Source organism: Ochotona curzoniae, unplaced genomic scaffold (assembly GCF_017591425.1).
Source record: "Ochotona curzoniae isolate NIBS_2020 unplaced genomic scaffold, NIBS_Ocur_1.0 scaffold_2453, whole genome shotgun sequence".
NCBI lineage: Eukaryota > Metazoa > Chordata > Mammalia > Lagomorpha > Ochotonidae > Ochotona > Ochotona curzoniae.
In genome coordinates, this window is record NW_024467094.1 from 18678707 (window position 1) to 18817391 (window position 138685).

Here is a 138685-nt window from a genome sequence, read left to right on the forward strand (position 1 = left end):
TTCTTTTGCATGTGTAGCCTTATCCAACATCAGTTCATTCAAAATGAGCTTTATACACACAGGACTCCAAACTTTCCTGCTTTTCCTCAGATCCATGAACTGAGAAAGAGGTTTTTCATCTCACATCAGAAAACCTGTGCAGATTCTAGAAGACTGGTGATTATTGTGTTACGTGTTCATCATCATGTTTATTGAAGCACTTCCACCCTATTTTTTAAATGTTTTAATCCACCCTATTTTGTGATATGTTGAAGTGCAGCAATCCTACTTTTTTTTTTTAAACAGGTGAACAAACTGACACATGACCAGTACACAGCATTGTAGTTCAGGCTGCTGCACATGAGGGCTAACCCTCCCCTGTTAGGCACACCAGTTTGCGCAAGTTGTCAAGGTTATCTTGTTTCTGTGAAGCTTATAGTGGAGAAAATCTCTTGAGTAGGAATGAGAAGCCCCGTGCTCTGCTGTTGCTTCTGCTGTATCCTCTGTGAACTTGAACACATGACTTCTCTTGTTTCCTTAAGTATGAAACAAGAGACGTGAACCGTGTGGCTTCAAAAGCCCCAAACTCTGAACATCTATTTCCAAACGAGAGGTGTCTGCCATAGACACCTTCCCCATCTGGAAGGCTTCTGGGGGCAGTCAACACGTGGAGGTGCTGATGATGGATGGAACCAAGAGGGAATGAATGCAGCAGGTAGAGGCCTTAATGTCATCCTTCTAGAAGGCTGCACCTGGCCAGATGTGAGAGGAGGAAAGAGGATTCTTGTCTCCCTTTTCTTTCAGGGGCTTCCCATCAGTCTGCCTCCAATCTCTGGGCACACATAAAGCCCGCTTCACCCCCAGGCCTTTCTCTCAAGGCCCAGCTGTAAGGGAGAAGCAGAAAGTGAATATGCAGAGTGGCCAATTAGTTCACTGCGTGCCCTCCTGACCTCTGACCCCTGCTGGGCCACCCCATCCATTAGCTGTCCTCTTCCCCCTCCACCCTGCTCTCTCTGTTTGAGCCGTTGTCCTGCCATTCTCTTTTGGCAAAGAAACATGCTCAGGCATTTGGCCAGCAGCTTCCACGTTCTGCTCTTTTGTCTCCCCTCTCTGTTGTCCTTATTGCTAACCTGGTCACCACTCCTTGACCCTACTGGGCTCACCCCTCCCGTGGCTGGGGAGCGGCAGAGCTTGTTTGGAGGAGGAAGCAAACTTTCCTTTTTCACTTGAATTTCATTTCCCAAGCAGGTTTTGAGCCCACTCTTTATGGCAAGAAATTCCTCATAATGCTTTGGCTGCGGTGATGAGTTCTTCAAGGTATGTCTACATAGATGAAGGCAGCATTATGTTCCTTTAAGATGTTGATTATTCCTTGATGAGGCTGAAAACTGTACATATTATACAAGGGGGGGTTCCAAACCTCTCCTAGAAAATATGTACTATGAAAAACTACATGTGGATTCCAAAAAAAAAAGCAAAATAAACTCATGTTTTAATCCCATTTTCCACAAACTTTGTGAAGCCCTCTCATAGATATTAAATTCTATTAATTGAGAAAAGCTCATTCAAAATTATGAGTGAGTAAGCCTGTGGTTATGAAAAATATATAGCAATCATCAAAAGAGGAATATTGACTCATGCATTTTATTACATCTGAATACAAGCCTTGCAGGGGTTGACAGCATCTGCTGACTATGGAATTCCAGCTCAGAGAGAAAAGGAGCTGAAGGAGGAGCTTCCCAGGATCAGGGCTGACCCCTGGGTTTGCTCCCTCGGTGACTAGGTAACTGGGTAAGAACAGTCGCTCCCATTTGCTCAGTGCATTATAGCAAGTACTTTACCCACACCGTCTCTTTCACCCTCACAGGAAGCAGTGTGGCAGATACTATTGTCAATTTTATCCCCAAAGTTAAAGAAATGAAGGTCCAAAGAAAGTGTAAAGTGGTAAGTGGTAGAAAAGGAAGGTGAAAAGGGAAATGTGCTTCAGAGTTCTTAAGTCCAGTGTTATCCTGCCTTCAGTTATAAAAAACTTAAGTCATTGAACCTTTATGAGCTTTGGTTTCCTCCCCCTGTAAAATGGTCATCTATTTATAAAGCACCTAATACCAGTGGCCAGCAGGGAGAACACTACAGCATGTTCTAAGCTGTTTTCTAGATGTGGATATGTCTTAAAGGAAAAATTTATCTATCTATCTATCTATCATCTAAAAGCCAGAGTTGTAGAGTTACAGAGAGAGGAAGGGAGAGATAGAGATCTTCCATCCACTGGTTCACTCCCCAGATGGCTGCCATGGCTGCAGTTGAGACAGGCCAAAGCCAAAGGCCAGATACTGCATACTCTCTCATGTGGGTGACAGGGGCCCAAACACTTAAGCTGTCTTTTGTTGCTTTTCCCATGGGAGCTAACAAGGAACTGAATCAGAAGTGGAGCAGCTAGACAGAAACTGATGCCCACATAGCAGATGCTGGTCCTGGCATACTTTATTTCATCTCTCAAAGCCCCCTGAAGTAGGAACTGTGATTCTCATCTTACAGAGAAAGAAACAGAGACTTAGGTGAGGTGAAGTGGTAACACTGAGTTCCTAAGCTGAGCCTGTTTGGCTCCCAGCTCCTGCTCTTTCCGCTCTACACCCCTTGGCGATTGCTCCAAAATGGCCTTGTAGGGAAGAGTCAGCTCAGACACACAGGGCAGCTGCAGGAATGAATTCTGGCTGAGGGTGACAGGGACAACTCCCTGGAGAGTGTGGACAGTCTCTTGATGGAAACTGATTTTCATGGCAGAAAGGCTCAGAAGCATATACCTTTTGTTTTTGCCACAAACAGGGCTCTCCTAAAGCAGGTGCAATGTCTTGCTCGTCTTAGTTCTCTTGCCCTTCACTTCCCCTCACCTTCGGCAGTAACACCCAGGATAGTGCCTTGCACATAGCAGGCCCTTAGCAGATACAACTATTTCCAAAATAAACCAGGGAGTGAGCAATACCTCACAAAGGACTGAGCGTGAGGGTCTTGCTGATCTGGAAATACCAAAGTCCCAAATCTCAAAGACCCTTTTCCCTCTCATGTTTCTGCCTGCAGTTCCCCTGACAAGCCCATGGGTTGAGTGAGAGGGGCCCAATGTACCAGAGATGATTTATGGTTCTTTGTTATACAAATCCTTTCACATTCCTCCCATCCTTCTTTCTGTAGCCAATTCATCATGATATTTAAAGTTGTGTTTGGCTGGTGCACCAGGGCTCACAGGGCACCTCCAGAGCTAGCAGGATTATTTTAGATCGCCTAGCTTTACCCAAAGACCCAGACAGATAGAGGTTTAATTCTGCTTTAGAGAATGCCAGGTGGTCAGCCTGAACCATGAAAAGGAAGGAGGTGAAGGCTGCGCACATGACGGGCGTAGAAGATGATGCTGCATAACGATCCATAGTTGCAATGACTGAAGCCTGAAGGAAGACATGAGCTCAGCATTCCAGTGTGGACTGCAAAAGAACTTCACAAATAGCCTTCAGAGGTGTTTTTCTCCATGTCTGGGAACCCTAGTGCACTTGGCTCTATCACCTGTCGAAACAGTGATGGCAAAATAGAAGTGAGACTTTCTTGGTGCTTGAGGGCATTAAGACAAACTACCTTTATAATAATAATCAAAGCAAACATTTTATCTTGGCTATTGCAGGGAAGCGTTGCCTTTTGTCAGTTCCAAAGTCTCTTTCAACAACATCGCTTGTGGGATGATGTGGATGCTGCCATTGTCCATGAAGCCAGTAGAACTGAGACCTGCGGTCTGCTGCAAAGATTGCCTATGCTAGCTCTAATACAAGACAGCATAGGATGGGACACTTGTATTTGTTTTCTTATTTTATTGCAAAAGACACAACAGCCACTAAATGCCACTCGTGCACTTCTTTAAAAAATAACTCAGGTGAGTAGATGATGCCTCCTGCTTTCCTGTGATGCTAAATGAACTCACTGCATCTCACTGAGCCTCCTTTTCCCTTTGCATACCATGAAGATTAATGAATCTTTTGCTTCTTATCCTCCCAAAACACAGAAAATTCAAAAGGCAACAAAGAACAAGTAAAATAATTTGTAAAGTAATGTAATCAAAAAGTTGAGCATACATCTCAATCTCACTGAGCCACATTATACTTTAAATGTACCAAGGAGGGGGCTGGAGTTATGACCTATCAGGTAAGCCACCACCTGCAATACTGGCATCCCATGTGGGTTCTGGTTCGAGTCCTGCTGCTCCACTTCCAATCCAACTCTGCTGATGAGTCTAGGAATGCAATAAGAGGTGGCCCAAGCAGTTGGGCCCCTGCACCCACCTGAGGTAACTGATGGAATTCCAGGCTCCTGGCTGTAGCCTGGGTCCAGTCCTGGCTATTGTCATTTAGGAAGAGAATCAGCAGATGGAAGATTTCTCTCTCTCTCTCTCTCTCTTTCTCTTTCTCTCCTCCACCCCTCTATGTAATTCTGCCTTTCATAGAAATTTTTTTTTATTTCAGCAAATAAATAAAAATAAACGTACCCAGAATAGCACGCAAAGTAGATTTGCTTAAACAAAGGTCTCAATTAAACTTGCAAAGGTCTTTTAGTTCACCCTAGGAACTTGATGGCATACTCTATTTTATGACATATATTATCAGCTGAGGCATTTATCATGTACTATTCCTGCTTCCCACTCCTTCAATGCCAGTATTTACCTTTGACCTATATGATGTTAGCATTTTATAGTTCATTCCAAATTACCCTCTTCTATTCTGCTGTCTGTAAATAATATGAATTCTCTACAATTTGCTAATATCCACATTTGTTATAGAATAATGTCACATATCATCATATGACCTGGAGTAAGCGTGTGGCATACCCAGTGAAGCTGTCCCTTGAGACACTAGCATTCCATGTCTGAGTCCCTGGGTTAGAGTCCCCACTTCCCTTCCAGTTCCTGCTTCCTGCCAAGGCACACTAAGAAGGCTGCAGATGATGTCTTAGGTGGATGGGTCCCTGCTACTCATAGGGGAGACAAGCAATGGGTTCCAGATCCCTACACCTGGTCCAGCCTGGTTGTTGTGGGATTTGGGGAATGAACTAGCAAGTAGAAGATCTCTTTGCCTCTGGGTTTCTCTGCCTTTCAAATAAAATTTAAAATAAACATAGTAATGTGATCATCTGATTTTACTCCAAGAATTCTGTCCCCCAGACTGAATAACAATTCTGTGGTCAAAACCTGGTTCTCGAACTGTGCCCCAAGGTACCCCCAGGATGACCCAGCAGCAGCAAGTTTGTAGGGCAACATAGAGTATTATAAATAGTCAAGGGCAGCACAGTGATATACAACATATGAATTACTTGAATGAGGTAGATCATGGTTTCCACATTAGACTGCTGCCCTTTTCTGATAAAGTCATCTTTTGCAGAGCTGGGTTTCCTATGGTTGCTGTGATGAAAAACAAACACTGTATGAATATTGATGAGAAGCAGGAAATGAATGCTGGGGGTGTCCCAGTGAGCCCAGGATTTGAGAGACCACACAGCATCCGACAAGCTAGCTCATTAGTAAGAACTACTGAGTTATTTCAAAATGGAATGAAATTATTTTTGTTTCAATTTACTATATATTGTTTTTTCAAATAGTTACTACGATGTGAAATAAATACATATTAGGAATATTTGAAAGTTACAATTTATAAATGGGATTATTACATATTTAATTTAGACTAAGTTGCTGCGGAAAAGAATTACTGAGATGCTGACAGTGCAATTAAGAATGTTAGGGTGTGGCTGGGCATTGTAAAACAGGATTAAGCTGATGCTTAAGATACTTGCATCGCACATCCGATATGGACTGTGTCCCAGCCACTCTCCTTCCAGGCCAGCTTCCTGCTGATGTTCAGTCTGGGAGATAGCAGGTCATGGCTCTGGTACTTGGGTCCCTTCCACTCCTGTGGGAAACCTGGGTTGAACTCTGGTCTCCCAGCTACTCTGACATTTTGGGAATGAACCAGTGGGGATGGAAGACGTCTGTTTCAACTAAAAGTGATGGAATAATTAAAACCAGGAGAAAAAAAATTAATATCTTCAAATAGTAGCAATTTATTATTTAACTAACGGAAAAGAAACTTTGGGAATCTTAGTGTTCTCAATTGTGAACCAAGACCGCTAGTATCTGCAACAAAGCAGTGAGAGTTAGTGAGTTCACATTCAAAAAGCATCTCCAATGGTGTCAGGCACCTTAACCTAGAAGGAGTACCAACAGGGGAAATTCTCTTCAACTCTTTGTTTTGTTTAAGATCTGTTTATTTTATTGGAAAGGCAGATTTATAGAAAAGGAGACAGAAAGATCTTCCATTTGCTGGTTCATTCCCCAACTATTGGCCACAACGACTGGAGCTGAATTAATCCAGAGCCAGAATCCAGGAGCTTCTTCTGGGTCTCTCACTTGGGTGCAGGGTCCCAAGGCCACCTTCCACTGCTTCCCCAGGCCACAAAGAGACAGCTGAATGGGAAGTGGAGCAGCTGTGATCCTGGAAGGGGAAAGATTAGCCAATTGAACCACCAGGCCCTCTTCAACTGTCTTATACTCATTTCTGGGTGACAGGAAACAAAAATGTTGTATCAGTGACATTAAAGCTTTATCACTGGCACCAGAATCAGAAGTTTGTGTTTAAATTTGCCATCTTGGAAGATAACTAAAATTCTCTTTATTTTTTTAATCTCTGATTTTTAGGACTTCTTGAATTGAAATTCCCATTCAATTTTTCAAAACAATTTTAATTATGAAGTTTGTCTCCAGTACATAATAGTAGATTTTTTTTCCCTTAGAAACAACAGATGAAAATGCTTTTGTTCCAGATTCACATCTTTTCAAAAATAATATAAATATACATACACATATTAAGTTGTGTTCAAGGAAACATCCCACAAGGTTTTTGCCATTCTCCTACTCCCCAGCCCTCATTCATGTCTTCTAAGCTGTTCTGCTATGGAGGTGAGTGGAATTAACTTGTTGTATGTCCATCATAGGCCTTGTCTTGCTGTAGCTTAGCAAGCTCCTCTGAAGGATCTTAGTGGTCTGTTAACACCGTGCTTCTAGAAGATCTGCACACCTAGTACAAGCATTCCTTATACCCATCACCCAATTTTTGCAACTATTGATATTTTCTACATGTGCTCATTTGGTTATTTTGTCACTGTGGTTCTGACAGATGTCTGCACTTTAAGCTTACCATTTTTCTCTTTATAATGAACAGGTTCCTGGTGGGGACAGATGCGTGAATATTCTGTTTTCCATCCAAAGTTCAGCCATCGGTTTTCCATGTTTCTAAGACAGCTGCCAAATCGTGATTCCTTCTACCTTTACTCGTAGATTTTCCTTCATAAAGATTCATTTTCCCTTCTTGTACATTTATTTATTTGATGCCTACATATCTTATTGACTTTCACTATAGCTATCCTTATTTAGTTGATGTTTAATTGCCCCAGATTTGACCACATGCAGGTCTTTTCAGTTGACTCAGCCATTTTGACATGTCCCATGTTTTACTTTTTGATTTTGTTGCTGTTGTTATTTTTGAGCACTTCCTTGGCAGTTTAATCAGATGTTCAGGGCACATCTTGTGCTTGCCCAATCATGGATGTGGGATTGTCCATTGAGATCTACTTCAGGTCAGTAACAAAATTTAGAAATGAACATGTGGGTGGCAACTGTGCTCATTACTCCTGGCATATCATTGCTCCTGGGATTCTCAGTAAACAAAATTAGGAAAACACACAAAGACACACACGTCCACAGTCACATTTACTGATATTAAAAAGCACAAGCTCATATTGGGACTATTATGTCCCATTCTAACGTGACACTACCACATTCGCTCTATTTTTCTCCCTTTCCAGATCTGGAACCCTCCTCTCTCTCAGTGAGGAAATTCAACCTCGCTGTCCATAGCGTTTTTACTACTTTGCTGGATCATAGAAAGCAGTTTAAGAATTTCAACCAGAAGCAATATGAAATAACAACGGAAGAACACCCTGCCACTGCAAACAAAACAACACAACATTCAAGATTTATTTACAGTTCATTGTTTTTCTTCAGATCTAGAGTATATGGGAAAAGACATTATCTAAAGTTACAAGGATTGAGTTAGCGCCCAACAGGCAACTACTTGTCATTATGATTCTGTCATTCACTTGAAACTGCTGAGTTGGTTTGTTTACAGCCCATTTCAGGATTTGCAGACCCGCCCCTTGCATTTATGGGTTGTGGGGGTGGGTATAGGGAGTGTGAAAAATGTGGTTCCAAAAGATAGCAACAAGACACCTGTGTATTTTCTCTCACTCCTTTTTTTTTTTTTTACACAAAAGGTAACATGCTATACTTGCTTTGAACTTCTTTTTTCCTGCTTAACAATAAAAAAAAAAGCAAGTCCCAGAAATCATTCCATATTGATTCACCAGCATCATCTTCACCCTTTTTCGTGGTTACATAGTTTTCTATTATGAGCTTATATGTTAGTTTATACAGCCATTCTTCTCCATGTGGGCATTCAAGTCATCATATTGGCATTCCCCATTATGTTTGCAAATAAATGATGCTCAATGAATAACCTTGTGCACATGTACTTTCATGTTGCTGAAGGTGTATTTCCAGGATGAACCTTTGAAAGAATTACTGGGCCTCAGTAGATACATTTGAGATTTTTTTTATAGACACCTAATAAGGCTTTTTTAAATATAAAGATTTAAAGTAGTTTTGTGATAATGTGCATAGCTATCCACATAGTTTTTATTTGATTTTAGATTTTTCATTACCTGCCTTGTGCACAGCACAGTTATGGCTTTATAAATGTGTTCTAGTGAAATGAGCCATTGAATGACAATATTCTTCCTACATAGTATTAGATTTTTGTATGCATTTGTTCACTAACACATTTAGCAATACTGTCCAGAAATATTGAGGGAGAAGATATCCCTCAGATCGAAAGCCAGCAGGCACCTGAGGCCAGGTCCCCTTGGCCAGTGGGAAAGGTGAGGAAGATGGTGGTTGTGCATCTCTAGGGAGGAGGTATCTCCTCCCAGCAGAGCTCCTGATCTGAAGTCACTGTTGCATAGTGAAGGGTGCTGGTGTGCTGCTGTAGCAAGGCTGGTTAATGACACTGTAAATTATGCAAACTCCAACACGGAGAACAAAAAGCTACTCCAAACATGTCTTCCTCTCACCAAAAAAACAACTCTGTAAAAAAAAAAAAAGTAGACAGATTGGTGATTATCTCAGGCTCAGAATGTACGAAATGCTGACCTTAGCCCTGGGAGATACAGAGGGACATCACAGCTTTGAAGCCCGTAAGGCATTTAGAAAATGCCCTCGGACTATCATCTGGCACTTCTTTTACTTTAGAGTCTGTAAAACTTACTTGAGGGTTAGAGTTCTATCCAAAGCTCGGAGCTGCAAACCCACCCCCTTCTGGGTGGGTGCTAGCAGGAAGCTGGCGTCAGGAGCCGGAGCCAGGGGTTGCACCCAGGCGGTCTGACAAGAGCTCTGGGCGTCTCAACTGCTGGGTCAAACATCCGCCTCCGATCGCTTTTGATTAAGGACAAATCAACTCCCACCCCCAGAATCTGTACTCACTCTGATAACATTATTCCAGAGTTTTAATTGTCTGTGTCTTTCTTTGGGGAGGCTTCCCTTGTACTGAGTCCGAGGCTCACCCATCATTCCTGGTACCTTAGAAAGGTAAATGTTTCATTGGGAATCTCCCATGAGATACAGTTTTCAAATCTGGAGCTCAAAGATAGCAATCAGCCCCTGGCTCCGCTGCTCAAGGATGGTATCAGCAAACTCCTCTGGTCCCTTTGTCTTTCCTGCTGTGAAGGAAAAGAATTCCTGCACCGAGCAGATACTGACATTTTACTGTGGCTTCTTCATCATTTATACCTTACTCATGTTGCTCACATGATGACAGGTTTTGCCACTGTAAATTGACTGTTTTTCTCTTTGTAACCAGCAAATACCCAGCAAGAGGTACTTTGTAAATACCCATTTCTTGGATGTGACCAAGTTTTATGAAGAGGGCTCAAGTTTAGAAAGGTCCTCACTAGATCTCAACACCGTATCATTTAAGCCACCTTATGTCAGTCCCCATCTAAAGAAAACCACAGTTCTTTGGTTATTGCTTTAATCTTGACATCAACAGTACAAGCAAACTTCCAAAAGTTTGTAGGAAAATGGAATAAAAATTTTTGACATGTGAAAAGTTGAAATCCATACATGTGAGAAGTCTTTAAAAGATTCGTGCAAAATGCATCTTACAAAGACAGCTCTGTATGATTTTCAAAATTTTTTGTAAATTCTTTGTAAAACAGAAAAGCATATCCTTCCCTTTGAATTCTTGCTAGAAAACTAAACCATGGGGTCTGTGGATGGTGAGTTAGGCCAACTGTTTGGTCCACTGTGGACTTCATTTAGAAAGTAAGGAAAGGACCGGGTGTGGTAGCCTAATGGCTAAAGTAATCTCCTTGAACACACCAGGATCCCATATGAACACTGGTTCTAATCCCAGTGGCTCCCACTTCCAATGCAAGCTCCCTGCTTGTGGCCTGGGAAACTAGTTGAGGATGACCCAAAGCCTTGGGACCCTGCATTCTTGTGGGAGAACTAGAAAAGTCTTCCAGCTCCTAGCCTTGGATTGACACAGCTCTGGCCCTTGCAGTCATTTGGGTAGTGAATCAAAAGATGGAAGATCTTCCTCTCCGTCCCTCATCTTCTCTGTTTATCTGCCTTTCCAAGAAAAATAAATAAGTCTTTAAAAAATAAAACAAAATTTAAAAAAAGAAAGCAAGGAAAGAGTGCAGAACTTTTCACTCTGCACGGCAAGTCAGGAGCGCCACCGTGAGGTTGACTTCGGTACTAGTGACATCTTCTAGACTTCTGATTGCAATATTTGAGTGTTATACTGAAAGGAAAGCCTAAAAAAAACTAATTTTTTAAATGTTTATCTTCATCTGAATGAAAGGCGAATAGAAAGACAGATAGTTAAATCCACAGGTTGACTGATCCTTCTCCCATCTGCTGGTTCATTCCTGAAGGCCCACCGGTCAGGGCTAGCCAGGAGCCTGGAACTCCACCCCGACCCCCATTTGTGTGGCAGGGACCCACTGACTTAAACCATCATCTTCAGCCTCCCAGAACATTACAGGAAGCTGGATTCGAGGTGGAGGGGCCGGGACGTGGTTCAACATGCTGATACAGGAGGTAGGTGACCAAGGTAACGACTTAAACCAACTGCACCACAATACCCACACCAGTCTGCTTACTTGATGGATTGGAAAAAAAAAAAGCAAGGTTTAAGAAGTGTTGAGAACTTGGATTTCTTAGGTACTTGATTTGGACTTGTAAAGTGTTAGAAAATGGGTAAATGTTTAGACATAAAAACAGCCTCAGGGTAAGACATGGTTGTCCCACTGTGTGAATGACTGTTGGGGTTGTGAGTGCCTCAATTTATGTTTTAGTTCAGATCCTGAAATTATGGTGTGGACTTTTCTAGTTCCCTTTGTAAATAAATCACTCCTTCACCCAAAATAATCACTTTAGAAACTCTAGTCTGGTGGCCCAAGAAAATTTCAAACCCAGTCTACCTGGAATTAAGCTTATTATTCCGTCCTTACATAGAGCTAGCCCCCTCTGAGTCCCCATCTCTGAGAAGATCACAGCACCCAGACAGCTCAGGTTGAGACCGGGGAAGTATCTTCTTGCTCTGTTTGAAGAGAGCTCTCTAACCTCAGTACACTAAGCTGGTTGAGAGCAAGCACCGTATAATTCACCCTGAGTCTCTAGACCCTGGTCCATGCTGGGCATGCTTGGAACAATGGCAACAGTAACAGCGAAGGTGATTGAATGGTCAGCAGGGAGTAAGGAAAGTTTTCCAAAACATGTTTTTTAAGGACACGGAGTGATCACTCTGTTCATGACAAATGATGCTAACTAGCTCCCACTGCAGTGTTACACAGGCTGTGTGTTCTGCCTTGCTACACTTGGGAAGCCATGTGAGTCTACCAGGCTGACCATCTGAGTTTTTGCAGAAATTCCAGTTAGACGAAACCATGCTTCAATTTCCTCACCTCCTTTATTGACGATACTTTTTAAATAGCTTTGTTTTGTTTCTTTTCCCCAGAGGAAATAGCCTCTTCATGAGTCACCTGGACATTGTCAAGCCAGAAGATGGTTTAAGTACAACAGCCCCCATTGGACTTCATTCATTCAGCCAATTCCAAGTGCATCACGAACCACCAAGTGACCAGAGGTGGGTGTGTGCAAGGGGCAGCAGGGAGGGGTAAAGGTTAGCTCATGGACAGTTCCACAGAGGAGCGAGGCATTCTAGATTTCCATGGCAAAGACAGACTGAGTGCTGGTAATGATAATGTGCTGTGTATTTCTCTTTAAAACTTTAGAAGAATGGTGGGTGTTTTCACCACAAAGAAATGTCCTATGTTGAAGGATACAGATGTGTTTACTCTAAGGGAACATTACACAGTGTATATACATATATACATATAAACGCCACATGGCACTCCACACATGTGTGAAAGTTTTGCCCGTCTGTTAAATTTTTTAAATAAAGATTTATGTACTTATTTTTATTGGAAAGGCAGATTTACAGAGAGAGAAGGAGAAACAGAGAGAAAGATCTTCAGTCTGCTGGCTCACTCCCCAAGTAGCTGCAACAGTCAGAGCTTAGCTGACCTGAAGCCAGGAGCCATCTGACCCAGATTCCTCCGGGTTTCCAGTGTGGGTGCAGGGACCCAAGGCTTTGAGCCATCTTCCCTGCTTTCCAAAGGCACCACCAGGGATCTGGAAGGGAAGTAGAGCAACCAGGATATGAACGAGCACCCATCTGGGATCCAAGGGCATGTAAGGCAAGGACTTAGCCACTAGGCTACAGCTTCAGGTTCATGTAAGTTAAAAAAAATTTTTTTTTTAATTTAAAGCACCAAGGAAAAGACACAGATCCATTCCTAAATTCATAAGGTAGAACATCTCAGGGATATCTGTCTGTTTCATTTCCTTTATTAATTCAACAAGATTTACTGGGCACTTAATATTTAGGCTGCTCCAAGCTTAACAAGCATATTATGAAAATAAATAACACACAGGCCCAGCCCTCAAAAAACTCAAAGTTTGTGATCAAATTTGGAAGATTAATAGGAAGAAAAGGCAAATGTTTGAGAAAAGGAGCCAAAATAGCAGGGCTTCAAAAGAGATATGAGAAGTCAGAGATGGATGCTGCCGAGGAGGGGACACTTGGAGCACACTTCACCGAGGAGAGGACAAGCCGCCGAGCTGTCTGAGGAGGAAAGGGATTTCCCAGAAGAAGAAAAAGGAAACTGTGCGAAGGCTGTGAGTTGGAAGGAGCAAAGCTAAAATGTGGTGAAAACATGGAGGCTCACTGAGAAGCAACTTGCCAGGAACTAACCAGCAGTAGGAGATAGGACTGAGGTTGAACTCATGCTGGGGCTATTCATGGGCGTGTGTCATATTTCCTGAGAGTGCTGGAGCAGGGGAAAAAAAAGTGGGCAATCACTGCTAAGGGTCTGTCCAACAAGTTCTAAGAGCTCAGACCAAATGGAAGATGAGGAAGCATTTCTTAAGCAGAGGAGCAACACACTTCCAGCTGTGACTCTCAACTGGGACTGCAATTAAAATCACTTGATAAGCTTTCAAAATCTGTGTTCAGGGAGCCACTCTAGAGCTGAATGTCTTGGGGATGGTACCCAGTTGTCTTTTGTTTTGTTTTTGAAGTTCTTCAGGGGACTTCAGTTTAGAATCAAGAATTACAGGGCTCAGTGCAGTGGACTAGCAGCTAAAGTCTTTGCCTTGAACACGCCGGGATCCCATAGGGGCGCTGGTTCTAATCCTGGCAGCTCCACTTTCCATCCAGCTCCCTGCCTGTGGCCTGGGAAAGCAGTCGAGGACGGCCCAAGGCCTTGGGACCCTGCACCCGTGTGGGAGACCTGGAGGAAGTTCCTGGCTCCTGGCTTTGGATTGGCACAGCACCGGCCGTTGCAGTTACTTGGGGAGTCATCGGATGGAAGATCTTCCTCTCTCTCTCTCCTCTTCTCTGTATTTCTGGCTTTGCAATAAAAATAAATACATCTTCAAAAAATATATATATCAAGAATTACATCTCTAAGGGATGACCCTTTAAAGGAAGTAATTTTTATTAGCCACCTACTGGGTTTAAATTTTCCCCAAATGTTTTAAAGTTTCTACAATCTATATCCTGTATTTTTATTGGAATTGTGTAAGTACCTAGAATCGTGATCCATTTTAAACAAACTTGCATGCTGTGTGGTAAATAATTGCATTACCGCCAGTATTCAGTATGTTACCACGCTATCATCTTTGTTTTACCAGAAAACTGCAGTACAGACTAGTGAAATAATCATCCAAGTTCAAACTATTCAGTGTCACAACTGAATTCAAATGTCTTTCTGCTCCCCTACAGCCATGCTCCCTCCATTGCACATCACTGACCAGCTCCTTCATCAGAAGTTATCACGATCCTTATTTTTAAAGATTTATTTATTTTTATTGGAAAGGTAGATATACAGAGAGGAGGAAAGACAGAGAGGAAGATCTTCTATCCACTGATTCACTCCCCAAGTGAGTGCAACGGCCAAAGCCAGGAGCCAGGAACTTCCTCCAGGTCTCCCACACGGTGCAGGATCCCAAGGCCTTGGGCCATCCTCGATTGCTTTCCCAGGCCACAGGCAGGGAGCTGGATGGAAAGTGGAGCTGCCAGGATTAGAACCAGTACCCATATGGGATCCTGGCACATGCAAGGTGAGGACTTTAGCTGCTATGCCACGCCGCCGGGCTGTTTTACTAATTTCTTAGCGTGTTCAGATTAAAAGTCCAGTTTCTAGTTAGAAGATCTGAGAGACTTGGGCTGCTTGTCCTCACTTTATCCATACAGTCACCAACGCTATTTTGGGGGCTTATCTGCTCATTGTTTTCTGTTTCCACCAAGAGGTACGTTTCCTCAGAAAAGGAACCTAGGGGGTGTTGTTCACTGCGTAGTACGCTTAAAGGTGCAAAACAGTGCCCGGCACAACAAAGTATTAATACACAGAGTTTAAAAGGTTACAAATAACCAGAAACTACGCCATGGCACACCACCTCAAGCGCCTCCCGGAGCCACTTCCGCTGCCAACTTCGCCGGAAGCCGCTGGGGGGGCGGGGCGGGCGACAGCAAGTCCCCTGCGCAGGCGCAGAGGCAGCGCGGCGCGTTCTGGGTAAACATGGATGCCCACGACCTCTTTCGCCGCCTCGGTGCGGGCGCCAAATTCGATGTGAGGCGCTTCTCGGCCGACGCGGCGCGGTTCCAGGTACTGTGTGCGGCGGGGCCGGGGATCGGGGGACACCGGGGATCAGGGGACACCCGGGGAGCGGCAGACACCCGGGGAGCGGCGGACACCGGGGAGCGGGGGACACCGGGGATCAGGGAACACCCGGGGAGCGGCAGACACCCGGGGAGCGGCGGACACCCGGGGAGCGGCTGGGAGCGGGGGACACCGGGGATCAGGGGACACCGGGGAGTGGGGGACACCCGGCGAGCGGCGGACACCCGGGGAGCGGGGGACACCGGGGATCAGGGGACACCGGGGAGCGGCGGACACCCGGGGATCGGGGGACACCGGGGAGCGGCGGACACCCGGGGAGCGGCGGGGCCCGGGGAACGGGGGACACCCGGCGAGCGGCAGACACCCGGGCTGGCACCCTCCGCGCCTCCCTCGGCTTTTCCCGCAGCGCCACCCGGCTCGGGGCCGCTGCAGGCACTGCTTTCCGAGCAGAAAACGCCGCGGAAACGCCCTGTTCTCGCTTCCTGGCTCAGCCACGGCCAAGCTGGAGTCTTTTTCTAAAGGAACTCTTGGCACCGAATGGAAAGGACTTAAAAACAGGAACACCTCAGGGTGGAGAAAAGCCATCCTTTCCCTTGGCCCGCGTGCGGCTGGGCTCAGCGTGGCGTGCACGTGGTTGCCCGCCCCGAGCGTGGGAGGAGCCGGTTAGAAGGAAGGGTCTTCTTACTGGAACTGTAGTGTGTTTTTCTCCTTTTCGAGCCAGATTATGTGGCTCTTGGTGACCAGTTTTGAGACCCTGGTCAGGTTACCGAACTGCCTGCTGCCCCGACGTTCCCGTTGCGCCATAGCCCTGTTGGCAGCATGAAGTGCGTGCACGTGTTTGCGCGTCGCTGTGACTGACAGCAGGCATCTACCTTGAAGAGCACTGTTGGTCTTTGAATTACGTTTGCTCAGACAGGCTTGTCATCCTGAAATGGGTTTGGTGAGAGGGCTTAAAGCAGGGGGAGTGCTGTCCCCAGCCCCGCCCTCCTTACCTGCCTGGGGTCAAACAGTGCTGTTGTGTCTGTAGGGTTAATTTTCAACTTTTCGGGTTTCCAGATAGGCAAAAGAAAGAACGGCTTGGATCCTTCAGAGGCGCTGCAGGGGCTGGACTTCTTTGGAAACAAAAAGTCGGCACCAGATGAGCGGGCAGCGTCACAGACCCCTGGGCAGCCGGGAAAGGATGAGGCAACGGAAGAAGCCCAAGCTGAAAGGCAGAGGAAGAAGAAGAGGCGGAAGATGGCTTCAGGTTAGCCTCTGACTTGTAGTTCTGTTTGCAAGTCAGGCCGTCTAGTGCGAGTCACATTTTAATGTCATTCAGATCGCTGCCAAACACTTGGTTGCACGTGTCACTGCAGGGAGGATCCCTGTGCGGGTGGCCCTTCCTCAGGAAAGCGTCCCCCAAACGACACTCCCTTGGCGAAAGGGCATGTGCACTTCCCTGTTTAAGGGGTTAACAACAAAATGACCTCCAAACTTTGTTGCTGCTGATATGATTAGTGTTAAACTTTTTGCCAGTCCAGTGAATAAAACTCTATTGATTGATGGTTGCTGGGGTTGAACAGCTGTTCGAACACTCTACTGAATATTTATGTAACCCCTTCTGTGTGTTATCTGTTCTTCCTCCTGACCGACTTGTGTCATGACTTGTGTATATAAGAATCTTTTTCTCTACTGTCATATATGGATAATTGCCTTTTTTTTTAATGATTAGTTATTTAGAAGGCAGCGTTAGAGAGACAGGGAGAGAGGAAGGGAGAGACAGATGTTCCGTCTCTGGCTCACCCCGTGGCTGTTCCCAGTAGACAGGGCTAGGGCCAGGCCAGAGCAAGGATCCAGAAACTATTCTCATCTTCCGTGTGGCTGGCAGGAGTTTCAGAACTTGGGCCATCTTCTGCTGTCTTCCCAAGCTGGAAACTCAGACTGGCAGTTTGACATGAGCAATGGCATTTGCAAGCAGTGGGTTGACTCACTGTCCCACAGTGCCAGACAGGATGTCTTAGAGATTGGAGCCAGTAGGAGGTAGAGTGCGTTACTCATTGTGACACTGCGAACTATCCCATCACACATTGTAGGAAGGCCCGTAATTAATTCAGCAGCTTCGGGTATGGTGGGCATCAACTTTGCTTCCATGCTTTTACTGTTCTGCAACAGTAACACTTTAATTCTCCTTCCCTGACTGCAAGAAAGTTTGGCAAACCCTTCTACAAAGATGGGTAAAAAGACATGCCACAAACTTTGGAAGAACATTCAACTGTTGGCCAACCAGGAATGCACAAATATATGCCGTAACTGTATGGCTGCTGGTGTGTGTAGACCAGAGCTGTGACACACAGGGGAGAGTCAGAAAGCTCAAGGATACGTTATTCTGAATCCCATCTTTCCATCTACTTTTGGAAACCATCTCATGCATAGATCAATATCTTTTCAATCGGAAAATTCATGATATTGTGAATTAATAATGACTTGAATTTGTTAGCAGAAACTCATAAAGGGAGCATATTTTTTAAGGTTTATTTTTTGTTGGAAAGGCAGATCAGATTTACTGAGAGGACAGACAGAAAAATCTTCCATCCAATGGTTCACTCCCCAAGTGGCCACGATGAATGGAGCTGAACTGATCTGAAACCAGGAGCCAGGAGCTTCCTCAGGGTCTCCCACATGGGTGCAGAGTCCCAAGGCTTTGGGTCATCCTCAACTGCTTTCCCAGGCCATAAGCAGAGAGTGGGATAGGAAGTCGGGTCGCCAGGACACAAACCGGCACCCACATGGGATGCCAGTGCTTGCAAGGTGAGGCTTTAGCCACTAAGGCTTTGCACTGTTTTTTCAAAGGTCACTGTGATGCCCATTGGCACCACAATGTGTTAAGACTAACTCAGAAAGTTTGTGAAAAAAAAAAATGGAATTGAAGGATAAGACTACATCAGTGAAATAAAACTTGGAATCCATTCCTATTTTTCCGTGACTTCCTTTTTTTTTCCATTTGAAGTCCAAAATTAATGGAGCCAGGGTGTTGGTGAGGCCGTCTGCTGTGTGCTGCTTCACTCCCCACATGGCCGCAAGTACCTGGGCTGGGAGGTCTGCCATATCGGTGCAGCAGCCCGAGTAGTTGGGCCATCTGCTGCTGCTTTTCCAGGCCATCAGTAGGAAGCTAGATCTCAAGTGGAGCAGCTAGGACTCAAGCCCGTGCCCGTAAGGAAAGCCTGCATTGCAGGTGCTAGCTTCACGCACTGTACCGTAAAACCGGCCCCTCCATGACCTTTCTGAAGACTCCTGGTATGAAAATTTTTTTCTTTCTATAAATTTGTTTACTTGTGTATTTTACATACTTTCTGTATCAGATTGTTCATCTGGTTTTTCACTTGGTAAACATCTCACATTATGAGGGAAATTGGCTCTGTTTCCAAATATTATGTTTTACAAGTGTTTCTAGTTTATCATGTTACTTACCTTTCTGTGGGAGTTGCTTTTTTGTTTTATTAAGATTCCTTGGAAAGACAATTTCCTTTGTGTCTTTATTTCCCGTGTGTATTCAGGCTTCTCTCTCAGCTCTTTCCCATTTCAAGATTGTATTCATATGCTAATATTAGCATGTTTTCATTACAGTGCATTATAATATGTAAAAAATAATCCAACAGCATGGAGAAGCATAGCATGTTTATTGACTAGACAGCTTTTTCTTCCCCTGTGTGATTTCAGAATCCATCAAAGCCAGTTGCAGTTCCAGCTGGGCTCTGTTTGATCAAGTCGCACCTGTGGTCGCCCTTTAGGGAGTGCACCCATGGGTGGGATGTCTCTCTGCCATTTAAGTAAACTTTAAACAGGAAAATACAAGCACTATCTTTAAAAAGTAAAGTTGTGCTAGTTCCAGATGGGAAAAGAGTGAACGTCGTTTTTCTTCCTTCATACCACAGCGTAAGCAGAAGTTATCTTGGATTGACTCAGACTGAAACATAAAATCTAAAATGACAAAGCTTTTAGAAGAAAACATAGTTTTTAAAAAGCCTCTGACTTTTGAAATATATGAATGCTGCTTTAAAAAGCTAAAAGCACAGATCATCAAAGATAAATTTGGTGTATTGGACTACATCAAATTAAAACTTTTTGTTCTTTTTGTTGTTTCTAAAGATGTATTTACTTTTTTTTCTTTAAAAGATTTTTTTTTTTATTGGAAAGGCACATGTACAGAGAGGAAGATCGTTTGTCCGATGGTTCACTCCCCAAGCAGCCGCAACAGCTGGAGCTGAGCCAGTCTGAAGCCAGAAGCCAGGAGCTCTTCTGGGTCTTCCACACGGGTGCAGGGTCCCAAGGCTTTGGGCCGTCCTTGACTGCTTTCCCAGGCCACAAGCAGGGAGCTGGATGGAAAGCGGGGCTGCCAGGGTTAGAACCAGCGCCCATATGGGATCCCAGTGTGTGCTAGGAGATGACTTTAACCACTACGCTATCGTGCTGGGCCCAACTTTTTTTTCTTAAATAGTATTAATGAAAAGGAATTACACAGGTAGGGAAAAAATCATAACAAAAAGTTCTGACTTTGTTAATAATCAAGTGGTACAACCACTTTGGAAACAATTTAGAAATTCTTTTTAAAGATTTATTTTGTTTTTATTGTAAAGTCAGATATACTGAGAGAAAGAGAGACAGAGAGGATCGTCAGTCCAATGATTCACTCCCCAAGCGGCTGCCATGGCCAGAGATGAGCCAGTCCGAAGCCAGGAACCTCGAGCCTGTTCAAGTTCTCCCATGCAGGTGCAGGATCCCAAGGCTGTGGACTGTCGTTGACTGCTTTCCTAGGTCACAAGCAGGAAGCTGGATGGGAAGCAGGGCCATCAGGATTAGAACTGGTGCCCATATGAGATCCCACTGCATGCAAGGCGAGGACTTTGACCACTAGGCTACCACACTGGGTCCTGAAATGCGTATTTTTTAAGATTTATTTATTTTCATTGCAAAGTCATACATACAGAGAGGAGGAGAGACAAATAGGAAGATTTTCCATTCAATGATTCACTTCCTAAGTGGCCTCAATGGCCAGAGCTGAGCCAGCCCAAAGCTAGGAGCTTCTTCCAGGTCTCCCACACAGGTACAGGGTCCCAACGCTTTAGGCCATCTTCAGTTACTGTCCAAGACCACAAGCAGGGAGCTGGATGGGAAGCAGAGCCACTGGGACATGAACTGGCACCCATATTGGATCCTGGGTGTGCAGATGAGGACTTTAGCCACCAGGCTACTGCACCAGGATCCCCTCCCCCCGCCCACCCCCCCACCCCCGCCTTTTAAGTTAACTATGCCTTATTATCCACCCATTTCCACCAAAAGGGGAAAAAAATTATCTTCAGGAAAATTTGTCAGAAACTCATAGCAAGTTTATTTGAGCTAAGTGTCCTTAAGTAGGTGATATTATATAGTAATGAAATGTAAACTTTTCAGGGCTGGGGGCTGTGGCCAGCTGTCACTGCCTGCAATGCTGGCATCCCATGTCAGTGCTGATGAGTCCCAGCTGCTCTGTTTCCCACCCGGCTTCTTGCTGCTGCACATGGGAAGGCAGTGAGAGATGAGCCAGCACCTCGGGCCTCTGCCGCTCGTCGGAGGGCCAGAATGGAATTGCAGGCGCCTGACTTTGGCCTGGCCAGAGCAGACTGTGGTAGCAGTTTGGGGAGCAAACCAGTGAATAAAAGATCTCTCTCTCTTCTTCTTTCTGTTCCTCTGCCTTTTGAGTAAATAAATTGTTTTTAATACTAATACATGCAGCAGCATGGATAAACCTCAAAATAACTATCGAGGCTGAAAGAAGCTAGGCTGAAATGAATCTGTACCCCCTGTTTCCATTGACATGAAATTCCAGAAAAGGCAAGCTAATCTATAGTAGAAAATTTGATTGGTTGTTACCTTGGGCTTTTATTTTCTTGTTTTATTTATTTTGGAAGCATGTGTCCCCGAACAGTACGTTGTTTCGTTTTGCACATTTTGACATTTTATAAATAGCTGCAGACTAGATGTCTTTCTCTCATTTGGTCTTCATGTTGACATTTGGTGATTTTTGCTGTTTTGTTTATATTAAGATATACATGTTACAAACTTACCATTTCGATGGCAGTAGTTCATTGGTCATAGGTGTATCCGGTCATGCTGTTGGTTAGCTGGAGACCCTCCGTCTCCAGAGCTGTTGTAAAGCTGTGGTTATGAACCCATGAACCCAGCGGGGGGACCCTTACCCTGCTGCTGACCCCCGTTAACGGCCGGGCGGACCTGCCGGGTCAACAGCCTGCTACATGGGTTCAGTTCTGAGCCCCACCTGTGGTTGCCTTGGCAGGTCTTAGACCACGTGATTTTGCAGGCCTTAACAATGCTTCTGCGTTCCTCAACAAATCCAGCCCCTGGCCACTGCCATTCTATTTCATGTCTATGGTTTTTGATTACTCTAAGAGGCCACAAAGAAATTTGAGGAGATAAACAGAAATAATCTTGAATGTGGATATAGAGATGTGTTATAACTTGTCAAACTATGTACCTTAAAATGTATGTGGTTTGTGGTATGCCACTTTTGCCTCACTGAAGTTGAAAAACTAGTCTTTTATCATTCAGAAGCTAGTTGTATATGTTTACTCTCTCTCACACAGACCTGAAAATCAGCTCTTCTAGTCACCAAAATAATATTGAATTCGTGGTCACAGAGCTAGGGTGAGTTGCTCTCTGTAACACTGAGTAGCCCCAGGACGGTCATGCACTCACTGCTGTTGCTAAGTGACATCATCCTTTCATTGTAATTATTTTCTAGTTGCTTATTCTTTGGTTATGGAGAAGCTGGCTACCTTGTTGAAATTTCCTTACCATTTAAGTAATTTTTCAGCTAAATGCCTGTTGTTTTCAAGCGTAGCCATGCGTGCGTGTGCTCTGGGGCCAGACAGCGGGAAGCCAGACGATGAGCTTCTATGACTGTTTGCTACACCTGAAACTGTTGCATTTCAAATCTTTTCCTAACTATTTTTAGAAATTACTTTGCAAGAAGACAGCACTATCCAGTGGACATCATCTGTGGAAGCAAAGATCGAAGATGAAAGAGCTAAAGGAGAACCTAAACTAACATCAGGAAAACTGGAGAATCTCAGAAAGGAGAAGGTGAGTAAAATCCTTAACTCTACAAGTACATTGCTCTGACTGGGTGACATTTTCATTGGACTCAGGCTTTGCTTTTGGTAAAGCAAACTTTTTATTTTTCAGGTAGAAGAGTAATTATTTGTTTAGATTTAACTTTAATGAAAGTAATGTGCTATGACCTGTAAATTTTTTTCCCTTGTATAAATTTTACTTTTGGTAATTTTTACATAGTTGATTAGGTGGAAGGGTCGAGGACTAGAGGAAAGTGGGTGAGACCAATGTTTCCACATTCTCTTCTTTGCTTCCTGCATAAGGGGGAAGGGGAGAGATGAGGAGAGAAGCCACACCATCTCAGTGTCCTCAATGTGGGGTTTGCTCTGAAGGTCCTGTTCAAGTGATTTTGATAGTTCAGCAGTTCTGTATTGTTGTATGGCTTGTAAATTTAAAATTAAAGTTACATGCACAGGTATGAGATTTATGACCTACTCAAGTTTCAAAATTAATGTATTTAGAATTTACAATTTCAGGTGCTAGTTCCATGGCATAGTAGGCTAAGCCTCTCAGGTGCTGGCATCCCATAGCGATGCAAGTTTGTTCCCCAGCTACTCCACTTTCTACCTGGTGCTCTGCTTGTGGCCTGTGAAGGCAACAGAAGATAGCTCAAGTGCTGGGGGTGGGGGGTCTGCATCCATGTGGGAGACCTGAATTTCTTAGAGGAAATTCTCCTAAACTCATGAGTTCAACATACAAGAGAAAGGAAGCCAAATTATGTTTACCAAATAAAACTTAAAAGTTTTAATTATTGTTATTATTTTATTTGGGAAGGCATACGTACAGAAAAAGGAGAAACACAGAGCTTTTCCGTTTGCTGGTTCATTCTCTCAGTGGCTGCAATGGCTGCAGCTAGGCTGGTCAGAAGTCAAGAGCCTAGAGCATTTTCCAGGTCTCCCACATGGGTACACAGTCCAAGAACTTTGGCCGTCTTTTGTTGCTTTCCCAGGTGTTAGCAGGGAGCTGGATCAGAAGTGGAGCAGCTGGGACTCGAATCAGCGACTATATGGGATGCTAACATTGCCAACAGAGACTGTCATGGTGCTGACCCCACGTTGAAGCCTGTTTTTATAACCTGAGAAAGAAAAGAATATCAGTTGTAGAAGAAACAGCAAGATGTATCTTTGTCATTTCTGTATGTGCCATATTGCTGGCCAGCATTTGGCTGTGTCTGGACCAAAGAATGGGGAAACAAACCAAGTATAGATAAACTCTGTACTTCATGTCTGGCACTTGTTCCTTGTTTTGCTTTTGTTTCTTAAAGGTTTATTTTATTGGAAAGGCGGATATATAGAGGGAAGGAGATAGAGAAAAGTCATCCATCCACTGGTTCGCTCCCCAGGTGGCCACAGTGGCCGGAGCTGAGATGATCCAGAGCCAGGAGCTTCAAGGCAAGGATTTAGCAAGGATTTAGCCCCTAGGCTACTGTGCCGGTCCCAGCACTTAGTTTTAATATGTAGAGTTTTAGGGTAAATTATGAAAAAGTATTGGTGCTTGTTGAAGAACCATGCAAAGGAAAGAGTGCAAGTGTTGCTTTCTTGAAGTCTCTGTACTGGTGTTACTTAGCACCATGCTAGTGATACATTTAAATAAAGAAAGCCAAAATAAAATTTGTTGTTAGAAAGCAATCAATTCAGCTGGGGCTGTAGCAGTGTGGGTTAAGACACTGCCTACAACTTTGGCATTCCATATGGATGCTGGTTCAAGCTCCAGCTGCTCCACTTCTGGTCAAGCTCTCTGCTAATGTGCCTGTGGAAGCAGCAGAGAACGTGGCCCAAGTTCTTGGACTCCCGTACCAATGTGGGAGTCCTGGATGAATCTCGTGCCTGGTGAATTGGCCTGGTCCGAGCTTTGCTATTGTGGTCAGCTGGGGAGTGAACCAACAGAAGATTTCTCTCTTCCCCCTTTCTCTGTAACTCTGCCATTCAGATACATAAAATTAATCATTTGGGGGTAGGGAGTGCTGGGAAGGAAGGTATGACTTGGCATGAAATGTACCTAATAGCTATGTAGCTGTGTTAGATCTAAGCACAAAGTTTCAAGTGTCACTAAAGCTTAGCCTGGAAATTGCTACAACTCTTCAGCATCTCAAAGTGTTTTTATTTGACCTTATTTATGGTGGCCCTTTTCTCTCACTTTTCAGGTAAACTTCTTCCGAAATAAACACAAAATTCATGTGCAAGGAACTGATCTTCCTGATCCAATTGCTACATTTCAGCAACTGGATCAGGAATATAAAATCAATTCTCGACTGCTTCAGAACATTCTAGATGCAGGCTTCCAAGTGCCTACACCAATCCAAATGCAAGCCATTCCAGTTATGCTACATGTGAGTACAAAGGACTACAATGCTTTATTTTTACTCTTTGCTGTGTGTGTGTTTGCCTTCTCTTGCATTTCTTCTAGAAATCCTCTTTTCAAACTTGCCTCTCCTGCTAAAATCTTTCACTTGCTTTTAGAGTCCGTTTCAAACACCTGTGCCCCCATAAAAGCCTGTCTTGATAAATACCCTTATGTGATTTTTTAAGTTTATCAACACCTTTTTCCTTGGATTTTTGTTTGTTTGGGGCAACACTTATTTTATTTTTACATAGCTGTATGTGTCTGTACCAACTATTGCTTCCTTTTTACTAGGATGTGAACCCTCTGAGGGTGAAAGACTTTTATTTTTACATTGTAGATTAGGCTTCTGTTTCAGAAATGCAGATGCCTTCTTGAGTTGTTGTACATAAATGGACTTATTTTGCACCTCTCTCCCCAACTTTTTATTCTTAAAGTATACTTTCCATATAATAAAATACATAGATTTTGTTTTGTTTTCAGATCTTTCTCTCTTTATTGGAAAGGCAGGTTTATGGGAGAGACAGAGCTACACAGAGAAAAATCTGTGATCATCTGATTCACTCCCCAAGTGTCTGCAATGACCAGTGCTGAGCTAATCCAAAGCCAGGAGCTTCTTCTAAGTCTCTCACATGGGTGCAGGGTCCCAAAGCTTTGGGCCGTCCTTTACTGCTTTCCCAGGCCACAAGCAGGGAGCTGATGGAAAGTGGAGCTGCTGGGACATGAACTGGCACCCATATAGGATGCTGGCGTATGCAAAGCAAAGATGCAGCTACTGAGCTGTGATGCTTGGCCCAAATGCATGGATTTTTACAATTTTTTGAACTTTACAATTCAGTGAGTTTCCACATTGTATTCCCTCTGTCACCAATACTCCTGAAGATGTAGAGTGTTTTTCTTGTCCTAGAAAACTCTCTCATGCCTTTAATGTGCAGTCTCCACCCTGTACCTTCCCATTGCAGTCACTGTTAGGATTTCTGTTTCCATTTATTTGTCTTGCCTCTTCTAGAATTTCCTCTCTTTGAATCGTGCATATTAATACTTTCACTTCTGGCCTCTTTCATTCGACATAGTGTTGTTGGGATTCATCCATATTGTATACATCAATGATTTGTTATGAAGTAGTATTTTTATTAAATGAATGTAAGTATATTGCAGTTTGTTCACCTGGTGGTAGAGGTACAGATTAATTTAGATTTTTGAAAATTAAGTTTTTAAAACGATTTGCTTATATACTTGGAAGAGTTACAGTGAGAAGGAAAGACACAGAATCTTCTGTCTGCTGGTTCACTGCCCAGATGGCCATATGGCCAGGACTAGGCTAGGCCTAAGCTGGGAGCCAGGAGGTTCCTAGCATAGCAGGAACCCAAATGCTTGGCTGTCTTCTGATGTTTTGCCTAGGCAATTAGCAGGAAGCTGGATTGGAAATAAAACAACCAGGACACAAACTTGTATCCTTATGAGATGTCTTTTATAGCCACAGGCTTCCCTCCAGCTGCATTGTCAAGGTGTCTTTGGTTCAGGTAGCCCAAGAGCTTGAGTTAGCTTTTCCCTCATGTCAGTCTTTTTCATTGTCTTTGATAACTAAGATGAGAACACATTCATGCATTTGATAACATGGTTGAGTCCAATCACAGCAAATTCGCTGTTAGTTTCCATGTAAGATTGTTTCTGTTCTGGATTTCAACTTAAAACTTTAAAAATCAGAATGCCCTTTGAAAGATTGTCACTCATAAATCACTCTCAAGTCTTATTTTCTTAACCTCAGCCATTCTGTTACTTAAGAAAAGCACCCCTGAAGATGAAGCATTATAAATACAAGGACAGAAAGTTGGCTTTATAATTTGCTTTGACCGAACAGCTTTGTGGCAGAGAAATGGATACACTGGCTGTAGTTGAGGGTTGTGAGTTATCTCTGGGTTTTAGTTGTCTGCATTCTCTGCCTGGTGAGGTGGACTTCAGGGGCAGTACTCAGAAACCCTGTTGGACTTGTGGTGGCCAAGATTGATGGTGTTATGAAAGCAAATGTGGAAAAAGTACTTACACTATGTGTTTGTAGGGTCGAGAACTTCTGGCATCTGCTCCTACAGGATCTGGGAAAACGTTGGCTTTCAGCATTCCTATTTTAATGCAGCTGAAACAACCCACAAATAAAGGCTTCCGGGCACTGATCATATCCCCAACACGAGAACTTGCCAGCCAGGTATGGCTTCCAGCTTTTGAACAAATGGATCGATTGTCCACCTCATTGATCTTTCTCATTGGAGGGCAGTGAAGTTTCAGAAAGATACGACTGCCTTCCGCCAGTGTCAGGTGTGCAGCACAGAGCTCACTTCTCTGTGGATTGCTGCATACATGCCAGCCTGAGGTTTTTTATGCTTTTGTAAAATATGGTTTTCATATTCATATATTAATAACTGCTCTAAGATCACTGAAGTTGAAAGGCTTCTGGGATAAAGTAGTTCCTCTAAAATTTATTTCTCTCTCGGAAAAATTAAGTATTATGTTTATTTATTTATTTTTTTTTTAAGATTTATTTTTATTATTTTTTTATTGGAAAGGCGGATATACAGAGAGGAGAGACAGAGAGGAAGATCTTCCGTCCGATGATTCACTCCCCAAGTGAGCGCAACGGGCCGATACTATGCCGATCCGAAGCCAGGAGCCTCCTCTGGGTCTCCCACGCGGGTGCAGGTTCCCAAAGCCTTGGGCCGTCCTCGACTGCCTTCCCAGGCCACAGGCAGGGAGCTGGAAGGGAAGCGGGGCTGCCGGGATTAGAACCGGCGCCCATATGGGATCCCGGGCGTGCAAGGCGAGGACCTTTAACCACTTGCGCCACCGCGCCGGGCCCATTATGTTTATTTTTAAGAAAGTCAAAATATACAGAGATTTCCACTCTCCCGTGGTACTTAACATGAAAAACCTGCCACGTGCAAAATAGTCTGATCGTAGTATTTTGTTCTAAAGTATATTAGTTTTATTTCTTGAAACTAATTTACTAGACATGAAGGTGCTACTAGGTTTTGATACGCTAAGGTCTCAGATACTGAGGTAACAAGTTAGTCTACAGTTTACTATAGGCTTAATTTCTGATACTCATGGGTTGATAATTATTTTATTCATGTAAGAAAAGACTGTACATTTACCCAAATATCTTAGGTTCTCATGTCTTTATCATTTTGTGTTTCAGATTCACCGAGAATTAACTAAAATCTCTGAGGGAACAGGATTCAGAATACACATGATTCACAAAGCAGCAGTGGCAGCCAAGAAATTTGGACCTAAGTCATCTAAGAAGTTTGGTAAGGAATGTATGCTTGGGATATAGCCCAAATCAGGGAGTTAGCAGTAATAAATATTTTGGCCATATAAGAGCCATGTATGAGAAATATTTATGGTATGTTTTGGTTTTTAGAGAAGTGAAGGGAAATTCCCTCCCCCGCCTTGCCCAGTAGCTTTAGAAATATATGCCAGAGGTTTTCAACTGGTGACAATTTTTCCTGCCTCTTTGCCTTAGGGAGATTAGCTAATATTTGGGGACAATTTTTAAGTGTTCACAACTGGACAGAAATAATCCAGGCTGTTAAGCATCTGACAGTACCCAAGACAGCCCCCTTTGAACAAAAGTTACCTGGCCCGAGTGATGGACAGTACCAAGGCTGGGAAAACATGCTCTCCGCCATTGACTTCAAATCTGCTGTGCAAATGTCCTTGAAGATAAGAATGGCTGACTTCCTTGCTTTCGTATCAGCCAGCAAACCTACTTTAAAGCTGGGTACTGGCGAGTGGTCTAGCCCATCAGCCATGTGAGGTCTGTGAAGACCTTTGCTCTGATCCTGCCAAAGCAATCATAGGCAAGACTCAAAGTACGTTAAAACTATAGTAAACTAACGTTTAAGTTGATAGCTCTGTATGGGTCATTAACATTGTTATAAGTAAAATGGCCCTTGGGTGAAAAATAGGTTCTGCACCCCTGATTTAAAGAGTTTTGTTGTGGAAAATAAGTGTGAAAATAGAATTGTGAGGTTATGTAGTAGTCTAGTGCTGAAGTTGAGAAAGGCTGCTGCAGTATAATAAAAACATGGTAGTGATATGGTTTGTGCTGTGACGGGTTAAGAAAACCTGTGTATTAGCTGAGTAAAAGGAAGCCGGCAACTTTTGTCTTATTTTCTGGTGAATATAATTCCTCCTTCCCTTCCTACTTGAAGTGATTAGCCAGAATTCAAGCTCAGGAGAGATGAATTGTGTTTCTAATCTCTACCATTTGTTCTTCCTATAGATATTCTTGTGACTACTCCAAATCGATTAATCTATTTGTTAAAGCAAGATCCACCAGGAATAGACTTAACAAGGTACAGATAATGATAATGTCTTGTGTGTGTGGGCTTTTCATTTGACCAATTATGATTGTCCTAGATTGCTTATTTTAACAACTTTTGAAGCTTGCCATTTCCCTAATTCTGTGAGTGTTGATGCTAAGAATGTTGTTTGCTCATTAAACTATCAGAAAAAAATAACTGATCTGGAAGAAAGTTGCACATTCTGAGAAGCAATGAGTACAGGATTCCCCCAGAGCTTTTTGCATCTTTTGAATTCCAAAGCTCTGTTGCTGCAGCAGCACCCCCATCTTTGAGTCTAGTAGAATTAGGTATATATTGAGCTCTCTTTCTTCCTTCCTTCCTTTGTTTTCTTCCACCTTTTTCCTGCTTATTTTTGGACGTTTTTGTGGCTTGATAACAGTGGATCTGAGAAGTGCCATCATGGTTTAACTGTATCCTGAGTCCCCACTGTTGAGTACAAAGTCTTAGATCTTTCAGTTCACTGTCTACGTGTGTTTTGTTAATTCTTAGTGTTGAGTGGCTGGTAGTAGATGAGTCAGACAAACTGTTTGAAGATGGCAAAACCGGATTTAGAGACCAGCTGGCTTCGATTTTCCTGGCCTGCACATCCCACAAGGTCAAAAGAGCTATGTTCAGTGCAACTTTTGCGTATGATGTTGAACAGTGGTGCAAACTCAACTTGGACAACGTCATCACTGTGTCCATTGGAGCAAGGTAAGTGATTGTCATCCTACATTGTCCCACTGGTTGTTTTTTAGAGCAAGTGATTTTTTTTTAAAGATTTCTTTATTTTTATTATAAAGTCAGATATACAGGGAGGAGAAATGGAAGCAGAAGTTGAGCTTTGCAAACTGAGATATATTTTCTTCTCAGGAACTCTGCAGTGGAGACTGTAGAACAAGAACTTCTCTTTGTGGGATCTGAGACTGGAAAACTTCTGGCCATGAGAGAACTCGTTAAGAAGGTATATTTGCACTACATTCTTACATTTTGGTAAACTTCAAGCCTCAGATTATTACCCACAAGAGGCTCAGAACTATATTGTCATTCTTCTGTATGAAGTTTAGTAATGTGGATGTGAACTGGTAAGAAGGTATTGTGCCAACCCTTGTTCCAAGGGAAGGAGGCTCACTTTTTAAATATGGTGCATCATCTAGCCCCAGCTGGTCCAAGAAAATCTTCCTGACACCCTGAAAATGTTATTCTTCCCTCCCTGTGTATATGTCTCCCTTCCCCTCCCCCCATACTTCTGCTGGTTTCTCATGGAAGAACGGGGCACTGTGGAATGAGTGGGACACAGAGTGAAGTTTTCTGTTTATCACTCTATTAAATAGTGAGTAGAAATAGTAGGTTATAAGCAGGGTCAGAAATGTTGGCAAGTACCTGGAGTTCTTGCCTCCTGGCTCCTACTTGACACAGCTCCAGTACTTGCTATCGTTTGTAAACCAGAGTGTGGTAGATCTCTTTTTGTCTTTTCCTCTAACTCTGCCTTTCAAATAAAAAATCTTCTAAAAAAGAAATTAAATTCTATGTCTACCCTTCTAACTTTGGGCAGCTTAGTGGAAATGGCTGCACAGTTTTCTCATCTGAAAAGCAGGATAATATCTACCTCATAAAGCTGTTTTAGTTATTAAGTTAATAAAAAATACTCTTAGCAGGTAGTAAATATGGCAATTGTTCATTTTGTTAATATGTTTATGGGTATTATTTAACACTAGGAAAGTTGAGGTCTTCACTGATGTTCATTTAGAAACTATATACCAATATTTGTTTTAGCCAAGTTTGAGGGCTATGAACCATCTCAAACTATTGACTTTGTGTGAATGAGTAGTTACCTGTTAGAAAGCACTATAACTTTCATTGGATTACAAAAGTAGTGTGTAAATTAAAATAAAAAGCCTAAAATGAACAGTTGAAAATACAGAAAGCTGGTATGAGAAAAGCAGGATTGGTTGGTGCAAATGTGAATATAATTTGCTCAAACCTAGAGTTGATTCTGAGGTTTGATTTAACTTAGGAAGAATAAGACTGTTGAGCTAACTGAATGCCAAGGAGCACCGTAATTGGATAAACAATGCAATAAAACAGGCAGTCCTGGGAACAGGCATTGTGATGCAGCCAATTAAGGATGCTCATATCCCATATTGAATATCTGGTGTCAGGTTCACTTCTGACCCAGCTTCCTGCTGACAGGAAATGTATCCTGAGTGACAGCAAATGATGGTTCAACAAGGTGGATCCCTGCCACTCTCATGGCAGACCCAGATTGAGTTCTGGGCTCCTGGCTTCCACCTTGTCCAGTTCTCACCCAGCACAACTGTTGTAGGCCTTTGGGGAGTGAACCAGCAAATCTATACAGTTCTTTGTGTCCCTGTGCTTTTCAAATTTAGATAAATATAACCTTTTTTGAGGAAAAAACTATTACTACAGGTTTTAGAAAAAAGTGGTCTATTATTATGGGAAAGTAAAGGAGATTGAGTGGAAAGAACATCTTGTAAAGAACGATGAGGAAGATGGAGGCAGATTTAGAGAGGAGGTATTAGAAACTGGAAATGGAAAGTATCCTCAATTGAATTAAGTTAGCCTATGAGCCTTCTTTGAGATATTGAGCATTTATTTTCCTGATTACTGGGTCTCTGTTAATTTTTGCTGTCTTTTCTTTTAGGGTTTCAATCCACCTGTTCTTGTTTTTGTTCAATCCATTGAAAGAGCTAAAGAACTTTTTCATGAACTCATATATGAAGGAATTAATGTGGATGTAATCCATGCAGAGAGAACCCAGCAACAGGTAAAGTCAAGCATATATGTTGACATTAAATTTATGAAGTACCCTTTTCCAGTCCCAGGACAGTACTAATGCATTGAACATGTATTGTGTTATCTAGAGAGACAACACAGTGCACAGCTTCAGAGCGGGGAAAATCTGGGTTCTCATCTGCACAGCCTTGCTGGCCAGAGGGATTGACTTTAAAGGCGTGAACTTGGTGATCAACTACGACTTCCCAACCAGCTCTGTGGAATATATCCACAGGATAGGTGAGTTACCTTTGTTTTTCTTCACCGCTGTCACGTACTCGTCTCTTTTAGCACCTCAACTATTCCTTCCAAGGTGGCTCATTTTTTAATGCTGTGAAAATCTAGTGACTTACTTATGGCTCTGAAGAGTCCCTTTTTAAACAAAACAAACAAAAAAAAATGCTTTTTAAAAAAATGGTTTGATCTTTCTTAGGTCGAACTGGAAGAGCAGGACATAAGGGGAAAGCTGTTACATTTTTCACAGAAGATGATAAACCGTTATTAAGAAGGTAAATTTTGGGGAAAAACCCTTCATATTAAGTAGACAAAATTATTTCTTAAGTATTTTTAGGTAACATAATTACAAGATGGCTGCATTTAAAAATCCGTAATGTTATTGTTAGCCAGTTTTTTTTTTTTTTTCTGAAGAAGTAAAAGGTTTTCATAACGAATTATCTAAAAAATTTCTCACTGGAATGAACTAAGATAGTACAGTAACATAAAATAGTTTAATAGCAGATACAGTAGCTTGGTTTACATAACTCTTATAAAAAATAAAAACAGATCCTTTGGGAACACTGAGTTTAGTGATAGTTAGCTCAACTTATGGAGCTGGGGTAGGCTGCCTTGAACTTGAGATGCATAAAGTAGCTGGGTGAGGAAGGCATGAAGAACATTGAAGTAGAGTGAACAGTGTGTCAGTGTTGTGCTCAAGTTCAAGTACTTAGAGCCTGTGAGGTTTGAATTCTCATTAATGAGTAATCCAGAAGAGGTACAGCCACTTCCATTCCAAAAGCCTCAACCGGGTAAGTCTGTCTTCACCTCTGTCTGGCTTGGTTCCCGAGAGGAAAAAGAAAAAAGGTGGAAGGAAATCCACTGAATTTTACCCACGAGGAAAGGGAAAATGAACAAAGGAACTTAGTTATGCCCTCATATAGTTGAAACTTGGAACTGTTCAAAAGTTTCAGGTTCATGAGACTTTTTTTTTAAGATTTGTTTATTTTTTAAAAAACAGAGTTACAAAGTGAAAAACAGAATGAGAGCTTGCATCTCCTGTTTACTCCCCATGGCTGCATTGGCTGAGACTGGGCCAGGCCAAAGCCAGGATCCTGGACCTCCTTCCTGGTCTCATGAGGATGGCTGAGATGCTTGGCCCGTCCTCTGCTGCTTTCCCCAGGCACATTCGCAGAAAGGTGCCTCGTAATTGGAGCAACCAGCACCCAAACTGGCACTCACCATGGCTTCACCAGCTGTGCCATAGCATTGGCCTTTTTAGTGACCCTGAGTAGATGTTGAATTAGTGAATAGTTTAAAATTAATCCCCAAGTCTGCCGTGCTCCATTAGTGTTCTGTCTTACAATGGTCTGCCCTTTCATTACCTTAGGAGCAGGTGAAGTTTTATATTTAGTTGAGGATCGCATGCCATATAGCAAAAAATATTTTCATATTATTCAACCCTAATATATTTAGTAATTGCTTTTTGCGGCCTGGATTACACATGATGACATTTAGATTCTTAATTTAGCCCATTGTCAGAAATTTAGAACAGAAGCCAAGGTTCCTGCATTTTGGATAATGACAGTTGATAGCATAATGTTTCACTTTTCTCACAAAAAATCACTTGTGGCCAAGGGCATTTGTGCATGTGTTTGTGTGTCAGTTCTGACAGAGGTTTCCGTTTGTACCTTCTGACCCTTGAGCAGCCTAGCGTGTGTACGTTTAATGTGGTGTGTTCCGACTGCCTCGGTCACTCACAGACCCAGCAACTGTGATGGCCACAAGATCGACCTAACTGCACATTAGTTTTCCATCTGTGAGATCACAGTAGCATTTATCAGCGCTGTTGTGAGAGTTAAAAAAAGTTGTTGCCTAGCATTACTGCAGGTTTGTCACCCCACAGTAAACAGTAAATTAAAGCTTGACTCTGGCTTCAGTCAGTGTTTCTTCCAGGATTGGATGTAGATAGCTTTTTAGGACTTGATAAATGCATCATTGCTACTTAAAGTTATTCATCAATGTATTAATTTCAATCTAATGGAATTTTCCCAATAATCCATTCCAAGCACCAATGGCATTGATTGCGTTAGCAGAACACTTCGCTCCATTGCTTTATATGTTTTTGATTTCTGATATGCTATGCTGATGTTTATATACTTAACATTGGGCTAACAAGATACCAGTTTATGTTTATGGTTCCTTTTTCAGTGTTGCCAATGTTATACAGCAGGCTGGATGTCCTGTGCCAGAATATATAAAAGGTTTCCAAAAATTATTAAGGTATGGTCTTGAATTTACCTGGAGATTCTCTCTTTCTGTGTGTTTGCATATACATTCTTGCTTTAGGGGTTTTTTTTGCTTGCTTTCTTGCCTTTATTTTATAGAATCTATGTATCCATCTATCTCCATCCATCCTTCCCTAAGCAGTAGTTTTTTTTGGCTGGTTTTTGATCTTTTATAAAGTAGTAGTATTCTTTACTTGCTTGCTATTTGTGCTCCACTTTTTTTTCAGTTTTCTTTTTGTTTAAATATCCTTTTAATTACAGCAAGATACATATAACATAAAATTGACCATGCTACCTTTTTTCTTTTTTTTAATTTGTAAAGAAAATAGATTGTTTTCTTAGAGTTGTAAAGGCTGGGAGAGCCTTCTTGCTGGCGGGGATCCCGTTGTGTGCAGAGACCCTGTGGCACACCACAGTGGAGAGCCTTCCTGACTGGGTCGCAGTGTGCAAGACAGTGGCTTCCGCCTGTTGGTAGTTCCATCTGCAGAACTTCCAGTCTTACAGATCTGTAACTCTATCCCTTCCTTCTGACCAGTCCCTCTCAGTCAAGCCAACTAACACTGTACTGTATGGTTTCCACTACTGCTGCTCCAGAGTGGAATCAGACAGTATTTTTCCTTCTGTGCCTGTGTTTCCTCTTGGAATTTTCTTTCTTGTTAAGGCTGAATAATGATCCATTTACTAATCCATTCATCTGTTGATGGACATTTGGGTGCTTTCCTATATTACCAGTTGAGAATATTGTTGCTGTAATATGAGTATACAAGTATGTGTTTGAGACTGCTTTCATATATTGTTTTAAACTCTCCTATAAATTGTAATTCCAAAAATAAGACCTTTACAGCAGTTTAGGACATACTTTTTTTTGTTTTTGTTTTTTTTTTATTGGAAAGTCAGATATACCGAGAGAAGGAGAGACAGAGAGGAAGATCTTCTGTCCGTTGATTGACTCCCATGCGGGTGCAGGGTCCCAAAGCTTTGGGCCATCCCTGACTGTGATCACAGGCCACAAGCAGGGAGTTGAATGGGAAATGGGGCTGCTGGGATTAGAACCAGCATCCATCTGGCATCCTGGTGCATGCAAGGCTAGGACTTTAGCCACTAGGCCACTGTGCCAGGCCCAATATGTACATTTTGCTTGAAAATGTTTGTAAATATTTGCCAGTTTTTTTGTTGAAATTTTAAGTTCAAATTTTAAAAAATTTGTTAGAATGAAATATACTTAGGATTATTTTAGTTTGTAAAACTGGAGAAAAACAGTTAGGTGATGAAAATCAAATTCTGAAGCTCCTTAAGTTAGGCTATAAGGTTGATGCAGGACATTTTAGTCAGTTTCTTGCGTTAAAACTGACTAGGTCAGGCCTGGCGCAATAGCGTAGTGGTTAAGGTCCTTGCCTTGAGCACTCCGGGATCCCATATGGGCGCCGGTTCTAATCCCTGCAGTTTCACTTCCCATCCAGCTCCCTGCCTGTGGCCTGGGAAAGCAGTGGAGGCTGGCCCATAGCTTTGGGACCCTGCACTCACATGGGAGACTCAGATAGAGGTTCCTAGCTCCTGGCTTCGGATCGGTGCAGTGCCAGCTATTGTAGCCACTTGGGGAGTGAATCATCGGACAGAAGATCCTCCTCTCTGTCTCTCCTCCTGTTTGTATATCCACCTTTCCACTAAAAATAAATAAATCTTAAAAATTATTCATTCATTTATTTATTTATTTAAATCTTAAAAAAACTGATTAGGTCAATCATCCCTCTGGCTCTCAGAGCTCTTAGGGAAAGACAATTTATTAAAGTAAATAAAACCCCACCTAAATTAGTAGGTGATTAAAACTTAATTTTATGATCTGAAAAGTCAAAATTAATTTTCGTTTTACCCCTTTTGAAAGAATTTGCACTTAATTTTTCTCCTGTCTTTCTCACTCAGCAAACAAAAGAAAAAGATGATTAAGAAGCCATTGGAAAGAGAAAGTATCAGTACAACTCCAAAATTTTTTTTAGAGCAAGCTAAGGCTAAACGGTAAGAAAAATTGCTGTTTGGCTCTTTCATCTATTTATGGTAGACATTAGCTTTCCTTAAAGTAAAATTGCTAGTCTAAGCATTATATAATGTGATAGAAGTGTGATGTATGATTTGGAGACTGGGATGATTTGATCTTAGAAAATTTCCATCTTTGTATGTTAGCAATCTAAGATTTTTCATCTTTGAAAATATAAATTCAGTTCACTCTGGTTTCTTTGTTTTTTGAAAATTTATCTTGTTTGAAAGGCAGAGTTATGGTGGGTAAGGGCAGGATCTTCCATCCATGGGTTTACTTCTCAAATGACCACAACAAAGCCAGGAGTCTGAAACTGCTTTTAGGTCCCCTGTGTGAGTGCAAGGGCCCAGATACCTGGGCCCTTTTCCCCTGCTTATCTAGGCACTGGATCAGAAGTGGAACAAGTAGAATTTGAGCCAGATCCTGAAGGGGAAGCGTGAACCACAGACAGTGACTTCATCTGCTCAACAGTGCTGGCACAGTTCACTCCTCCTGACTGTTGTGGTGCCCATCCTGCCCTCAGGACCTGCTGCTGAGCCTGACAGGATGACTGATTCTTGTTGCTCAGTGATGTTCCCTGTCCCTGGGATTCAGGATAATCCTGGGCTAAAGTGAATAGGCTCTGAGAAGTGGAGCATACATAGGGAGAAAGGGACATAGTGAGGTGAAGTGACATGCCCAAAGTCACATAGGAGAGTGGTGTTAAAACCAGTTCTTGGGGCCTACTGCAATGGTTTAAATATCTCATCCTCCCCTTGCAAGTGTCAGGACCCCATATGGGTGCCAGTTGTGTCCGTGTCACTCTACTTTGCATCCAGCTTCCTACTTGATGCCTGAGAAAGCAGTGAAGATGGCCCAAAGCCTTGAGACCTTGCACTCACATGAGAGACCCGAAAGAAACTGCTGGCTTCAGATTGGCTCAGCTCTGGCTGTTGCAGCTCTTTGGGGAGTGATCCAGTGGATGAAAAGTTTTTTTCTCTGCCTCTGTTTGTGTTTTTGGATCTGCCTTTCCAATGACAGTATATTAAGGAAAAAACGAAGAAAAAATTGAAGCATTTCTTCTGGTTCCAAATGCAGTTTTTCTCCTTTACACTGGGCTGTTTGTAGGGCCTGAAGTAAGGAGTATTAAATGAGTTAAATACACCTAAGAACTTTATCACTAAAATATAGAATGCAGACATTGATATTTTCTTGAAAACTTTACTTTTCCTTTGCTACCACCTTATGGGGGCATATACCATTCACCAGGCTCTAAAATCAGTCTGTCAGAGCTCTTAAAATTCGTGACTAATGTGTGATGACTGACAAGTATCAACTCTTTTCCTCATTTTCTTTGTAAAAGTGAGAATAGTATCTCACTCATTAGTCATTAAGATTACTTGAATTAGTACATGCAGAGTACTTATAATCATGTCCAGTGCTTAATAAGTACTGAACCCGTGTGCACCTCTTACTAGCTTAGGATTAGAATCTGTCACACAGCGTCGTATTGAGTGTGAGTGTATTGAGATGTCTGTCTTACGGTAATTATGGTTTTGTTAAAGGGAAGAGGTCATGTCTGATGTATCTGTGTTCCTAGTGCCTTGGCAATGTAACCAGGAGGTTTCAGTAAATGTTATTGAACTGATAGAATTACAGAATTATAGAAAGGAAATCTATCTAGAATTATTGAGACAACTTTCCTTTCTTTTACTTTTTTTTTTTTTCCTTTCTTTTTCACAGGAAAAAGTTTGCTGGTCAGAAAAGCAAGAAGAAAGTCGCTCCTGAAGATAAAAGTTAAAGACTTCAAATCCTCTTCCTAGAAAAATAATTTAATGATGCAGCACAAACGTAGCTGTCCTGGAGTACTTCAGCTCTGACGGTCACCAGTGCCAAAGGTCTGCAGTTGGCTGGTAGGCTGGTGAATCCTCACCCTGAACTGACGGGGTGGCACTTCAGCCTGCTGCTCATCCGTGACTTCAATGATGATACAAGGGCAGTGAGCACTCTCTGAACCTGGAGATAGACTTCTTATAGAAGAACAAAAGCATATGCTGAAAATGACACCCACGTGGGGTGGAATCTTGGGGATTGTTTCCTTTCTGCTGTGAAGGAAAGCAAGCTGTGTGTATGCTGCAGGCCCCTGGACCAGAGCTTCGGAATGGAGCCTTGAGGTTGCTGGCCCCATCACTTCTCCCATACTGACCCAGTTTGGATGGATATGAAGGAGGACAAGCCAGCTCCCGGGAAGAAGTTCTGCTCTTTATTTTAGTATTTCTTAATTTGTTGATGACCTTGCTGCTGTGACCTTACAACAAAAAGGACCCCACCCACTCGCCCCTGGGTTGCTGTTGTTCCCGTTCCCTAGGATTTTCAGTTTTTTGGCCCGTTCTTGGATCTCATTGGTGAGGTAGTTATCCTCAGCTCTGATAATGTTATAACTCTGAGATCATGATTGGCCTCTTCCTTTCTGACTTTGTTTTCCATCACTGACCCATGCTCTTTCCATTTAAGATGGCTTTACTTGAAAGCTGATAAACATTGTTATCTTGATAAGGAAGAATGTTCCTATTACTTGATCCACCACTAGCTTCATTCACTTACAGTTGATCTTTCCCAATGCTGGCTGGTCCTTCCCCTGCTTGATAAGCAGGTTTCTGCCTAAGGCAGAGAGTTAAGATCATGGGCCAGTGCCTTGGTTAGCAGCTTAAGCCTTGACCTGTGACACTGGCGTCCTCTAAGGCACTATCCTGCCCCGTTTCCAGTGCAGCTCCCAGCTAATGTACCTAGGGAAGCAGCAGAGGATGGCTCAAGTCCTTGGGTTCCTGCACCCATGTGGAATACCAAGAAGCTCCTGGCTTCGGATCAGCTCAGTGTGATCATTTGGGGAGTGAGCCGGTGGCTGAAAGTTCTCTCTGTAACTCTGCCTTGCAAATAAAAATAAATCTTTAAAAGATTAAGATTATAGGATAATGGGAACTTCTGTTATTGGATTCTTTTCAGTTGCTAGTTTCTACAATGCAATAAAAATTGGCTTCATACAAGCAGAGCCAGAGCCTTAGAGTAACATGATTGTGGTCAGAACTACTTGCTACACAAGTGTGATGCTCATGCACGTGGCTTGGTAGCATTGAATTAAATTTTCTTCCTTTATTCTTAGCCTTTTGTATCAGGACAGATAGGATATTTCAAATAGAACAAAAAATATTCATTTTCAGAATTTAAGTGGAAACTATTGGCTTCAGGTTTTAAAAACAAATACCTATGACTTCTTGTTTGTTCTCATAGGTTCTTAACTCCCGTGTATTCTAGAGGTAGGTTTACTGTTGCAACTCTTCAAAAGTCAGTTACTTAATTTTTTCAAGGCTTTGGCTTTTTCCATCTGTGAAATTGTGTATATCTGAAGATTGGAAGTACCTAGCACTTCACTACTAGTAAATTTCACAATAAATATTCGTTAAACAACCACAGATTTTACAAGGAATATAAGGATTGCTAATAGTTCTTAAGTCTAAAAGTGAAGGGACAAGTCCTGTGATAGAGTATTTGTTAAGAGGAAGGGCATGCTGCTGACCCAGACTGGACATGGTGGGGAAGGCTGATGTCCCTAATGGAGTTCTGTAGTCTCAGGAAGAACCAGCGGGGCTGGGCGCTATGGTTAACAGCAGCAGCGTGCCACACTAGCATCCCATACAAGCACTGGTTCTTGGCTGCTCCAATCCCATCCAGCTCCCTGCTAGTGGCTTGGAGAGTAGGGGAACCTGAATGGTGTTCCTGGTTCAGCCCTCAGTTGTGGCCATGTAGGGTGATAAGTCAGCAGAGGGACATCTCTGGGACTTTCCCTTAATTCACTTTCAAATCATTAAAATCTTTTTTTTAAAAAAAGGGCTGTTTTAGATACAAGAAATCTCATTTTCTGTGATCCTTCCTTAATAGACTCCCCTTTTTTAGTATTTTCTCATCCATTCATCCATCCATAATAAATATGGGGAATGTAGAATTTCACCTTCTCCCAAGGAAGGAGTTATAGTCAATTAGAGCAGAATACATAATTGGCACTAGTGATCTGGGTTTGAATGCTAATCCTGTGCTTACAGCTGTATGCTCTGGGCAAATTCAGCTTTGTAACATTGATTTCATCATTAAAATGTCAACTTCTACAAGACAACACTTTAAAAACACACAAAGATCCTGGCCATTTATTGTGCCTAGTAAATGATAATTTATTTTAAAAAAGAAACAGGCAAGAGTTGAAAGCTGGTAATTAGCCCATTTCTTGCTAGTAAAAGCAAACTCTCCTTAGGGCTTGGAGAAGGTTTATAATCCCTGTGTTGTATCTTGATTGGGAAAAACAAAGTGACAATGGCAAGAGTGCACCTGGAGGGTTTCTGCAGGTCTTCATACCCTGGGCTGCCTAAAGTAACTGTGAAAACCCCTCATCGTTCGAAGGGGATTCCCAGAGGAAACTCAGCAGAACTCTCGTTACATGTAATGAACAAGAGAACACTTGTGTATTCACTATCCACCACCACCTGGTTTTAAAAATAACCTACTCCTTCCTCTAAAGCGACCGTTAAGCCAACAACGCGTTGGCGCTCGGGCACTGGCTGATGTACAGCACCCTGCAGTTAGCCCCCTGCATTGACCCCATGCAGCGGTATCCTGCTGCAGCCAGCCCCCTGCCCCGGCCGACCCGCAGCCCCCTGCCCCGGCCGACCTGCAGCACCCTGCAGCCAACACCCTGCATTGACCCCATGCAGCGGTACCCTGCTGCAGCCAGCCTCCTGCCCCGGCCGACCTGCAGCACCCTGCAGCGGCACTGCCCGCCTCGCGCCCGCAGGTGCCCGAGGCCCGGGAGCGTCACGTGGGCGCGAGGCCCCGCCCCCTCGCCGGTCGGCGTCGAGGTGGGGCCTGGCGTTTGCCCCGGAAGTGGCTGTCTGCAGCTGACAGCTGCTGCTGAGGAGGCGGCGGGCCCGGAGCAAGATGGCGCTGCGGCCGGGCACGGGGGCTGGCGGCGGCGGGGCTGCGGGGGCTGGCGCGGGAGCCGCCGGGGCAGGCAGGTGGGTGTGAAGAGCCGGGTCGGAACCAGTGGGGTGCGGCTGACGGTGCCGCGGAGCGGAACCAGCCTCCGCCGCGGCTTTGAGGTGCTTGGCAGTTATGGCCGTTTTCGGCAGCTCCGGCTCTTTCCCTTAAGAGTTGAGCTGAGGGAGAAGGGTCGGCCTTGTGGGGGCTTAGGCGGAGAGGGGACGGCCGGGCTTCAGGCTCCGGGACGCCGGCTACCGGGGCTGGAGCGGCGAGCGCGCGCCGGTGCGGGCAGGGCAGCGGAGACGGGGAGGTCCCCTCGGCGGGGCTGGCCGGAGCCGGCACCCCGACGCCTCGGCGCGGGTCCTGCCGCCGGTCCTGCTGCCCGCGAGCCACCGGGGCTCCGCGGCCCTGCTTCGCCAGCCTGGCCGGGGGTGAGCAGGAAGGCTGTGCCCATCTGGTTCCCAAGCTGGAGGGGTGTCTGCGAAGTGTGAGTGTGAGTGTGTGTGTGCTGCTTCTGCCCCGCCCCACCCCCTCCTGAGAGTGTCCTGGCCCGTCCCCTTCTTTATCATCATTATTATTATTTTTCTTTGTTTAAACATACGACAGCAGGGAAACTTGGAGGCCTTTGAATTAATTGCCCAGCGCTAGGGCTGTTTCCTTAGAAGGCTTGCGGGTCTCCTTTCTAAAAAGGTGTTTAAGGGTGTTTAATGCCCCGTTGTTGCAGTTAGGAAGCGATGAGAACAAAGCCTCCGGAGTTGGACTTCTCAAACCTGACCCCTGTTACTTCAGCTAGAAACTGCCAGTGGTTCTTACACCCAGAGCCGTGAGCGAGAGGAAGTTTATCATCAGGTGAAGGAAATATTCTAGCAAGTTCTCACCTCGCTTCTATAGTGACACAGATGGAGTGTTCATTTAGAGCAAAGTCAGCTTTTTTTTTTTTTAATATTAAGTATCCTAAATTATCTTTGGAAAAGGAGGCTACTTATTTGACCACGGTTTGGTTTTGGAGTCAGGAGTGCTGAGAGGGTCAGGTCTTCAAGGTGGTCACCCTGGCAGCTGCCCTCGAATGCTAGGAGCATTCCCACCTGTGTGCCGCCCTGAGTTTCGTTGCCTCGTACGTGTTTGGCTTGAGATTTAAAAAACTTTGCTGTGTTGTGCTCTTTACTGTTTATTATAGTTTTTCGTGGGTGCTTGGAATCAGCTTCTAGCTGGAGGAAAGAAGCCTGGACTCTTTGTTTCTTGCCTGGGTATGCTGGCAATTTCTGAAGTGTTCCTGAATGGCATTAATTTGATCAATTTGATTAACTTGATGTAGTTCATAATAGCAGCAAGACCTGGAAAAATACAGCCGTAAACGAATTTGTTCATCTAAGCTCATATTTTCATTTATTAAAAATTACTGTTGTTGTCTTTTTTCCCTTGGCTAGGAGTACCTCAGTTGAGTGGATTATTCTTTTGGCTTTGTTTAATGTCACTGGTTCATGGACAGGTTTTCTGTAGAAACTGGAATGCTTGGTTTGAGATCTTTCCTTCTCTGAGTGTACCAGCATCTGCGTTCTAACGCACTGGAGAGTAAGTGGAAAACTGGTTGAACTGATCCTTGGTTTGAAAAAAAATAGAGTAAATATGTTAGATACATTTGACATTTTCAAAGCTAAGAAACTGTATGCTCAATAAAGATTATTGGGGATTTTAGGTAGCAGCGATTAAACAGTTAAAGGAATCCAAGATGGTAGCCTGTATGTATTTTAGGAAAAAGAAAAGCACCTGCTGAGTTTTTGATGAGGACAATGGATGCGCTGTAGCTAGCACATGACATCCTCAGCCTGAGTCTCCGCAAAAAGTAATGTCATTTTCAAACTTTGCTTCTATCTGATCAGTATCCTGGATGAATTGCTTTAGAATAAAAAGGAGACCTGCATAAGGGGCAAAATTTTCCTAAGCAATGAGCAGTTTAATTTCTTTTCAAATCCTGGAAGGCAGAAAAAAAGGGAGGTCTTAAGTGTGTGCTTGTGAAAGGCATCATTTTCTGGTGCTGTTGTGAATTCAGAAGCCACGCAGATGCGGCCCACCTCCTCGGAGAATATACAGAGCAGCTGTGGTGCGAAGGGAGCCGCATCCTTCTGGGTACTAAAGGGTGTGAGCTCATTGATTTTTTTTTTCCTCCTATTTCCCTAACACATTCTTGCACCAAGGAAACTTCCAGTAGATAGTTGTGGGTTCCAACTGAGTTGAAAAATAAAGGATTGGCATGTATGCTGGGCCTGTCAGAAAGAGGAAAGGGCCAAGAGATCGTGTCGGCCGGCCCAGTGAGCCCTCAGGGTCAGCACTCCTGTAGTGCCAGGTGCCCTGTGGCACTGAGTTGGGCCTGAACTGAATAGGGTCTTTAAGTTAAACTAAGGTAATTCATTGCACCGGGGGCGGGGGGGGGAGGGATCCTTAGGTGGTTTAACTGCAATTATGTGGAGTTACTGAATTAAGGTCATTTGGAAAGATGCAGCTCAGCTTGGCTGCATGCATTGGAGACCAGGGCTGGAGGTGGACAGGCCCAGGAGGCAAGGCTCATGGCAAAATTACAGCAAAGTGAAGAGGAAGGGTGAGTGAGATGGGCTATGACATGTGACTAACATACCAGCTGTCAAAATGTGACATTTGTCATACATGATGAGCAGTGACTTGAAATCAAACTATTGGTCCTCTGGCTGCCCAGTTTTTTTGTGAAACTTTTGCTGCTTTTCGAACCCATCTTAAGCATAGTTAAGGTGAGCTGTCTAATAAACATTTCAGAGAATCATACGAGTGCTGTCTGGGTCACAAAGCAGTTTTGAGTTGCTGAATGTTAAATAGGGTAACTCAGGCCAGTAGTGTTCTTTTTTTCCTTAAGATTTTATTTATTTTTATTGCAAAATCAGATATACAGAGAAAGAGAGACAAAGATTTTCCATCTGATGGTTCACTCCCCAAGTGACTGCAACAGCCAGTACTGTGCCAATCCAAAGCCAGGAGCCAGGAACTTCCTCCTGGTCTCCCATGCAGGTGACAGGGTCCCAAGGCTTTGGACCGTCCTCAACTGCTTTCCCAGGTCACACGCAGGGAAGCTGGATGGGAAATGGGGCTGCCAGGATTAGAACCGGCACCCATATGGGATCCTGGCATGTTTAAGGCGAGGACCTTAGCTGCTAGGCCACCACGCCGGGCCCCAGTAGTGTTCTTAATTTTTGCTTTCTTGGGTTTTCAGAGTATGTTTTAGACATCCACACATCTGTTCTTAGTTGGAACTCGACTCGTTTTCAGTTCTTTGTCCGTTTTGCAGGAGGTGAAACAAAAGGGAATTACATGGAGCTTCATGGCTAACCTTATGGCAAAGTAGGAATAAAGAAAAGGTAATTCAAGTTTCCAGGTTTTAGGGGGTTGTTTTGAGCTACTAAGCTAGACTGGTAAGCTTAGTCTTTGAGGTTGATTGTGACAAGTGTTAGCTCAAGCATTAAGCTTTTTCACTGTGAAGACTTCCCAAGGTGGTCCTTAGCAGTCTGCACGCCACCTCAAATGTTGCATCCTCTGTTGCTGCTGTCTTGCATTTACGTAAATGATCCTGGCTGCATTCATCCAGGTCTTGGTCCTGAGCTGGAGTTACTTTTCCACCTGCTGAAGACACGCGCCTCCTGTCTCTCTGGTGACTCTCTTGGTGCTGGGTTCCTGTTTGCCATGAACAGCGTTTCCATCCTTAGAGGTGCTCAGGCTCCAGGTCACGGCGTCCGCTCTTTGTGCTCTTTCATTTGATTACCCATCCTGGGCACTGCCACGTTCTATGAATTCCTCCCTCTTAAATATCTGTCCCGGCAGGCATTGGGTGCAGTAATGTAGACATTGCTTGGGATGCCTGCATTCTCAGAATGTCGGAGTTCAAGTTTCTGCTCTCCTCCTGCTTCCAGCTTCTAATGCATGTCCTCAGAGGCCAGGGTGATGGCTTAAGTGAATAGATTCCTATCACCCAGGAGGGAGACCTCAATAAAGTTCCTGGCTTGCTGGCTTTAGCCTGGCCCAGCCTCATCTGTTAAACACGTTGTGGGTTAAGCCGCCACCTTCTTTGCCAGAATCTCATAATGAGCACCAACTTGAGTCCCAATTACCCTGCTTCTGATCCAGCTCTCTGCTGAGTTGTCTGGGAAAGCAATGGAAAATGACCTGTGTGCTTGGGCCACTGCAGCTGTGTGGGAGATCCAGATGGGGTTCTAAACTTCTAGCTTCAGCAAGACCCAGCCCAGTTATTGCAGCCACTCAAGGAGTGGCTAGCAGGTGTATGTAAGATTCTCTGGGTCTCTGTCCCTCCCTCCTTTTCTGTATCCCTGTTTTTCCAATAAATAAATTTTTAAAAATCACTATACTTTATATGTATTACATATATATAAATCTGTCCTTCCCATTTCTTGTACATTCCAGTTATGACTCTTTTCATCTATTAGTAGAATTATTTTTTTTAAGATTTATTTATTTTATTGGAAAGGCAGATGTACAGAGAGGAGGAAGAGACAGAGAGGAAGATCTTCCATCCAATGATTCACTCTCCAAGTGAGCGCAATGGCCAGTGCTGTGCCAATCTGAAGCCAGGATTCAGGAATTTCTTTCCGGGTCTCCCATGCGGGTGCAGGGTCCCAAGGCTTTGAGTCATCCTTGACTGCTTTCCCAGGCCACAGGTAGGGAGATGGATGGGAAGTGGAGCTGTCGGGATTCAAATCAGCACCCATATGGGATCCCGGTGCGTTCAAGGCGAGGACCTTAACCATTACGCTATCGTGGCGGGCCCTGTTAGTAGAATTATTGTGTTTCTTAACTAGATATTTTGTCTTCATCTCTACTATATACCTCTACCAAATTAATACCCTAAAGCAAATTCAGGTCTTCTTCTTTTTTTTTTTTTTAAAGATTTATTTTTATTATTTTTTCATTGGAAAGGCGGATATACAGAGAGGAGAGACAGAGAGGAAGATCTTCCATCCGATGATTCACTCCCCAAGTGAGCGCAACGGGCCGATACTATGCCGATCCGAAGCCAGGAGCCTCTTCCAGGTCTCCCACGCGGGTGCAGGTTCCCAAAGCTTTGGGCTGTCCTCGACTGCTTTCCCAGGCCACAAGCAGGGAGCTGGAAGGGAAGCGGGGCTGCCGGGATTAGAACCGGCGCCCATATGGGATCCCGGGCGTGCAAGGCGAGGACCTTTAACCACTTGCGCCACCGCGCCGGGCCCAAATTCAGGTCTTCTTAAAAACCTCTGACTATGGAAGTGTGAATCTAAACTAAACAGATGCCACTTCATGCTCATTAGAGCGATTCATAACTGGTGAGCTGTTGAAACCACTTGAGCAAGTATCTCAGAGCATGCCCCACATCCGGAACCTGGGGTGGGTGGGAAATTGGGTGGGGCTTCTCTCTCAGTATCCCCCTTTACCTCAGATACATGAAGGAAACAATATGGAAATACTAGTCTTACCCACTTTCCTATAGCCCTTGAACCTTTTTACCCCAATTAACTATGTAAAGATTGTCAAAAATATAATTTTAAAAATGAAAAAATAAATAAAATAAAAAAGTAACATCGGGCCCAGCGCAGTAGCTTAGTGGCTAAAGTCCTCACCTTGAATGTGCTGTAATCCCATATGGGCACCGGTTCTAATTCCAGCGGCCCCACTTCCCATCCAGCTCCCCTGCGTGTGACCTGGGAAAGCAGTTGAGGACGGCCCAAAGGCTTGGGACCCTGCACCTGTGTGGGAGACTCGGAAGAGGCTCCTGGCTTCAGATTGGCTGCACTCCAGCCATTGCAGCCACCTGGGGAGTGAGTCAACGGATGGAAGATTTTGCTCTCTTTCCTCCTCTCTATATATCTGACTTTGCAATAAAAATATATATATTTTTAAAAAGTAACACCAAGTATTGGAGAGGGTGTGAAGAATTTAGAAACTTCATGGGCTGCTGGTGGGAGTGTAAAAACATTTTGGGCTTTTCTCTAAGTGAAGGTGGGCTACGTTGTGGTGCCACAGTAACAATGCCACTTTACAATATTGGAGGACTTGGGTTTGAGACCCTACTGTTTTCAAGCCAGCTTCCCGCTGATAGGCACTGCAGAAGTCAACGGATACCTGGGTCCCTGCCATCCACAGGGAGTGACCCAGAGAGAACCCTAGGCTCCTGGCTCCGGCCTTGTCAAGCCTAAGCCTTTGGGGAGGTGTGCTGTTTGTCCCCATGCTTCTCAAAGTTGCATCTTTTTTTTTTTGAGAACGGATGTTTTGCCTGGTGGTTAAGGTACTGCTTGAGATGCCCATGCATTGCATTAGAGTGCCTGGGTTGGAGTCCTAGTTCTGTGTCCAGTTCCAGCTTCCTGCCAGTTCACACCCTGGAGGAATGTAATGGCAGTAACAGCTGCCGTCAGTGGCTGGGTCCCTGCCACCTACCCACATGGGACACAGATTGAGTCCCCAGCTCATGGCCCTGGCCTTTGGGAAACAAATCAGCGGATGGGTGATCCCTCTGTCTGCCCCTCAAATAACAGAAGCAAAGAGAACCTGTGAGACAACCTGTGCCATGTACGTACAGTGGCTGATACTCAGACTTGAAAGAAAAGCAGGAAATTCTGACACAGGCTATAACATAGGTGGATCTTGAGAATGCTGCCCCCGAGGGAAGTAAGATAGGGGAGATGAGTACTGAATGAAGTTCATAGCACCGGCAGATTCACAGACGTGAAGCAGTGGCTTCCTGGAGCTGGGTGGAGGGGATCACGGGGCGCTGTTGTGTGACGGGTGCGGAGTTGGACTTGGGAAGATGAAAACTTCTGAAGATAGATAGTGGTGATTCTTACATAGAATTGTAAGTGCACGTAAATGATACACTTACACATGACAAGGGTAATAAAGTTTTATTTTTGCTGCCACTGCCACAAACCACAGTTTTAAAAAGCTGTGCCAACTTTACATAAACTTAAACATTTAAAGGCCCTCGAGATTCCGCTTGCTTTTCTTATCCCTTATATTCAACCTTGAGTAATTTTTCTGGACATGTATGCATCTCTCAGGGGCCTTTATCAAGGTTCAGCTCTCATTTGCCCCCACCAAACTTCCACAGATACAACAGCCCAAAACGTAATCGTTGTCTTCTCTATTAATATTTTGGACCTTGCTTATGATAATTTGCACATTTCTTCTGTAGTTACTTGCCTACATCTGTGTCTCCCAGGTTGCAAGCTGTTAGAATCCTTTTAACCCAGCTCTGATGTGATGGGTGGGGAAATGGGAATCCAGGGAGATAAGACAGAGCCAGAAATAATTTCAGAAATCCCCCTCTGCACTGACGTGCTGGCGGGCCTGCCCCCAGGAGTGCTCCCTCTGTGTTGGTGGTGGGCAGTTCATTGTTGCACTGCAGAACAAAACCAGGGCCCTGTCCATATGGTTCTTTCATTCTGTTAAAAAAGTGACGTTTGAAGTTTTTGTACATAAAAAGGTGGTCATAAATTTTTCTTCTGTTTTCAGCTTCATGTTTCCTGTTGCAAGTGGAATAAGACCCCCACAAGGTATGTGAAAAAGTGTAAGTTCTGGACTTAGGTTTTTCACTGTTTCTGAACTTGGGGGTGGGGGTAATTGGGTGAGCAGAAATTAAGTTCTATCGTTGCCAAATAGAGGAAATTGTCCTACAGTTTTAAACATATTTAACAAGTTACTACTTCCCATGATGTGACATTTGGAGGGTCAGGATTAGTCCTCATTTCTCCCACACTTACATAAACTCTGTTGACAGATTCTTATTTGTCCTCAAATGGAGACTTTAAAGCCAGTACTGTGAAATAAGATGACATGAGCTGGACTACTCGTGGTGACTTTTTTCTCCTCCTGTCTGTTCTGGTCCTAGATTGTCACTGCTAGAGGGCAGGGGTCTCCTCTGCTGCCGAGCAGTTGCTGGTGGACTCTAGGTTGAGTGATGGTTATTCTGCCTTGCCCTGTTTTCTGTGTATATAGTATGGCCTTTCTGCACGCACACACTCTGATTCCATTTTTTAAGCATTTCGCAGTTGTATTCCTGCAGGTTCTCGCTGGCATGCAGGGTTACCCCATCTCTCCTGGTTTTAGATGAAGATTCGCTAGCGTCCGTTCTGGCTTTGTCTTCAAGGAACCAGGAGGGAGGAGTGTTTTCTTGTCATGTGCTTTTGGGACACAAAGGTGAAAGATAAATGTAGCTTTTTCTTCTCATTTCTCCCTCACTGAGGTTCTCCATGCACGCACATTGCTTCCAAAAGCCGGCACTTCTCACCAAGTCAGCAGTGGGGGCTTATGGCAGCTTTTCTAGGGAGATGGAGACTCGGAGGTCAGTGGGAGAGATGAAGGGTAAGAGGCGCTCGGTAGCAGGTGCTTAGGTGCTCATTCTCACTTTGTCTGCTTTTACTCCATGGTGGAGTTGAATTTCAGGGTAACTTTTTCCAAGGATCGGTTGTATTCTTTTGTTGTGTTCACGTTTATGCATTATTGAAGCTACCTGTAATTAGATGTGTCCCAGATTTAGATCAAATGGTTTGGGATCTTTCTGTTCTTTAGAAAGTAATTCAACAAGATGCCAAAAACAAAACAAAAAAAAAAAAATGAAAGAAAGTAATTCAGAGTGTTGTGTTCATTATCATGGATAGTTTTATTGCATTTTTAAAAAGATTTATTTACTTTTATTACCAAGTCAGGTATACAGAAAGGAGGAGAGAGAGAGAGAGGAAGATCTTCAATCCACTGATTTACTCTCCAAGTGGCTGCAACAGTTGGAGCTGAGTTCATCCAAAGCCAGGAGCCAGAAGCTTCTTCCGGGTCTCACGCAGCCAGAATCCTAAGGCTTTGGGCCGTCCTTGACTGCTTTCCCAGGCCACAAGCGGGGAGCTGGATGGAAAGTGGGGCCACTGGGACAGACCCAGTGCCCATATGGGATCACGGCACATGCAAGGCAAGGAATTCAGCCACTAGGCCACTGTGCCAGACCCATTGTATTGCATTTGTATAAATTTTCATGTAAAAATTCATGTGTAGAGTCCAGAAACCAGGCAAGAGATCCCAAAAGTCTGTCGGAAGGTTTTTTTTTTTCAGCATTTGGAATTGTTTTGGAGATTTCATCTCTTCTGCTTCCTTTTTTTTTTTTTTTAACTGAGTATGCTAGAATAGTCTTGGATCTTTTTTGGTTACTTGAAACTTTTAAATTATGCCTGGTTTGTTGCCAAAAGCATATCAGCAGGGACAGCCCAACGATAATGGGAGGTAGGGAAGGAAGCAGACTTATTTTTCACTGTGTACCTCTGTATGTCTTTAAATCTTGTATCAAATACCTGTGTTATTCATTTCAAATTAATAATGGAAGAAAGCAAAACATTAGATGCAAAGAAAGAAGAGGAAACTTTACCACCACTGTGTTTAAGCCCATTCCTTCTCCAAGGCACCTCAGGCTCTTCACACTCAGTGTTTGTTCATCTGGAGTGTTCTTCACACACACCTGGCATGGCTTGCCTTCATTTCCTTGAGGTCGTCGCTCACATACTGTCCTGCTGGTGAACACTTTTCTGACTGTCCTCTATGTGACAGGATTCTCTGCTTCCCCACCTCTGCCTTTCCCTGTGTATTTTGGCCCCCCTCTCTTACCACCACCTGACATGTTCTTTTTAATTATCTTTCTCCTTCGATTACAAGTTCCGAGAGGGCAAAGATTGTGCTCACTGCTGACTACCTAAATTAGACCTGGCATGGAGAGGTCCTCAAAGCTCTTAAATAAATGAGGGAATGACTGACCATCAGGTACAAAGGTGAATGTCTGTATCTAAAGCTAAGCTGTATAGTAATGTAGAGAACGCAAAGCCACAAAGCATGGTATGTGAAACGTTGTTACAGTTTCTTGTAGTAGAAGCTGTAGGGAGGTAAGATGTGGTAAAGTGCAAAGGCAGGGTGAAATGTGTGCTTAGCCCATGCAAGTTTCTCTGGTAGCGTTTGCCCATTCTCTTGGTTTCAGATTTGTTTACCATTATTTACAAGTATATAGAACTGTGCCTAGCTTAGTAGGCCTTTAGTATTTACTGAATCTCCCAAGGGGCATATATTCATTATCTTCTGCTTTCGGAAGTGCTTCATTGGGGAAGTTTGGGAGATACTGTCCTGGGTCATACTTTGCACAATAGTTTGCTTGCACTGCATTACTGGATTTTGTTGTTTTGGTGATGGCTGTTTGTGATAAATGTTATATTAAACATTTATGTAAAGAAAGGGAAGGAGAGTGTTACTTCTTGAAGCATACAGTTTTATGGGGAAGAAACCCAGACACAGAGTACAGTTAAGCAAGAGGAGTCTGGGAGTAGTCTTGCATGGTCTGGCTCCAGCCCCTTCAGAAGAGTGCAGTAAAGGTGCCAGCCAGGGTGTCTGAAGGTTGGTGGAGCAGACAGATGTCTTTCCAAGATAACTCACTCACATGGAAAGAATGTCCATGCTGCTTTTGGCAGGTGCTTTGTTCCTTACCACGTTGCATTTTCCATGTGACCCCATGAGCTCTCTGATGGCATGCCATACCTTGACCTAGTCAGGTGCTTCAAGAAGGAATGAGGAAACTGCTGTGCCTCCCCCACCCCCCGTTTTAATTTAATTCTGTGAAAGTTAATTAAACAGGAGAGACAGGTAAGGAGGGAGAATGGAAGAGAAAACTTCTGTCTACTGGCTCACTCCCTGGACAGTCGCAAGGCCAGGAGCTTTATCTGGTTCTCCCATATGGGTACAAGAGCCCAAGCACTTGAGCCATCTTCCACTGCTTCTCTCAGGCACTTTAGTAGGGAACTGGGTTGGAAATGGAGCTGCTGGGACACAGACCAGTGCCTATATGAAACGCCAGTGTCACAGGTGACAGCTTTACCTACCACACCATAATGTGTGCCCCAATTTCCGTGTCTTATAAACCAGGGAATCAGAGACAGGCATTTGGTTAAGTATCTGTGCCCCAAATGAGAGTGCTTGGGTTTAATCTGCAGCTCTAGCTTCTGACTTCTTGCTAATGGGAATCAGCAGGGATAACTGAAAGAGTTGGATTCTTGTCGCCATAAGGGAGACTTAGATTGAGTTCCTGGCTTCAGCCCCCTGGCTCAACCTCAGCTGTGTGGGCATTTGGGGAGGAAACTAGCAGACAGAAGCATGTTCTATGTCTCTCTCCCTCTCGTTTTGCCCCTCAAAATGAAGCAGCATCAATAGTTTTGGACTGACATTTTCACAGTATCCTAACTTGGATCATGCTATGGGTCAAGCTGGTCAGTTGTGTTCATTATACAAGAGAATGACACAAATTTAGGAATACTAGAAGGCAAAGCTCGCAGGGGCCATCTTGAAGACCAGGTGCCACACTTAGGTTGTACTGTTTTTAAAATATGTGTTAAAATGTGTGTTGATGGGACCTACTTTGATTTTACAGAGTTTTGTAACTTGCCATGAAGCTGAGTAAAAAGTCGAGTTGGAATTCCTATTCAAGTCTGCCTCATTCTGAAACCTGTGCAGTGCCACCTCCCAAGTGTCAAGGGTTTTAAAATCAACCTGAATTCCTTTTTGTCTTCCAGCAGGCCTGATGCCAGTGCAGCAACAAGGATTTCCCATGGTGTCCGTCATGCAGTCCAACATGCAAGGCATGATGGGAATGAGCTACAGCTCGCAGATGTCCCAAGGCTCCATCGCCATGCAGGTACTTGTTTCTTCCATTGGTTGTTGACACTCCTGGCTTGTTGTGCTGTGTTACATACCAAGAGGATTGGGCGAAAAAAGAAAAACAGTTAGTAGTAAGTGTAGTCTGCCTCTTAATAGCTTCCGGTAAAACAATATATATGCGAGAGATAAGTAAGAGAAGTCAGTTATTAAAGAAAAGATGGTGAATTTTTTGACTCCTGGCTTGAAGAATTTTAGAGTGATACCCTGGGCCTGGTGCCATGACCTAGCATTGCTAGAAGCACTTTTGTTCTCACGAAAGAACAGTGGCATTGTTAGGAAGCTCCGTGAGTAGAAACAGTTGCCACCTGTACCTGTTCTGCTGGTCCGTCCATACGGTTGTTTAAAGAGCTGTTGTCTCTGTTCTGCTGGTGAGGAAATAAACTCTGTGAGGATGCTCACAGAGCGTTGCAAGTTAGGATTTGAACAAGGAGGTTTGCGTAAGTGGATTACATGTGCTGGACACTGATTTTTAAGTGCGTGAAGGAGCTATTGAACGGTTTGCAGCAGTGGGATGACGTGTACAGAACTGTATTTCACAGTGATCCTTTCTGACTGCTGATGGGAGAACAGTTGCAGATAGAGGAGAGAGCGAGCAAGCATGGATGTGGGTAGGATCATTAAGAGGGTTATGCAATAGAGTAAGTGACATGTTGGCTTCCATTAGGGTGCTAGCAGATGGATAGGGAGATGGAAGTTTCTGAGAACCAATTAGGAAATAAAATCAGTAGGACTGGCTTAGTGGTTAATAGTAGAAATTGGAGGACAAAGCAGTGTTAAGTTGACTTCCTATATTCTGTGCAAGCAACCAACTGACTGTGCCAGTTGGTCTTTACTTTCTAGATTTACTTGATTGTTTAAAAGGCAGAAAAATGGAGAGAGGAAAGGAGTAGAAAGATCTCCCATCTATTGATTCATTCCCCAAATGTACCAAACCAAAGCCAGGAACCAGAAACTCCTTTGTGGTCTCTCATGTGGGTGACAGGAACCCAAGTACTAGGTCGTCTTCCACTGCCATCCCAAGCACATTAGTAGAAAGCTGGAACAGAAGCAGAGCAAATGGGACTGAGACCAGGACTCTGATGCATGTTGCAGGCATCACAAGCAGCAGCTTGGCATGCTGTGCCACCATGCCAGCCAGAGTGGTGACATTTATTAATGAAACACTGGAAGAGATTGCTTGCTGATGTTGACCTTGAAGAAACCATGAGACATTATCAGTATCATGATTTAGTAATAAGTTCAGCTTTAAATTGACTGCTTTGAACTCCAGAATCCTGGTTTCAGCTTGGATCAGCCCTGGCCATTGAGGCCATTTAGGGATTCGCACTCTCTTTCTCTTTCTCTCTGTATAACTCTGACTTTCAGATAAATAAAATCTTTTTTAAAAAGATTTTAAAAAACCCTTCCATTCGGATTTCCATGTGTGTGTTATCTTTAGCAGTGGTGGGCACTCACCAAGTAACCTGAATCTAGGAGTCAGATCTTTGAGTGGCTGAATTCAAACTGTTACATTAACTTTCAAACAATTATATGTATTTCTTCACATTGATCTCAAATAATAAACAGCAGTATTTTTTCCTACCTATAAATATTCTAAATGTCACATATTTCATTTTTATTGAATAAATTTTCTATTTCTTTTGTGTTTTATCATTACACAGTAGTATAGTAGCATATTTATAAAATTTTTGAGTAAATGATATTGGGTTTTGCAATCAGAATTTTAAATTAAAAACGTTTTCAGGTGGAAGTCATTTCAATAAGTAAATCTGTGTTACATTGAGAGATGCAAGAAAGCTCTCAATGATTTTTTTCTTCCTTTGTAGTAGAAAGAGAAATGGGAATGAGTTGAGCTTCTGAAGGTTTTAAATCCATGTTAGTCAGCTTTATTAGGCTGTGGTGGAGAAATGTGACTTAGCAAACCATAGGTTACTGCTCTCTGAGGGACACACCCTTCGTGGCCTGGGTCTGAGTCTGCGTCAGGTTGCCTTTCCTTGGGACCCTTCCTGGGAACGTCTTACGCTCTTGGCAGTGGGGAGGGAGATAGTATAGTGTCTCTTAAGCTTCTGCTTAGAAATCACATTTACCAATCACTTCCATTCTCCAATGTTATGTCCAACTAAGGGCAGTGGGAGGAGGAGGCCAGCAGAGTACCACCATGTAGAGACAGGAGACTTTCAGAGCCAGGGCAGCTCAGGCTGGAGCCGTCCGCCACAGGAGGCACTGTGTTTACCATTCAGACTTGGTAAGCTTCCTGGCCTTTCTTAGTCAAAGCCATTTTTCAGTTTTCCTACTTTTAACATTGTTTTATGTCATGCGTAGTTGGTCTGAAAAATGTTTTCAGTGAGTTTGAAATAACCAAAAACCATCAGGAACTCTAAAATGCAGAGCATCAGAAGCCTGGGATTTGTTAGTGCCCAGGGATTTGGGCCATCTTCCACTGCTGCCCCAGGCACATATAGCAGAGAGCTAGCTAGATCAGCAACAGATCAGCTGAGACTCAAACCAGCACTTCAATACAGGATTGCAGGTAACAGCTTAACTCATTGCAGCAAGGCAAAACCAAAATACCATCTGGAGAATGTGCTGTCATGTTTGGCATCAAAATGTTCCTGCAGCTAACTTCACACACACAGTGTCAACACACAATTAACAGGGCACTGGAGGAAGCTTACACTAAGACAACAAATTCAAAGTTACCGAAGCAGGAGTTACAGAATTAGCAGGATAGACCATGAAGTTGCATTGTTAACAATTTAAAGAAGCCTGAAGTAGGGAATTTTGGTGCAGAACTTAAGATGGTTAAAACATGGCATAGCATATTTGAAAACAAAATTTTAGAATTGAAAAAAATACACTCACCAGAAGACCTCTACTAGCGAGTTAGTGAGCTAGGTCAGTGGAAACTGTTTGAAATGTAGACAAGAGGAAAAGTAGAAAACAAAAGATGTTCAAGATACAGTGTGATAGTCTAATAAGTGAGAGGGAGAGCCTCGATCTTAAATGATGACTGGGAAGTGGCCTGACCTGTAGCAGAGCATCAGCGCACAGGTCCAGAAGCCTGAAAAACCCAAGCAGCTGGTCACCTATTGTGGTGCAACAGATGAAACCTTTCCAGGTTGCTGGGGGCCGTATGTTGGGGAGTGGCTTGGAGTCTGTCGTGAGGGTGCATTCAGGGTGCTCTGTGCTTCCCAGATGGTGGATTCACCTGCTGCACCTGCTGCACCTGCCCTTAGTCCACGTTCTTCAGAGAATCCTGAGTTTCACATGAACTCTCTAGAGCAAGTGCTTCTAGAGAGGCAGAAAGAAGCTGCAGTATCCCGCCCCAGTCAGTCATTTTTATATGTGGAACTGTATGGAGACTACCACTCAATGATAAGTAAAAGGAAATTCTGACCTGCACACATACTGCAGAGAAATCAAGAGAGCGTACTGGGGAATTGACACATGAGGGAGTTATGAATGCTTATGATAAGTTGAGCTTTGATATCTAAGCTGAGCAAGAAGAGCAGTAGAGACATGATGAAGCTAGGTGGATAGTGGGAGAGGTAGAAGATTAATATATGGGGGGTATGAATGAAATAGTTACTGGTGAAGATGAACTGTAAGACTAGGGGATGGTGGTGGTCAGGTATTGGGATGATTAAAATATTTTTGTATTTGAGAGGTGAGATTTTAAGAGATGTGAGACAAAGATTGGTGATTCATGGAATGATCAAGAAGGGGAAGCTGGAATGGTATGGGCTTGACTGTGGTGGGCTTGACCTGGAAGGAGCCAGTTTTGGAGGAGCCATCCTCGTGGATTGTTGATGTCACCAAGAGCAGTGTAGTGATAGAGTGGACAAACTGAGGTCTTCATTTGAAGGGTGAGAAAGTTGGATATCTGTAAAGGTCATGAACAAGGTAGGAGGGCAGCATACGAAAAAGACTTAGAGCAAAAAATTAAACATGAGGATACTTACCAATAGTTTGTGGAAATCCAAAGTACATAAAGTGTGACACCTGGGTTTTTTTGCACCAAGATAAATTGTGTGTGTGTGTGTAAATTTTATTTTTGGTGATGTTTACAGAGTGGGAAGGATCAAAGGATATAGGAAAGTGGGTAAGACTATTGTCTCTGAATTTTCTTTTCCTTTCTCCTGTATCTGGGGAAATGGGAGAGACAAGTGGAGAAGCTGCACCCAGCCTCCCAACTGCCCCAACACCCAGTGGTGAGGAACGACCACCTGGTATCAACCCCGGGTCCCCAGTGTGGAGCATGCTCCAAGGGTTTTGCTTAAGTGGTTTTGATGGTTCTGAAATGCTGTTGATTTGTTGCTCCAAAAAATAAGGAAATCCTTCCAAGATCGATTGGCTGACATAGTTCACCTTATAGTCTCCGTTCGCCCAGATACTTGCTGTCATCATTTGGCTGGAATAGTTGTCCAATTTGTTCTGCCTTCCTTCCTCTGCTATGGTATCAGATGTCCTCTGTGGATGCCAGTGGTCTCCCATATCCTCCATGTGCATCTGGGTTTGCCATCCACTGCTGTCTTTTCCACTGAGGAGGCCCAGTTCTGACCCATGTGCTCTACTGTCAGTCCACCTATCCTGCAATTCTCACCGTGGTTGGAGTTTTGAGTCCAGCGTTTTCAGTTGGGGGATCCCCAAAGAGATCTCATCTGAGGTGATTTAAGACCTGACTCTTATGTGTGCTTGCCAGTACAGTGTCTGGCACAGTCTGTCAGCCACCTCAGCCTACACACACACTGTTTAGTTGCAATTGCTGGATCACTTCTGTCTCCAGCCCTATTCTTACACAAACCAATGGATGCTGTAGCCCAGACCAACCCAGCCCTCTACACACTCAGCCCTCATGTACACCGGTGGGAGCTGCAGCCCAGTCGGAGTGACTCCCAGTAATCCCCTCCAGACCCGCCCCCAGCCCTGGTTCCTGTGCTTGACAGTATGTGCAACAGACTGGTTCAGCCTGTCCCACACCCATTCAGTTCTCACACACATCAGTGGGCATTGAAGCCTAGCTCAACACAACCAACCCCACTTTCCAGCCCACACTGATGCCAACAGGTGCCACATCTTTCTAGCCAAGCCCTCCCCCAGCCTTAGTTCTCATGTTCACCAGTGCGAGCTGCAGCGCATCAGAGAGGTGCCCACAGTTTGCTATTGGGCCCACTTCCCTTCCTGGATCTTGCACTCTCCAGGTGGTTCTGCAGCCTAACTTGACAGAATCTGCCCCCTGTCCCAGCTCTTGCCAGCCAATGCTGTGGCAATGACCATCCAGCCTGCACTTACTCTGGCTCATGTCTGCACCAGTGAGCACACTTAGTTAGCCCAGCCTGGCTCTCTCCCTAACCCACAGGTGTTGTAGCCCTGCCCAACCTGATCTGCTCCCAGTCCCACTTCTCATGCTTGCCAGTTCTATCTTTTTTGTGGACTTTCTGAAGTCCCTTTAACTCAGAGTTTTTAAAGAAGAAAAGGTTTAGAAGCAGCAAGAAGGGGTATTCTCCAGTTACGTACAGGAGATGAAAAGCAGCAGCTGTCTGCGAAGACAGGGTCTCCAAGAATGGCTAGGTTTTAGTGAGGGACAGACAGGGAACTTTTCAGGGAAGGGGATGAGCAGTGAAACAGCTTTTCCTTTGAAAATTAACCATTTTTTCATAAGTTTGGATATCAAACCTCTGATAATGAACATCAAAACAACTACTGTCTTACACATATTGGAAAATGAGGTTCATCTGTGTTGAATGATTACTGCATGCTGTCCTATTGCTGACAGTACAGAGGTACAGTACCCCTTAAGGAGTGTGTAGACTGGTGAACTCTGCGGAAGTTGTGCGCATGTTTGTCCATACGTATATAGCCTGAAAGAGTTGGTGGACACACTCGCATCCCTACTTTTTCTGGTTAACAGTGGTCACCCTAAGAGCCTGAAGGGCTTGAAGAGGCAATATATTAAGGGTTTTTTGTTTTGTTTTGTTCTTTTTTTTTTTTTTTTTTTTACCATTTTTTATCCTCTGTTCTTTAAGTCTCTTATGAGAATGCGGTTATGTTGTTTATTAATAAGCTAAGAAATATATTAGAAATTCATGTTTTGCTTTGTGATAATACAAGAAAACACTGTGGGTTTTTTTTTTTTTTTAAGCCTTTGTCTATTTCCTCTAGGCAGGAATACCCATGGGACCAATGCCAGCAGCGGGAATGCCTTACCTGGGCCAAGCGCCATTCCTGGGCATGCGTCCTCCAGGCCCGCAGTACACTCCGGACATGCAGAAGCAGTTTGCTGAAGAGCAGCAGTAAGACTTCCAGGATCTATCTAGTCATGACTGTTTATCAAGATACTGTCAAATGTTCTGTGCAGATTTGAAATCAACACAGTCAAGTTGCCTTTTAAAATCTTTAAAACAACTCTTATCATTAGAAATTTCAAGCCAGAAAGGGTTTTAGAAATCCTGTAGTTCAGTTTTTACATCTGGAGAAAGTCTGGTTATACAGAGGTCAGAGACTTATCAGTGTAGGTTCCACAGATACAGACTTCCTGGCTCCCAGGGCATTGCTCTCCTCCTGTGTGATAGTCCGCAGCGAAGTTTTTTATATGCAGTGCAAAGAGTGTTTATAGATAGACTTCATCTGTCTCTGGTTTTTGTAATTATTGTGATATGCTAAAGTTGTTTCCTAGGGTGGGCATTATCCTAGGATGCTACTTGGGACACCCACACCGTGTGTCAGAGTGTGAGAGTTGGAGTTCAGACTCGATTTCCTATCCACCCTCCTGCTAATACAGCTGGGAGGCAGCAGGTGATGGCTCCAGTAACTAGATCCCTGCCACCCGAGTGAGATACCTGCTGGGGTTGATCTGGCCCCACACCATCCACTGTGTGCATCTGGGGAGTGAATCGGTGGGTGGAACATGTCTCTCTCCTTCCCTTTTTATCTAGCTGTTACACTGACTTCCAAATAAATTTTTAAAAATTTTAAGATTTTGAGGGGCTTGTCCAATGCAATAACCTAGGAGTTAAAGTCCTCACCTTACCCTCCTGGGATTCCTTCCATATGGGCACTGGTTCATGTCCCAGCTGCTCCATTTCCCATTCAGCTCCCTGCTTGTGGCCTGGGAGAGCATTTGAACAGGGCCCAAAGCCTTGGGACCCTGCACCCACATGGGAGACCCAGAAGAGACTCCTTGCTCCAGATTGGCTCAGCTCTGGCCATTGCAGCCACTTGCGGAGTAAACCAGCAGATGGACATGAGATCTTTCTGTCTGTCCTACTCTCTGTGTCTGCTTTTTCAAGAAAAATAAATAAATCTTTAAAAAAAGATTCTTTTTTTTTTTGCAAATTCAAGACAGATTCACCTATCTAAGTTAATAGTTTATTTTTAAGATCATTTTAAATATTTTGGAGTTACTATGGCAAGGAGGAAACTGGTCGAACAACGTTAGATGGAGTTTATACTTTGAGAAAGACAAAATGATGTTGACGAAACTGTTATTAGAGATCAAAATGTAGCACAGTTGATAATTCCTGAAGCTAGTTCTTCATTAACTCATTTTTCCTTCAGAAAGCGATTTGAACAGCAGCAAAAACTCTTAGAAGAAGAACGAAAAAGACGCCAGTTTGAAGAACAGAAGCAAAAGCTCAGACTGCTGAGTAGTGTGAAGCCCAAGGTAATGTGCTTCCTGCCACCTCGCCCCGACCCAAAACCAGCACCCTGGGTTTCCCTCTGGTCCCTCACTGTGGGTGTTGCCCCTGAGCCTCCAGGCTGAGTTGAGGTTGTGATCAGTTAGTTTCATGTTGCCTTACCTAGATGCTAAAATGGGGATTTGTTATTTACTGTAAAGGTGCTCTGTTGCTGATGGGAATAAGACATCAGTTGTCATTCTCTTGGCACCCGCTTTTTTTGTTTGTTTCCACGCAATATCTGTTGTTCTTTTCTTGGGAAGCAGTAATCCTAAAGGTGATGATAGGAAATGGGCTTCTCAGGACCCTCTCAGGACACCTGTCACCTAACAACTTTGTATTAAAGTTTTTATAAATGGGCCTTTTAAGATTTGTATATTCTGTTGGGTATCGTTTTATGCTGGCTTCATACACTTACGGAAGAATTGGAGAATTCACATTCAAAAGGATGTGGTAAAAATATTGGAAGTAGAATAATATGTGTGCTTTCAAGTTGGGTGGGTAGAACAAACTGATAGGTGAGTGAGAACTATAAATATATTTGTTATCTCTTAGACAGGAGAGAAGAGTAGAGATGATGCGTTGGAAGCCATAAAAGGGAATTTAGATGGGTTTTCCAGAGATGCTAAGATGCATCCTACTCCAGCGTCGCACCCCAAGAAACCAGGTAGTTTTCATGTTACAGGCACTGCAGTTTTCATTCTTGGCAGGTGATTTATACTGCCTGTATTGAAGTGACCATTACATGTGTGCTAATCTTTTCCTCCAAACTAAGTAGAGATTTGCATATTTTAAGATACACAGTGACTTAAGACTAGGGTGTGAAAATGATTCCGGAGGAGAAAACCTCCCTGTTGGCTATCTACAGTCTGTCTGACAACTCGTGGACCTTTTGTATATCGAAGTGCGTGTTAACGTTAGTAAAATCTGTTCACTCAGCAGATGTAATAAGAGTCATTACATTCTTGTTGCTTTAAAATTTTACCTTTTTGAGCTGGCACAGATCTTATTCTTAAGTGTGATTAAACTTAAAATTTTAAATGCCCCATTTAATAATTCATGATTTCAATAATACTTCTCATGAAATTTTAATTTTTAAAATATATTATCAGGTAAGCCAAATGTGCCTTCTAAGAACAGGATAGAGTTGGTTATGTTTTGTTCTTTTGAACATTTGGTAGCTAAAATGAGTCTTGTTTATACAGTTCTTACTACATCCCTTTTAAATTTTTGATATCCTCATCTTTTAATGCCTGACTTTAAAAACAAAAGACTACTAACAAGTGAATAGTTGTCACAAATTATTTGACCAACCAAGAAAGTGCTGTCTTCTGCTTGGAAATGTTCTGTTGTTCAATTTTATCCTGAATGTTTGTATCACAGTGCCTTTCTGTTGTTGTGTTTGGTTCCTTTACCTGCGAAGCAGAGAAACACACAGATGTGGACAGTAAGACAACACAGACAATTTTCATCTGTTGGTTCACTTTGTGGGCCTGTGCCCACAGTGGCCACGACTGGAAAGCCAAAGCTCAATGTAGGGTTCACATTCGCAGCAAGTTGAGTGTCAAATCCATGGACCCCGGTATGTGACACGGGCCTCTAAATGGCTAGGATGCACTCCCACTTCTCTAGTGTCTCTCAGGGTGCTGTCAGGAGAGAATTAAATGTCACAGTAGGACCGGGCACAGTGGCCTAGTGGCTAAAGTCCTCACCTGACACACACCAGGATCCCATATGGGTGCCAGTTCTAATCCCGGCAGCCCCACTTCCCACCCAGCTCCCTGCTTGTGGCCTGGGAAAGCAGTTGAGGACAGCCCAAAAGCTTTGGAACCCCTGCACCCATGTGGGAGACCTGGAGGAAGTTCCTGGCTCCTGACTTCAGATCAGCTCAGCTCTGGCTATTGTGATTACTTTGGAAGTGAATCATCAGATGGAAGATCTTTCTCTGTCTCTCCTCCTCTCTGTATAGCTGACTTTGCAATAAAAATAAGTCTTTTTTTTTTTAAAAAAAAGGAATTAAGGAATAGATACTTGCAGTTAATACTCAGCTGGGCCCAGTACAGAGCTCAGGAAAGGAGAAGGCAGAGAGGAGTGGTCATTAAATTTATTTATTTATTTTATTGCTAAGTCAGATTTGCAGAGAGGATAATCTTCCATCTACTGGTTCACTCTCCAAGTTGCCACAATGATTACGCCGAGCTGATCCAAAGCCAGGAAGTAGTAGCTTCCTCCAGGTCACCCACACGGATGTAGGTTCCCAAGGCTTTGGGCTGTCCCAGACTGCTTTCCCGGGCCACAAGCAGGGAACTGGAAGGGAGGTAGAGCAACCAGGATACAAACCAGTACCCATATGGGATCCCAGCTCATGCAGACAAGGACTTTAGCCACTAGGTTGCAGTGTTAGGCCCAATAAAAATCTTCTAAAACCTTTTCTAGTCTTTTCACCTTTTACCCCATAGATTGTCTTAATATATTTTTCACAAAGATTAATTTTATTGGAAAAGCAGATTTACAGAGAGGAGAAGCTGAAAACTCTTCCATTTGCTAGTTCACCCCTCAAATGGCCACAATGGCCATTAATGAGCAGATCTGAAGCCATTGGTTTCTTCTCTGCACAACTACATGGGTGCAGGGTTCCCCGGAGTTGGGCCAGCCTCTGTGGCTTTCCCAGGTGTGTTAGCAGAAATTGGATCAGATGTAGAACCGCCACAACCTAACTCTTCCTGACCCCTTACGGGATATCTGAGTAGCAGATAATGACTTCACCTGCTATGCCACAGTGCTGGCCCCACTGAATTTCTTAATAATTAAATTTAAACATCAAAATGTGTGTTAAGGACAATAAAAGGCAAAAACAGACTGCTAGAGCCTTCTGAGGGTGAAGTAGTGAATTTGGGTAAACAAGGGGACTTCAGGCTGTGGAAAAAATAAACAGTACATTTATTTTGGTGTAGAAAAGTCTTGAAGTACCTGTGTGTTTTTTCTAATGATACATCTCTCAGAAATTTCTGAAGATCACTGATAAGTAGGTTTTATGTTTTGATAGAATATCCATTTGGATTTAAAAATAATACTTTGATATGGGCCCGGCGCAGTGGCGCAGGTGGTTGGGGTCCTCGCCTTGCACGCCCGGGATCCCATATGGGCGCCGGTTCTAATCCCGGCAGCCCCGCTTCCCTTCCAGCTCCCTGCCTGTGGCCCGGGAAGGCAGTCGAGGACGGCCCGGGGCTTTGGGACCCTGCGCCCGCGTGGGGGACCCGGAGGAGGCTCCTGGCTTCGGATTGGCATAGTGCCGGCCATTGCGCTCACTTGGGGGGTGGGTCATCGGACGGAGGATCTTCCTCTCTGTATATCCGCCTTTCCAATGAAAAAATAATAAAAATAAATCTTTTAAAAAAATAATAATAATACTTTGATAGAAATTATGAGTGGTATTAGTTAAGAAAAATTAATGTCAACTTTATAAAAGGAAACTGTTTTTATTTTGTTTTGTTTTTGAAGCAAATACAAAGTAGCTTTAGAACCTCTTTCAAAAGACACAAAATTGTTTGTGGACATCCGAGGTTTTTGCAGGTGTTGTCTAGTTCCACTTGTTCACCTCCACTATTCACATTATAGTATTTTCTTTTGGAATTCTTTTGGAATTGTGCTGCATCTCAGTTTCTCTGTTCTCTGTTGGTTTTCATTTCTGTGTGTTTCATTGCCATTTTCCATTTTGCAGATTATCCCACATCATCTCATTCTACTAAAACTGTCTCCCCATCACCTGCCTTTCTTGATGAAGAAGAATTCAGTGACTTTATGCAGGGGCCTGTTGAGGTCCCCAGCCATGGGCCTTGTCCCACGGCCCAGCCCTTTCAGTCTTTCCACCCTACTACCCCACTTGGCCAGTTGCATGCCCAGAAGGCTGGCACACAGCCTCTCCCTGCCGGTCAGATGCCAGTGTCATTTGCCTTACATGGTGTCCCTGGGCAAATGCCTTACTCCTCCACTGCTTCAGCCTCACACAGTGTACAGAGAGCAGGTAACTCTTAGCATTGTTAATGAAAATATTCATGAAATAGTCTAGGGAAATTTCTCTGTTATATAAGTCGAATGAATAATGTAATAATGTTGGTAAAGAAACTTTTGCACAAATCTAACAGTATTGTTGAAATTCACCAGAGTCTATACATGCCAGAAACTTTGCTCCTAAATTGGGAGCAATTTAAACATCTTATTATTTGGAAAACACACTGGTTTCTAAAAAAAAGATGACTCTCCTGCTTAGAAATAATCACGAATATGGTTTTTTAAAGTCTGAAATGCTGAAGTGGTCTTTCAGGTTTGGCCACATAGTACTTGGGGCCAGAGTCCAGGCTGTTCATTTAGCACCAGTTTTTGTTTGTTTGTTTGTTTTTGCTTGTTTGATAAGTCTTTAAACAGTTCTGTTAGCTCAACCCTGTATGTCAAGACACACTTGAGCAATGCTGTGTGGGCGTTGGCAGATGTGCAGAGTTGACACTGATTTGGCAGACATGGAGAGCGCCCTGAGGTGGTGCTGCTGACAGCGGTCTGCTGAATAGCCACAGTGTTTGTACCTTCAAGTAGGGTACCTGCCTGCAAGGTGGTGCTCCTTCCACTAGTCTACCTGCCATTTCAGAGGATGCTTGAGAACCACCAGGGATTTTCAAGTTTTTAAACTTCTCAAGTGTGGAGTGACTGGATTATTTCAAATGATGGCAGAGCCTTCCCTCTAGAATATGGGATTGGAAATGAATGATTTACAAGATGAGAAATATGCAATTCTATACAAATAACCCTTCATGCTGTTTGTTTAGGGCCTTCTTTGGAGGAGAAGCTCCTAGTGTCTTGTGATATAAGTACATCTGGGCAGAAACAAATTAACTTAAATACTTCTGAAGTGGGGCACCAAGCCCTAGTCCAGGGTTCCAGTAAGAACCATCCCAGTTTAACGGCCAGTAACGGGGTTGCCATAGATGGATGTTTAAGTGGTACCACCACTGCAGAGGCAGAAAAGTCTTCAGACCAAAACCTGTCCATTGAAGAGAGTGGTGAGCTCATGAAACATTCAACAAAAAAAAATTTGTTTAACCGAATGTTGCTCGAATGCTAACACCTTAAGCATTAATCTTGCGAATGCTGCTTGATTTTGCTAATTGAAACTATGCTTAAAATATATTTAATGCATTCCTTTTTCCAGTTAACCCCCTGCAATTTTGCTCTGAATTCTCTCAAGACACTACTTCCTTTTCAAAAAAGATTTTGATGACCAGTTTCTTAATAAGAATTATTCCTAATTACAGATTTCTTTTCCTTTTGTCTTACAAAAGCACTCCCTTCTCTCTCTAACTTTCTATTCTTCCATAAAGGTTGAAAAGTTAAATGGTAAATGGAAAAGTCACCAATGAAAGTAGAGGTTTGCTATTTCTAAAATAAACCATAAGTACTGCTGCCTGAAAAATCCAAATTTTATTAACACACCCTGCAGAGTTGAGTTAGAGTGTGGCACTTTTAGAAGATACCTTACTATATTTGAAAACTTCAATTCCTTTGCATCTAAGGCAGCAGTGTATACTTGACTCAGTAAAGAAATAGTGTCAGACTTGCAAAGAAGCATTATTTTAAACTGTCAGCAAAGTTGAGGCAATTAAACTTTTTATATGGGATGGCTTTTGTAAAGCCATTTTGGTTTTTCCTTCAATTCCTAAGTTAAATGATGCAAGTCTTGTGTGATTCAGACTATTGATACATATTTGGATTTCCTTTAATTTATTCTTCGTGATATAATGTACAGGAGTTGTTAAGAAATGGAATGTTGTGGTTGTGTTGGTGACTTTTTTAAGCATCTCCAGCCAAAGCTCTTCTGTGTAAGTGAAAGTGAGGCAGTGCTTGCACATCTTCTCCGTGTGTTCAGTGATGCTCCCTGTTTTGCAGGTGTGGGAGTCTTCCCCTCGCAGGACCCTGTTCAGCCCCGAATGCCTCCATGGATTTACAATGAGAGTTTGGTTCCAGGTAAAACAAAACACAAAAGCTTGGTGCAGTTTTCATGTTGCATTGTTTACTTTTAATATTGTGGATTTAGTTGTAAATATTATTGTCATGGTTATAAAACACGTAAAAGGGATTGTTACCTTTCCCACTTTTTTCTGAGAGTGTAAAAGATAAATCTGATTTGTAAGACTGCCTGCTATATGGAATAGCTATGTCAACAAAGAACTGTTTTGCCTTGAGGCTTTGAATATTTTATTGACCACGATATATTTTATTTCTACATGCATTCTTTATTATGCCTTTGAAGATAGTATCGAATGTTTGTACAATTGTATTAATTATTGGATGCAGCTTTATCAGTTCTCAGTAATTGATTGATTTTTGTTAGTGTTTGTTTTTGACTTGTCATCGGACATGCAAAGTAGAGGACCAGGTGGTGTCCTTTCTTCACATTTAAAGTTGGTTTTTACCTTTCCTTAATGTGTTGTTATTGCTGAGCCAAAAAGATCCAGCAAAGTGCATTTTGTAGCAGTGCTCAGTTAATGTAAGGAAATAGATTGTTTCAGCCATAATTAGTATACATAGAAAGGACTATCACAGCAGTAGTTATTACTCTTCTAAAAAGTTTTGGAAGGGTTTTTAGTTGCTGGAGGAGGCAGCTGGCCTAGAGATTAGGATGCTCTCATCCTGCATCAGGAGCGCGTGAGCTCAGCTGCTGCTTCTCACTGCTCACTCCAACTCCCTGCCAGTGCACAGCCTCGGAGGTTTGTATTTTCCTGAGGATTTGGGATGTTGAGCTGATTTTCTTTTTTTTTTTTTTTTTTTTTTTTTTTACATATTCTTGCTCACCATTTGTACTATCTTCCTTTTGCAAAAACCTATGGCATTTTTCCCAATTGAGTTTTTGAAGTAACGTGCATGAATCTCCTGTCAGATGCATAATTTGCAGATATTCTGTTCCATTCTGCAGGTTGTTTCTTTGCCATGCAAAAGCTTCTAAGTTTGAAGTAACTGTATTTTTGATTTTCTGTATTTTGGGGATTTTATTTTAAAGAATCATTGCCTATACTGACATCTTGAAGTGTTGTTTCCCTTATGTTTTCTTGTAGTTTTCTAATTTTGGCTTTTATGTTTAGTTCTTTGATCCATTCTGAGTTGTTTTATAGATGGTGAAAGAATATGTTAGTATTTTATCACTTATTTACTGTACTTACATAACACCTTGAAAACTAAAAGTAATTTCTTTTAGATCTCCAGTTTCCTAGATTGGTCATGGATTACAGTTGTTTTGCACTTGGTTAGATAAAACTTATGAACTGATAATATCTATATTACAATCTTCAGTTTAGACTTCAGTTGTACATAGAACTTCCAGCTGCCCATCTTCTCTCTTACCTGTGTCCTCAAGCAAATAAGGTTTATTATTTTTTTGAGTTTTATCCATTTTATGCCAGTTTGTATTTAAAAGAAACTGAATATTTAAGAGGCAAAATACATGTTCTGATATCCAGCCTAATAACCTGAAATGTGTATTTTTAATCCTAGATGTAAAATTCTGTTGTAAGCATTTTTCCTCTATCTCCCTCTGATTTCCAACACTCCTAACTCAACTTGCCAGGTCTAGCATGTGAGCATCCAGACAAACAGCAAATACGATGAGCTTATCCCAGCCTTTATTTTATGTGGCAGCACTGTCTCTTAACAGCCTTCCATTCCAGCCCTTTGGATAAACTCGTCGCCGTGAGAGGAGCCAAGTCTTTCCCTTGAAGGCTCAGATTTCCAAAGTTCCTTTTCTCGGCACTTTTCCTCACAGCCGCTCTTGCTCCCCATTTCTGCTTTCAAACTGTTCCCAGCATCTTTACTCTCCACCTTTCTTCTCTTTTAAAGCACAGAGCATCTGCTTATACTGCCTTTCCTTTACTGAAGTTAAAATCTTCGGAACTAGAAAAGTTCATGTAACCTTCAAGTCGTCTTTAGGACCAACTTCTCCTAAGATCCAAGCCTTAATTGTCTGCTGATTATTTCTTAATTTTTTAAGTTATTTTTATTTAAAAGCCAAAATGACAGACACACATGCAGACAGAGACATACACATATACAAAGAAAGAGATCTTTTGTCTGCTGGTTCACTTCCCAAATGCCTGCAACAGTTGCAGCCAGGCTGGGCCTAAGCTAAGACTCTACCTGGGTCCCCTACATGGGTAGCAGGAACCCAAGCATTCAGCTGCCTCCTGTAGTGTGTATCAGCATGAAGCTGGACCCAAGCAGTGAAGCCTGAACTTGAACCTGGGTTCTCCAATATTGTCAGCATCCCAAGCAGCATCATAATGGCTGCATCCAGCACTGGTACCCCACTGCACACTTGAACATCTTCTTTACATCAGTTCCAACTTGATGTGCCTTTGGTTCTGTTAAATAGTGTGATTCAAAATTATTTTTGTATACCAACAATAACAACAAAAAGATCAATTGTTTGTAATGTTTACATTTGTAATTTGGATTTTTCTTTAATAGATGCCTATAAGAAAATTCTGGAAACCACAATGACTCCAACTGGAATAGATACTGCTAAGCTTTATCCTATTCTGATGTCGTCTGGACTTCCCAGGGAAACTCTTGGACAAATATGGGCCTTAGCGAATCGAACAACCCCTGGCAAGCTTACTAAGGAAGAACTTTATACGGTCCTTGCCATGATAGCGGTAACACAGGTACACAGCGTTTTCTATGTGGGAGCAAGTAACTGTGATGTAAATTGGAACAAACGTGAATATTTTCCTCCTGCAACATCATATACTCTTTATATATCAAGGTTTGGATTGTTTTCATGATACAGGACTTTAAAAAATATACAGGTTAAATAATATTCATCCTGGCACATTACTATTTAAAGACTGGCCTGATAGTATTGAAAAGTTATACCAAGTGAAATTGCTTTCAATCATTTAATGTCCTTTTAAAATTCCAGAGATATATTTTCAAACCGGTAGCAGTTTTTCTTGATTCAAGATCAGTTTAAATTACTTGGTTATTGAAAGTTGTGTTACTAGAGGGAGAGCATGTCGTAACTGATATGTGTTGGGCATTTTTAAGTATTAAGTTTATATCAACCTTGTGACTTTCTTCTTAAATTTGAGTGAAAATACAAAGTGCACAAATTGGAGTCTTCAAAGTTTCTCTCAGTGGTGTGTGTTTTGCAGTCCCCTGAAATGTTTCTGTTTCCTTCCTGTTCTGTATAGAGGGGTGTACCTGCCATGAGTCCGGATGCTTTAACCCAGTTCCCGACGGCACCTGTTCCGACGTTAAGTGGTTTTCCTATGACTTTGCCTACCCCGGTGAGTCAGCCAACCGTGATACCCTCCGGCCCGGCGGGCTCCATGCCCCTCAACCTTGCACAGCCCGTCTTGGGCATTAACCTTGTTGGACCAGTGGGTGGAGCTGCAGCCCAGGCTTCCAGTGGCTTCATGCCAACTTATCCTGCAAATCAGGTAAATGGAGAGGCAGCATATTGTAAATAATCCCACACAACTCTTTCAGATATACAAAGTGAAAATTACTAGATTTTGATGGACAATTGAGGTTAATATTGAACAGTGTTAAGACAAATCAGATTTTTCTTTTTCTTATTTTTTAAAATAGTTACATTTTATTTGAAAGGCAGTTTTGTTTTTAATTGGAAAGGCAGATTTAAAGAGAAAAGGAGATTCAGAGAGGTCTTCCATCCACTGGTTCACTCCCCAAGTGGCCGCAATGGATGGAGCTGAGCCATTCTGGAGCCAAGACCTTCCTCCAGATCTCCCACGCAGGTGACAGGGTCCCGAGGCTTTGGGCCGTCCTCCACTGCTTTCCCAGGCCACAAGCAGAGAATTAGATGGGAGGTGGAGCAACCAGGGCACAAACTGGCACCCACATAAGAACCTGGCTCGTGCAAGGCAAAGATTTAGCCATCAGTCCAGTGTACTGGGCCTAAATAAGATTTTTCATTATCTAAAAGACGTGAAGAAATTTCTCAATTGTTAAGATACATTGAACTCAGGATCCCTTGTTACCTCACTGAGTCACGCACCCCAGAGTTGCTTTTTCCCTTCAAAACAAATATTCCTGAGCATGTAAACAGGTAGTTAAAAATGTAAGGGCTGAAGTTTTACATACATATTTTAAACATCAGCTACAATAAGATTATTTCAATTTTTAGGTTATATATATTTTTAATATTTTTTTTATTTCTTTTGGAAAGTCAAATACACAGAGAGGAAGAGACAGGAAGATCTTCCATCTGATGATTCAGTTCCAAAATGATGACAATAGCTGGAGCTGAGCTGATCTGAAGCCAGGAGCCAGGAGCTTCTTCTGAGTCTCCCACATGGGTGCAGGGTCCCAAGGCTTTTGGGCTATCCTCAACTGCTTTCCCAGGCCACAGGCAAGGAGCTGGATGGGAAACAGGGCCACCGGGGTCAGAACTGGCACCCATATGGGATCCCGGCACGTGCAAGGCTAGGACTTTCGCCACTAGGCTGCCATGCCAGGCCCAGGTTATTTCTTTTGAACAAATCCTGTGAAACATGAAATTTAAAATAGTTCATTTTCATTAATATTAACAAAAAAATTTTTTTTTAAGATGTATTTTTATTTGAAAAGCAAAGTTACAGAGAGAAGGAAAGACGGATCTGCCATCTGCTGTTTCACTTCCCAAATAACTGCAGCAGCAGGATCTAGTCATTCTGGGTCTCCCGCATGGGTCCACAGGGGCCCACAGGGGTCCACAGGGGCCCAAGGACTCAGGCCATCCTCTGCTGTTCTCCCAGGTCATAGCAGGAAGCTGGATCAGAAGTCAAACAGCTGGGACACAAACCATGTGGCACCACAGGCCAAAGCTTAGTCTACTACACCACAGCACTTACTCCATAGGAATCTTTTGTTAAATGCATAATGTTCAGTGTCTGTGAGGATGTATCTACAGGAAAAGTGACTGTAGATTCCCTGGTGTACCTTATTTAAGATGATAAGTGACAGAAAGTATCAAAATTGATTTGTACCTTCTGAACTAGCAGTTGCACCATTAGAAATGTATCCCACTTGGGACCAATAGGATTATGTAGCGCACTGATCCTCCACGTACAGTGCCAATTTCCCATATGTGGGCTGGTTCTAGTCCTGGCTGCTCTACTTATAATGTAGCTCCGTGCTTATGGTGTGGGTAAGCACAGGGGGATGGTCCAAGGCCCTGCATCCACGTGGGAGACTGAGAACAAGATCCTGGCTCCCAGCTTTGGACCAGCCCATCTCTGGCTGTTGTGGCCATTTGGGGAGTGAACCAGAAAATGGGAGGGCTCTCCCTGTCTTTTTCTTTTTCAAGTAAACATAAATAAATCTTTAAAAAAAAATAGGAATGTATCCCACAGAAATAGTGACAAATTTGTAAAGGTATGCAAAGGTGTTTGTTGTAAATTTCAGAATAAGAAATTTGAAATAGCTATACAGCTATCAGAAGGAAGATGTTCAATAACTTTCATTTCATCTATGGCAATGGTAAACTAATCATTAAAATTCATGCACTAGTCGGCATGCACTACACGGAGAGATGTCCCTTAAGCACAGGACAGTATGTGGTGAGCTCGTTTTTCTAAAGTCACTGAGCCATTACCGGTTCTCACTTCCTGGGGTAGGATTAGGAATCGTTGATTACTGTCTGTGATTGGCTCTGTAGGCTTGTGTCACTTTGATAACTTACATATTTGTTGTAAAATAGTTTTGAATGATAGCAGACCCTTGGTTATGCAACAACTATGATTCAACTCTTTTTAAAATGTACAGATGCATTTTTTAACCCCATCTCTTATCATTTGTGCCAGGAAGCATCTAGGAATATAAGGTTCCTTTAGTTGATGTTATGTCCAACGAGTATTCTAAAGTTACCTGGTTGTACCTACAACTGAGAAATGGCAAGGCAGCCTTGGAGGTTGTCAGTTGATGTTCTCCTCCTGCTGTCCATTTGATGGGTTCTCCGAACATTCCCTCTGAACCTAGGTGGCAAAGCCAGAAGACGACGACTTCCAGGACTTTCAAGATGCTTCTAAGTCGGGATCCCTGGATGACTCGTTCAGTGATTTCCAGGAGCTGCCTGCTGCTTCAAAACCAGCTAATGCTCAGCATGGAAACAGGTAGAAGGTGTTCAGTGTTTTTAGCATTGCATTTCATGATTAAGAAAGAGAGACAATAAAAGTCTAAGCATAAGCAAGAGAAATTAAGGTTGCATGCTCGCAGTACGTGATTATTCCTTTGTTATTCATATTTCTACTCTTTGAACTTCTTTTTTGTCCATCATAAACTTGAACTCCTACCATTCTTTCCAGCTACGCATTTGCTTGTCATTATTTCTTTGCTTGTTACTGATTCTGTGGCACACCAGGTTAAGCTGCTGCAAGCAGTGCTTGCTTCCCATATCTGAGAGCTGCTTTGAGTTTGGGGTGCTGTGCTTCTGCTGCAGCTCCTCGCTAATTACCTGAAAAAGGAGCAGAGGGTGGTCCAGGTGCTAGGCCCTTGCATGAGCATAGGACACCTAGGCGGCTTCCAGCTTCTGCATTGGCCTGGCCCAGCTCAGGCTGTTGCAGCAATTTGAGGAATGAAACAGAGGGTGGAAGACCCCTCCCTGTCTATTACTCTGCCTTTTAAATAAATAAAACAAATCTTAGGGGAAAAAAAAACAGAGGAAAGAAATTGAAGACAATGACAGTGCTTAAGATGTTTTTACAATATATAATTTGCATAGTTTGTTTTTCTGTAATACTGTTGTTGATTTCCACAAAATTCATAATTCAGAACTCTGATTATTCATATCTTAGAACTTTAGATTCCTATTTGGTTTTCTATGTTTTTCTTAAATTACATAAACATTTCTGTAATCTTTGGGTACAGTGAAAGATTCAGTCAGTATGTTGTCAGTTAATTACTATCTAACTTATTTTTTAAGTTGTTTGAGTATAAGAAAGAGCAAGAGCAGGAGCGTGAGCTGGCTGGGCTGACTCGCCCCTGCTTGCCGGCAGCCAGGGGCAGGGCGGGTCTGCCCTGTGGGCGCCAAGAACCCTGCAGTCAGAGCAGGAGCTCAATGCCAAGTACTTAGTCCCCTAGGGCTGCAGGGGTCTTAACCAGCAGGCTGAATACCAGCTTCCTGTTTAATTATGCAGATTCTTGTATAGATTGGGCCACACTTTAAGCCATATGAATTTTTCCCGCTTTGGTTTACTCTTAGAACTTGTTTTTATTAGTCTGCATAACCCATTTCTCTGTTCCTGCTTGTGTTATCGTCTTAATCTCTTTTGAGTTTGAGCAGTTGATCTTTCACTCGGTACCTCCATGCATACATACGGTAATAGGAGTTGAGCGATGGAAATTTTTGAGAATTACAAATTAAAGAAAGAGATTATTCTTCTGATTGGAAGAACACATTGAACACATGTTTGTACACTGAGGAAATATGTGGAGGTCATGTGTCCTGGGTCTCGCAGACCACTGGGTTGGAGGCGCTGTTGACCTTACAGATATGTGACCGTGTTTCTGCCCCAGATCTCTTCCTTTGAACAAAATGCAGGTGCATTGCTACTGCCCGAGCGTCTCTGTCAGAATGGTATGAAAGAGAGAGATAGGGAGAAACAGCAAAGATCTTCATCTACTGGCTCACTTGCCAGATGACTGCAATGATCAGAGCTGTTCTGGCCCAAAGCCAGGAGCCAGGAGCTTCCTCTGTGTCCATCCATGTGGGTGCAGGGTCCCAAGGTCTTGGGCCATCTTGTGCGACTCTCCCAGGCATGTTAGCAAAGAGCTGGGTTATAACTGGAGCAGCCAGCACTCTAATCAGCACCCATATGGGAGGCAGGCATGCAGGCAGAGGCTTAACTTGCTATACCACAGCACCAGCCCTGACCCAGAATATCTTGACTTCACTGCATGAACTTGAATTTCTTATTTTCCTACTGAAATTCATTTTAAAAAAATAATAAATAAATCGCCATTTCCTTCCCCACCCACATCTAGTCACCTTATTAGAAGCATACTGGAGGAAGCTCCTGGCTCCTGGCTGTGGATCAGCACAGCACCGGTCATTGCGCTCACTTGGGGAGTGAATCATCAGACGGAAGATCTTCCTCTCTGTATATCTGACTTTGTAATAAAAATAAATCTTTAAAAAAAAAACTGTGAGGAAAGAGAGCAGCGTCTGTGCCCCATGTGTGTGAACCTTTTCCTCTCTCGTCCTCTCTCCTTAGCAATGAAGCACCTGTTTCCACAGCATTTATACTGTGTGTGTTTTTTCATTGCAAGTCGCATTTACTTGTATGTGGCATTGAATGACTCAGACTCCTAGTGGAATGTAGTCATTCATATGTAAAGGTTGTTCTGCAGGGAGCTGCCTGATAAGAGGAGGGGAGAAGAAAAGAACAGTGCTTTTCTATTGTGTGTGCAAGCTTTCCAAGGATTACCCACCCTGACTACGCACTGACTACTCTTCCAGGCAGCTGGAAATATGTAAGCAAGAGTATCTTCATTTATTTCAAAGTGATTGTTGTTTTGCTACAAAGATAACTTCTGGAACAGCCGATGTGATCCTTGTAACACTGCAAATTGTTGGGTTTTTTTTAAAGATTTATTTATTTATTATTGGAAAGGCAGATATACATAGAGGAGAGACAGAGGAAAGATCTTCCATCCAGTGGTTCACTCCCCAAGTGGCCGCAACGGCTGGAGCTGAGCCAATCTGAAGCCAGGAGCCTCTTCTGGGTCGGCCATATGGGTACAAGGTCCCAAGACTTAGGGCCGTCCTCAACTGCTTTCCCAGGCCACAAGCAGGGAGCTGGATGGAAAGTGGAGCTGCCAGGATTAGAACCGGCGCCCAAAGCTTTGGGACCTTGCACCTGCATGGGAGACTCGGAAGAGGTTCCTGGTTCCCGGCTTCTGATCAGCACAGCACCAGCCATTGTGGTCACTTGGGGAATGAATCATCGATCAGAGGATCTTCCTCTTCTGTCTCTTCTCCTTTCTGTACATCTGACTTTGTAATGAAAATAAAATAAATCTTAAAAAAAGAGAAATAGGTTATTGTTTTTACCCTATGCGTTGTGTGTACATATAATTTCTAAGATTCATTTTATTTTACTTGAAAGTCAGACTTACAGAGAAATGAGAGACAGGGGAATCTTTCATCCACTGAGTCACTCTCCAGAAGGCTGCCATGGCCAGAGCTGGGCTGGTCCAAAGTTAGGAGCCCACTTCTTCCTGTATCCTCCATGGGTTCAGGGGCCCGAGGATTTGGACCATCCTCCATTGCCTTCTCAGGCCATCAGCAGGGAGCTAGATGCCAAATGGAGCAAGCAGGACTTGAGCTGACACCCGTGTAGATGCTGGTGCTGCAGGTGGAAGAGTAGTCTCCTAGTTTTAACCTTTAAAGCATCATTTTAGTTCTTTGCTCTTATTGGATGAGAACAGAATTAGATTTTCTAGGCCATAAGAACATGTTTCTTTTTCCCTTTCAGTGCTCTTTCTTTGTTGATGCCACTCCCTGGGACTAAAGCAGCGACTTCAGTGGATAAATATGCTGTGTTTAAAGGAATTGCAGCTGACAAAGCCTTTGAAGCTACTGTTCCATTGGGAGGTAAACAGTTTGTAAATTCATAAACCTGTGAAAGTACATTTAATTAGATCGTACGGGTCCTTATTTCAAGTGGTGACATTTGAGCATGTTGGCTTAAGTTGATCTGCTTCCTCCCTGGATCCATGTGAGCACAGGGTCCCCTGCCTGTAACTAAGCTTCTGTGTTTCTATCCCAGAACCTGGTGACAAATACAGTGCTTTCAGAGAACTCGAGCAGACAGCCGAAAATAAGTCCCTAGGTAAGTCTGAATGTTTGTAGGAGAAAAACTGAATGAGTAAAACAATATAATATCAGAATGATTGCTACAGTATTCAAACTGCGAATGTTTTAATTCAGGAAACCTCAACGGGGACCATTGAGTGTACTAATTATTACGACAAATAAGCCGTGGAGATTATCTTGTGGAAGAAAGATACAACTTTTTTGTGGCTTTGGAATTTTTGAAAGGCAAATCTAGATCAGTTAATGAGAAGTATTTTCTAAAGTTTAGGGCAAATCCAGAATTAAGGCAATTTCCTCTGAAAAATATTACACTCCCTTCCTTTGAAAGTCCACAAGCCACGTTAGACTCCTGTCTCAAATGAAGACCTATGACTACTTTTAAGACATCAGCTGCTTTCCGTCCCTCAGTTCACAGATGGGGGTAGCATTGCAGCACAGCGAGAGCAGCCTTGCCTGCAGCACCACCATCCCATATGGGCTCCAGTTTGACTTCCAGCTCCTCCGCTCCCAGCAACTCCCTCCTAATGGCCTAGGAAAAGCAGCAGAGGGTAGCTCAGCTGCATGGGCCCCTGCTACCCACCTGGGAGACCTGCAAGAAACTCTTGGCTCCTAGCTTCTGCCTGGCCTTTGCAGCCATCTGGAGAGTGAGGCAACAAATAAAAATCTCTTTCTCCCTGCCTTTTTCTGCAAAAACTCTTTCAAACAAATGAAAGAAATCTTAAAAACAAAACAAAAAAAAAAACAAAAAGAAAAAAGATTATTTTTTTTGTATAAAAGGCATTCCCCAGTCATTCACATTTTCACATAAGATTTGGTGTTTTGGGCTTTTTTTCTACCCCCCTTTTACTGTTTGGTACCTGGCACCATTGTGTTTGCTTTTTGTTTTTTGTGGTTTTGGGTTTGCTTCCTTGCTTTTACAATTGCAATCATCATCTGAAAAGAAAAGGCAATAGAGTGACATTATTAAAAACAGCTCTTAGGGGTGGGCATGCATCTTAGCAAATAAGGCAATGTGTAACACAACCTCATCCCACATTGGAGTGCCTGGGTTCGAGTCCCAGCTCTGGTTCCTGATTCCAGCTTCTTGCTGGTGTAGACCCTGACAGACAGATAATGGCTCAATTAGGTGGGCACTTGCTGCACATGTAGGAGACTTGGGTTGCACATCCGTCTCCAGCCATTGACACAGGGGCATCTGAGGAGTAAACTATAATACAGAGCTTTTCTGTGTTTGTTTCTGAAATAAGTATATAAAAGTTTAAAACAGAGTCCGGTGTTGTGACATAGCACGTAAAGTCACTGCACCACATGTGGACACTAGTTCGCATCCTGACTGCTCCACTTGTGACCCAGCTCCCTTCAAATGTGCCTGGAAAAGCAGAAGATGCCCCCAAATGATTGGATCCCTGCACCCACATGGGAGACCCTGATGAAGCTTTAGGCTCCTGGCTTCAGTCTGGTCCTGTCTTCACTATTGGGACAGTTTTGGAGAGTGAACCAGTGGACAGATCTCTTCCCTCTCCCCTCCTCTGACTCCCTCTCTGTAGTGCTGCCTTAGTCATCTCCAGCAGAGGAGCCTAGAGGAGGGTGTAGCACCACTCTGAGACGGAAGGGAGCTACTCAGGCAGAAGTTCCTGCAGTCTCAGGGGCTTTATGCTCTTGACAAACACCAGCCACAAATGATTTGTAGGATAAAGTAGTAAGCTTGCACAAAGATGACTGCCTGGAGGCCAACAGTACTCATCCTGACTGTGTTTGACCAAATCTGTCGGTTTTGAATGCTGAGAGCTTCATGGGGATAAAAGATAGGTACTGGGGAGGGGGAGTGGTGCCGAGTAACGCCTCAGGGACCGGCCAGAACACAGCATCATTGCAGTGGGAGTGCGAACCACACGGTGCCCTCCTGGGTGTGTTCCTGATGCTGACGTCAGCAGCTGTTGTCCACTCGCTCAGGCAGGTGGAAGGAGAGGCGGGTACTGCACTATGGTTACTTGCAGCTCAGTGACCACCTCAGTGATGGCCAGGCTTGGCTAAGGTTAGTGAAAAGGACAATGCAGGGGCGTTGTGTGCGTGTCTGAGTGAAGGGCTTGTGCAGCAGAAGGGGAGTTAGCGCTGGAGAGCCATATATTTAACAATGCAAAGTTTGTCTTTCAGTTCTGTCAGCATGAGTTGTGGAGTTTAGATAATCCAGAGATCATATTATGTCCCATGAAAGTTTTGCCACGGTTTACACAGTGTATATGAGGATTTCCCTCTGAGAACAGAACCACCTTCTAGGTGTATGCTGATTACTTAAGCCACGGAACATTCTACACTTGATCTTAGCCAAAAGCAAGAAGTGATAAGCCACAGAACATTCTTTTTTTTTTTAATTTATTTTTATTGATTACATTGCATTATGTGACACAGTTCTATAGGCTCTGGAATTCCCCCCCTTCCCTCCCCAAAACCCCTCCTCCCCCATGGTGGATTCTTGTTGCATTACTACAGTTCAGATTCAGTTGAGATTCTTTCCTTGCAAGCATCTACAAAGCATGGAGTCCAGCATCTTATTGTCTAGATAAGTTCAGCAGTTTCTTGGGGAGACCATCTCTGGTCTGAAGGTAGAGCCAACAGAGTATCATCCCAATCAATTAAAAACCCCGACATTACATCAGTAACAATTTATAACATAATGGAATTAGTTGACATGGTGTTGCCACAGAACATTCTTACACAATTGTTTATTCCCACCATTCTACACAGAGTGGGGAATGTGTAAAAATATTCTTTTTTTAAAAGAGCTGATCTATAAGTACTTGCTTGTGTTTCATCCTGTGTCAGATATAATAGTTATATCTTCTCAGAGCTTCCAGCAGGCACTGGAAATACAGGGGTAAACGCTGGAGGAATTTATGTCTTGACAAGTTTTCATTTACTTCTGGCAGAGCTTTTATCAACTCTGTGCCAAGGCTAATTAGGGATAAAGAACATAGTCTAATATTAGGTTTCTTTGTGTAATTAATGATCATATGATGCATGTTATTTGTAAAATTCACAAAGGGGAAAGATAGCCATACCACTAAACCATTAGTCTTTAGCTTTAGTTCCTTAGTTGTCTTAGTATTTTTGTTCAGGTTTTTTGTTTGAAAAGTGGACAGAGGGAGAGAGAAGAGGGAGATTTTCCGTCTGCTGGTTTGTTCCTCTGATTGCCACAGTGACCTGGGCTGGACCAAACCAAAGCCAGGAGCTTGGAATTCCATCTGGGTCTCCACCATGGCTGCACAGGTCTCAACATGTGAGTCGTCTTCAGCTGCCTTCTCAAAAACATTGTCAGGGAGCTGGATTTGAACCTCAGATACAGGATTCCTGGTCACAAGTAGCAGCTTAATTCAAATGGGCAGCACTGGGAGAACAGGTGCTGTTCTCCTAAATGATGTGATAGATATTTTGTACTGTCACTATAATAATTACATTGGCTTGCCTTCATCCAAGAGTCCTGGAATTTATGAAGAATCTTGTGTTTAGACTTGAGTGTGTCTTAGATGCCTGAGTTTAATGCTTCCTGTTTCTATCTCTGCAGTTTAAAGCATAACTTAAAGTTGATGGAGAGAGCATTCTTTATGAAAAAGAAAAAGGAGTCTCTCAAGATTTTAGAGCCCAAAAAAATGACAGAGAAGGAAAGTTAGATGTGCTTACCTCACACTGCCATGAATGTGCCTAGTGTGCCCAGTAATATTGCAGAGCTACCCATTTTGACCTGCTTTTAACCCTTTCACCCAGCTTACCTTTCTGATGGGAGAATGTACAGTTCATCAGTAAGTTTAGTTTGCTGTGGTTATTTCTTTTGAAGTTACAAAGCAAAATGTGTCAATTTCACAGCTATTTTAAAGTTGCACATCAAAAATTCAGGCTGTGATAAAATTGGCTACTTAACTGCCTATTCATTTACAGGATTAATACAAATATAATTCGTGATTATGCTTGTCTAAGTCTGGGGGTGATTTTTTAAAAAGATTATCATCTGCTTCCATCAGTTTGTGAAATTGACTTTAATTTCTCTTATTGGCGTTATGTTTACAATCTGAATGTGTTCTCTGACATTTCCATAAAAGATAGATTTCTGTCTGAAGTTTTGCTGGTGTATTGGTTAAAATATCAGATTAGTATGAAAAATCAGCTTTTGTTTTCATTGCTCTTTTTCATCTGACATATTAAATATTATGTTACAGGGGCAACATGAAGTCTGCAGCCTTTCATATGCTGATTTTAAGAATTTAGAGTTCTGTTTTAAATGTATTTTATGATTTATTTGCTTATATCTCATTTTTAGGAGAAAACTGAATTTAGAAAGTAGATAAGGAAGTTGACTTGCAAACTTTCAAATGGTAATCAATTATTTTAACCAATTGGTATAGTTAATTTATATTTATTTTTGGTCTATTTCTGGCTTTCATTACCAAATAGGTATTTTTTTATTTTAAGATTTTTTTTTTGAAAGGCAGATTTAGGGAGAAAGGAGAGAGAGAGAAGTTCTTCCATCTGCTAGTTCACGTCCCAGATGGCCATAAAAGCCAAAAAGGAACTAATCTACAGCCAGGAGCCAATAGCTTCTTCTTGGTCTTCCATGTGGGTGCAAGAACCCGAGAAATTGAGCCATCCTTCACTGTTTTCCCAGGCCATAAGCAAAGAGGCTTGTTTCAAAGTGGAGAAGCCAGGACATGAATGGTACCCAAATGGGTTTCTGGTGCCACTGGGTGGAGGATTAGCTTGCTGTGCCACTGTCCTGGCCCCAGGCTTAGTGGGGTTTATGTTTACATTGTTTACATTGTAGCATCATGCCTAAGAATGGTAATATCGCTATGATAATAAAGAGTTAGAACCCTGTTAACAGTCATGGACCCAGATTTGTATCTGTGTCTTAAATGAGTTTGACTATCTTTGAGAAGTACATTAATCCCTATTTTCTCCAGCCAAAAATGAATGATTAATAAAAACCAAAGTTTGTGGCAGTAACTGCCTCCCCAGAAGGACACCATGTGAGTCCGAGTCTGCAGCATGGGCTCTGAAGCTGTGGGGACGGGTGGGCATTTCTTCCGATCCCTTTGCTCAGCAGCACAGTGAGGTGGCTGATTCTGAGAAAAGCTCCAGTGCTTCCAGGACTTCCTCTTCGAGCCAGCTTGTTTGGCAGAAAGAAGCTGCATCCTTCGCCAGAATGCTTTGTGAACAAGTGGATAGTTTTCCAGAAATGTTTCATCACAGTTGCATTCCAATGAAGGCCTCCCTATATACTTCAGGGACACCACACAGTGTCGAATGACATTAAAATGAGTGGTTGAGCACATTGTTGCAAATCTGAATCTTAGATGTAGGAGTTTCTAATAGTTCACTGGAGTCTCTGATATACGTTTTTAATCAAGTAGCATGTTTCATTTTTAAAGGGCTGCTGTTGTAATGGGCCTCTGTGATGAAGCTTCCAGCACCTCCTTGTGTCTCTTGCTAGGTTTGGCTAGCCGCCAGTCTTGACAGAGTGGCTGCTAGCCCACTGAAGGATGTGGCCCTGGTGGGGAGCTCGAGCTCTGGCAGCATGAGAGAAGGAAAATGATAGCTTGACAGGGTTCAAATCAATTAAGGAGTGCCAAGCCAGTTGTAAAAGTCTGTGAAAGAATTGTAATTGTGCTGTTAGTTGGTTTTCTGGTGGCCAGTCCTATTTACTCAGCTGGGTTTTTCTGTTTCAGGAGAAAGCTTTGCAGAATTCAAATCCTCAGGAACAGATGATGGGTTCACTGATTTCAAAACAGCCGACAACGTATCCCCACTAGAGCCGCCGACGAAAGACAAAGCTTTCCCAGCCTCCTTTCCCATGGGAAGTATGCAACAGAAGCAGCAAACACATGTGAAAACTCCTCTGAACTTAGCCGATCTTGATATGTTTTCCTCAGTTAATTGCAGTAGTGAGAAACCATTGTCTTTTTCAGCCACGTTTAGTGCATCAAAACCTGTTTCCACACGGCCACAGCCGACAGGTTCCACCACAACTACAACAGCACCAGCATCAACTAAGACTTCTAGCTTGGCTGATGACTTTGGAGAATTCAACCTTTTCGGAGAGTATTCTGGTCCGGCGTCTGGTGGGGAGCAGGATGACTTCGCAGACTTTATGGCTTTCGGCAACAGCTCTATTTCATCAGAGCCAAAGGCAGAGGACAGATACGATGCCCTGAAAGGGGAAACCAGTCCCATCCCTGCCTCCAGCAGCTCGGGCAGCACTGTCCAGGGCGCACAGAGCAACGCTGCTGCCCCCAGCAAGTACGACGTCTTCAGACAGCTTTCCCTGGAAGGGTCTGGGCTAGGTGTTGATGAACTGAAAGATAGCACTCCTTCAGGAAAAAGCGATGACGATTTTGCTGACTTCCACTCCAACAAGTTTTCTTCCCTGAACTCAGACAAGTCCCTGGGAGAGAAGGCAGTGGCTTTCAGGTACACCAAGGAGGACTCTGCTTCCGTGAAATCCTTGGATCTGCCCTCCATCGGCGGCAGCAGTGTTGGCAAGGAGGACTCGGAAGACGCGCTCTCTGTCCAGTTTGACATGAAACTGGCTGATGTAGGAGGAGATCTTAAGCATGTCATGTCTGATAGCTCTTTGGATTTGCCAACAGTTAGTGGCCAGCACCTTCCTGCTGCAGGTGAGGAACTGGTGAGATTGCTCTGGTGACGCTGGTGTAGATTTCAAAGGTGGTTCGGTGGGTGTTGCTGTGCAGAAGAGTGAGTCCCTGGCCTGTGGCCGTTGGGGATTTCTCATAATTGAGTAGTCTCTTTAGGCAATGGGAAATTAGATTTTGCAGTTGCTCCGATGTGGAGACACCTTGGCTGCTGTGAAATTTAGGTTGGATTTTCATTTTGAAAATCTCATACCAACTTGGTATTCAAGGCACGTGGGGACCCGCTGCCGAGTGCACCTCCCTTGCTGGACGCTGACAGGCTTTGCCGTGGTAGTGGCAGCGCTGCTGCATTCCTGTGAGTGAAGTCTGTTCCCCTCTCCTTTTCTCTTCTCACGGGGATATGCAGCACCCGCCAACAGGGCATTCTGTTTCAGAAACCAAGTCTGGTTATGCCAAGAAAGTGGAAAAGTATGACCCGTTGCCCCGCAGTTTGCCAATAGCTTCAAGAGCAGAAGCAGTTAAAAGCTGGTGTGTGGTGTGGCATGTGTCAGGACCTGGCAGGACCGAGCCCCAGGGCTGGCAGCAGAGCACAGGCATGTTCTCAGTGTTAACTCTTGCCAGAAGGATGAAGCTCTGTTGAAGCATCAAGTGTAGCCACAGCTGAGCTCTGCAGCTGCTAGGCCTGGGTGGCTCCTGACTTGCTGAGATGTTCGCCAGCCTCTTGGGACCCCCTCTTTAGATTCTGTGTGGTTTACATGTAGCGGTTTGTTCTCTAGTCTAGCTTCCTGCCCTAAAAAGTAGATTCCCAAGTGTCCTAGTTTTTGTTTTGTTTTTTGATACATATATAGAAAGATAACCTATTTTGTGGCCTTTCGTAATGGAGACTATCAGTATTACTGTATTCTGGAAAATGTATCATGCATATGAAGTTTTTGTTTTGTTTTTGTTTTTTAGCTGGAAAGGGACATATAAGACACTTTGAAGTTTACAGGTTCAGGCAGAAATTACAAAGTACTTTTGCATATTTCAGATTGATAAATCATAGGACAATTTCATGCATCCTTTATTTACTTGTTTAAGAGTTATTTGTTTAACAGGTGGTGGGGGCGGGCAGAGAGAAAGATACCTTCCATCTCCTCCCCAGACGCTTCATCCAGGGCTGGGCCAGGCCGAAGGCAAGAGCCTGAAACTACATCTGTGTCACCCACATAGGTTCAGGGGCCCAAGCGCTCATGCCATCTTCTGCTGCTTTTCCTAGATCGGAAGTGGAGTATCTGGGATCCAAACCAACATTCTTGTCTCAGGTGGCAGCTTAGTCTACTACGTCACAGCTCTAGGGAGCGTGCAGCCTATAGTGATTAGTAGGATTGTTAAACGGGCCACCGAGTCAGGAGCAGGGTGGCAGAGACGTCACGTGTTTGGGGCTGCTGCTTGCTAAGAGATTTTGTAAGTGCCAAGGGCTCTGTGAACCCTTATGTGCTTAGTATCTACTTTTTTATATTATTATTATTATTATGGCACTTTTCTTCAGAAACATTGCTATTTTAGGGATTGCTATTTATTCAATAGAGCAGTTTCATGTTTGTTCTGTACGGATTGCTTAAGCCTCCTCAGTTGGTTGCAGAGTACTCTGATTTTTGAACAACAGTATTCAGTTTTTATTTAAAAATCTCATGATGTGTATACTAGCCTTTTAGACTCTGAAGTTATTAGAAGCTATTTTTCTGAAAATGAATCTATATTCTTTCACAGTGCCAACCCAGGTGTCTTTATGAGATGAGTCTGGGGTGGGGAGGGGTGTCTTTTTGTTTTCCACTCTGTTTGGGGAGGGGAGGTTGGCTCTCTGACGGGTCTTGTTCCCATTGACTTGTTGAACAATCTCTGCTTGTGTTCTCTGCTGTATGTTTGCCGCACTCCCAGCTTGAAATCTGTAAGGTCTCAGCCAGCCCTCTTCAGCAGGAGGCTGTTGCTGGCAGCAGACCGTTGGCTCCTGGTGATCTGTAACCCTCCCGTCGGAAAGGGGCAGTATCCCCTTAGAGCGGTTGGTAAAGGGGTTGGCCTCGGACCTGTGAGCCCAACAGCCGTGTCTCAGACCCTGATGGTGTTAGAGATACCAGGTGGCCAGGACTTGTTCAACACTGCCTGGTTTTATTTTAGCCTCATGTTCCCCACAGTATTTCTTGCTCTCCTAGATTGAGGGTTAATATACTTCTCGTTGGAGAAATCAGAAATGGGCTGACGAAAAAAGAAGCCTGGCAGGTGGCTGGCCATCGACCTGAATCTACTTAGAAATCCTAACTTAACTCTAAAGGGGATACTGTCTCTTTTAACTCTTGCTGTAACGCTCTGTATGAAAGATAGATGATACTGGTTACATTGCCGGATTTCTCTGCATATTACATTTAACCCTTTGAGCTCTTGCTGCATATACTTTCTACCAGGCTGCTTTCCTCCCACCTCCTAAATTTTGTCTCCCCCTGGCACTGAGGTTTCTCCACGTGCAGTCATTGAAATCAACAGGTTTTGTTAGCAGCAAGAGCTCTCTCTGGCTTGTGACATCCATAAAGAGGTAGCGAGACTGCTGTAGCTTCCTCCTTACCTGTAAAGTAGCCCTTCTTTGACATTGGGAATATTTGTATTTGAATCAGCGCCTTTTGGGGGCTGCTTTTCTGATGTCTTTTTTTCAACTTGAACCTTTTCTGTGTGAGTGTGCCCTCTCAAACTGGCTCTCGTATATCCCTCTGCCAATACTGATCTGCATGCTCGCCTGATAACTCCCTTTCCACCTCTTCTGTACCACTCTTTTGTGATCTGTAAGTCCTGTGTTAATAAATAATTCCTTGGCATATTTTGAAAGTGTGGGGATGTGTGTACTTTGTGCTTTTTCAAGGTTAGACCAAAAGCCCAAAGAAATAACCTGGTTTCTCCCCGCTGGGCTTGTCTCCTTAAGCTCTTGTCTCCTAAGGATGTTTTGATGCAGTTTATTCTTTTCCCTTTGTAATGAATCCATCACTATGGTTTTAGTGTGGCATGGGATTAAAATATAACTAGATTTTACTTTGTTCATTTGAGAGGCAGAGAGCTCCCATCTGCCGATTCACGCCCCAGATGCCTCCGACAGCTGAGGCTGGGGCCAGGCTGAAACAGGGAACCAACAGCTTAAACCCCAGTCCCCGCTGGGTGACAGGGACTCAAGCCGTCATGCTGTCTCCCAAAGGGCACATTAGCAGGAAGCTAAACTCTGGTGCCAGGCCAGGACTCAGACCCCGATGCCCTGATAAGAGAGAGACAAGCACTGTCTTAACCAGCAAGCCAGATACTTGCCCTTAACCTTAAATGAATTTTTTCTTACATGTAAACCTTAATATGACCTTCCATAGCAAGATGACAGCGTAGAGGGTGGGTTTTATTACAGAGCTGTCTATACTAGGAGTTAAACTCTTCAGAAAAGGAGCGAAGTCAGAAAGAAGAGTGGGATGGAGAGAAATGAGGGACAGAGATACTTGGTAACCAGATAATTGCAAACTTGAAACCATCTGATGTGCTGAGATGGATTTGTGAGCCCAGGGAATGTGCAGTCATCTGTAATGGGAAGTGCTCAGTCTGTATGCCTGGATTGGACTGAGTTTGCCGTTAGAGGCTGATGCTTGAACTGCAGAGCATGCCACCCTGCCAGTGTCAGCTTATGTTAGGACGTGGCCTGTCATCCTTGTTCATTTGGGGGATGGAAAGTAAGGTTTTTTTCTTTTTTTAAAGATTTATTTATTTATTGGAAAGGCAGATTTACAAAGTAAAAGATCTTCCAGCCTCTGGTTCACCCCCCAAGTGGTCACGACAGCTGGAGCTGAGCCGATCCGAAACCAGGAGCCTCTTCCAGGTCTCCCAAGCAGGCAAAGGGTCCCTAGGCTTTGGGCTGCCCTCCACTGCCTTCCCAGGCCACAAGCAGGGAGCAGAGTGGAAAGTGCAGCAACCAGGAGGGGGGTTAGCCATTGTGCCATCACACTGGGTTCTTGTCTTGTTTGTATAAATTTACTGATTGAAAAGCAAAATTTAGAGGGAGAGGGAGATTGGGTTCAGTCTTCCACTGGTTCTCTCTCCACATGACTAAGATGGCCGTGATGGGGTCAAGGCTGAAGCCAGGAGCCTGGAACCCTATGCAGATCTGCCATGAAGGTGCCGGGGCCACTGCCTTGGGCCATCTTCTGCTGCTTTCTGCTTTTTCCAGGCCATTAACAGGAGATGGATGGGAAATGAATAATAGGGATTTGAACTGGCACCCATATCAGATGCTCATGTTACTGGCAGCAGTTTAACCCACTGTTCCACATTACCAGCCCCTGGATTCATTGTCTTAAGAAAATTTTAGGAGGGCTCAAAGAAGGTTAGTGGTAAGAATAAGCTAAACTTGGAAAATCCTTTCTTCATTTTAGAATATAGCAATAATGAAAGGCAGAGCAGGTGAGGCTGCCCTTGAAGCAGCCGCGTCCCTTCTCAGAGTGCCCGGCTTGGTCCTGGCTACCTGTCAGCTCAGGAGCCTGGAGGCAGCAAGTGGGGCTCCGCTGCTTAAGATCCTGCCGCCTGTAGGGGAGACCTGGCTGTTGCCAGACATTTAGAGAGTGAATCAGTAGGTAGCAGATGATTCATATTCCCTTTCTCTCTCCATCTCTCTCCATCTCTCTCCATCTCTCTCCATCTCTCTCTCTCTCTCTCTCTCTCTCTCTCTCCCCCTCTCCCTCCCTCCCCCCATCTCTCTCTCTCTCTCACTGTATGTATCAAACAAATACATGTTTTTCTTTGAGAACAGTACCAGTATAACCAAGCTTCATGGATAAGTCCAGGACAGAATCACAGGGCCTGGGTCAAAGAGAGACTGTAGTGTGCAAATAGTCCAAGTTTTTAGACATTAAAAGGTACTACGTGCCTAGTCCCATGAGCATTTGGATTGCTCTCTAAAACACTTGGGAATGGTAACATTTGCACACCTGTCTCCCCCCTCAACTGCAAACTCCTTCCTCAAAAAACGCCAGGAACCCCTCATCACCTGGACACACGCTCACAGCCTCAGAGCCATCGGTGGGAGCAGGTCTGGCTTTCTGGGTTTCTATGTGCCAAATCCATTCAAAAGGGAATTAAATAGAGGTTATGGAAGAGGCTGATAGAGTTACTTGCCAGCAAAAGCAAGGAATCTACCATGATGGAAAACAGACTGGATAGTTCATTCCTCTGGCCTTGGTAATAGGACATTCCTGGTTGCAAAAAAATATGTGTATTAAAGCTCACAGTTTGGCACATTATCTGTGTACAATTTCAGCTCTACCTGGCATAGCACACAGGTTCTCCAATAGAATTGGAAATAGGAGTGATTCTCCAGTCATTTTATTGCACTGATTTTTCATTCCTTTTTCCTTTACAATTTTCAGAATGCAGCTGACAAATTGAAAACCCATCTATAACAACTTCAGAGATTACAAAGTGAAATCTAGGTTATTCCACATCTTTTTTCAAGATAGAGCTTCTACCATTTATATTGTTCTTACGCAATCTGTAAGGTATTTAAGACTGCCACACAGTAAGACCCGAAACTGGGCTGCTTAGAAAAGCAGAGCTCCGACATAGGAGTGGAGTTTCTTGCTCTGATTTGCATTCAGTGAACCTCATATACTGCATTTTTCTTAGAAAGTGGTTTACAAATCAATGATGATTATGCCAGAAAATACCGTTCTACATTCATATTCTTTTTAAATGCTAAGCTTAGAGCCAAGTGTTAGGTAAAGAGTTGTAACTTACAGTCTGTCTGTAATAGCAATTTTTAAGTAGTTAGATGTTCAAGTGAATTATTTCTGTAGGCTACAGGAGCCAGTAAATAAGCAGGAATCAATTTAAAATGCAGTTTTGAGGCCTGGTTATATGAAATCTTCAGTGTTTACTGGGATTTTTTTTTTGGAAGTATAAAATATTTTAGCTTGTTAGTTTTTCACTTGGTCATTTCTGTGGATTGTTCCAAAAGGCAAAATATTTGATGCAAGAAAAAATGACATTTAATAAAGGCCTGCATAGTCAGAAAAATGCTTGGAACCTCCTCTGCCAAACTCATCCCTTGTTGCTCACAATGCGTTACACACGATGAGATTAGTTGGTTGTAGTTGCACGTGTCTTTCCAGTTACACAAGTGCACAAAAGGTCTATTATTACTATAGCAACTTGGTTCCCATGTTTAGACTGCAATTCTTTTCATTAAGTTTATCTTTGGTTTATGGAAAATTGCTACTTGTTACTAGATGAGATTCTGTAATTTCTCCAGGAGCCTTCTGGGAGAGTAACAGTATCTGTATTGTGAAACAGCCCTCTGCGTGCACTTTTTAACGGCAGGCCAGGTCTCCTGACTGTCGCCCCCTGCTCCCTAGAACCAGAGGGAGGAAAAAGACAGCAAGACGCTAGAGGAGCATCTCATCCAGAGGCTCAACTCCATGCGTCTAAACTGTACATTCTTCACTTGAATCTTTCCCCCACTACAGATTTTGAAATACACTATTATTCTGTCCAAGACACTTGTTTTTCACTGATTGACTTATTGTCCATCTAGTGTTTTCCACCCTTATTAATTTATAGTGCCCTTTTGCTAGTCAGTGTTAGAGAGAGACTTAGAGTTTTCTGTTACAAGAGCCATGGAAAGACTGACGGTGTGGCATAGTGCATTAAGCTGCCATCTGTGGCACCGGTATCCTGTGTATAGGTGCTGTTCCTAGACCCGGCTCCTCCACTTCCAATCAGGCTCCCTGCTTAATGATGGCCTGGGAAAGCCGCAGGGGATTGCCGAAGTCTGTTGAACCCGGTGTCCACATGGGAGCTGAATGAAGCTCCTGGCTTTGGCCTGGACCAGTTCTGGCCACTGTGGTCATTTGGAGGGTGAACCAGTAGCTGGAAGATATTTCTCTTTCACTGTAACGGTGCTTTTGAATAAATAAGTAAATCTGTACTTAAAAGGGGATGTGAAAGTACGTGAGCCTCTTATAAACCATGCAGTGTTGCTGCAATAACAAGGTGAAGACCCAGGGTGCTCCTTACCGACTTCATGTGGCAAACATAGGCCCCAGAAGCTGGGAGCATTTTCCTCCTAGCACATGTCTACAGTGTCTGAGGGAAGGGCTGCCACTGAGCCTTCTCGGCCCTCAGTCTGCCAGCCTCATGAAGCCTCAGTAGACTGCATTTTTTTAAAACAAGTAAGAAGCACTTTGCTGAGCAACATCACTGAGGAGTGTATTTTTTTTTTTTAAGATTTATTTTACCGTTATTGCAAAGTCAGATATACAGAGAGGAAGATCTTCTGTCTATTGATTGACTCCCCAAGCAGCCACAATGGCCGGAGCTGAGCCAATCCAGAGCCTTTTCCAGATCTCCCACACAGGTGCAGGGTCCCAAGGCTTTGGGCCGTCCTTAACTGCTTTTTCAAGCAGGGAGCTGAGAAGCGAGGCCGCCGGAATTAGAACCAGCTCCCATATGGGATCCTGGCACATGCAAGGCAAGGACCTTAGCCACTAGGCCACCACGCCGGGCCCAGAAGTGTGCTTTTGGTTTTCACCTTGAAGGAATCCCACCTCAGGGTCTGTGTCCAGTGAAGGTAGAGGCCGCCGCGCCATGCCAAGCCCCCACCAGCAGCTCCGGGTAGCTCGCCACCTTGGGTGCACCCATCACTATTGGCTGCGGGCGCATGGCCCCTCCAGTGCACAGTGTTTGCATTGCCCAGCTCAAGGTCAAGCCAGGTTCAGTCATGTGATGTTGAGAAGGTCACACAGACGGCGTGTGGCGGGAACGAGCTCGAGCGGGTCCATCCAAGTGAAGGAACCTGTGTGCACCTCTGAAATGACACCTGCAGGAAGGAGACACGTGAGGTGACTTTGCCCCGGCACTTGGTGTTCCCTAGTTGCTGCACCCCCTTTGAAAGCATGGGGTCGGGCACAGGGTGGCAGAGAAATGGGAGCCGTGCAAGTCACAGACCTCTGATGCTTTTTTTTTCTTTTGAGATTTATTTTATATTCATTACAAAGTCAGATACACAGAGAGGAGGAGAGACAGAGAGAAAGATCTTCCGTCCCATGATTCACTCCCCAAGTGAGCACAACGGCTGGTAGTGCGCCAATCCGAAGCCGGGAACCAGGAGCCTCTTCCAGGTCTCCCGCACGGGTGCAGGGTCCCAAAGCATTGGGCCGTCCTCGACTGCTTTCCCAGGCCACAGGCAGGGAGCTGGATGGGAAGTGGAGCTGCTGGGATTAGAACCAGCGCCCGGGGCGTGCAAGGCGAGGACTTTAGCCACTAGGCCATGGCCGCTGGGCCCCCTCTGGTGCTTTTTTAAGGCCCAAGGTAGAATAGATTTTTGTCTTTGCCCATATGCCATCACAGCAATGTGACATCCAAACTGACCGAAAAAAAAAAAAAAAAACTGGTAAGTATCTGCTTGATTCAAATCTCTTATTTCTCAGACAGAATTTTCTATTTTTGTACATGTGCTGCTGAAGCAAACACAAAAAAATTCCTAATAATTGGTGAAAACTTAGGAGACAGTACCACTTTAGTTTTGAGGGAACGTCACCCCTTATTTACGTTGTCGCACGTGTCTCGTTTGGCCAGGTGTTTGATGTAGAGAGGACAGATTTCACTGCCCCATGCGTAGCGGTCAGCCCGTAGTGACACTTCCTGGCCGCCCCCTCCTCTTGTTTCTTTTTTTCCCCTTTTAATTTTTGTGATAACATGCCTACCATCCACTTTATAGGCTTAATCCTCCACCAAAGGGTTTAAAAAGAAACATTTTCTAGTGAAATCAAAATGAAGACAGACACTTTTAGACAGGGATGTGCAAGCACATTTTGAATGATAAGAGAACAATTTATGAAATGACTCATAAAAAAGTGTGTATATATATTAGTAGAGAAATCACTCACTTTTTTGGGGGGGTATTATTTTCACATCCAAGGAAATTAATGCTTTGTGACTATATCCAAATGCCAACTCGAGGCTAATGCAAGTTGTTTTAAGATCAGATTTTTGCAGTCCAGCTCCCTTCATTGTTAGTGCAATGTTCTAAATGTAACTAACTCCACCATAGCCCTAGTCTAAATCAGATCTAAATCTAGATCTGCCAGGCATGTCGCTAGTGCGGAGTTTAGGGCACTGGGTCATGAGCCTGCCTCTAACTGCGGGGTCTTATTTCCCTTTCAGATATAGAGGACTTAAAATATGCTGCTTTTGGAAGCTACAGTAGCAATTTTGCAGTGAGCTCACTCACAAGCTGTGACTGGTCAGACAGGGAGGATGCATCCCAGGGCAGAAAACCCTCTCCATTTGTCCTCTCAGCAGGCAGCGGGTCCTCCTCGTCCCCCTCCGTCCTGCAAAAGCAAGAGACTTCCTTTGGCAGCTCTGAGAGTGTCGCCATGGCCTCGCTCTCCAAAGCCTCCACCTTTTCCAGTGAAGATGCGCTGCCCGACGGTGCCTTCCCCGCCTTCGCCAGTTTCCAAGACGCGATCCCGCCGGCCAGCGAGCCAAAGGAATATGAGAGCAGGGACTACAAAGAGTTCACGAGGCAGGACCTGCCCGCCGCCGAGCAAGGCCCGGAGAGCACGTGTCTCAGCCCAGCTTCCAGCAGTGCCTCCTATGAGACCCCCAAGGAATGCTCCGACGACTTCGGGGAGTTCCAAAGCGAAAAACCCAAAATCAGCAAATTCGACTTTCTGGTAGCCACATCACAAAGTAAGATGAAATCCAGTGAAGAGATGATCAAGAGCGAGCTGGCGACCTTTGACCTGTCTGTTCAAGGTGAGTCTCCCCGTGTTGGTGTTTCCCACTGGGGTGTCAGGCGTTCTCTCTGGAGAATAAAGCATTGTGCCCTAGCCAAATAGGCAGTGAAGTGTTCAGCCCCACAGATAGGCTGTACCGAAGTTTTCCTTAAGATTGAGCTGAGTTCAACCACTTGGAGGCTAATCACAGGCATGGAGTATGGCTCACTGGCTTGCTCACTTAGACGGGCACTCTTTCCAAAGCTCCCCGGGGGAACAGAAGTGATCCACTTGGGAACAGGTCCGCTGGGCTGCTGCTGGCTAGCCACAGCCAGAGTTGCTCAGCCCCAGGCCATGCTGTGGTGGCTGGCTATTGTTAGATTTGCCACTGGCTAAATGTTAGATTCGCAGACCACCAGGAAAAGAATAACTCAGCCAAATATATGAAAAGAGTTTAGATGGCCTTTATTACAGGAACCACAGTCACGGGCTGCCCTTCCCCGTGCAGCAGACAGACAGACACACGAAGGAGTGGGCTGCAGAGGAGGAAGAGTGCGGAAGAGATGGGGAAGGGGCTTTTTAAGCTCTGCTTGACACAGAAGATGAAACGGGGTTGCCTCGGCCCTTATGGGTGGGGGGATATGGATCTGTGCCTCATTGGTGCAGCGGTGGTCTCCCAGCCTGAGGGGCCTGCCACAATTCCACCATCCGTTCTGGGTTTGGTTGGAGGCAAACTCCACCCTTCCCCGGCCACCGTGGTGGCCATCAGCTGCACATCTGCCCTGCAGGACTGCTGGAATTGATGTACTTGCAAGTTTGGTTTTGTTTTGTCTTTTTGGGGTTTTTTTGTTTTTAAATGTGAAATAAAACTTGGATTCCATGGTCAGGTTTCTAGTTGATTTTGAAAAGCTGTAGTGCCCAGCAGCAGTAGACCTGCATTCCCACTTCTGGATGGTCAGAGGGAGTGGAGTAAGAACTGCCCAATAGCTAGACTGTCTTACAGAGGACCACGCTTCCTGTCTCCAGCTGACCTGCCTTAGTCACTGGCATTCAGTCACGGAAGTGTTTGAGTCCATCTTGTGTCAGTGGGGAGGGTTCATTTCAACAGGCCCGTTGAGGGGCCCAGCTGGACAGCCGTAGCTGAGGACTGGCTGGCACCATGGCGCCCACACCCTCCAGACGACTGTGCCAGGGTGGCGACAGCCCGGAGTCAAGTGGCTGAGGACACTGGGCAGGGAAGCCAGGCGAGAGAGGATGGCCAGGAGGACTCCAGCAGGAGCTTCCCCAGCTGCTACTGGAAGAAGGGGCTGTGCTGGCCCAGGGTGCTTGTGCTTGCCCCACGCCCAAATGGCAGTTCTGAGCTGTGCGTCCGTCCTCCTCCTCCAGGATCACATAAGAGGAGTCTGAGCCTCGGCGATAAGGAGCTCAGCCGCTCCTCCCCGGCCCCGGCCCTGGAACAGCCCTTCCGAGACCGCTCCAACACCCTGAGTGAGAAGCCTGCGCTGCCCGTCATCCGGGACAAGTACAAAGACCTCACAGGCGAGGTGGAGGTGAGCAGGCCGACCCGGAAAGGGGTGGGGGTATGGGGACTCCAAGGCAGGGGAAGCCTGGCCAGCGCTGGGAGCCCCAACAGGAAATACTGTGAGCTTCTCCACGGGCGAACAAGGGGCAGAAAGACACCAGGCAGTGGACAAGAGCGAGGTCTCTGGGATGGTAGCAGGGAGCCTTGGGGCAGAAGCACCCCAAGTGTGGTGTCAGCCTGGAGAAGGCAGTGGCCCCAAGTCTGCACTTGTGTTGGGGTTGAGAGAAGGGAGGTGCTGGGGGCTGCTCAGTGAACACCAGGACTTCTTGGTTTGGGGCATCGTTGGGCCCCTTGAAGGACAGGAGAGGGCAGCGTCATACAGTCTGGGCCCAGCACACATGCACACACATTGACAGACTGGAGGCGAGGCCGGGGGCCTCACAAGGCAGGCTTACACTGCTGCTGACACGGTGGGGGCAGCGACATGAGCAGGAAGAAGCTCCTGGCAGTCATCTCCCTCAGATACACAGGCCATGTGCTCAGGTGTTAGGGTTATTAATAACCAGAAGTAATTACTAGTGGGTTCAAACAGGCAAGCTGCTTGACCTCAGTGACCTGAATGGAAAGGAAAGTCTACCAAGCTCTGAATGGCCCAGTCTCCTAGAGAGGATTTCCAGGCTTGCCCGTTTAACCCAGATGTCTTTATGAACTCCACAGGAGAGTGAGAGATACGCATATGAGTGGCAGCGGTGCCTGGGCAGTGCCCTGGAGGTGAGTATGTCACTTCTCTGTGGGCCCTGCTGAGGTGTTCCGCTCTTGTTGAGTCGGAGTGGACAGCAGGTGCGCTTGCCTTGGGTGGCCTTGGGCCAAGTGCACCTCGGGGCAGTCATGCCCCTCAAGTGAGGCCGCCCACACTGCAAGCCATGGTGGTTTGCGTGTCAGCATCCCCTCCTCTCGCCATGCTGACAGTAGCACGTTGCTTGGAGGGCTCTGACTCGCCTGGAGAAGTGGAATGTTGCTTCTCTGAGGTTAGGCTGAATCCTCCGGGCTGTCTGAGCGGTTGCACAGGCAGGCCGGTCGGTCGGTCTTGCTCCCCACATGTCCCCACTCTGGCTGGGGTTCTGGGTCAGAGATAGATTGCAGGACTTTGCTCGGTTACCTAAGGTGATGTGATTTCTTGCAGGTCATCAAGAAGGCAAATGACACCTTGAACGGGATCAGTAGTAGTTCCGTGTGCGCAGAGGTCATTCAGTCAGCTCAAGGCATGGAGTATTTATTAGGTACGCTCTTTCGTTCTGAAACCTCGTACTGTGTGTGTGATTTTCCTTTTCTCTGTACATTAAAAAGGCAAAGCTCCATCTCACACACTACATAGGACTGAAGCACGTAGCACGTGCGTTTGTAGGTCAGACCCCATTTGTCTTGAGGTCTGTGGCGGTTTCATAGCCCAAGTTCTGTACATAACAGTAGCAATGCAGAATTACGCCTGTGTTCCTGGCTCAGGAAACACTGTCACTAGTAAGAGGGATATGAAATGGTTTCGTCTGCACCGGTGCCCCCCATGCCTGGGGTTGTTCCCCTCCACCCTCCGTGATTGCTTCCCTTCTTGGCTGCTCTCAGCTATAGCCCGTCCAGTCCAGCTGTGTCCTCTCCAGCTAAACTCGGGCCTCATCCAATGCAGAGCTACATTCTGCTCTCTAATCACGTCCGCATCCTCACTCTGACGTCACCTTCTGAATGAAGTCTGCCCTGAAACTCTTGCTCCAGTCATATCCCCTCTCGGTCCCCATCTCCTGAGTCCTGTCACGTCTAATGTCTTAGATATCTTACTTATTCTTGCGTTTACTACAAGAGTCAGGAGGCATGGTTTGGGGTCCGGCATGTTCACTGCTGTGCCCCCAACACCTGACCCAGGGCTTGGCACATTAGCAGGTGCTAAAAAAAATTAGGCCAGGAGAGTGGCTGGTGAGGGCCAGTTCTCTGCTCTCCACCTGCCATCTTGCGAAAGCTTTTGTTGCCCTGGCCGGATACAGTTCTACACAGGCAGGTGCTTTTCCCTGCCACCTACAGAAGACTCTTAGACAGCCCCTCGTTTGTCCTAGGAGACGTACCTCCCCAGGGAAGGAAGGGAAAGCCATCGTGCTGTGTCAGAGGCTGCAGGGGCCCTGCAGGAGTGAGAGGCCGGAGGTGCCCGTCTCTGGCTTGCGCATTACTCAGTTGGGGCTGCCCTTAGAATGTGAGGGCACCCGCTTGAAGGAGCCAGCCACCAGGACGGAGAGCCCTGCTGTGCTGTGTTCAGCATGGAGAGGGAGGGAGACGGCCCTGGGATGCAGAGCAGGGCAGGTGTTACTTTGTGATGCTGTTAACATTTGAGTATCTTGAACTTGTGCTGTTCCCATTTTCAGCCAGTTTATTGAGGTTTCCAGATTCAGATATAGGGACTTATAAAGAGAACTGAAAACAAAATTTTAAAAAGCTAATAAACTGTTTTGTGTCTTTTTAAATATTCAGCCATTTACTCTTCGCAGCCGTTGTTTGAAGTAGGCATTACTGTTATTGTCCCATTTTGCAGAAGAGGTATAAAGAGGTTCGATGATTTGCCATGGCTAGGAAGGAGCAGAGCTGATGGTGTGGCCCATTCAGCACGGCCCTGGGCTCTGAGCCCTGGCCAGTGAACACTGGTCCCAGGCGACAGCTCGTGGCCCTCCGTCCATGGATGCCAATCCAGCTGCATCTCCCTCACCCCTTCCTGCCCTCTCCCCCACCAGGTGTGGTTGAGGTGTACAGGGTCACCAAGCGCGTGGAGCTGGGAATCAAGGCCACCGCCGTGTGCAGTGAGAAGCTGCAGCAGCTGTTGAAGGACATCGACAGAGTGTGGAACAACCTCATCGGCTTCATGTCCCTCGCCACGCTCACGGTGAGCCCTTCCGGAAACTCAAGCTGTAAGGCAGGGTGTGTGTGGGAGGACGGGGCCAACCGCTGGGGCACAGGGTGGTGACAAGGGTGGCTAGTTGGACACTGGCCCACTGGCTTCTGGATCATTCTGGGGCCCATTTTACTCACGTAGGAGCACAGGAAAACAACTCAATGCAGCTGCTTCTTTCTTCACTGAGAAACGCAGATCAAAGCTGGGCACTGTTGTGCTTGTTGGAACTCTTGCACTTCCAGTAAAGTCCGTGAAGTCCTCACGTGCGTTATTTGAAAGTTACACACTAGGTCACGTTGGAAGCACATTGCTCATTTAACCTTTCTGATGGTTTTGGGTTATTTTTGTTTTTTCCCTCCTGTGAGCAGTTCTAATCTGAGTAAGGAAGGGACTGCTCTCCCCCTTTTGGGATACAGTGTCTTGGAGTGCACCTGCAAGGACGTGTAAGCCACCGTTGTCACCTTTGTTCCATAGCTGTTCTGGTGGCATGCGGCTGCCGACAGTGCTGCCAGCAGTGTGTGAATCCGCGTTTCTCTGCCTTGTGTTCTAGCTCTCCTCTCAGTTTCTTAGCACGTGTGCAGCGATTGCCTGGGGTTGCTCTTTGCACGTCTCTCATTACCTGGGAGGCTTTGCCGTGAGCCAGGTGCCGGTCTGCTCTGGGGTCTGTGTGTGAAGTGATCACCTCTTGGCTGTTCCAACATTGGAGCCAACAGAGCACGGTTGTACACCTGTAGTGCTTCATGTGTGCAATACATTTTATATATACCACCACCTAAAAATAGATTAGTAAAATCTTTTATTACCATCTCTTTTATATGTTACTGGGTAAACCTTTACTTTTAAATATTCACAGCTGTTGAGTTTGATGATGCCCTTGCTTTGGCGGTAGTTAGAAACCCAGTGATTCAGTATATCTTTTTTTTTTTTTTTTCCCATTTTGCTCTGAGCCCCGTCCACACGGCTTGTAGCTGGGTGACAGGTCTGATTGTTAAGGTTGTGTTCTTAGGGTTTAATTCCAAAATCTCTGTTCTGGCGCCTTAAGCTATTTTACAATAACCTAAAACTATACTGTTCAGGTTTTATCTTTTTACAAAAAAAATGCGCTTCTGGCCAATATACTAAAGAAATATAAATGTTTGAGAAGAAGAGATGAAAGTATATTTATCTTTTCCTGTGGTGATAAATTTTTGTAGAAAACTGGATTTAAGTGGTCTTCTTTTTTTTTTTAATCGGGAAGTCAGATTTACAGAGAAAAGGAGAGACAAAGATCTTCCATCTACTGGTTCACTCCCCAAGTGGCCACAACAGGCAGAGCTGAGCTGATCCACAGCCAGGAGCTTCTTCTGGATCTTCCATGCGGGTGCAGGGTCCCAAGGCTTTGGGCCGTCCTCAACTGCTTTCCCAGGTCACAAGCAGGGAGCTGGATGGAAAGAGGGGCCACTGGGATTAGAACCAACATCCATACAGAATGCCAGCACCATAGACAGAGGATGAACCTTGTTAGGCCCCCATGCTGCTCTGACCCTTCCAATTTTTAAAAAAACTAGACACCAGGGCCCAGTGCCGTAGCCTAGCAGCTGAAGTCCTTGCTTTGCATATGCCGGAATTTCATATAGGATCTCAGCAGTTCTAATCCCGGCAGCATCACGGGCAGCAGCTTTGTCCGCTCTGCCACAGCTCCAGCCCCTGGATTAAATTTTTTTAAACAGGGAAATGTATGAAAGAAGAGAAATAACAGGAAACGCAAAGTGAAGAAGGAAAGACCAAGTGAGGAATGAGGTTTTGTGTACGGGCAGTGTGTCCGTCCAGTGCTCGCGTTTGCCGGTGAGGCTCTTCAGCTGGCTGCACGCTTTCTCGGAGCTGCTGCAAGGCAGGCGCAGGCAGCCCCCTGCTCCGTGTGTCCGTGTGGCACCGTGTGGCACTGTGTGGCAGTGAGCTCAGCCTCAGGAGCCGCCAGCGTTCTGGTGTAGGGTCGTGGGGTCTCCCACCGAGAAAACCCACAGAGAACAACCTTGTCTTCAGCGGTGAGCCTTTCGACACAGTAACCAGCAAGCCAAGTAACCAGCAAGCCGTCCCATCTCTCCTCCCATCTCTCAGGCCGAAGGGCAGGGCTGCAGAGGAGGAGTTGGTGAGCCTCCCCCCCCCCCCCCCCGTGTGGGAAAAACGTGTGGCAGGGAGGGAGAGCCAGTGCCGCGGTGCCTGCAGGGCAGTGACAGCTCAGGCCCGTGTGTGTGAGCATCCTGGCGGCAGGACAGTGCCCGGCTAGAGGGCTGCCTCCCAGCGGTGAGCCCGAGCTCAGGGGCACAGGGACAGTTTCTGTGATTGTGTAAGAAAAGAAGCATCTTCGGTGGCCTTTGGCTTTTCGGCAGCAGCAGGTGCCCTTGTTTGGCAGGGTCAGGGTCCTCTCTTCTGCACCCTACCCCGCTCCAAGTCTGTGAGTTCCAGGGGGGTCCCCGCAAGCAACCATCTTGGGGGTGGGAGTTGGCAGCATGCATTGGCCTGGCAGGGGACACGGTATTACCCTCACAAGTAGCCGGTACCAGGGCCAAGGCCAAGTCCAGCCCCTGCAGCTGTAGGCCTGAGTCCAGGTGCAGGAGGCAGCAGGAATGGTCCTTGAGGATGGGTGGTCCCCAGTCGCCCAGAGCAGGCTGCCGCACCCCACCCCACCCCCGCCACCTCCCACAGCACATGCTCAGGCCTGCAGGTCTCTGAGCAACAGAACATCCTGTCACTGTAAGAGATGCCACGGTGACCCAGCAATGCAAGATCAGAGGCTGCCGAGGTCTGGGCCTTTGCCTGGAGAGCCTGACCCCCGCCCCCGCCCCCCAGCAGCTACGCTGACTGCAGCACAGACATATGCAGGCTGTCTGCGGTGAGGGGCCACCTGCCCAGGGCTTAGCGGGGAAGTGACCGTCTGGCCCCACAGATCGGGGGAGCAACAGCAAAGCTCAGGATCCAAGTTCACATCCTCCCAGCCCACCTTGTCCTCACTTCTGGCACAGAGAGCCAGGGCTGAGGCCAGCAGGAGGGCAGGGCAGCCTCCCAGGGCTGTGTTGAAGAGGTGCCCAGTCCCAGTGACCACGGCTGGACCTTATTCTCCCTGTGGCCACTCTACCCTCCCTAGCGAGGCCAGGCCTCCAGGGACCCCAGGAGATGAGAGGACTCGGTTCCGACTTTCTTTGCTGGACGGGGCTGCCCTGGGGCTGCTGGGCTCTCTGGTTACAGGCAGATCTGCAGGGCCTGGGCCTTATGCATGCACGCTTCTCTGCCTGGCCAGCATCACCCGGAGGCACTGGTTGCAGTCTCATAGTTGGGATGGTGAACCACACAGCCAGGTCCCTCCAGGCGGTTGAGGACCTGCCACCTGGGGAAGTCAGGAGTTCCTTTGCTTGTTGCTGACAGAACAGCCCTGGTCACTCCTGAAACCCCAGCAGAGGCTGACCTGCACTTTACTTAGTGGATGGTGGCTACTGCGTGGGAGGGTGGCAGGTACTGGTCAGCAGCTGCTGCTTAGCCTCCTGGAGACAGCAGCAGGTGTTGGTGGAAGAGCTAGAGGTCATAGGAGACTTCAACTTCACCAAGCCACCCTCTGGCCTCCCCCTCAGCATCCACTGGGCTGCCCAGGCACTCGGCAGCCGAGTGGTCAGGAGGAAGTCCTCAGGCCCATGCAGCTCTAAGTAAGCAGCTGCGAGTCCCCTGGGCACTGAGCTCCCATCCGGCAGGCGTCTCCACAGCATCTGGCTGGCTTGAGTAAGGGATCCCCTCCTTAATGGGTTGGCATTACACTGGCAAGTCAGCACTTCCCGTTGCTGGCAGTACTCTCTATCCATGGTCTTGGGCGCCCTCTGGTGGCAGAAGCATGTGTTCCTGAGGCATCCCTCTCCCACTAGTGAAGTGTGATGTGCTGGGATGATGGCTCCCGCGTGAATCGTTAGCTGTGATTTTCTTCTGTGGATGTGGGTTGAAGTTCAGTGGATTTGGAACAAAGGAAGCATTCAGATCTGGGAAACAAGACAGCAGTTTTGCCTTATAAAACTTTGGTTAAGAGAAAGGACAGTGTGGAAGCCTCACAGGCTATCGGCGTCATCCTCGGCGTAGTGCGCGCTTGTCCATAGCCTCCTGTGGGAAACGAGCAGTGGGCCTCGGGATGCTTAGCTCCTGTCGCTGTGAGATAACAGAATCGCTTATTCTTTTTTTTTTTTAAGACTTATTTATTTTTCATGCAAAGTCAGATATACAAAGAGGAGAGAGAGGAAGATCTGTCTATTGATTGACTCCCCAAGTGGCCACAACAGCCAGAGCTGAGCCAATCCAAAGCCAAGAGCCAGGAGCCTCTTTCAGGTCTCCCATGCGGCTGCAGAGTACCAAGGCTTTGGTTCTGTCCTTGACTGCTTTCCCAGGCCACAAGCAGGGAGCTGGATGGGAAGCAGAGTGGCCGGGATTAGAACCAGTGTCCATATGGGATCGCAGTGCATGTAAGGCGAGGACTTTAGCTACTAGGCTATCACATCAGGCTCCAGAATCATTTATTATGAATGATAGCTATTTTTAAAAATTTTATGTATTTGTCTGTTGGTCATTGGTACAACATTTTGGAGACAGAATAATGACCTTAAACACAGCCATCTCTGCGGGCTCTGGTGGTGCTGTCTACAAGCCAAGGCAGGTGGGTGCCCTGCTATTGCTAGGACTGCACGTGGCGACTCCAGACCTGCCACGGAAGGAGAATTCACCAGTGTTAGAACGTGGAGCTTGGTGGTGGGTTGCTTCATTATTTAGACTTGGGAACGTGACAGAGAAAACATGGATATGCAGATTTGAACTTAGAAGTGTGTAATGTCTGAAGCTTTAGTGTGTACTTGGTACAAAAGCGGGAGAGATGGTGCAGTTTTCAAGATCTGTGATCTGACTCCGCAGCGAAGGCACCAAAGCATGGGGCACACAGGCTAAGCTGTTCTAATCTTTACCATGGAAACAGCCAGCATTTATGCCAGAAGCAGACTCATGGTGAAAGCAACCATGGAATGACACCCCAGCAGGTCTTCTGAGAACTGGTTCCTGCTGGTTTAATCTGTGGCCCTTAGGAAAAGTCAGTTCTCAGTGGGAGAAGGCGTGACTTTGCCCTGGAGGAAGCGTGGACTCATGCTAACCATCTCGCAGTGCGGAAGCTGCTTCTGCGCAGAATCCCCAGCTGGAATGTCAGCGGTGCCCAAGTGGAGAGGTTTTGCTCTAGGACATATGTCCTCTAAGCCAAATAAACTGATCTAGCTATTTTTTTTTCTATTTTCAAGAAAAAAAAAATTTTTCTACTTCCATGTTTTTTTTTTTTAAATTATTGATTACATTGTATTATGAGACACAGTTCCATAGGTACTGGGATTTCCCCCAACCCTCCCCCCATGGTGGGCTCCTCCACCTTGTTGTGAGACCACAGTCCAAGTTCAGTTGAGACACCTTCATTGTAAGCATATACCAAGCATAGAGTCCAGCATCTTATTATCCAGATAAGTTCATCTGCTTCTTGGGGGAGACCTTCTCCGGTCTGAAGGTAGGGCCAAGAGAGCAAGATCCCAATCAATTAAAAGCCCCAGCAGCAACTATATATATCGTTATGGAATTAATTGACATAGTGTTGATCTAGCTATTTTAAAAAATTAAAAATTCAAATCTTGAGACCAGCACTGTGGTTCTGTGTGTTAAGCGACCAGCTGAGATGCCAGCATCCCAGTATGGGCACCAGTTCAAGTCTGGCTGCTCCACTTCCAGTTCTCCCTAGGTGAGCTGGGTAAGCAGCAGAGAGGCCTAGTCCATGTGCCTGTGCCCTGTCCCCCCCAGGCGGGAGGCCTGGGTGACACTCCTGACTGTGATCTGGCCCGGCCACGGCCATCGCAGCCATGTGGGCAGTGAACCAACCAAAAGCATGTCAGTTGATAGCTGTCTGCCTGTCTCTGCAACTCTGCCTTTCAAACAAATATTTAAAGAAAAAACAAAAAAACACACCCTTGGGATCTTTTCCTTTTTCTTACTTATATATTCTTTTATTATTTTTATTGGAAAGTCAGATTTACACACAAAGATCTTCCATCCACTACTTCAGCCACCAAGTGGTTGCAACAGCCAGTGCTGCACCAATCCAAAGCCAAGAGCGAGGATCTCTTCCGGGTCTCCCAGGCAGGTGCAGGGTCCCAAGGCTTTGAGCCGACCTTAACTGCTTTCCCAGGCCATAGACAGGGAGCTGGATGGGAAGTGGAGCAGCTAGAACACTAGCTCGCATCCATGTGGGATCCTAGTGCATGTAAAGTGAGGACTTTAGCCACTAGACTTCTGTGCTGGGCCCTACTCGGATTTTTCTTTTAAGATTTATTTATTTTTATTGCAAAGTCAGAGATATACAGAGAGGAGGAGAGACAGAAATATCTTCCGTCCAATGATTCACTCCTCAAGTGACTGCAACGGCCAAGATCCTCTTCTGGGTCTCCCACATGGATGGCCCAAAGCCTTGGGACCCTGCAGCCTCAACTGCTTTCCCAGGCCACAAGCAGGGAAAGTGGGAATTGCATGGGAAGTGGAGCTACCAGGATTACAACTGGGACCCATATGGAATCCCAGCACATTCAAGGTGAAGACTTTAACCACTAGGCTATCGCGCCATGCCCCCTGCTCAGATATTTTAAACTGAAGAGCAGCTTAGAGTGGGCTGCACAGACGCAAAGTGCTTTGATCAGCTCTGACAGATGCCACTCCATGCACGTGCCAGTCAGGGCCTGGGCTGCTTGTGTCGCTCCTCCGAGTCCCCCTGTGTCTCCCTCGTGAGTCCCAGGTTGATTTCAGGTGCCCACTCCCCTGCCTTCTCACCCCAGTTGCCTCTTTGTGCACTGTGTGTAACTGGGTTCTCGGTTATGGCCTCTCAGCATGAAGTCTCGAGAATTCCGTTGGAGTCCTTAGATTGCTACCTGATCTTCCATTGCATAAACTTACCACTATTTGCTCATCCATTTTCTTGCTGACAGGAACTTGTTCTGCTTCCGGGTTAGGCTTGGATGAATAATCCTAATATGAACGTTTTGTGTATGAGACCTTATTAACATGTCATTTCTCGAATGCTCTGGATTCTTCCCATGCCCCGTCTTGACTCAGAAGCCTATGCCTTGCTTCTCATTCTACATAGAATATCCCTCCCTCGAGAGAGAGGGGGCATCCTTCTGGTGTTAAAGTTTGTAGACTGTATTGAATCTGTTAGAAACTAATTAAAAATTAAAATGAAAAAACCAGGACAGGGACCTGCACTGCAGCGTAGCACAGCAGGATAAGCCTGTGCCTGCGATGCTGGCTGTGTGGATGCTCTAGCCCTAATCCAGCTCCCTGCTGATGTGCCTAGGAGAGTGGTGGAACTGGCCAGAGAGCTTGGGCCCCTGCACCCATGTAGAAAACTCAGATAAAGCGCCTGGCCTCGGCCTGGCCCAGCCCTGGCTGCTGCAGCCACTGGGAGATGAAGCAGTAGGGGGCATCCCTCTCTTTACATCTACCCCTGTCTGCCTCTTTCAAATAAAAAGAAATCTTTTAAAAAGTTTTTCTTGGGCCCAGCATGATAGCCTAGTGGCTGAAGTCCTACCCTTGTATACGCCAGGATCCCATATGGGCTCTGGTTCCCATCCAGCTCCCTGCTTGTGGCCTGGGAGAGTGGTGGGGGACAGCCCAAGGCCTTGGGATCCTGCACCCCTGTGGGAGACCCAGAGGTTCCTGGCTCCTGGCTTCAGGTCAGCTCAGCTCTGGCCATTGTAGTCACTTTGGGAGTGTATCAGCAGACTTTCCTCTCTCTCTCCTCTTTGTATATCTGAGTTGGCAATAAAAATAAATCAGAAAGAAGGAGAGGGAGGAAGGAAGGAAGGAAACAAGGAAGCCAACTCAATTTGGTTTTTAAAAAAGTTTTTCTTACAAATTCTCCCCTGCCCACCTTGCCAAGCCCAGCTGGAAGTGAGGGATGCCTTGTGAGGACTCCCCCTGAGAACTCAGCAGTGCCCCTTGGGTTGGCTCCCCCGCTTCCCCAAGGCCCACCCCTGGTTGCCCGGCTCCTGCCCTGGGCTCTGAGTTTTCCAAGGACAGGAGACAGTTTTGACTCGGGCTGGCATTCCTGGCACCTAGCACATAGCACGTGCTTGGAAAGCAGCTGAGAAATGAAGTTCTCTCTTACAGGGTGAGAGGCCCCGAGTTTGCTGCTGGGCTCCTGCCGACAGGGTCGGGGCGGGAAAGCACGGCATGCAGCCGGCTGGCCGCTGACTGTGTGTCTTACCTCCACAGCCGGATGAAAACTCACTGGATTTTTCCTCCTGCATGCTGCGGCCTGGGATCAAAAACGCCCAGGAGCTTGCCTGTGGGCTGTGCCTCCTGAACGTGGACTCCCGAAGCAAGGTGAGTCACACAGCCTCCTCCCAGGACCTGGGCCACAACCTTATCTTGCTGGAAAGATGACAGACCGGCCCACTGCTCCCCTGGGCAGCTGGGGGCGCTCCCTGCCGGCAGAGGCGGCCTGTAGGGGTCGGTGTGGGGCCAGAGGCCCGCTTCTGCCAATCCTGATGACCTTGTGGTTTCAACATTATTTCAGAGAGAAGAGAAGCCTGCAGAGGAACATCCTAAAAAAGTATGACCCACTTCCACGTTACCTTAGCGTCTCCATCTTAATTTTGAGTGTGGAAGGCGAGTCGGATGATTCCGTTGCCATCCTACACCGTTCCAATCACAAATTTGTCACTGAGTCATGTGTGTTTCCATAATGTCTGATTCAATCAACTAACACGGCTGTGTGGGTCTGCTTCTGTCTCACGTGCGTGCTTGTGTCTCCTTGGTGGCTTGTGGCGTTGCAGGCATTTTTTCCTGCAGTGAACAAGGTAGCAGAAAGAGCACTTTCTGCAAGAGCAGATGGCATCCTCACACAGAGCAGCAGCTGAGCAGTCAGCCGCGGGCAGCAGGGCTCCTGTGTGGCGTGCTGAGTCCTGTTTGCATGCAGGTAGTGCCTGGAGGACAGCCTCCAGGAAGGGGTCCAGGTTTGGGCCCCTCTGCCCTGGTGACTGTCGTTCACTTGCCGCTCACCTGGGAGTCATCCCCATGTGCCTGAAGTCCACTGAGTTTTCCCAAACTCCAACCTCTGGACTCGGTGAGCGATATGGGTTCAGGCCCCATGGCTGCGGCATCTAGCCCGGCCCTGTTACCTGCTCTTTCCCGAGCTCAGCATTGCGCTCACCACGGAGATGGAAGGAAGTGCTTGCTCCAGTCGGAACCCAGCCCCGGGACGAGGGCTTCCCTCAGCACAGGGAGAGGAGAGTCCCCTGTCCCCCACCGACACACACACACTGCCCCTGGCTGTCCCCGCGTCGGGCGCTCCCCTGTCCTCACAGGGAGAGAAGCCCCCACTTCCCCCACCAACTCACACACACTCTCCCTCTCCCCTTGGCTGTTCCCATGTTAGGGGCGCTCCTGTCCCCCTAGACCCTTCACAGCAGTGGAGGCTGATGGCAAGGCTGTTCCGGTAGCTCCCGCTCGGGCTGAATCCCGCAGCTGCCTGCCTGGCTTCTGTCCGTGTCGTTCTGGGCCCGCGCCTCTGACCTGGGGAGACGCCTGTGTCAGCGACGAGCAGCTCGGGGTGCAGGAGAGCCTGACGTGCCCCATGTTTCTCTCTCTGGCAGGCATTCAACTCGGAGACTGACAGCTTCAAGCTGGCATATGGAGGGCACCAGTATCACGCCAGCTGTGCCAACTTCTGGATCAATTGTGTTGAACCTAAACCTCCTGGCCTCATCCTGCCTGATTTGCTCTGAAGGACTCCTTTGTGGTGCACCAGCTGCGTGTGTGTGCGCGTGCGCACATGTGCATGTGCACCCATGGGATGCCCAGGAACCAATAAAATGTGAGTTCAGCAAAGTTCATCTCCACAAAGCCTTGACAGATCCCCCCAAGAGGTAAGCGGGGTGATGGCAGCACTCGCGGCCACCCCTCGGGGACTCCCTGGCCCCCGCTGGCCCGGCCCAGGCGTCGGGACTGCCGCACCCAGGCTGCACGTGGCACTGCCTGCTCAGCTCTAGTTCTCCTAAGTTATTTTAAAATGTGGACCACCGTTTTCTTTGAGGAACACTTTGAAACTGTGAAGAATGAACTCTTGAAGACAAACACGTTAGCATGGCAGGACTGGGACGAGCCAGACTGTTCCCAGCCCGTGCCGGAGTCTATGCGGAGCACGCCCGTGCAGTCAGAACGCACGCGTCGCTGCGGCTCGTTGGGAGCTGAGGGGAAGGAACGGGGCAGGTGCAGTTACCCCCGTGTGCTGTCCCCCTGCACTGAGCGGGGCCACTCTGCAGAGATCCCGCCCTGCCCACACCTGAGCTGGGTGCCCACACTCCGTGCCTCTCCTGCGCTCTCCCTGCTGTGCCTGCGCCGGGCCTGGAGCCACGTTCAAGGAAGGAGAAACAGCGTTTTGCCCACAGACTCCAAACATGGTGTTTTTTCAGGGAAGGTGTGGAAAGGCAGTGTGTGCAATCCCTTCACGGGGTTCTAAGGACCAGCGCAGGCCCACCCGGGTGGCCACTGGGAGGCCCAGGAAGTCACTGGCCTGGTCAGAAGGGAATGGGATGTGGTTGTGACCTAGAAGCCCCGGAGGGAAGCCGGTAAGACAGAGCGCCAAGGAATCGCTCGTGCTGATGTCAAGATCGTCTCTGCCACTGAAACCAAGTGCATTAAATCAGGAGTGAAAGCCAGCGGTCAAGGGCCATGTTGTTCCCAGGAAGAACAAGCTAGAACATAAGCTTCTCTGAATTTGGGTTGCATGTTTCATGAAGAGGTGTTGGGGCACACATGCTCCTCTGTGTGTCATAGTGTCTGACCCAGGTAACCTGCAAACTGCAGGCAGCCTTTGACTTCTGCTGACAGTTACCTGTGGGTTTTTCGCATCTCAGGACCAACACTGAGGGAGCCGTCCTGTCCCCATCTTATATCTTTCACACCTTCTCCCACGAGGGGCAGTGTTTATTGCGGGCACCTGCGGAGACTTCAGCTGGCCTGGCTGTGACCGGGAGGATGCAGGGAAGTGCTCACCGGCTTGGCTCACCTGCAGCAGCTGATGCTGCGTGTCTTGATAGGAGGGACCCAGGGGAGCCGTGGGCCAGGGACGATGCCCTGGTAGTGACTCCACTGGCAGCCAGCTGGGCACAGGCTGTGCCGGAGGCCCATGCACCCACCTTGGCAGTGCCCGAGTAGTCACAGCTGTCCTTCCTGGGGGTGGCACGGTTAGTACAGCCACAGGAGGGACAAAGGAAAGCTCTCAGATGGCAACAAAAGCCTCTGCTGCGAACAGGCCCCAAGGCTTTTCCTCTTTCAGGACCTGGGAGTGTGGCACCCCCCTGTGCTGGCTTTCTGAACCCACATTCATTCAAGTGAATCCCTGGCTGCTTTTGACTTCACCTAAGCTCTTCCCTTGTTAGCTGAGGGTGTCCTTGGAAACGGTAACCAAGGTTACGTATTTTCCACACTGTGTATCATGTCAGGCGGCCTCATTTCTGGACTTGAATGGTGATTAATAAGCACTTTTCTATGTTTGGTCTTTAAAACATTTTATGGGTTGATGTGTAACTTTTGTTTGGACATGCTTGAGATGAACAAGGTACAGATAGATCGGCATGGTGGTCACGTGACATTTTGGAGTTAGCATTTCCTATGGTTTGCATATTTTAAGGTATTTGAATATTTTGTGGAAGGTATGCTCCGAGCTGTGGAAGGATGTTCCTGCGTGCCCGTTTTCTTAGTGCTTTTCTAGCTTTGGAAAGCTGTGCCCCGCAGACACGTGAAGCGCCCACTCTGCTCGGGGCCTGCCGTCGGGGGGCCTCCGCCCTGCTAAGTCGGACAGCTGCCTTGCAGAGTACAGCAGTCAGGGTGCAGGGCGACTGGCGTGGAGCCTGTATGTGTACCAAGTAACAGCACTGGAAAGTTCTCCTGCAAACCTAAGGTGAGGAGATGAAGCTTAAGCCACGATGAAAGCAAAGCCCAGAGATGAAAAACACGCCTTTCTGAATGACAAACTTTGACTTGCCCGATTTCCCTTCTGTGTTGTCAGTTCATGCGCAGCAGCTCCGTGTTTAGTCATGGCCGCATGAACCAGTGGATGCGGGGGCCTTGTGTGCGGCTGTGCAACTTGGTCCAGTATTATAAGGCGGTGTGGCTTCTGACCTTTGCACGTAAATTTAGACCTTATAAAGCTTGCCCTGTAAAATATGTTCAGGGCCTTTCCTGAGGTAACCACTTGTTGAACTCTATTAGAAGTAAAAACAAATCGCACAAAAACGTCACGTGCACTTTCTCTTGTCCTAGCTGGTTCAGACTCGAGATGGACGTGAGTCACTAGGAGGAAGAGTGAGAGCGCTCGGACTGGGAAGGCGGGGACGCCAGGGCCAGGTTTCCTACAGGACGTCATGACGTCATCTTTCAGAACCAACAGCCTGAGGTTATCTTGTGTTTTTAAGCTTGGCTTCATAGGAAAGAAGTCCTCGGCTCTCCGGATCGTTCTGCTCATGTGTTGATGTCGCATTTGTTGGTCCCTCTGCTCTCTCATTTTATTGTTCCTACTTAGGCACTAGTGATGCATACTTCGAAAAGAGTGGGTACATGTTAGAGCCCTGGTGGGGAAACCCCTGCCACAGCCCAGGTAAGAGCTGGAAGATGCCAGCCTGTGTTAGTGTGGAGCTACTGGTGAGATCTGACTTTGTCCCAAAATAGACCAGGGAGCTGGACAATGAAGCCACAGATAGGCAATCTGGAACCATCTGACAGTGTTTGACACTGGCCTTGATTATCTGGACAGACTTCAGGAGACTGTCATACCCAAGGGAAAGGAGCAACCTGGTGCCCCCCTGAGGCTGCCCAGCAGCCTGGCAGGTCAAGTGTGGGCTTGGGCATTTGGGATGTGTTAATAGAGCACATCTTATATCAAAAACATTTCCTTAATGGAGGACTCACTACTTCAGTGCATCCCTTTGAGTGAGGGAGGAGTGAAGTTAGACCGTTGTTTCAGAGCGCATGCTCTGCCCCGTTACCCCACAATTGTAAATGCTTTTCAAGGATGTGGAGTGTTGGGGTATCTACTTGAAATTAGCGTTAATACTTGTCCCAAGAGCTATAACAGACTTGGCAGTTTTTGTTTCTTGAATACACATCAGTAAAACTAGTAAAAAAACAAAAAAAAAGTCTTATGCAGATATTTATTAAAAAATAATGCTAATGCCCTGGGGAACAAATTCAAAGGGTCTTTGTAACAGATTTCATTGTAATTACCTAATAGTAAAGGCTTATTTTAACTTACAGAGTCACTAAGTAGAGGTGAAGGTGTAGAAAACCACCCCCGTAGAGACTGCGGCTGGAACTCCTCTTCCCCAGGCACGTCTGGTCAGCAGCCCGGGGCGAAGCTGGTCTCCCCGGGCTTGATCAGGCCCGGCGGGCTTTCTGCACGGAGCGCCTCCGCACCTGCCATGGTGCTGAAAGGTGCCGCACGCAGAGCAAAACTGGGTGGTTAAACTGTTACAAATGAGCAAAAGCCCGTTGAAGTTTTTTTTTTTTTTTTTTTTGTAAATGCTATTCCAAAATGCTAGTTTTAAAAATGTCACTAGCAGCAAATGCATTCCCCTTAGTCCCGCCCCTCCCTGTTTCTTAAAGTAAACTTGAACACCTGCAGTGTAGAAAGACGTGAGGGTGAATCAAAAGTCAGCCATGGGACAGCTGCTCGCCCAGGCTGCGGGAGCGTTAGAGCCCCCAGTAAGGCATCAGGTGGCGGGACTCTTTCTCGTAAACATCTGGGACAATGCCGTAAGGGGTCTGCACCATCTTAACCGTGGACTTCCCGAAGAGCTGGCGCTCGTAGTCTATCAGCTGCCCCCAGAAGCCCACGTTGGGCCTGATGACGGGTCTCCGGGCCTTCACCCAGCGGTAGGCCTCCAGCAGGCACACGTGGTGGAATTTCATCAGGTAAGCAATGCACAGAGTGGCCGAGCGGCTCACCCCCGCAGCGCAGTGCACGAAGGTAGCCCCATGCTTCCTGCTCACGCTGTGGATCTTGTTGGCCACGGAGTCAAAGTACAGCCCAATGGGGGCGTGGGGCGTGTCAGCCAGAGGCACTTTAACGTACTCGAACTGAGGCCAGTTGAAATTGGGGATCTCGATGGTCGCATTCACGATGCACGTAATGCCCCGAGACTGCAGGAAGTCCCGGTTGGAGGCCACACTGCCCCTGCCCAGGAAGAGCGAGGAGGTGATCTGCGCGACGCCTCCCACGTCTCCCTCGGCAATCATCCGAGGAGCCGTGAGAGTCCGCGGGAGCGTGCTGTGACCTCGGGAGCCCATGAAGAAGCCAGCGGTCACACGCGCATGGTCGGCGGGCAAGACTGAGTGGTCCGCTCTCCTCCGCGCAGGACTCGGAACGGCAGCCTCCTTCCTGCAAAACCAGGTATCTGTCAGCACCCACTCGTCCCAGCCTGCTGCAGTGTGGGTCTGTAACAGTGTTCTAACAAGAAAAGCAGCCTAGGAAGCTAAGGCAAAATTTGGCTCTGGTGACTGGTGAAAACACAAGAGGAAGTTGTTGAAAAGTTCAGGCAAAAACTTGTCTACGGGGTCCTGCTCTTTCTCAAGGGGTGCTGGGCTTTAGTTAGAAGGAAATTTATTTGGGCTGGTGCTGTGGCAGAGTAAAATCCCATTTGGGTGTTAGTTGGATTCCCTGCTGCTCCACTTCCTATCCAGCTCCCTGCTAATGGAAAGCAGCAGGAGACGGCCCAAGTACTTGGGCCCCCACAGCCACACAGGAGACCCAGAAGCAGCTCCTGGCTTCAGATTGGGCCAGCATTGACTGTTAAAACCATTTGGGAAGTAAACCAGCAGATGGATGAGCTCTATTTTTCAATCAAAATCTTTAAATAGAAAAATCTGATACCCCTTAGAACTCTTTAAGTAAGCTCTCTGTGATCGTGTCACATTTGAGATGTGGAAAGAGATGACCTGTGCTGTGGCATTTCCAAAGTCTGGAAGCCAAAGGTTTTACCATTTCAGGCCTGGGTGTGTGCCTAAATGAGAACTCTGCCTTCTTCAGCTAATTCTGAATTCCTTACTGGCTCTAGGTGAGTGTCAGAATGTGTAGGTAGTTTATGAGCGGATGTAGATCTTTAGCTATGAATGTTAATTCTAACAATACTGGGCTCTGATATCTTGAGGCCTGTCTTCCCTCAGTACAGAATCCCAGTGGTCTGCACCGTGCCCACCTGGGGACCCCAGGGAAGCCAGGCCTCAGGGCCCCCGGATGCCCCTGACTGGTGGTACGGGTCGTACTCACTCGCTGAGGGCTCCGGGGCACACGTTAGGTAGCCCTTGGTCCGGGTGGAGAAGGTCCCGAGTGGGCTGCTTCCCGTGGACTCAGCCAGTGAGACCTGCAGAAGATGAGAAAGCACAGATGCAGCCGGTCAGGAAGTACGAGAGAAAGGATCCCTAAATCAGGCTGGCTGCAGCAAGTTCAGCAAACAGAAGATCAGCTAAATAGCTCTGATGTGCATCTAGACAACGAGCCAGCAAGAAATGTCACCTAAGCCTTAGCTTTTCATGAATGACATAAACCATGACATGACCAATGTTAAGCACAGTTTTGGCAATAACAAATTTTTTACAGGTGATAAATCAGAGCATAACATCACGATGAAAACCTAAGGCACTTCAAAATGCTCCCAATACCTGTAAGAGATGCAGCAGTGAGCTGGGGTCTCCCCCGTACCCACAGGTACCAGGCTGCGCTGCAGGGGGAGAGGAGGCCAGCAAATGCCACCAAGGCCTCAAGGCAGGCCTGCAGGAGACGGCGGGGGCGGGGAGGGCCTAGGAGGGTGACCAGGACAGCCCCGAGCACCACCCACAGGGGGCATCAGCGCCCAGAACCAGCTCACGTCTCCTGTCTTCCTGTTGGCCCCCTAACTCCTCAATGCAGGAGCACAAGCACCCTCTCCCAGCAAGTGCCCATCACACTTAGCAGTGCTGGAGGAAAGTAAAAGCCTGAGCTGAAAATGATGGATACAGGGCCCGGCGGCATGGCCTAGCGGCTAAAGTCCTCGCCTTCAACGCCCTGGGATCCCATATGGGCGCCGGTTCTAATCGCGGCAGCCCCGCTTCCCTTCCAGCTCCCTGCCTGTGGCCTGGGGAAGCAGTCGTGGACGGCCCTGGGCCCTGCACCTGTGTGGGAGACCTGGAAGGGGGTTCCTGGTTCCCGGCTTCGGATCAGCACAGCACCGGCCGTTGCGCTCACTTGGGGAGTCAATCATCGGACGGAAGATCTTTCTCACTGTCTCTCCTCCTCTATGTATATCTGGCTTTCCAATAAAAATAAATCTTAAAAATAAAAGAAAATGATGGATACAGAGCTTGGCCAAGTGTACAGCTTGACAAGTTCTGACATCTATAGTAGCCATCTTCAAAAAGCCCATGGGAGGGCCCAGCGCGATGGCGCAGTGGTTAAGGTCCTCGCCTTGCACACCCGGGATCCCATATGGGCGCCGGTTCTAATCCCGGCAGCCCTGCTTCCCATAGAGGATGGCCTGACACCTGGAAGAGGCTCCTGGCTTCGAACTGGCTCAGCTCCAGCCGTTGCGGCCACCTGCGGAGAAAATCATCAGACGGAAGATCTTCCTCTCTGTCTCTCCTCTCTGTATATCCGCCTTTCCAATGAAAAAATGTTTTAAAAAACAAGCCCGTGGGAATGCCTATCATGAAAAGTAAGGTTTTCAGAAGTTTGTTTTGCACCATCTTCCCATGAATTTCTGAGATAATCCCATCACTTTAAGAATTCTTAAATGTTCCTTAAAACCCACCCCTCTCAGGCCCGGCACTGTGGCCTAGTGGTTAAAGTGCTTGCCTTGAACGCGCTGGGCGCCGGTTCTAATCCCGGCAGCCCCACTTCCCATCCAGCTCCCTGCTTGTGGCCTGTGTGAAAGCAGTAGAGGACGGCCCAAAGCCTTGGGATGCTGCAACCATATGGGAAATGGGAAACCCAGGTTCCTGGCTTTGCAATAAATCCTTAAAAAACACTCCCTCTCACTGCTGCCCCCCGCCCATCTCCCCACCCCTTCCCCCCTCCCCCCCCCCCGCCCACTCCTTCCCCCCCTCGCCCCCCAAACCTCCCCTGCCCCTCCCCAGGGCAGCCCATACTCCATGACTGAGTAATACTGAGGGCTGAAGTCATAGCCAATCACCTACCAACACCTTTGACAAAAGCTGCATGTGAGCATTCTTTCTAGGTCTAACACCATTGAAACCCCTGAAACCTGTGCACCTCGTGACTCACAAGGGGACTTAGGAAGTAGTTACATAAAGAAGTGTGTGTGGATGTCAGACATTTTTTCAGATGTGTTAATAATAAACACTGGGGGCTTGCAAACTGTGTGGCTCTCCCATACAGAAAAAAAATTCTCCCATACAGAATTCTAAGTAGATTATTTTTGTTTAATGAACAGGCCTGAGCTGACCGGCAGTGGGGTCTTCAGGCCCGAGGCCGAGACACCAGCACGCCTGTGCTGAGCGTGCTGTCTGCTCCGTGGAGCCGGGGGAGTGGGTACTGGGTACACCATGCTGCTGGAGAGACAGATGGCAAGGCCTCAGGGCAGAAGCCAAGGGAGACAGGATGCTCCAGCCCGGCTGCCGCCTCGGCCTTGTGCCAACAAAGCTGCTTCAGCTGTCAGAGCTGGGCCAACATTTTATAAACACCTCCTGCCCTAACACCCACCCCTCATGACAGACACATACAGGCCCGGGAAGGGGCAGATTCCAGCTAAGTCAGAGAGGGATCCAAGGAGTTTTTGCTCAGGACCTCACTGCTGCTGTGAACGTGCAGAGCTGCCGCCTTCTGCCGCCCTGCCCCAACGGCACAGGGACGCCAACCACCCCACGATGTGCTTTAGACGCTACTTACAGACTCCCGGGTGTTCTCAGCCGCAGGTGCACCTGGTGCCACAGCCAAGGGGCTGCAGCAGACAGCCGTCCTGGAAGGGCGGTTGTAAATGTGGCCTAGGAAACGGTTACAGGCCAGCTGGGAACGTGTCTGAAGCATCAGAAAGCCTGGCACCGTGTGCAGACGAGACCAGCCAGGCAGCAGGTGGAGCAGGCCCCTGTCGCTGTCCATGGTATGCCACCCTCCTCCCAGGGAAAGCTGCTTGCCAGCCAGGGAGCAGGGACGAGGAGAGGGGATGGCAGGAAAAGACACTGCCCTAGACACGTCCCAGATTGGCAGTAGCTATCACCTGTGACAGCCCTGCGGTCAACGCCATGTCCAACGTCCTGAGACTGGACTCAGCCTGCCCCCCGCCCCGCTCTGTCGGTACACTGGGACACGCCACACCCGCAGACCCCGTCCATTTATTCTCAACATTTATTCTCATGTTGAACAAGCAGAAAACAGCTCAAAGGCGCTAGAGAGGACTCTGTAAGAGTATTTTTAGCATTAGGAATTTCAGGGGGTCAGAGTATACACTGCAGGCCTACAGTGTTGCTTTTTATACTAGGGAAGCTTATGTAATCACACTTTCTGCGTCTACTGAAGTAAATATCTTGAGGGGGAAAAAAGGACACCATAACGTCACTATTTGAATGAGAAGCTTGGGGCCAGTGCAGTAGCCTAGCAGCTAAATCCTTGCAATACAAGCACCAGATCCCATGAGTGCTGCTTCATGTTCCAGCTGCTCCACTTCCCATCCAGCTCCCTGCCTGTGGCCCGGGAAAGCAGTCGAGGACGGCCCAAAGCCTTGGGACCCTGCACCCATGTGGGAGACCCAGAAGATTGGCACAGCTTTGGCCATTGTGGCCACGTGGGGAGTGAGCCAGCAAATGAAGACATTTCCCTATGTCTGTGTATCTGCCTTTCCAAGAAAGATGAATAAATCTTTAAAACAAAGAGAAGCATTTTAGCCTACATTCATTCATTTTCATCATGAAGTCAGAAAAGTTCAAATAGTCACTCTTGCAAATAAAATCACAATATGGCAATGTTCCATTTAGGAGAAGTCACTGATATAACATCAATACAATCGGAACAAGCATTAACTTATATCACAGTAAAACAAAACTCACAAACTGTTCTCAGACATCTGCACAGCTTAGCGTCTGGCTGCCACGCTCACACCTTTCCCCCTGCACTCGGAGGTCAGGTCGCCTTTCCCGCTATGGCAGTTTGCCGACCGTGACGGCTTCTGGGAGCTGTGGGCAGGTGGACATAGAGCTCAAGGCCAAGGCCAGACACGCCCCCACCTGACACAGCTGTGGTGCAGCTGCCTCCCAGGTCTGAGCAGACAGATCACACTGGGACCACCAGCCACTGACAAGCACGACTAGCCCTGGCCAAAGCTTGCCACTGCCGCTGCTGGCCATGCAACGATGAACATAACAGCAGCTTGGCCAGGGCCAGCGTGGCAGCTCAACAGGCTGATCATCCACCTTGAAGCACCAGCATCCCGTACAGGCGCTAGTTCTGGTCCCGGCTGCTCCACTTGTGATCCCGCTCCCTGTTTATGGGAGGATGGCACAAGTCATGAGGATCCGAGCTCCTGACCAGCCCAGCTCCAAGCCACTGTGGCCATTCGGGGTGTAAGCTGACAGATGCAAGATATTACCTGTAACACTGCCATTAAAATAAAAATAAACCTCAAAGAAAAAATCATGTTGGGGGCCAGGTGTGGTAGCTAGTCCTCGCCTTGACCACGCCAGGATCCCATATGGGCACCAGTTCTGGCACTGGGTTCTAATCCCGGCAGTAGCTCCACTTCCCATGCAGCTCCCTGCTTGTGGCCTGGGAAAGCAGCCGAGGACGGCCCAAAGCCTTGGGACCCTGCACCCGTGTGGGAGACCTGGAGGAGGTTCCTGGCTCCTGGCTTTGGACCATTGCAGCCACTTGGGGAATCATCAGACAGAACTTCCTCTCTGTCTCTTCCTCCTCTCTGTATATCTGACTTTCCAATAAAAACAAATCTTTAAAAAAAAATGGGGGGGGGCCGGCGCGGTGGCGCAAGTGGTTAAGGTCCTCACCTTGCATGCCTGGGATGCCATATGGGCGCCGGTTCTAATCCCAGCAGCCCTTCCAGCTTCCCTTCCAGCTCCCTGCCTGTGGCCTGGGAAAGCAGTCGAGGACGGCCCAAGGCTTTGGGACCCTGCACCCGCGTGGGAGACCCGGAAGAGGCTCCTGGCTTCGGATTGGCATAGCATCGGCCGTTGCGCTCACTTGGGGAGTGAATCATCGGACGAAGATCTTCCTCTCTGTCTCTCCTCTCTGTATATCCGCCTTTCCAATAAAAAAATAAATAAAAATAAATCTTTAAAAAAAATGGGGGGGATATGTCATAAATTATAATATCGTGTTTCTATTGGCCATTCAATACGTGCAGCCGTGCTGTCCCAGGGACTTGCCTGGGAAGAAACGCCAGCGTCCGGCTGTGCCGCCGGAGCATGCGCACCCCTCACAGAGCGGTCATCTGGCTACCGCGGTTCCCAGATAGGGAATCCAGTCACGGAGATGAAGAGGCTCTCCCAGAATCCGTGCAGTAAATGAGTAAGCCCACTGGGACCAGAATCCTCCTTCCCCAAGCCGCCCTTGTGTTCATTTAGTCATACAATCTGACTGCAACAGGCCAACTGATCCAGAGACTACCAGAATGTACAATTCACTGGGGAAAAGAACAAACTACACAGAGAAAGACCGTGAGGATAACATCAGTCTGATTATGCCTTACCGATAATCTGGAAATTAATATCAAAATCTTGAGCTATCAGTGGTATTTGGGTATGAAAAATCTGATAAAATGAAACCAACGGGAGTCAATAATTGGGTGGCATTTAAGATGTCACCAAGGGGGCGCTGTGGCACAGCTAGCTAAGATCCCATCTGCAGTGCCAGCATCCCTTGTGGGCACCATCTCACAACCCGGCTGCTCCACTGCCAGCAGAGATGGGAGAGCAGCAGAGATGGCCCCCCCGGGCTCGGGCTCTGCACCCGCGGACCTGGCAAGGCCCAGGCCCAGGCCAGCCGCTGGCAAGTCAAGAAACCTGTGGCATCTGTCTCCTCGGCTTCTCTCCTGCACCCCTCTCCTCTCCCTTCTCTCTCTGTACTCTTTTTATTTTTTAATTCCATTTTTTTAAAAACGTACTTATTTGTATTGGAAAGGCAGATACACAGAAGAACAGAGTCTCCATCCAGGGCTCACTCCCCAAGCGGCTTCAACGGCCAGAGCTGAGCTGACCCAAAGCTGCTTAAAATATGCCTTTTGAATACAATTTATAAAAAAGCAAAAGGGGCCCAGCATTGTGGACTAGCGACTCAAGCCCTTGCCTTGAACGCACCAGAATCCCATATGGGTGCTGGTTCTAATCTAGGCAGATTATTCTCTCCCCAAGTTACTACAAGGGCCAGAGCTAAACTGATCCAAAGCCAGGAACCAGGAGCCCCTTCTGGATCTCCCCTGTGGGTGCAGGGTCCCAAGGCTTTGGGCTGTCCTTGACTGCTTTCCCAGGCCACAAGCAGGGAGCTGGATGAGAAGTGGAGCGGCCAGGATTAGAACCGGCACCCATATGGGATCCTACAAGCAAGGTAAAGCCTTTGGCTGCTAGGCTACCGCACTTGACCCTAAACTTTTTTTTTTTAATTTTCTATTATTTAAAAGGCAGAGTTGCCTCTCAGAGAGAAGGAAAGAGAGTAATCTTCTATCTGTCGGTTCACTTCCCAATTTGCCACAACAGCCAGAACTGAGCCCACCAGTGCCAGAAGCCTGCTCTGCTTCTGATCAAGCCATCCTCTGCTGCTTTCCCAGGCCATATGGCATCCCTGTTGGATCCCAGGCTTGCAAGCCAGGGGTTTAGCTTCTAGGCTATCGCGCTGGGTCCTCACTGGTAAGTTTTATGGACTCTGTTGTATCCAGGGTTACATCAAAGGGTGATTGATGCCCAACTACTGAGCTGAGTCCTTTGAACTTTATTCTTATTATAAGTTTGTCTTACAGCAGCAACTTTTAAGGACTAACATGTAGTTTACAGGAAAAATTGCAATTTCTGATATGTCATAGTCCTGCTTAAGAAAGAGGGCAGGAGTGCTTTGGGGAGGGTTTTTTTCTATTCAGCCTTGGTTTTTGAGGCGAACTCATTCCTGCCTGATCTTATTGCTGACGTGTGATTCCTGCTCGCAGCTCTGCCTTCAGATGTTCTGACCTGCGTGAGTCAAAGGGTGTTATCTAACCGAGCATGACAGGTTTGCGCTTCATATCGCTCTGGGAAGATTTTAAATATATTCTACCGGCACTGAACAAACTGATTTCCAGTTTTCACCAAACAGCTTGAAACCTAATTGTGAACATTAGCAAGCGTTTCTTGTTCATGTATTTTAGAAAAAATTAAGTTGTACTGTAGCAGACTAAGCCTCTGCCTGAGACATTCCATTCGGACACTGGCTTGAGTCCTGGCTGCTCCACTCGCAGTTCAGACCCCCCAGTGGCCACGGAAAGTCATGCAGGATGACCCAGGCCTGGAGCCCTCACCCAGGAGGAGACCCGGAGAAGGTCCTGGTTCCTGACTGGCCCAGGGCTGGCCCGTGTGGAGTGAGCCAGCACACCGAAGAGCTTTCTGTCGTCTCTCTCCCTGAGTATCTGTTTTTCCAATAAAGATACATAAATCTTAAAATAAGTCTTACCAGTGCGGGGCCAGCTGTGTGTCCTGGCTGCTCTTTTCCAACCCAGCTCCCTGCTTGTGGCCTGGGAAAGCAGCGGATGCCGGCCCAGGGCCCTGGGACCCTGCACCCAGGAGGGAACCCGGCGGAAGCTCCCGGCTCCCAGGTGTGGGTGAGCTCAGCCCCGGCTGCTGTGACGAGTGAAGAGCAGATGGAAGCTCTCCACATCTTTCCTCTTTGTAACACTACGTTTCTAATAAATCTTTTTTTATAAAAGCTTCAGTCTTTTTTTGATTATATATGTGGCCCAGTTCCATTCTTCTTTTTAAAGATTTATTTTTATGCTAAGTCAGATATACAGAGAGGAGGAGAGACAAAGAGGAAGATCTTCCATCCCATGATTCACTTCCCAAATGAGCGCAACGGCCGATGCTGTGCAGATCCAGAGCCAGGAGCCAGGAATGTCCTCCAGGTCTCCCACACGGGTGCAGGGTCCCAAGGCTTTGGGCTGTCCTCGACTGCTTTCCCAGGCCACAAGCAGGGAGCTGGATGGGAAGTGGAGCTGCTGACATGAGAACTGATGCCCAGATGGGATCCTGGCACATTCAAGGTGAGGACTTTAGCCACTAGGCCACAGCACCGGGCTCCCAGTTCTACTTTTAAACACCAAATTAACCTCATTTATGAAGTACTGATACTGTGGGTTCTGACTGCTGAAAAATTACTTTAAAATAAATTAAGATGGGCCTGGTTCAGTGCCTCAATTGGCTAATCCTCCCCGCTGCAAGTGCCTGGACCCCATAAGAACACTGATTTGTGTCCCAGCTGCTCCACTTCCCACCCAGCTCCCAGTTTGTGGCCTGGGAAAGCAGTCGAGGACAGCCCAAAGTCTTGGGACCCTGCACCCGTGTGGGAGACCTGGAAGAAGCTCTGGGCTCCTGGCTTTGGATCAGCTCAGCTCTGGCTACTGCAGCCATTTAGGGAGTGAACCAGCAGACTCTTTCCTTCTCTCTGTAAATCTATCTTTCCAATAAAAATACATTTTTAAAAATATACTAAGATGGGCCTGGCATGATAGCGTAGTGGTTAAGGTCCTCGCCTTGCACCTGCCGGGATCCCATATGGTCGTCAGTTCTAATCCTGGTGGCCCTGCTTCCCATCCAGCTCCCTGCTTGTGGCCTGGGAAAGCAGTCGAAGTTGGCCCAAAGCCTTGGGACCCTGCACCTGCGTGGGAGACCTAGAAGAAGCTCGTGGCTCAGATTGGCTCAGCTCTGGCTGTTGCGGTCACTTTGGGAGTGAACTATCAGATGGAAGATCTTCCTCTCTGTCTTTCCTACTCTCTCTATATATCTGCCTTTCCAATAAAAATAAATAAATCTTTAAAAAATAAAAAATATGCTAAGACAACGCACATAGCTCTCTGAGAAGACTTCATTATGAACTGCTGCAACTCCTCTAAATTAGTAGGCACACTAGAAGAGAATGCGGTCCACGCGGGTCTTGGCTGGCGAGCGCCACAGCTCTGCCCAGGGTCCCGCCTCCCGCCAAGGCCCCCCGGAGGGAGCAGAGATTGGCTCAGGTCCCCACCAGGCCTCTGTGACCCCCTGAGAGATCTGGTGCAGGTCTGAGTCCCTAGCTGTGTAGGCTGAGGGGGCAAGCGAGGAGTGAACCGGTGAGTGGCCAGATTTGGAGTCTCCTTGTCACTCTACCCTTAAAATAAATAAACCTCATCAAGGAATGGCACAGCTCCTGGGCATCACTCAGCTCTTGGCTGAAACAGAGTAACGCCTGAGCCCAGGCCGACTGGCACCAGCACTGGCTCACCCCCTGGTTTGTATTGCCCATGATCTGAGAATGCTGTCAACAGTTGAAAAAGAAATCAGAAGAATCGTATTTCACGGTGTATTTACATGGCATAACATTCAGATTCTGGCGTTCAGGAGGAACGCTGCATTGGAGCACAGCCACGTCCCTTGGCCTCGTTGCTACGACTGTTCCTGGGCTGGATCAGCAGTGTGGAGTTGTTGTCATGGAGCCACGGGGCCCACTGCCTCATATTTTTACCACCTGGACCTTTACAGAAAAGATCGTCACCCCTCGGTTGAAATGGCTAAGTTCCACACACTGCACAGCGTGGTTAAGCAGTCCACGCAGCGCGGTCCAACGGAGCCTGTGGGACGCACGGGGCTCCTCCTGCGGGCACCGAGCCTCACCCCACGCCTAATCAGAACTTCCGGGCAGGACAGCCTAGGGATTCACACTTCTAGCAAGTACATTTCTAGAAGAATTTATAACATAGATATGATTCAAATTGCAGGACGAGTGCTGTAGGAGCCAGCACAAATAAATACCACCTATTGTAAGTTCCCAGAGGACAACTGGAACACCAGAAATGGAATTGTTTTTCAAAAATATGACATTCTGGGGCCTAGCAGCTAAAATCCTCGCCTTGAACGAGCCAGGACTTCTCTGAACTTCAGGCAACCTGGCTTCCTGGTCTCCTGCAGCCAAGGCAGGCTGGCACCTCACCAGCCCTCTAACACCTGGACCCTAAAGGGTTTTCTCACATGTGCCCACAACTCAAAAAGACCTAAGGAGTCAAAAAAACCTGCCACGGGCCATTGATGCTGAAACTTCCCTGGGAAAAAAGCGGCAGAAGGAAGCCATGAAGTTATACTTGAGTCTCTAAAGAACTTTTCTCTCCAAAGATTTCAAGAAGGCAGGAGGAGAGGAAAAAAACTGCTCAAGTCAAACGAGAGGTCACTCTGTAGTGCAAGGGCAAGAATGGCAGGTGCTGGGCCCGGCGATGTGGCCAAGCAGCTAAAGTCCTCGCCCTGAACGCGCCGGGATCCCATATGGGCATCAGTTCTAATCCCAGCAGCTCCACTTCCCATCCAGCTCCCTGCCTGTGGCCTGGGAAAGCAGTCGAGGATGGCTCAAAACCTTGGGACCCTGCACCCGTGTGGGAGACCTGGAGGAAGTTTTTGGCTCCTGGCTTCAGATCAGCACAGCACCGGCCGTTGTGCTCACTTGGGGAGTGAATCATCGGACGGAAGATCTTCCTCTCTGTCTCTCCTCCTCTCTATTTCTGACTTTGTAATAAAAATAAATAAATCTTTAAAAAAAAAAATAAAAGAATGGCAGGTGCCAGGGTGAGCTGTGCAGTTCCCACACTCCCCTGAGGAGGACAAAGCCAGGAGCCAGGAACTCAAAATGGGTCTACCGCATAGCAGGCAGGGATGCCAGGACTCAGCCCTCGCAGCTGCCTCCCAGGTGTGCACTGCTGGAAGCTGCAATAAGGAGAGCTAGAATCCAAACCCAGGTACCATGAAACGGAATGTGGGCGTCCCAACAGGCCTTTCACCCCTCCAAACATTCACCTCTCAGTACCTTTTCTTGAAAACTCCTAGTTTATACATAGGCTGGTTTAAAATTAGGATTAGGGACTCTAAAAAAAAACCTTAACCATAATAAGCAAAAAGAAAAAAAAAAGCATTTGTGAGTTATGTAAATAAGCACTGGAAATAGTTAGCCATTTTCCAAGATGCCTTACACATCTCGCACTCCAGCTTAGCGCTCGTCTGTCGGCCCTCCAGGAAAAAGGCCCCTGCCCCGGGGCACCTAACAAACCTACAGGTAACAGGTAAGGCTGCTGCCACAACACCAGGGCACGGCCTGTACTCAACCAAGACTGGAATGCAGAAACTGCCCGCGGTGACCTCCACATCCTCTTCACTTCCCACATACCTAACCCAGGCACTCCAGTCCCCCTGGTCACTGCTCAGAAAGAAGACATTCCCTCAATGAGACCTGCCTGGACACCCCTGCTTGAGCGCCCGCGGGAAGCTGTGCCGGACACTGTGGGTGGCCACAGTCGCCTGCTCCTGTGGCAGGAAGGCTGTGGCTAACGTGACTATGCTGGATCTGCCGGGGAAGTACCCGCCAAGCTGTGTGCTGGGTGCCTCCCAGCGAGCTTACACACACACACACGTGTACGGGATGGCCCTGACCACAGCGGCCTCCGTGACGGGGACAGGACAGCACGGACTGCCCGCCCGACGCCCGGGGCTGGCCAGGAGTCACTCCAGGCCTCACTCTACAGCCACTTGTGTTAAAATCAGAAACAGTGGAAGGATTCTATCAGGTAAATGGTTTCTTTTGTTTTGTTTTTGCAATCAGAAAAGTTTATTTGCAAAGGGACCAGGTGAGTGGGGAAAGAGGAAAGCACCTCTGGAGAGCAAGCCAGAAGTGGGGTGCCTCTCAAAGGAGATAGGGAGACAGTATTGTAGCACACTGTGACCCTTGTCAGTGATCACAGGATTACGACTGATTGGAAAACATTTGTATGAGAACCACTGCATGGATGCCATTTGCGACTGATTGAATATCCTTTGTATGAAAACAACCGAGTGTGTACCATTCAGATACTAAACGGACATCATTTGTGTGAGAAGGGCTCCGTGCGCCAAGTCCATCCTGCACAGCGGAAGACACCCCTGAGCTTAGGAGGGCAAGTCAGTCCATACTGGATACCTGAACTAAACAGAAACAACCCTGGCACACGCAGGGCCGCGCGGGTCAGACACCAAGGTGACATTTAGTCAGCCACTTGTGAGATACCCAAGCACGCTGTCAGTGAAGAACAAATGCAGTGGGTTACAAACTGCTGAAGGAATGTAAATTACTGACAACCACTTAGGAGAAAAGGCAGCAGCTAGTAACGCCGGAGCTATGCACACGTGACCAGCAACAACTCCTAACTGCCTCACATCCGAAACAACCCGGATGCCATCAACTGTGGGTGGACCATTTGTGGTGTGTCATACAACAGTGAACTACACAGCCGCAGGCAACTGGGATGAAACAAAACTCGGTGTGTGTAAGAAAAAGGGAGATGACTCAAAAAATACCTACTTTGTGACAAACAAGCACAACAAAACCAGCATGTTTAGAGATCTAACTTTAGGGGTTAGGACTTGTACATGCAGTGGTTTCCCTCAGCTCGGGGTAGTTCCTGGGAGAGCAGGACACTCCTGCACACGGCCCTCCGAGGTCGCCATCAACTTTACTCCTGTATCTGCCTGTTATAACTCCCCAGGAAGCAGCCTGACGCTGACCACTCCAGGGCAGCTGCACCTCCCCTGCCACTCAGCCCATCCCGTTCCCAAGGTCAGGAAGACGCAGTGCCTCCTCCCTGGGGGTACTCAGCACAGCACCTGAATGTACAGTCCCAAACACCTGTCATGAAGTCACCCTAAGTCGCCTATTGCATCTAGCGCACACACACACACACCTCCCTGTCTCTGCCCCAGCGCAGCTTTCATAAATAATAAAACTACCATTTAAATGCTCGCTCTGTAAGTTTACACCCAGGTCTTCCGTTGCGTTAGCAACCCTCCCCAGCCTTCTATTATGCCTCCTTTCCAGCAGAGGCAAGTACACTAACAGCCCTGAAGGTTTGTTTTGTTTGTTTGTTTTAATGAAAAAGCTTTCATTTGCACCTCAGAGTAAAATCTAGGACTGTATGGGTCAAGAATCAAATGATTACAGAGTTGTTTAAGCAGGGGTGGTTTGCCCACTGTCCTGAGAAACATCACCAGGCTATCAGGGTTAATAAAACATCGCACCCCACATTGTACTAACAGAGTACTGCTTGTTCTGAACAGAAGCCATATCTCTAACTGAAATTTTCAGCTTACAAGCAAAACTGCACACATTTACAGAGTCCAAAAGGATACAGATACACACAGACGTTACTTTTGAGAAAGATTTAAAAGAACGTTTTCATCTTATTAGTATCATTTTAACTTTTTGAGAGTGATGGGTGCATTTCTTATGATGTTAGAAAAAAAAAAAAAAACATTCCCTTTAAAACAAAACTGCAGAGGAAAAGCCAACCTCCAGCCCGATCCCGCCCTGAGCCCATCTTCAAAACCAATGTTTACACTCAAGCTTTAAAGCGTTCCCCAGATTCACACACCAGACCCGTCCTTAATCAAAGGAGCATACGTGTACACCATTCCATGGAGGAATCCCTCGGAAACCGTACCTGGCCAGGCAGCAAAGATTCCACCAGAGACCTCAGCACCGACTGGGGCCCCGCCGCTCACAGCACTGGGAGTGAAGGGAGCTGTTCCCCATCTTAAGGGGGAAAGCCAAAAATACCGAGCCACCGTCTCTCCTCCCCCAAGCGTCAGAAGATGAGTCAGAGCTGGAGGCAGGAATCGGGCCCGTGTGTCAAGCCGCCCGGGAGCCTCCTTCCTGCTACCTCCTCCCGGGGAGCCGCGGCCCGCACCGCCCAGGTGGGACTCCTTCCCAGCCTGACGAGTGTCAGGTGTCTCTGGGAGGGGGAGGCGGCAGCTGGTGCTGCCCGACCCTTCCCAGTCCCCCAACAAGCAACCCTCGGCATGCTGCAGCCGCGGCGACCGCCCCTCCACGCACACTGCCACAACTTCGCGGAGAACACAGCACTTTGTTGCCCTGGTTCTGCAGAGCAGAAGAGCTGCGGCCTGCCCCGGCTCCTGCACCCCCAGGCGGACCCGAGTGCGCGGCCGGCGGCTTGGACCGATCCGGGGCGCCTTCCCACATCCCCTCCCCTTCCCGCGTGGGCTCCGTCTCCCGGCCCACATTCCTTTCAAACAACTAAAGTGCGCTCTTTGCCTCGGATTTCTTACCCCCCTGAAGCGGAATGGCGACGCTCTCCACCTTTCTCTTATTAAACCACAGCGAACGGCTTAACGAGTTAACACACGCTAAATGCGGCCGTGGAAACGGCAACGTGGTTCTTAACCCTCCCCCCCCCCAAAAAAAAAATCCCCACATGGGAAAACTGCATTAGCAAGTGACTCCTCCTCTCCTTGCCTCCAAGATGCCCAGTTACCATAACACTGGCTGGTACCATGGGCAACACGCACCTAAATAAAATATAGTTATACAACCCGACTAGGAGGCAACTCTGTTGGCACACGGACAACTCCACGGCGCGTGAAGCCGGGATTCCGCGGGTTCTGTGCACACCCACCTACCACCCCGGACATCACTTGGGCACCACCGCCAGTCAAGCCCTTTCCAACCAATGCAACAGAAACCTTTGCGGGATGCAAAAAGCCGCCGCGTCCGCCCCTGGAGTTTACGCCGGGTGGACGCTGACGACGGGGTCAGCAAGTACAGAGGCCGTGCAGCGGCCGAGAGCCAGGGTCGTGGAGGGGACGGAGGAGGAGAAGGAAGAGAGGAGACGAGGATGCGGGGGGCTAGGAGTTGGGGTGCAGGAGTTGGGGTGAAGGGGAGCAGTCCCGGGTGGCGGACTGGGGGTCAGCGAGGTGGGACTTCTCCCGGAGCACAGGGCGCTGCGGAGAGCCCGGGCCTCCCCTCCTCGCGCCACTCCGACGTCGCGAGAACAGCCCGGGAGAAGGAGCAGGTGCCGGGAGCCAGCACAAAGTTTCCACAGAAGAGGGTCGCGCGGGTCCCGGCTCTGCGGGCACCCCGGAGCTTCCTCCGGCCAGTGCCGCACCCCCTCCCGACGCACACGTACACCTCCCCAGTCGCCCAGCCCCGTGCGCTGCTCACCGGCTCCGCACACCCGCTCCGGCGCTCCGTCCTGCTGCACGGTTCGCAGCTTCTGCGGGCTCAACGCCGCGCGCTCCTCCTCCCCTCGCCCCGCGCCCTGGGCGGGCCGCGCGCACGCTCCCTGCGCCCCGCCGGCGGCTCCCCGAGGGGAGGAGGGCGCGCCTGCGCGCACCCTGCGCGCGGGTGCCCGAGGCGCGCCCCCGGGCGGGCTGCCGGCTCCTCGCGCGCCCCGCGTTTGCCACTCGTCCTCCCTTTACTGTGTGGAGGTGCCAGGGCGCTTCCTGGGAGTGAGAGGATCGCCCTCAGCACAAAGGTGTGAAGACCGCAGTTAGCCACCGGGCCCGGACGCTCTCCTCAGCGTGAGGGAACCCCGGCGGCTGCGGGGAGAATCCCGCTCGCCCCGGCAAAGGCCGGCTGTGCCAACTGCGGGAAGCTTTCTCAGACTCACAAACTGGCATCCGGCTGCAAGACCCCAAACAGACACCGCGCTGCCGCGGTGGGCGCTCTCCCTCGAAGGCCCGTGTGGCCGCGCCCTTCCCAGGGAGGGTCTTTCCCTAAGGTCGGTCCAAGGTGACCGAGCCGGCTGCTGGCACGGGGGCTGGCAGGGGAGCCCCGACCCCACGCCCCGCCGCCGGGCGCCCTGCCGGGGGCTGCCGGGCCAGTCAGCAGGGGAGGGATGGCGACCCGCCGACATTTGCAAGCCCGAGCTCCTGGTCGGCTCCAGATCTGCGCTGGCCAACCCGAGTCGGAGTCATGCTGTGGGGGCCGGACTATCTGAAAGTTTTGTCTGCTTCCCAGATAAAAATATGACATCAAGTCGGTTCAGCGACCGCCCTGGGGGAGCTTTTCAAAACAGGCACAGACGGGAGCGACTTATCTTTGCCTTCCAAAGAAGTGAACCTTTCTCTGAAAGAACAAATGCAAAGCACGACTCAGGGTATCTTGCCCGGGCTGGGCGTTTTGGCAGCACTGCACTGTCCCATGCATTCATGTAGCGCCCTATTTTGTGCCATGCCAACGCGCGAAAAGAGCAAACCCTCGAGCCGGCACGATCGTGTGCTGCTTCCTCGCAGCTTCTCCCGCACCTTGTCCTTGTCAGTCAATTCCGTGACTCAGCAGCACAAATAGCTACATCCCTCCTCGGAGTCCAGCCTGTTGGGCACGCAGAAGGCGGCTTTCCACAACAAGCTACAGTTTATAGAGATACAGAGTGGGACAGCTTTATGCATAATGGCGAGGGAGCTTTGCAGCGTCGGGTCCTCCTCAGTGAAGAGGAGGGAGGTGGGTTCCCGGTTGAGTGTGATGCGGATGCGTCAGGATTCAGAGTAAGAAAGTGAGAAGAGGAGCCCAAAGCCAGACTATTTCTCAACTGCTTGGATGCCTGTCGGGAGGAAGCGCTTGACGGGTTTTCCGCAAAAGCGGGAGCTTCCACCGGACCCTACCAGAAAAACACAGCTTGCAGGCTTTCTTTTCTAGACTGGCGCTCCTCCCAATGAACTTGCTGTGATGAGCCCACCCCTCCCCAGGTTTATGACTGTCCTACTGTAATCGGCTTAGATTGCACAGGTGGCTACTTCACTGGAGAGCACATTTCTAGGCTATAGTTTCTTTACTGGTGTCAGCAGTGGAGAAACATTTTGCAGGTTTTGTTTGCTACGAAAGCATAGCTTGTGCCCAGAAGGTTTGGGTGCTCCTGAGCCAACAGCTGAACAAGCAATGCTTTAGAGCAGTGCAGTATTTGCACATGAGAGCTGATCAGATCCGATGCAAGCAGTGGAGGAGACATGTACTGCTTGGCTTCACCTGTCTGCCTTTGCAAATATATTATTCTTACTCGCATAGGCAATGACTGCTCTTTAATAAGACTTGCACAGGTTGCTAAGAGAACAGTTGCCTCTGTGCCCATCACGGCCTCCCGTTCAGGCAGCAGCACCTCGGCCCTGTCAGAACTGGGGACCGGCAAGGAACAGGATTCCCGTCTAGAGGTCTGATTTCAGGAAGCCAGACTCACAGATGTCTCAAGGCCTGCACGCTCCAACCTGTAATTACAGATTAGGTACTATTTATTGCTATAAAAAGGCAAACTCCCCTGGGAGGAGTCTATTTTTTAAGCTGCTGCCCTTGGGCAAGCTTGAGGGACAGTGTCACTTCGTGTCTCTCTCTGTCTCGGAGAGAACCCAGTGACTGTGGAAAAAAGGAACAGGATACACAGAACACAGCGACTACAGATCGCCTAAGACTTGAGCTATTGCACAAGATGTAAGAAAATACCATATATGGCTATTGCAGGGTTAACTCAATTTTATTAGATGTAAAATACTTTAACTTCTGTGAGAGGCTTCAGAATATTCCTAAGATCTATTTTCCCATGATTGGGGGTTTGGCAGAAGGTTAAGACACTGAAACACATCTCTGGACATAGCAGGGCAGCCTCTCTCGGTTCTCTGCTAGCTATGCCTGGCCCAGCCTGACACTGGTTGTAGCAGGCATTTGTGAAATAAACCAACATAGGAAAAATTACGCTTTGCCTTTCAAATAAATAAAGTTTAAAATTTTTTTTTCCAGTGAGGGGAAAAAAAGTCGACAGTGGACTTGTTAAAACAGTATTAGCATAGCTCTTGGGATGCCCAGAAAGCCTGCTCTGTAGGACTCTGTAACCCTACAAGGTCAGCGAGCACAGGATTATAATCGATTGGATAATATTTGTGTGAGAACAACTGGATGGATGCCATTTGTGTGACTGATTGGATATCCTTTGCAGGAGAACAACGGAATGGATACCTTTTGTATAACTGATTGCACATCATTTGTATGAAAACAACTGAGTGTACCATTCCAATAACTAATTAGATATCATTTGTAAGAGAACAGTTGAGTGGACAGCACATGAATGAGAACATATGATCCTTGGTCTATAAAGTCTGATGCCACTACTAATAAACTCTGGCTATTGTCCATCAGTCAGAGTCCACATGTGTTATTATAGGCTGTCGCTGCAGGATGGACTCCTCTCTTCCAGCTCAGCTTCCCAATGACACTCCCTGAGGGAGACAGCAGATGAGAGCCTAGACACCTCAGTCCCTGACATCTACAGAGGGGACACGGCATGGGTTCTGGATTCTTAGCAAACCCATTTTGGTCTTGTTTTCTTTGCCTTTCAAATAAAATGGGGCGGGAAGGGGGTAGGAGAAACCAGTTTAGATAGGCTGGGGCGGTGGCATGGGCTTTCTTTTCTTTTTTTTTTTTTAAGATTTATTTATTTTTATTGGAAAGGTACATGTACAGAGAGGAGAGACAGAGAGGAAGATCTTCCGTCCAATGGGTCACTTCCCAAGTGGCCACAACAGCTGCAGCTGAGCCAATCCAAAGCCAGGAGCCCAGAAGCCAGGAGCTTCCTCCAGGTCTCCCACACGGGTGCAGGGTCTCAAAACCTTGGGTCCTCTACTGCTTTCCCAGGCCACAAGCAGGGAGCTGGATGGGAAGCGGCGCTACTAGGATTAGAACTGGCGCCCATATGGAATCAAGGCAAGGACTTCAGCCACTATGCTATTGCACCAAGTTCGGCACGTGCTTTCAACACTGGCATCACCTGTAAGAGTCAGGGAGAGCGCAGCTGCTTCACTTCCCAACCAGCTCCCTGCTCATGTGCCTGGGAAAGCAGTGGAAGATGGCCCACGTCGTGTGCCCCTGCAGGAGACCTGAGTGGAGTACCAGGCTCCTGAGTTGGGCTCAGCTCAGGAGTGTGGGGAGCGAATCAGTGAATGCAAGATCAATCTCCCCGTCTCGTCCCATCTCTAACTCTGCCTTTCAAATAAGTAACTTTTTTTTTCGAAGTCACATTACAAGAGAAAAAATAATACAGAAAAAAAGCACCATTAGTTCATCATAACAATGATTAAGATCTGATTTCTCTGGTCTTTTTCTATAGAAGACTAAATTTTTTAAATGTATAATTAGGATAATAGTGTACAAACAATTTTGTAAGCTGACATCAAACTTCTTGAGGTAGGCATTATCTAAGGGCATATTACAACATGTCTAGAATAACAACGTACACTGGAAACGTCTGAGATTTCCTGCCCTTAATTCAGTCCTAGGGCTGCGGCCGTGCACGCCGCATGAATGATGATTCCAGGATGAAGAGCATCCTTCCTAAAGGCACCTGCTTTTACTTTTGCATCTTTCAGGTTATAGTGTCCCTCTGTGGGACTGCACCATTGTGAGTGGTCCAAGCATGTGCTTGTTCTTACCTGCCTCGAGCTAAACTAAAACACCAAAGGTTCAATGGAAAGGAAAGGAAGAAAGGCATCAGGTGTGTAATAATACTTTTTCTATCAAACCTGGGCAAGGAGGTATTATGGACTATGCTTTAGACATGTGGCGTTAAAGAGACTTGCCCCAAATGGGGCCAGTATTGTGTCACAGTAGGTGAAGCCTGTGATGCCAGCATCCCACGTGGGCACTGGTTCAAGCACTTCTGACCCAGTTCCCTGCTAATCGTCAGATAGGAGCAGTACAGGATGAACCAAGTACTTGGGCCCAGGCACCCCCGTGGGAAACCCCCAAGAAGCTCCTGGTTCCTCATCAGCAAAACTGCAGCCATCACAGCCAGCTGAGGAGTGCAAGACCTTTATCTCTACTTCTCTCTGTTAATTTGCCTTTCCAACAAAAATAAATAAATCTTAAAGGCAGCAGAGTGACGGGGCCTTAAATTGGTACTGGGATATGGAGAGAGGGTTTCCTAAGTGACAGCTTAACCTACTATACCACAACACCCACTTGAAAAAAAAAAAATTTTTTTTTAATAAACCATTTAACAATGAGGAAATAAAGAAATAAAATATTCCTCTCAGGTGCTGGCTACTTCTAGTAGTAAGCAAGCCAGAAACTGTAAAAGACACACAAGTACTTTTACAGACAGTCCAGGTAAAGAATGCTGCTTTGCATAATTTCGTGCAACACAAGAAAATAGCCGGTCTCCCAAAGGAAGCAAGGATGCCAAGTCAGTGCGGGAGCCTTGACGCTTCCCCCTGCAGGCTGCTCACCATGCCAAGGAGGAGAGGGATGGGAACGGCTGGGTAGCAGAGGTTCCCAGACTGCAGAAAAGCCAAGATCTAACACGGGTTACTCATCGGCTCCTGGCTTGGCCAAATAGTAGCAATCTATAACATGAAGCCAAGGGGCCTCAAAGACATTCTGCACCAAACACAACATGTACATGTTGTTGTTGTAAATGTTTCCTTGATGCAGAGCCCTGGGGCAATGTCTGGCTACACCTGGATGCTAATGAGGGGTAGCCCCTTTCCTCAGCAGGCCTAGAAGGTTCTGTGCTGCTATAGCCACCTCATCCTGCCACATGTGTTGGAAATCAGTGGCCTACTTCCCCTCCACCTCCCCCTCCCAAACTCCTGGTTTCCACAGAGATGCAACAGTTTACTCCCCCCGCCCCCCAACTGTGAGTCTGGTTATTTTTAACTGGAAAACTCTGCGCCAGGTCACAGCTGGGATCTGGATGCTGCAATGACGCCTGCAGCCGCCCTGCTCGCCCACAGACGCCTTCTCCTGTACAGTTGCGGCGCCTTCTGCTGGAAGACTTTGCTCTTAAAAGTACTTCTGTGAGTTAACCCCCAGACTCTGACTGGGATCTGAGGCTCTGCTTACCCAGAAAAGGCAGACAGCCCTAACTAAGGGGACAGCCAGGTGAGGATGACACAGCTAGCTGCTGTGACCACACTCAAAGGGGGCAGGTTCCTGTTGCCAGAATCTGCCACAGCTTGACCTCTATTAAAAAGTGGTTTCTAATAATGGACATTGTGTGGAAAAATGGTGGCGGCACCCCTCCAAAGCAAACTCCCTTGATGTCAACGTCAGGCACTCCCAACCTCTCCTCCACTGCTCCAAGCTCCCGGCCCTTCACCACCTCCAAGTTCCTTGCTACTTGAGATCTGGTGTCTTCAAGGCGTCTCTGAAATTTTCACTTTCTTCACCACCTCCTTTTTTTAAGGTTTATTTTTATTGGAAAGTCTGATATATAGAAAGGAGAGACACAGAGAAATATCTTCTATCCGGTGGTTCACTCCCCACGTGGTTCCAGCTGAGCTGGTCCAAGGCTTTGGGACCTCTACTGCTTTCCCAGCCACAAGCAGGGAGCTAGATGGGAAGTGGAGCATCTGGGACATGAACCGGCGCCCATATGGGATCTCAGCACATACAAGGTAAGAAATTTAGCCACTAGGCTGTCAACACTGGACCCTCTTTTCCTCTTTAAAAAAAACTTACTTGGGGCCCGGCGCGGTGGCGCAGTGGTTAAGGTCCTCGCCTTGCACACCCGGGATCCCACATGGGTGCTGGTTCTATCCCAGCAGCCCCGCTTCCCTTCCAGCTCCCTGCCTGTGGCCCAGGAAAGCAGTCGAGGACGGCCCAAAGCTTTGGGACCCTGCACCCGCATGGGAGACATGAAAGAGGCTCCTGGCTTCGGATCGGCATATCATTGGCCGTTGCGGCTCACTTGGGGAGTGAATCATCGGACGGAAGATCTTCCTCTCTGTCTCTCCTTTCTGTATATCTGCCTTTCCAATAAAAATATAATAAAAATAAATCTTTAAAAAAAAAACTTACTTGAAAGGCAAATTTACAAAGAAGAAATAAAGATCTTCCATCTGCTGGTTCACTCTCCGAATGGCAACGACAGCCAGGCTGTGCTGCCAGCCTCCTCCAGGACTCCGACATAGCGGGCATCTGAGCCATTCTCAACCGCCTTCCCAGGCACGGCAACTGCATATAGGATGCCGGTGTTGCGGTCCGCAGTTTTACCCACTAAGTTACAGCACTAGCTCCTTCACTGTTTTCCAGAAACTTTTTGGGAAAAGCTATTAAACCACCCTGAAAACTGCTCTTTTCAGCTTTAGCAACTTGATAAGATTAGCAATGGAAATGAAGAAATTACTTTTTCAGTTGAAAGAGCTACAGAAGAGAGGGACAGATCTTCCAGCTGAGCTGGCCCAAAGCTGGGAGCCAGGAGCTTCTTTCAGGTCTCCCACATGGGTGCAGCAAGCCCTTGGGCCACCCTCTGCTGCTTTCCCACGCCAGTGGCAGGAACCCGGCTGGAAGTAAACAGCTGGGACTAGAACCAGTGCCCACAAGGATGCCGGCACCATAGGGGGGAAATTAGCTTGTTCTACCGCAGTGCCAACCTCAAGATATCAGACTTTTTAATCACTATTCAAAATCAGTTATCTTTTTTTTTTTAAAGATTTATTTATTTTTATTGGAAAGTCAGATATACAGAGAGGAGGAGAGACAGAGAGGAAGATTTGTCCAGTGTTTCATTCCCCAAATGGCTGCAACAGCTGGAGTTGAGCTGATCTGAAGCCAGGAGCCAGGAGTTTCTTCTGGGCCTCCCATGTGGGTGCAGCGTCCCAAGGCTTTGGGCCGTCCTCAACTGCTTTCCCAGGCCACAAGCAGGGAGCTGGATGGGAAGCAGGGCCACCAGGATTAGAACCAGTGCCCATATGGGATCCCAGAATGAGCAAACTGAGGACTTTAGCTGGTAGGCTACTGCACCGGGCCCAAAAATCAGTTATCTTAAACAGGATTTGGTTGCATGTAAGTTCCAGAGACAGGCTCCATTAGTTTTGTTTTTTTAATTTCATTTTTAAGAAATTCATCAAATGATTAACAAACAGAGGGAAGAGTACAAATCAGTAGTGTTGAGCAGAAGAGGTATGGGTCACTGCACAACTTCAGATTTGGGAAGTGCGCCTGGTATCCTGCTTTTCGAGGGGAAGAGAAACACGTTAGAGGTGGAACTTAACTGTCGGCTCACTGAATCAGCGTGCCGACAGCATTTCCACATCTTTGCTTGAAAGTGTTGGTTTCTTAAAACGATGAAGACTACGCTTCCAAAGATGTTGATTCTGTTTAACTCCGGATCTACGCAGAACTATTATGGAAGCATCTGCAAGTTTCTTGCCACAGAGTAGATCAGGAAGTGGGGCCAGTACTTGGTACAGTGGTTCAAATGTCACCTACAATGCCACTTCCCATACTGCAGTGCCTGGGTTCAAGTCCCAGCACCCTTACTAATTCCAGCTTTCTGCTAATGCACTCCATGGAGAACAGTATACGCTGGCTCGAGTACTTTAGTTCCACGCCACCACACGGAAGACCGAAATTTAGTTCTGGGCTCCTGGCCTTGGTCTGACCCAACTCTGAATGTTACACACATTTGGGGGAGTGAACCAGCAAATGGGAAATGTCTTTCTCTACATTTCAAATAAAATGACAATCAATAAAAATATTTTAACATTTGAGAGAAAACTAAGCTCTTAGCACCAAATGAGGCTAGTTCAATCAAATGGTTAAGTTTGATGCCACCAAAATCCATTCCTGGAGCTTCCAAGTAGCAGCTGTGTGCCGCACTCAGTTACCCTGTCCTGAAAGCAGCTCCAGGCCTGCAAAGTCTGACTGCAAGCTTTTTTCAAGGACAAGGGCGAGTACAGTGATCTTCAGACTATTCCAACTAAATCCAACTGTTACAGCTCTGAGCTTTGGGTTTCAGACCTTCTTGTGGCCCTTTTGTCCGCAATCTCCACTTCCTTATTCCTACTCTCACCTGGGATCCAGTACAGACACATAACAAGAAAATAACTCATCCAGACAAAACAATGTCAGATGCAAGACATTCATCCTTCCCTTACATACCTGTGTGATTTGTAAGCTCAGTCAACCAAACCAAAGGGCAGCTGACACTCTTTCATTGCAGTACACCTCAACTGCTGGAAGCCAAGGCAACAAGTGAGCAACAGGGAAGAACTGCAGGCCAGGAGACAAAGGGGCTGCCCTGACCTCTTAGGAACCAGCACTCAGCCCCCCCAAGAGGCAGTCTATGTACGATTCAATTCTTACAGACACATGTCAAGGACAAGGTATTTGGTTCCAAAATATACCCTAGCTAACCGCGTTTCCCCACTCTCATTCCCAAAGCAAGCATGAATGTTGGTGTGGCTGGTACTGCTCAGGCTGGCCTGGCACTCCTGGAACAGAGATTCTATGCATTTGTACTCCAAAACCGTGGTTACCATATCTGACTGAAGACAAGTTTTTCTTCATAGCTGGGCCACCTTCCACACAAGGCCACAGACATGGCAGGGCCCCACTGACTGCCTTGCTTAAGCTCACTGGAAAGCAAAGCTAAGCTTCCAGAAGGGTAGCTCTCAATTGCAGACAAGCAAAACCCAAGTATACATAAGCTGGAGGAAAGCTGTGTTGCCAACAATAACGAAGTATTTATTTAGAAGGTATACAAGAACACACTTAAAGATGAATATGTGATGTTCCAGAATACTATTCAGAACAAATTCCACTCTTCTGCCTAGAGCATATTTTAGAGGTAAACAGGAACTAGTTTTACAAGCAGCTGTGTAATTTGGGCCTCTTCCTTCACACTGGACATTGCAGCTTCCTAAAGCTACACTGACTACCCAGCTGGGACTCTACTGTAACTGAAGAATGCCATTGCTGTTCCCCCTTCGTCAGCTAACACACCAGCTGAGGAAGAGTGCAAGGACTCGCTGCTTAACGCAGTGCAGGTTTTAAAAAAGCAGGGTAAGGGAGTAAGCAAGAAAGGGAGTGGCAATTGATTTTGGGAAAGATAAGCCTGAATATTTGTATGAACTGGTCTCTGAGATAGCCTTTCCTAATTTTTTACAATGTTTACTTTGATATATCTCAAAGGCAGAGCAAGAGAGAGACACAGATAGAAATGGAGACTGGTTTTTTCCATAGGCTGGTTCACTCCTCAGTACCGGCACAAGCCAGGGGTGGCCAGGAACCCAGAACTGCACCCAAATCTCCCACAGTGGGGGTGGGGATCCAAACACTTAGGCCATCAGTCTTGCCTTCCAGGACCCACTTGCAGGAAGCCGCACTGGAAGTTAAAGAACCACAAAAATGGATGCAGGCAACTGGCATGCAACCTACTGCACCACAAAACAGACATCAGTTTTAAAGTAATGGAAAAAGTCATCACAAGAGATCTGCTCTCTGTTACCCACCACTGAGAAGGTCATGCATAGAACTACATCAGAAACATTTAGTGTTAAATTGTGTTAAAACACTCCTTAGGGCCCAGCGGCCGTGGCCTAGTGGCTAAAGTCCTTTCTCTGCACACACTGAGATCCCATATGGACGCCAGTTCTAATCCCAGCAGCTCCACTTCCCATCCAGCTCCCTGCTTGTGGCCTGGGAAAGCAGTCGAGGACGGCCCAAAGCTTTGGGACCCTGCACCTGCGTGGGAGACCTGGAGGAAGTTCCTGGATCCTGGCTTTGGATCGGCATAGCATCGGCCGCTGCACTCACTTGGGGAGTGAATCATCGGACGAACGATCTTCCTGTCTCTCCTCCTCTCTGTATATCTGACTTTCCAATAAATAAATCAATCTTTGAAAACAAAACACCCTCCTTAGGTTCTCACACTTTTGAGGTGACCTGGCATGGAGGGACTTTTGACAGTGAGGTTGGTTTATAGTCAACTGGGTCTATAAGCAAAGAGGAGGGATGTAATGTTATTTGCTAGCTCTGGATTTTCAGTGATGAAAAGCAGCTTTGTCTAGGTGTAAGAACAGGAAAAGGAATAATTACAGGCAGTCACATCAAATATCAGTATGTATCTTTCTATCATAAAGACAAAAAGATACTGACTCTGTAACTCCACCGAAGTGTAGAAGGACATTGTGACCCTAGGTCAGCGAGCACAGGATTACAATCG

The 138685-nt window shown here is 46.4% G+C and overlaps 3 protein-coding genes across 7 annotated transcripts; 2 read left to right on the forward strand and 1 right to left on the reverse strand.

The window, feature by feature from the left end:
• Positions 1–15241: 15241 nt before the first annotated feature.
• On the forward strand, positions 15242–38431 carry DDX52 (DExD-box helicase 52). Its single transcript, XM_041000805.1, has 15 exons — positions 15242–15354; positions 16426–16615; positions 22358–22485; positions 24659–24844; positions 26915–27058; positions 28046–28157; positions 29135–29207; positions 29706–29909; positions 30069–30159; positions 31861–31983; positions 32081–32231; positions 32425–32500; positions 34416–34487; positions 36413–36505; positions 38247–38431. The coding sequence occupies exons 1-15, from the start codon at positions 15268–15270 to the stop codon at positions 38302–38304; spliced, it is 1788 nt and encodes a 595-aa protein (XP_040856739.1). The 5' UTR covers positions 15242–15267; the 3' UTR covers positions 38305–38431.
• A 3007-nt stretch (positions 38432–41438) lies between these two features.
• On the forward strand, positions 41439–109982 carry SYNRG (synergin gamma). 5 transcript variants are annotated; one of them, XM_041001616.1, is made up of 22 exons: positions 41460–41563; positions 49047–49087; positions 53123–53244; positions 59430–59560; positions 60825–60930; positions 61499–61610; positions 65764–65997; positions 66881–66958; positions 69452–69648; positions 70177–70425; positions 72965–73098; positions 76462–76580; positions 76756–76818; positions 82520–83467; positions 92657–93250; positions 94597–94760; positions 95450–95503; positions 95916–96012; positions 97501–97649; positions 105957–106067; positions 106261–106296; positions 107339–109982. In XM_041001616.1, the coding sequence occupies exons 1-22, from the start codon at positions 41487–41489 to the stop codon at positions 107468–107470; spliced, it is 3948 nt and encodes a 1315-aa protein (XP_040857550.1). In that variant the 5' UTR covers positions 41460–41486; the 3' UTR covers positions 107471–109982. The 5 variants fall into 5 exon arrangements, with proteins under 5 accessions (XP_040857552.1, XP_040857554.1, XP_040857550.1 ...); XM_041001618.1 differs by lacking the exon at positions 65764–65997 and having other exon boundaries at positions 41439–41563; XM_041001619.1 differs by lacking the exon at positions 65764–65997 and having other exon boundaries at positions 41474–41563; positions 53126–53244.
• Positions 109983–111102: 1120 nt separating this feature from the next.
• DUSP14 (dual specificity phosphatase 14) lies at positions 111103–112033 on the reverse strand. The gene has a single exon (XM_041001622.1). The coding sequence runs from the start codon at positions 112029–112031 to the stop codon at positions 111435–111437; it is 597 nt and encodes a 198-aa protein (XP_040857556.1). The 5' UTR covers positions 112032–112033; the 3' UTR covers positions 111103–111434.
• Positions 112034–138685: the final 26652 nt, after the last annotated feature.

What these genes read in the sequence shown, in the direction of transcription:
- SYNRG (XM_041001616.1), top strand. Translation starts at nt 41,487, where the DNA reads ATGGCGCTGCGGCCGGGCACGGGGGCTGGCGGCGGCGGGGCTGCGGGG. An exon ending in GGAGCCGCCGGGGCAGGCAG is followed by an intron (nt 41,564 to 49,046) that starts GTGGGTGTGAAG and finishes TTCTGTTTTCAG; the next exon opens with CTTCATGTTTCCTGTTGCAA. An exon ending in AGGCATGGAGTATTTATTAG is followed by an intron (nt 96,013 to 97,500) that starts GTACGCTCTTTC and finishes CTCCCCCACCAG; the next exon opens with GTGTGGTTGAGGTGTACAGG.
- DDX52 (XM_041000805.1), top strand. Translation starts at nt 15,268, where the DNA reads ATGGATGCCCACGACCTCTTTCGCCGCCTCGGTGCGGGCGCCAAATTC. An exon ending in CCAGGAATAGACTTAACAAG is followed by an intron (nt 29,208 to 29,705) that starts GTACAGATAATG and finishes GTTAATTCTTAG; the next exon opens with TGTTGAGTGGCTGGTAGTAG. An exon ending in GGAATATATCCACAGGATAG is followed by an intron (nt 32,232 to 32,424) that starts GTGAGTTACCTT and finishes GATCTTTCTTAG; the next exon opens with GTCGAACTGGAAGAGCAGGA.
- DUSP14 (XM_041001622.1), bottom strand. Translation starts at nt 112,031, where the DNA reads ATGGGCTCCCGAGGTCACAGCACGCTCCCGCGGACTCTCACGGCTCCT.